Source organism: Cervus elaphus, chromosome 4, assembly GCF_910594005.1.
Source record: "Cervus elaphus chromosome 4, mCerEla1.1, whole genome shotgun sequence".
NCBI lineage: Eukaryota > Metazoa > Chordata > Mammalia > Artiodactyla > Cervidae > Cervus > Cervus elaphus.
The window spans coordinates 4,783,826-4,924,783 of NC_057818.1; the positions used below are offsets into that span (position 1 = coordinate 4,783,826).

General features: G+C 45.1%; 7 protein-coding genes and 1 long non-coding RNA gene across 16 annotated transcripts; 3 read left to right on the plus strand and 5 right to left on the minus strand.

Annotated features, from left to right (window-relative positions):
* Window positions 1-1,597: 1,597 nt before the first annotated feature.
* TMEM170A (transmembrane protein 170A) lies at window positions 1,598-15,482 on the minus strand. Of its 2 annotated transcripts, none has more exons than XM_043898078.1 (3): window positions 15,134-15,482; window positions 7,190-7,360; window positions 1,598-4,743 (listed from the first exon to the last, which is right to left on the minus strand). In XM_043898078.1, the coding sequence occupies exons 1-3, from the start codon at window positions 15,264-15,266 to the stop codon at window positions 4,613-4,615; spliced, it is 435 nt and encodes a 144-aa protein (XP_043754013.1). In that variant the 5' UTR covers window positions 15,267-15,482; the 3' UTR covers window positions 1,598-4,612. The 2 variants fall into 2 exon arrangements, with proteins under 2 accessions (XP_043754013.1, XP_043754014.1); XM_043898079.1 differs by having other exon boundaries at window positions 7,259-7,360; window positions 15,134-15,481.
* Window positions 15,483-19,282: 3,800 nt separating this feature from the next.
* Window positions 19,283-37,450, minus strand: CHST6 (carbohydrate sulfotransferase 6). Of its 3 annotated transcripts, none has more exons than XM_043898080.1 (4): window positions 37,310-37,450; window positions 28,437-28,718; window positions 26,326-26,401; window positions 19,283-25,530 (listed from the first exon to the last, which is right to left on the minus strand). In XM_043898080.1, the coding sequence occupies exon 4, from the start codon at window positions 25,512-25,514 to the stop codon at window positions 24,327-24,329; it is 1,188 nt and encodes a 395-aa protein (XP_043754015.1). In that variant the 5' UTR covers window positions 25,515-25,530; window positions 26,326-26,401; window positions 28,437-28,718; window positions 37,310-37,450; the 3' UTR covers window positions 19,283-24,326. The 3 variants fall into 3 exon arrangements, with proteins under 3 accessions (XP_043754015.1, XP_043754016.1, XP_043754017.1); XM_043898081.1 differs by having other exon boundaries at window positions 28,437-28,626; window positions 37,310-37,448; XM_043898082.1 differs by lacking the exon at window positions 28,437-28,718.
* A 1,821-nt stretch (window positions 37,451-39,271) lies between these two features.
* Window positions 39,272-59,993, minus strand: TMEM231 (transmembrane protein 231). Its single transcript, XM_043898083.1, has 7 exons — window positions 59,763-59,993; window positions 59,487-59,656; window positions 45,567-45,695; window positions 44,805-44,948; window positions 42,664-42,745; window positions 41,459-41,564; window positions 39,272-41,094 (listed from the first exon to the last, which is right to left on the minus strand). Exons 1-7 carry the CDS (start codon window positions 59,899-59,901, stop codon window positions 40,914-40,916), a joined length of 951 nt encoding a protein of 316 aa, XP_043754018.1. The 5' UTR covers window positions 59,902-59,993; the 3' UTR covers window positions 39,272-40,913.
* A 3,815-nt stretch (window positions 59,994-63,808) lies between these two features.
* Window positions 63,809-73,865, plus strand: GABARAPL2 (GABA type A receptor associated protein like 2). Its single transcript, XM_043898085.1, has 4 exons — window positions 63,809-64,403; window positions 64,728-64,783; window positions 65,919-66,091; window positions 73,264-73,865. The coding sequence occupies exons 1-4, from the start codon at window positions 64,370-64,372 to the stop codon at window positions 73,352-73,354; spliced, it is 354 nt and encodes a 117-aa protein (XP_043754020.1). The 5' UTR covers window positions 63,809-64,369; the 3' UTR covers window positions 73,355-73,865.
* Window positions 73,866-84,527: 10,662 nt separating this feature from the next.
* On the minus strand, window positions 84,528-113,127 carry ADAT1 (adenosine deaminase tRNA specific 1). 5 transcript variants are annotated; one of them, XM_043898088.1, is made up of 10 exons: window positions 112,454-113,127; window positions 110,199-110,396; window positions 109,845-109,913; window positions 108,817-108,871; window positions 107,184-107,314; window positions 102,299-102,902; window positions 100,414-100,559; window positions 99,814-99,913; window positions 89,149-89,235; window positions 84,528-86,396 (listed from the first exon to the last, which is right to left on the minus strand). In XM_043898088.1, exons 2-10 carry the CDS (start codon window positions 110,365-110,367, stop codon window positions 86,213-86,215), a joined length of 1,545 nt encoding a protein of 514 aa, XP_043754023.1. In that variant the 5' UTR covers window positions 110,368-110,396; window positions 112,454-113,127; the 3' UTR covers window positions 84,528-86,212. The 5 variants fall into 5 exon arrangements, with proteins under 5 accessions (XP_043754023.1, XP_043754022.1, XP_043754021.1 ...); XM_043898087.1 differs by having other exon boundaries at window positions 110,199-110,379; window positions 112,399-113,127; XM_043898086.1 differs by having other exon boundaries at window positions 112,399-113,126.
* A 149-nt stretch (window positions 113,128-113,276) lies between these two features.
* Window positions 113,277-118,026, plus strand: LOC122691523. Its single transcript, XR_006340428.1, has 3 exons — window positions 113,277-113,385; window positions 113,849-113,883; window positions 117,661-118,026. It is a non-coding gene; the product is annotated as an uncharacterized LOC122691523 (long non-coding RNA).
* KARS1 (lysyl-tRNA synthetase 1) lies at window positions 114,977-128,851 on the minus strand. Of its 2 annotated transcripts, XM_043898091.1 has the most exons (15): window positions 128,697-128,837; window positions 127,002-127,188; window positions 125,057-125,207; window positions 123,861-124,026; window positions 121,444-121,537; window positions 120,959-121,145; window positions 120,747-120,872; window positions 119,483-119,602; window positions 118,303-118,465; window positions 118,020-118,193; window positions 117,775-117,860; window positions 117,351-117,436; window positions 116,626-116,752; window positions 115,821-115,964; window positions 114,977-115,256 (listed from the first exon to the last, which is right to left on the minus strand). In XM_043898091.1, the coding sequence occupies exons 2-15, from the start codon at window positions 127,145-127,147 to the stop codon at window positions 115,158-115,160; spliced, it is 1,869 nt and encodes a 622-aa protein (XP_043754026.1). In that variant the 5' UTR covers window positions 127,148-127,188; window positions 128,697-128,837; the 3' UTR covers window positions 114,977-115,157. The 2 variants fall into 2 exon arrangements, with proteins under 2 accessions (XP_043754026.1, XP_043754027.1); XM_043898092.1 differs by lacking the exon at window positions 127,002-127,188 and having other exon boundaries at window positions 128,697-128,851.
* A 33-nt stretch (window positions 128,852-128,884) lies between these two features.
* LOC122691522 (TERF2 interacting protein) lies at window positions 128,885-137,401 on the plus strand. Its single transcript, XM_043898094.1, has 3 exons — window positions 128,885-129,669; window positions 134,453-134,577; window positions 136,116-137,401. Exons 1-3 carry the CDS (start codon window positions 128,997-128,999, stop codon window positions 136,515-136,517), a joined length of 1,200 nt encoding a protein of 399 aa, XP_043754029.1. The 5' UTR covers window positions 128,885-128,996; the 3' UTR covers window positions 136,518-137,401.
* Window positions 137,402-140,958: the final 3,557 nt, after the last annotated feature.

A 140,958-nucleotide genomic window follows, 5' to 3' on the forward strand; every position in this document is an offset into this window, starting at 1 on the left:
AGCTCTGCTCACCGCAGGACAGGCCAGTGAATCCGAGAGACGAAGTGTTGAGGCAAGGAAAATGACTTCATTTGGAAAGCTGGCTAAGATGGCAGACTAGTGCCTCAGAGGAACCACCTTGTGGGGCTCTGAATGCAAAGTTCTGTTGAGTCAGAGAGAAATAAGCAATGAGGAACTAAAGTCAAGAGGCAGAATAAAGGAGAGGCAGTGGGGAACTAAAGTGAAAGGGTCCTCAGTCTTGCAAAACACCTCCGAGAGAAGGGCCAGACTTGGGAAGGGGTGAGTTGATCTCTTCTGTTCACAGGTGGGCAGGGTCAGGTTCTCTCTCCATTAGCAGAACAAAAGCACTTGAGCTTATAGTCAGGCCGGGGGACAGGGTCCTCAGAGGCGGCTATTAAGTATGATTATAATAACAAAAGAAAGCTATAAAGAAATGTAGAAGACTCTTGAGAGTTCCTAGGACTGCAAGATCCAACCAGTCCATCCTAAAGGAAATCAGCCCTGAATATTCATTGGAAAGACTGATGCTGAAGTTGAAACTCCAATACTTTGGCCACCTGATGTGAAGAACTGACTCATTGGAAAAGACCCTGATGCTGGGAAAGATTGAAGGCGGGAGAAGGGGACGACAGAGGATGAGATGGCTGGATGGCATCACTGACTCAATGGACCTGAGTTTGAGTAAACTCTGGGAGTTAGTGATGGACAGGGAGGCCTGGCATGCTGCAGTCCACGGGGTCACAGAGTCGGACACGACTGAGCGACTGAACCGAATGACAAAAGCAACAAAGAGCGAGTCAAGAAGCAGTTTCCAACCCAGAGTCAGAACTGGCTTCTTTGCAAGGTTGTCTTGGCAATAATTTATGGGGTCCTTCCTTTCCCGCCAAATTCAGCATCTTTAGCCTCTCCCCATAGTCTCGTCCCACTGTCCAATCGTGGGTTATCATCTTTTTGATAACAGAAGAGATCCTCTGTTGGGATACATAAGATATTGGAGGTTTCTTGCAGAGTTCTGCATCCTTCTGGGGTGTTACTCTATATCTTGACCGAAGTACTACCATTTCACGTAAGTGTATAAATACATAAAAAATCATTAAGCTATACATTTAAGACTTATGCACTTTACTGTATGTTATACCTAAATTAAAAAAAAAAAATAGAGAATGGATGGCTAGTCTCCTGCTACACTGTATGTCCAACTGCAATGCCTGGAACTCCAGTAGTTCCCTTGGGACCATGGGCTAAGCTACCCAAATGGGACAATCCAATGTGCTGAAAATGGCCAGGCAGAAAACATCTTATGTCACAGAATACTGAACCAACCTTGGAGACCCTCTTCATGTGGACCATTGAAATGATACATTTTTATCACAAAGGGTTATCAGCTTTTAGCCATCGCAGTGTGAAACTGTACAAAAGCTTTTGATGGTAACATAGCACAGAAAGTGAAGTTAATAAGGCTCAAGCCCACATGTGAGTAGTGTTTAATCAGATCTTTGGACAGGAATTTTACCATAAACTAGTAAGTTGAACAGAAAGGAAATACAGTTAAAAATAGATATGTTAAGTACTAAGCTTAAAAAGAAAAACAGCACACTTAAGGTGGAAATCTTTATTACAAAAGCTTAAATTCATTGGCCACTGAAAAAGAAAGAACAGTTCAAGTTCACAGAGTTGAGGGTAATCTTTCTTGATAAACATTTATACCAGAATTAGAAATTTCAGTAGAAAAATAAAATTTAAATAACTTTCTGTGGTACAAAGATTTAATCAGTTTGACTGCAGCATTTAGTGAAATAATCTAATATAAAAAGTTAAGCTGACTTTACCACAAGCAGGGTAACAACGCACAAAACAGAAACGCAAGTACATAGAACCTTCTGCGTGTGGACAGCACCAGGACTTCAACTTCAGGAAATGATCTCCCAGGGAAGGCTGGTGTGCACTGCAGTTGTATTAAGAACTTCACTCAAACCAGAGCAGCTTTTGGAATCAAAAGCTAACATACAATTTAAAGACTTGGGAAACATAAGGGCTTAAAGATAACTATTTGCATAAACTTTATCTCCCTAGGTAATGTTCTGAATTAGTAAATAGTACAATGAGACACCTTTGTCTTGGAATAGTCATTACTCTTTTGTATTGGATTTAAGTTTACATGAAATGTTTTTCTCCTAAAACCTTTATCTCAAAGAATTCAGAAATCAGCTTTTCATGGTTGGGGGTTTCTCCTTCCCACTAAAAGAAAAGTGGATGCATAGCTGGAGCAGGGATGGTTTCACATGTCTCCAGACAAGTCAGGAGTTGGCAAAACGTCCCAGAAGCTTTATGTGAAAAAACAAAATGTTCAACACAAATGCCAGTACTTTTTCATCTGAGCAACCACCCCCAAATAACTGTGCATTTGAAATGAGAAATTGAAAAAGAAACCCTTAGGGGCAATAAACATTCCTTATAATTCAAATAGTTTCTTCCTAAAAACATTTCAAGCCACAAAGCTCAAGTTATATAAAGTCTATATTCATTTATTCACAGAATTGTTCACATACTGGGATGAATGAAACATTCAATAACCTGAAGATCCATTTTATATTTTTAAGTTCTTAAAAACAGCGGATAATCAAACAAGAAACAGATGAAAACAAAGACAACTTTCAAAATGCATTAGTTCTTTTGTTTTGGCTCTAGAAGTGAAGTAACCAAACGTTTAAGTCATGGATCAATATGTTGAAAGATTAGTATTTGGGGAGAGAGGCCTGCAGACCACTAGCCCACGCTCGATTTGTGAAACTCCATCCAAAGGAATGTTTTTGGTGAGAATGCTGAGACATCTTTCAGTAGAGACGAAGGAAAATTTCTTAAACTGAAGGGCTACTTTTCAAAATCCAACTATTGAACTGAAAAATGGAGTCTTGAGCTAAAGACATAAAAATTTGCTTGAAATAAAGATTTGCGCATTGGAGAGTAATCTTGTTGGGGAATTTGTAAGGATATTTGCCTGTATACAACTCCTACAATTTTTCCCCTAGTTAGAGTGTATCTATCACCGTAATTTTGACAAGTAGTCTAATGGTCTGTTATTTAAAAGAAAATGTTCACTTACTTTTTGGGATCCTTTGTAATTTTTCTCTGTGACTATCCCTGGTAAATTGATTCTCCTGGCTATTTTTAATCGGAAGCCAAAGTGAGTGCATATTGCTTTAAATCAAACAGCACTGCACCTGACCTCATGGGCAGGTAGCTTCACACTCATAATGAAAACTTCCCTTTTAAAATGTCAGATTTAAGTACCAGAAACTATTTTGAAAACAGATAACAACAACTGTATTTCATACAAACCAGTTTATGTGGTTAAGGATAAAGTCAGATACTTAATTTTTGCAATCCTTTTTCTTTTGAAGGTCACAGTTTTTAGGCCTTTAGATGAAAAAAAAAAGCTAGGCATTAGAAGAAAAATTAAAAGAACTAAAATTGGGTTAAAAAAAAAACTCTGATATAAGGATATAAATTCTCTTGAAAGGAAATATAAAGGGCACAGTGGAAGGTATATCTGAAAATTAAACTTTAGGCACTTTCTGGGAGTCATACCCAACACTGTAAAATGGGCTGAAGACCCACCACTAGGTAACCACATTAAGACTAGGAAATCAATAACCCCTACCTAATTCCAGTTAAAGCTGCACTTTTACAATTTTTTAAGAGCCACAAGTAAACCAAAGTCACTAAAAATGGTAATAGAATGTTTAAAGTATCTTTCTGTGTGTGTGTCTCAATGTCCAATGAGTATCCTGATCAATATGGCTGAGAATTTTCCATTGGAACTATCTAGTAGGGCGTGTTTCCAATTAAACTAAATAAAATCAACAGAATACAGTGATAGGAAAAGGTGGTACAGGAGTTCTGTGGAAAAAATTCTCAATTACCTAGATTATTTTGAGAAAATGTACAAAACAGGAAATTCACACATCTTAAAATATATAAAATAATCAGAGGTGAAAATAGTTCTCCATAAAATGTCACATCATTCAGGAGTTAGCTTTTATTTCTTTAAATAGTGGAACTGAAGCCACTACTTGAGTTATAGGTTTTTGGTGTGTTTTATTTCTCCAAATTTGTTCTCAACGTTATACTCAACCAAAACCTATTTGGCACTTACTGTCATGAAGATGTGGCAAGAGTTTGCCAAATTTTAATCAAGATTAGATCAAATAAGATTTCAGTACAGTATACTGTGCTCAGAAGTAAACCAATATGTTCTACAGTTTCTCTGAAACAGGCAAGGCTGCATTTTTCTCACAGGACATTGTAAATTTCAATGTGAAGGATGCCAACAGAAGCACTGCTGACTGGGCTTGGGTAAAGATGCACCTGTAAAACTGCCTGAATTGAATATGTAAAAAGCAGAAAGAAAAGAAACTTGATTTTTTTTTTTTTTTTAGTTGAGAACAATGAGTCCAAAAAGATCTTTAATTCCTGGAACTTCAAACTGAAGAAAGGACTGAAGTGTTGTTCTTCATACCGTTTGAAGCACTAAGAAAACGCTACATCCCATAATGTATTCTTTCCGAGGGTTCTGTAAGACCAATTCACCATCACAGCACAAGGGCGTGCGCTATAGAGTAGCTAAAATCCGTAAAAAGGAGACCACCACGACACAAAACGTCTGTCCAGCACCCAAGGTAAGCGCTTCAAACGGGATCATTTCCTTTCCTGCTGCTCGGTACACTCCCGCAATTGCTGCACCTGTTCAAAAATTCAAGTGTGGTAAAAAATGAGAGGGGGGTTAATATAATCAGAAAAATATAGCACTTAAAACTCTAAGTAGACAAAACATAAAAAGACATTAAAAAATAAAACTAAGTAGAATGATCTATATTTTTTACATTAAAATTTAAACATTACAGAAATGTTTTTGTTTTCCCTATTCTTTTCGCTGACTACTCTTGGTTTTAAGTATTCCTTATATGGTTTGCAAGTCACCAACAAATGCTTTTAGAAAAGGGACTCTTTCAAACTAAGTCTCCTAGATTTATTGAATAAAATCACCTGGAAGTCATAACCAAAATCACAAAGACTGCAATATTCACATAACCCAATTATAAACTCAAAACATCTCTTATTCCCCAGGCATGTAACAGACACCTAACAAATTCTTGGCAATAAATGATAGAAAATCCTCTGCGTGAGGCTGAGCAAGAAATATTTCAGGAGCAGTCACAGGGAAATCCCACTCCCTCTTGTACTATACTCAGAGTTCCCTTCAAGAAATGGACGGAGCGAACACCCTGAATGCCCAGATGGTCCACTGCTGTGGCCCGGGGTTGAATCCCTGGTTTGGGAACTAAGATACCACAAGCTGTGTGGCACAGCAGAAAAATAAAAGGAGGGAGGAGGAAGGAGAGCGGGACCCTAAGCCCATCAAGTTGCTATTCATTCAAAGGGCTTGAGGTGAGGGATACCCCGGGGTTCCTTTCTATTTCCCATTTCATTCTGTTGGCCACTATAACTTCCTACAAATTGAATAAACAGAATAGACAGACATCTGTTTCTACTCAGGTACCCCGAATTGCTCACAGGGACTCAGCATTGTACTAAGAAAAGTCAAGAATTCATTCATTTGAAAAGAACAGATAGATCCAAAGTTCCCAGATAATCTCCTGACCCCACCCCAAAATGCTCCAAACAAAAATTCTCCTTGGTCAGAGAATACAGCTGGGGACATAAGACAGAAAGCACAAGCACGAAACAGATTCTGAATAATGTAGGACGACACATACTGTTTCGATCAAGTGCCAACACCTTGTACCAATGGGATGTGATGGTATATTAACCTATTTGAAGGAGAAAGAACAGTGCAAGTGGCAATACATACACACTGTGCTATTCACACTACCATCTGAGAGGCATGTGTTCCATCGGGCCTCTTTGTGATTTATCTCCAGAAAAAAGCGGGTTGGGTCAGAAGAAGCTTAAAGAACTTGGACTGGGCCCCAAAGTGGGATTTGGATGATGAAGGGAAGATAGTTCAAAGCAAACCAGAAGCAGCAGCAAAATGGGAAGGGAATAGGCTGTCCGCACTAGAGCCAAAGGACACAATTACTACGTGTTAGACATTCTGTTGTGTGTTTTATATACACACGTTATTTCATTTAGTTGTCACACAGCATTGCTATTTTACCAATGAGAAATCTAAAACAGGTCCTGGGGGCCAATAATCCAGTAAGAAAACTGGAGCAGAGGCTCTCTAAAGATAGCAGTAGGTGATATAGTTAAAAATATTGTTTAAGGCCAGTTATGGAAACTCCTTAATGCAGACAGGAGAAAATTAGCCTCCCCACAGCCTTGTCACAAAAGTTCCACCATCTACAGAACTCAGAGAAACTAGGCCACCTTGTCCCCAAAAAAACCCCTAAAGTCAAAGAGACAGGGGAATTTCTGCTTGAAGTTCAAAGTTTAAAATCACACTGAAAAAATTAATTACAAATACCAAGAAAAAAGTCTGAAAGCATATAACGAAATGCAAACTGTGGTTACCACGTAGGAATACAGTAATGGAGGATTTTTATTTTTGCTTTCTTATAATTTTTAATTTATATAAAATATACATGCTATTTTTATTTTGTTATGAGCTTAAAAATATCCTCCTACCTGTGACATGAACAAAAGCTGCACCCCCACCCAAAAGACACCACACAGATAAAAATAATGTATAATTATGAATGTTGCTCAAACTCTTATTCAGAAAGTCCTGAGAGAGAAAAAAAAAACAGGCACTTTTCTAAACAAAATTTCCTCCCTCCTTAAAATACCTACACCTGGATGAAGGGAAGTAATCATCAACCAGATTGCAATGCCACAAATCAGTGAAGTGACAGCTGAAGAGAAAGGAGAGTATTCTCCTTTCAAGTCAAATATTCTCTTGGTAGTGGTCAAGATCACAAGACATATCTCACAAATCTTAACGTGGCTTCCCTAAAGCCATGAGACAAAATCTGACTCAGGAAGTCAAAGATGTTAGCCAAGTAAGAGGGGACTGAGGTGAGAAGAGAATATATTAAAAAACCAGGACCTGCGGACAAAGAGCACTTTTACTTCTTTATCCCACTCAGACATGTTTCTAAAACGGCTCCTAAAATTAACTGTCTATTCATATGAAACGTTTCGACTGTATTTTAAACGTCTAACATACTTGTCAAGATTCCAGCAGTAATTGGTCCCACGATGCCCATCAACAGGATGCTTACAGACATGAACCTACCATATTTGTGATGTCTGAGGGTGAAGAGGGCCAGTAATCCGGCGGGGACGTGAAAGAACAGAGAAGTCACCAGTGCCCACAGGAACACACCATACCACATCTCTGCAAGGGAAAGCAAAAGAAGGGTGGACGTCACCAGCTTCCCCAGGGCACTCACTACAAAGGCGCGGTCATTATACTCGGTTATTTCAATTTTAAAAGGACTCCGTTGCAGTGGTGGTTCATCAGTCGAATCTCCAAACACTGCTGGTTTTGGAGGGATCACTAAACTATGGCCCCCCTGTTTCTGTGCGGAAGGTCTCAGGGGAACACAGCCACGCCCGTTCACTTAAGTCTTGCCTGTGGCTGCTTTCAAGCTCCAAGAGCAGGGCTGAAACAGTGACAGAGACCACAGGACCTGCAAAGCCTAAAATATTTATAACCTGGCCCTTTACAGAAAAGGCTGGCCATTCCTGACAAGCTACCCCTACTCCCAAACATGGAAGAAAAAGTCCACCCAGATTTGCAAATTCCCTTACTTGACTTCCCTTTCACAAGGACAAGTGTGAGCAGCACTGACGGCGCCGTGCGTCAAGGCCCGACCTTTGTCCTCGGCGGCGGCCGCAGAGGCTGGTGTGCACCCCGCTGCCCAGAGGTGCCACCCTCCCCAGGTGCCTGTCAGGCCCGGGCCCCGCTGCACGCTGGCCGCTCCCACTGGGGCCTCCATGGACACCATCCACGGCCAGCTCATCCCCAACCCAGGAAACGGCGCCAGGCAGCTCCCCCACCTTTAATCCCCGAGTCCTCAGCAGCTCCTCCCCAAGTCACCTAAGGGACTCGGGCTGCCCTTACAGCCCCCCGCTGTGCACCAAGCTCTGTGAGGACGCGGAATGGCAGTGCCCGGGGGTGGAGGACACAAACCCGCCCCTAGGAGTTCAGAGGAGCCGCCGCCCAGCTGACAGCCTTGCCGTCATGTGGCTCCCGCCGGCGCCCCCCAGGTTTGAGAGACGAGCACAGCAACTCGAGGGCCCGCTAGGGCGCGGCTCCTCACTGGCTGCGGTGAACCACGCAGGCGGCGAACTGGCGGGAAGCCTTCATCTGCGGAGACCCAGGAAGTTGGTAACTTCAGTAAAAGTGGGTCTGGACACTCGGGTGTGCTACCCAGCTGCCATGGATGAATCCATGTGCGGAAGCCCTAATCCGACAGGACCGTGGACTTACAAGAGGAAGGCAGATTTCTCCCTGTGTGCCTCTCCTATTTCTCTCCCCGTCGAGTGAGGACATATCACGAAGGCGGCCCAAGGAGGCCCTCAGCCTGACCAGGCCGGCACCCTCATCTTGCACTGTCTCCACCTCTGTAGGTCAAGTCACTCGGTCCATGGTGCTTGGTTCCAGCAGCCCTAGCAGACACCAACACTCCCCTGTTCCCACTTCCCTGGAGCAAGGAGGCTTGCTGGGCTAGCAGCTCACATCTCCACTTCTCTAAAAGCTGAAAGGCATGTGTGCAAACAGGATCTGGTGCAGCAGGTCGGCTCCCCCCTGAGTCTCTGAGGGGAAGAAGCAGCGTGCACCTTCCTACAGCCCTAAGTCGCATCCGTTCGCTCCCGCACTGCCTCCATATTTTATATAGCGTCACTTAAGTCACTCTAAGTAGGAAAGAAAGGCTTTATCATATTAGATGAACAGTACAATTTATAAAACGCTTTCAGAGGGATGGAAGTAATACAGAACACTAATAGCTAAAGCAAACCTCAATCAATAAAACACTTTTAAAAAGCTAAGTGATACCCCTTTAATACTGCACCTTAATATGCCGTCTATTTAACAGGTATTTATTGACCATCATATAGTACTTTTCATTTCCCTGGCTCTCTACACTGTCAAACATCTATCTATTTTACAGTATTTCCTTGTTCACTGTTTCACATAAAGTGCATTAGCTTCAGCTTTGTCTACTCTGGCAGCTGAAGTCACATCATTTCCCCATGGTGAAGAACAAGTCAGGTTATTAACCTGAAATAAATGTTATAAGGGGAAACCAGACTAAGCACTGGTGGCAGAAGATGCCCACATCCTCAACTCCAGAGCCTATGAAAATGCAACCTGACATAACAAAAGGGAGTGTGCAGGTGTGATGAGATTAGGCATCTTGCAATGGGGGGGGGGGGGGGGCTAGTATCTTGGATTTTATAGGTGGGCCTACTGTAATCAAGGATCCCTGGAAGAGGGTCAGAGTCAAAGAGATCTGAAGACGCTATGCTGCTGGATTTAAAGATGGAGGAAGGTGCCATAAACCAAAGGATGTGGTGACCTCTAGCAGCTGGAAAAGACATGAAAACAAATTCTCCTTAGAGCCTTTAAAAGGAAGATGGCTCTGCTGACCCATTTGGACTTCTGACCTCCAGGACTAATAGATCTGTGTTGTTTTAAGCCACTAAATTTGTAGTGGGTTGTTTCAGTAGCCACAGCAAGCTAATACAAGTACTGAGAGTTCATTCATTCAGCAAATACTTACAGAGCCCATTCCATATGTCAGGCACGTCAGTGAACAAGAACAGAAATTTTAAAAAGACAAAGATCCCTGCCCAGAGAGTGTCTGTATCTTTAAGCATATTCTGCAGACTGGCGTTTGAGTTAAACAGAAGGGTCACACAGCAGACCTGTCCGGGGGAACTCGGTGCTCCCTGACCCTCTAGCCTCCATAGTCGAGTCCCCTCACTTCCAAGCAAGAGCTCAAGGCCAAACTGGCCCCAATCAGCAGAAAGAGGAGCACAGAACAAGTGGGCAGAGTGAGGCCTGGCGCCCAGCCGTCCTTTCAGCTTGCCCCGCTCTGCCTTGGTACAGGTCAAACAACTGTGAGAACACAGCCGGTGCCTGCGTAGCCGGGGTTCCAAGTTGACCACCCCAGTCCTGCAACTCCGCGCTGGCCTGCCTAGATGCTAAGTGCCCATCGGCCTGTGTCTGTCCACACTGCCCACTGTGAGACCCCTCTCTTACCCACTCCCACCTAACTGCCAAGGGATCCATCTGTTTCCTTGTGAAATACTAATACAAATCTATCTGGCCTCTACTCCTGATGCCTAAAACCCTTGAAGATAATGGTGCTAGGAAAATCTTTTTTTCTAAGACTTAATCTGTGACTCTGGTTCCTGAGGAAGAGCTCCTAAATTCCTTGGAATTTCCAGGAGTATCTTTTGTTCTCATAAGGCAACTCTTTGGTGGGCTCCTTGATGGGCACTGGTCACCAGAAAGGCCAGGCCATGATTGTAAGCTTGGAACCTTCAGCCCCACTCTCCATTCTCAGGAGAGAGGAGGGGGCTAGAAGCAAGTTAATAATCAGTCATGCCTAAGTGATGAAGCCTCCATAGACAATTCAAAAGTATGGGGTTCAAAGAGCTTCTGGGCTGGTGAAGACATCTATGTGCTGGGAGGGTGACCAACCCCAGCTCCACAGGAACAGAAGCTCCGTGTGCTCGGGGACCCTTCCAGACTTCACCCTGCCTATCTCTTTATGTGGTGTTCATTTCCATCCTTTAACATCTTCGGGAACATATCAGTAACACAGTAAGTAAACTGTTTTCCTGAATTCTGTAAGCTGCTCTAGCATTTTTAATTGAACAAGAAGGAAGACACGGAAACCTTAGCTGGTCAGAAACACATGTGAGAACCTGAACTTTGACTGGCATCTGAAGTGGGGGGTGGGGGCAGTCTTGTGCAACTGGGCCTTTACCCCGTGGGACTGGAGGCCAGCTCCAGGCAGACAGTGTCAGAACGGAACTGAGTTGTAGGACACCAACTGGTGTCCAGAACTGCTTGGTGCGTAGAAAAACGACATCTGGCGCCAGAAGTGTTGTGAGCGCAGTGGCAGTGCGAGAGTAAAGGGAAACCGAGTTTTTTCGAGATATCCTTCCTCTGCTTACAAGGAGGACTGGCCCGCCAGGACTCTCAACTGTAGCCTGCCACCTCTCTCCCGAGGCCACTGCCTAACTGCCCACTTATCCCTGGTTTCTGAGTGGGCCCTTCTGGCCTGCCTCAACCTTAATGGTCTCTTGGACCGAGCCCCGGCTACCTCTTATCTGCCCTGATCTGGCCTTTCATCTGTTCTCCACACAAAACCAGAAAGTCAGTGCTAATGGGGACAAGGTTTCTTGTTGGAGTGATGACAACATTCTCAAGTTGCTTTTATGATGACTGCAAACTCTGCAAAAAATCATTAAATTGCATACATGAAAAAGAAAAAAAAAGTGAATCAGATCATCCTTCCTCTGCTCAAAACCCCTGGAATACGGCCTCAGGGGATCTGACCTCACTCCCCTCCCGCCGTGCCCACACTGCCCCTCCCACTGCACTGGCCTCCTTCATGTTCCTGCAGCAAGCTCCCGTCCCAGGGCCTCTGCACCTGCTGCCCCTCGCCCAGAATGCCCGTCTCCAGACAGCTGCGTGGTAGTTCCTCATTCCCTTTCAGATTTCATCTCCGATGGCATCATCTTAGAGGGCTCCCTCATGACCTTAAGTAAAACAAGCATTCCACTTGACACGCAAGACGTACCCCTTACTATCCCTCTGCCCAATCTTACACTCACACTGTCTGTTCCGTTTCATATTTTTATTTATTTTGCCATTTTGCAAGGCATGCGTGAACTCAGTTCCCTGACCAGGGACTGAACCTGAGCCCCCTGCACTGGAAGTGCTGGACTGTCTCCTTTCCATACTTTTAAATTTTGTTTTCTCTTTCCCCTTTAGAATGAAAGTTCTTTTGTTCACTAACACGCCTTTACTTGGTACCTAGAAAACAACAGACACAAGATAGACACTGAGTAAATCTGCAGACTGGATGAGGAAATGACTGAGCTAAGTGTGACCTATTCTTGATTCCAGCAACGGCACAACCAAAACATTAGTGGGTTTTAGTTTGTCAGAAGGTACACTCTGGGGAATTCCTTGGTGGTCCAGCAGTTAGGACTCTGTGCTCTCACTACTGAGGGCCCAGGTTTGATCCCTGAGTCCAAGAACTAAATTCCCACAAGCCGTGCGGCGTGGCCAAAAAAAAGAGAGAGAAGATATACTTTGATATTGAAAGTATTAATATAATGAAATTCATACCTTTAGAAAGTGAATTTTACTCCTGATTCAAGGGGGCGGGGGGGGAATAATTTGCCTTTCTCAGCATTCAGATTTGTTAAAAATGACCACCAAAGAAATTTGAACTACTTGGAATAAGAAGGGTTAGGCAGAAACCTAAAGGTCTAAACTGCAAATGCAGATTTAAAAAAATCAATTCAAAGCTTCCTGACAGCGATAAACCACAGAGTATTTCAGAGCGATGACTTTGCCATACTGAGTTGGCATAAAATGCAAGTAACCTCTTCTGTGGGGCCCAAATAGAAACAATTCCAGAATCAGGACAATAAATGAAATTCATGGTCAGCAGGTTTTGGTGCCTCAGAAAGGATTACACTTTATGTACCTATTGAATCCATCATTCCAGCTAAAGAAGAGACACAACAGGGCGGTTACATGTTTACCCGTGTGTTTACACATCACATTCCAATCAACTTGTGTCCATGGGCTGTGCAAGTTTGTAACTCCAGCCCAGAGTCTGCACTTGATCAGTAAATATGTCCTGCATGAATGAGCCATGGTGATCACTACACCCAAGTTATATATCCACTGAAGTACCCAAGTACTCAAGTACAGACTGCAGTTTAATATTTCAGAACCATTCCTAAAAGGAAAACAATATGCTTAGCTACAGATTCTCTACTATAACATAGTAAAACTATTGTCCCAAATCCACTTACCTCAAGCTTTTTTTAAAAGAGGCAGCTGAAAGCCAGAGAGACTGAACAAAATGTTCAGTTTCAAAATATCACCTCACATATGACTTATTGATTAGGTAACCTTACAGTGGAGAGATCTGATAAAACACCATCTTCACCAAATGATTAAATTTTGTGTTATCAATAAAGGGACAAACTGACATTAAATGTCTCCTAACGTGGTGCTCTGGGAAGTGGACATCACCTATGTAGGTAGCATCCTGAACAAAAATGTTTCATCTGAATCTAATCATGAAGAAATAATCAGATAACTTAGACTACAGGACAGTCTATGAAACAGTTAGCCTGCTCTTTAAAAAATGTCAACTCTCGAGAAACTGAAACAAAGATGGAGGAACTATTCTGGATTCAATAACACTAAAAAGACAACTATATGCAATGTGTAATCCTTGATTAGATCCTGGAATTTTAAAAAAAAGGTATAAATGGCATTATTCAAACTGAGTATCTTTCAATAAGGCCTATACATTAGATAATATACTACCGATGTTAAATGTGTTAACACCTTCCAGTGCAGTGTGTTTTTCTAGGCTGTGGCAGAAAATGTCCTCATTTTAAATGATACATGCTATAAAGCATTAGCTGTCAAGCACCACTATTTGTGTAACTTCCTTTCAAAAGGCTCTGCAGAAAGTAAACATATTATGTACACGCATATATATATAGACAGAAAGCAAAAGAAATATTAATAATGAACCTAAGTAAAGGGTATATAGATATCTGTTACACTATCATTTCGATTTTTCCGTAGGTTTGAAAATTTTCCAAATAAAGAGTTGTGAGAAAATTAACAGGCCAATCCGGTCCAGTAGAGCCTTCAGACTGCATGAACGTTTCATTTTCTGAACATGGTCTCCAGAATGCCATATATTTCTATTGTCATTGTCAAATGTGATCTTAGTATCTTGTGATACCTTTCGCCAGATGATCACTATAGGCATGATTTCAAGCTAACACCCGCGTCTGCCTCAACGTGGTTTTGAATCTAATTAACTACTTCACAGACCTGTCGGGGAAAATACTAGAAACGTATTCTATACTAGAAAGGTAATACATAGCAAGTCCCTGGTGTCTGCTGAATGGCGCCTGGCAGTCGCTGCCCAGCGGATGAGAAATCACAGGTGCCTTGTTTACCAGTTTTAACTGTACTCAGTAATCCAACCCTCCTTTCTTTGCAGGTCTCAGGCCGGTTCTTGCACAGTTTACTGAGTGAAAGTATCCGTCAGCTTTGCGGGAGGGCCCTACCTCACCCTTCAAACACCCCTGATCTACAGTCTTCTTGCCTTCAAAAGGGCCAACACACAACCCTACTCTCCACTCCAAAGCTTTATTTTCAGCCTTGCCAAGTAATTTTTCCTCCTCTCGTTTTCTAAGCCCGATAGCTTTCTATCTCGATTACTAAATTTGAAAACCTCTGCTCTCAAGCCCAGCCGAGATAAGTGGGATAAGAATCAGAAAGGAGCCGTGTCGACGTTCTCGAACACAGGAGTCAGAGACTCGGCAACAGGTTTCCAGAAAGGGATTCCTAGAAAGAGAGGCTGGCGGAGAGGGTGGATCTGGACGTGGGTGGCAGCGATCGGCAGACAGCCTCCTGGTGCAGAGGCTGGGCTACTTATCCTAGGCACAGTGGGTGCCTGAGTTCTGACCGACGGCCCTCAGACCGGCCGGGACGACGCACCGTCCGAGGCAAGAAAGCCCAGAGGCCGGGGCGGACGAAAGGGGCTGAGGTCACCCAGCGCCCCCCCAAGCCAAAAGGAGGCGATGACCGCCTCCGGTGCCCCAGACGAGGAGGGGCGGCCGCCACCAGGGCGCTGCCGAGTTCCCGCCTGAAGCCGGGGCGTTTGGGAACTCCAGAGAGCAGGACGAGTTCGGGGGGAGGCCGAGTTCCCCTCACCGACGGGGCCCACCACGGGATCGGGGTGGCCCGCCCGAGGGGCCCGAGGCCAAGCGGCGGGGGGAGGCGGAAGAGCTGCCGCCCTCAGCTCTCGGCCGACTGAGAGCCGACCCCCTCCCACAAGGAAATCAGCCCCGGAGCGCGGCCGCAGAGCGGCCGTACCTGGGAAGGAGCAGAGCGAGGTGGAGTTGGGGCACAGCGTCCCGTTGCCCACCCGCGGCACCAGCTTCAGGCTGAGGATCTGCTGCAGGAGCCCTGCCGACGCCCCGCTGCCGCCGCTCCCCTCGCGTTCCATCCCGCCGCCATTCACCGCAGAGGGCTGAGGGAGAGCGCCCGAGCGGCCGCTGAGGGAGAGGGCCCGAGGGGCCGCTGACAGAGAGCGTCCGAGATGCCGCCGCGGCGCCTGCTCGCGTACCGCTCGCTCCACTCCCCACACCTCCGCGGCCTCCGCGTCACCTTCGACCGCGGCTCTCTTCCTCCTACCCCAACGGCCCTGCCAAGTGACGGCTCCCTCCTCCAATCACAGAGCGCTGTCGACGGCAGAGGCGGGGCGAGCGTCGTTCCCGCCCTTGACGTTGCGTACGGCTCTCGGAGACCTGGCCCCCTACGGGCTACGCCCCCTACTGGAGAAGTCGCTCCTGCTCCGGTGGGGCACGGTCGGCTCTGTCCTTTTCTGCAGCGCCACCTAGAAGAAAGGAGTGGAACTACATATAGAGAGGGAGAGGGGCTTTCCAGGCGGCGCTAGTGGTCAAGAATCTGCCTGCAATGCTGGAGACACAGGTTCGATCCCTGAGTCGGGAAGATCCCCTGGCGGAGGGCATGGCAGCTCACTCCAGTATTCTTGCCGGGAGAATCCGTTGGACAGAGGAGCCTGGCGGGGTGGCGGGCTATACAGTCCATGGGGTAGCAAAGCGACTGAAGCGACCAATCATACTACAGCACAGAGGAAGGGAGGGAGGTAGATAGACGGATGATAGATTATGGTTAGATAGACAGGTAGACACACAAAGAGGTAGGTAGGTGGGTAGAAAGATAAATACCTACATACATATGCATCTGGCAATGAGAATCAGATGGTTCAGCAAAAGTGAAAAAAGCTGGAAGATGATGCAGCAATACCTTCAATATTTGGAAGAAAAAAGATTTTGAGAGAACACTTCAAATTAAAAAAGAGTGTGTACAACGTAAAGAATATGTCAATAATGTTGTAATGACTTACTACAGTGGCCATTTCACGATGTGTACAAATGTCATATCACTGTGAGTGTGTGCGTTAGTCCCTCAGTCGTGCCTGACTCTTTGTGACGCCATGGACTGTAGCCCACCAGGCTTCTCTGTCCATGGGATTCTCCAGGCAAGAATACTGGAGTAGATTACTATTCCCTTCGCCAGAGGAACTTCCCAACCCAGGGATCGAACCCTGGTCTCCTGCATTGCAGGAAGGTTCTTTACTGTTTGAGCTACAGGGAAGTCCCCGTGTAATACACCTGAAACTCACACAATAGTGTTGGTCAGCTATATTTCAATAAAAGGACTGAAAATACAAACTCCAGGAAAAACACAAACCTACAGAAATTATGAAGCAAATATAAAGCAAACAAAAACTTTGTGTGTGTGCGTGTATTTTTTAGACACCCACCACCTCCTTGTTTCACTTATAGTGAGATGAAGAACTATAAAACTTTCAGAAGACAGTGTTGAATATCTTTGTCTCATGATAGTGAAGGGGTTCTTAGACATAAAAAACAAAGACCATAAAGGAAAGGATGTGTAAATTTAATTAAGATCTTGTGTTATTCAAGAGTTCATTAAAAAGCATTGAATACAAAATACATTATGTTTTCCTTTTAATTCAAGGACATTAACAACATTGTTAATTAGAGTTCCCTCTTGAAAGCCTTGGTTTTTGAAGCTTTCTGATACCAATTCTCTAACACTACAACTGGGATTTTCCTCAAACAAGAAACTTTTCTAAAACAAAAACAGTAAGCATTTTTTAAAGTCATAAAATATTTAACAATGCTGTCTTTTGGTACATTTCCCAGACTAGCAGAGTGTAAAAGAAGTGGAAGAAACCAATTATTTTAAGATTATATAACAATCAATGATGCATCATATCAGGAAACATTATTTTGAATTTAGAATTCTATTCTCAGTCAGATTGTGAATTTAGAAATTTTTAAAAAGCCATTTAGACTTACAGAACTCAGAAAATGTATCTTTTTCTTTCTTTAGAAAATGTATCTTTTACATGACCTTTCTAAGGGAAGTTGAGTATGTACCCCAAGGAAGTTAAAGAGTGATGACTAATCAAGACAGTATGGTACTGGCACAAAGACAGAAATATAGATTAATGGAACAGAATAGAAAGCCCAGAGATAAATCCACGTACCTATGGACACCTTATCTTCGACAAAGGGGCAAGGATATACAATGGAAAAAAGACAACCTCTTTGACAAGTGGTGCTGGGAAAACTGGTCAACCACTTGTAAAAGAATGAAACTAGAACACTTTCTAACACCATACATAAAAATAAACTCAAAATGGATTAAAGATCTAAATGTAAGACCAGAAACTATAAAACTCCTAGAGGAGAACACAGGCAAAACACTCTCCGACATGAATCACAGTAGGATCCTCTATGACCCACCTCCCAGAATATTGGAAATAAAAGCAAAAATAAACAAATGGGACCTAATGAAACTTAAAAGCTTTTGCACAACAAAGGAAACTATAAGCAAGGTGAAAAGACAGCCCTCAGATTGGGAGAAAATAATAGCAAATGAAGCAACAGACAAAGGATTAATCTCAAAAATAAACAAGCAACTCCTGAAGCTCAATTCCAGAAAAATAAATGACCCAATCAAACAGTGGGCCAAAGAACTAAACAGACAGTTCTCCAAAGAAGACATACAGATGGATAACAAACACATGAAAAGGTGCTCAACATCACTCATTATCAGAGAAATGCAAATCAAAACCACAATGAGGTACCATTACACGCCAGTCAGGATGGCTGCTATCCAAAAGTCTACAAGCAATAAATGCTGGAGAGGGTGTGGAGAAAAGGGAACCCTCTTACACTGTTGATGGGAATGCAAACTAGTACAGCCACTATGGAAAACAGTGTGGAGATTTCTTAAAAAACTGGAAATAGAACTGCCATATGACCCAGCAATCCCACTCCTGGGCATACACACTGAGGAAACCAGATCTGAAAGAGACACGTGCACCCCAATGTTCATCGCAGCACTGTTTATAATAGCCAGGACATGGAAGCAACCTAGATGTCCATCAGCAGACGAATGGGTAAGTAAGCTGTGGTACATATACACCATGGAATATTACTCAGCCATTAAAAAGAATTCATTTGAACCAGTTCTAATGAGATGGATGAAACTGGAGCCCATTATACAGAGTGAAGTAAGCCAGAAAGATAAAGAACATTATAGCATACTAACACATATATATGGAATTTAGAAAGATGGTAATGATAACCCTATATGCAAAACAGAAAAAGAGACACAGAAATACAGAACAGACTTTTGAACTCTGTGGGAGAAGGCGAGGGTGGGATATTTCGAGAGAACAGCATGTATATTATCTATAGTGAAACAGACCACCAGCCCAGGTGGGATGCATGAGACAAGTGCTCGGGCCTGGTGCACTGGGAGGACCCAGAGGAATCGGGTGGAGAGGGAGGTGGGAGGGGGGATCGGGATGGGGAATACGTGTAACTCTATGGCTGATTCATATCAATGTATGACAAAACCCACTGCAATGTTGTGAAGTAATTAGCCTCCAACTAATAAAATAAATGAAAAAAAAAAAAAAAGAGTGATGACTAAGAGAAAGATGGGCCCAAAAAAAAAAAAAAAATAGTGGATTTAACCAGGAGTCTTAGATGGACTTCTGTGCAACAGTACTAGTAGCCACCTAACCAGATAGGAACAGAAGGAGGAATATCCTCAGGAAAAATAATGAAATAGATTTCAGCAACAGACAAACTGGTTAAGAATCTCACAATTTTAAGAACAGGGTGAAGAAGGTACCATTTTTTCTCTCAGTGGGGGAAAAAAACCCTGAAAAACAACACAACTTCAGGAAAAACACAAACTTACAAGAAAATTATGAAGCATATATAAAGCAAACAAAAACTTGGTGTGTGTGTTTATTTTTTAGCCACCCACCACCTCCATTTCACTTACAGTGAGATGAAGAACTATGAAACTTTCAGAAGACAATGTCGAATATCTTTATGTCCATGATGGTAAAGGAGTTCTTAAACTAGATACAAAAATCAAAGACCATAAAGGAAAAATGGGTAAATTTAATTACTTTAAGGTCTTGTGTTATACAAGGGTTATCACAAAGAAAATATAAAGACAAGTCACAAACTGGGAGACAATATCTGAAATACAAATCACTGACATAGGAGTGGCATTCAGAACATATCAAGTACTTCTAAAAATCAATAAGAAAATGACAAACAAAAGACCTGGATAGAGAAATACAAGTGGCCAACAAAAATATTAATAGGAAAAGATGCTTAACCTCATTAATCAGTGAAACACAAAATGAATCACAATGAGATGTCACTTGTCAACCACCCAACAGCCAAAAATTTTGAAGTCTGAGAATGCTGATTGTTATTGAGGTTGTAGGGCAGCTGGAACTATGGAGGCATAAACAGATATATGCATGCTCAGTTGTGTCAACTCTTTGGGACCTCATGGACTGTAGCCCACCAGACTCCTCTGTCTATGGGATTGTCCAAGCAAGAGTACTGGAGTGGATTGCAATCTCCTCTTCCAGGAGGAAACTCCAGGGTCAGGATCTTCCTGACCCAGGGACCAAACCCATGTCTGCTGCATTGCAGGCAAATTCTTTACCACTGAGCTACCTGGGAAGCCCATAAATAGATAACAACCATCTGGAATAATGTTGAATGAAGATACTCATGATCTACATATTTAGCTCCTAGGCAAATATCCTACAGCATTGGTACCAGGAGATACAGACAAGATTGTTCCTAGTAGTACTGTAACAGTGAATGTGTATTGCTTTAGTTGTGTCAGACTCTTTGTGACCCATGCACTATAGCCCACCAGGCTCCTCTGTCCACGGAATTCTCCAGGCAAGAATACTGGAGTGAGTTGCCATTTCCTTCTCCAGGGGATCTTCCCAACTCAGGGACTGAACCTGGGTCTCCTGCATTGAGGCAGATTCTTTACCATCTGAACCACGAGGAAAGCCCAACTATTCCATTAGGTAGGTAAAAATGAGAATTATTTACCTCTTTATAGATGATGGGGGGCGTTCAGTAGAAAAGGGTGACAAGGGCATTCCTGACACCATTCCAGAGAGTATAAGTTGGTACTTCATTTTTGGAGTAATTTGGCATTTTCACATTTAAAAGATGGATGCTGTTTGATCCAGCAGTTCTATTTCTAGGAATCTTTACTATAGATACACAAACTCAGTCATCTCCTGGGGTCCTCTCCCACCACGAGCTTGGATTCCCAGGAGTGAGTCTTTTATTTTGTCTATTTTATTTGGAAACTTGATTCCAAGGGGACCAATCCCTCAGTCACTCTCTGCCTCTTCATCCTGTGCTCAATGAACTCCTATCCATCCTTTATTTGAACTAAAAATTTCTCTTCAAAAATGTTTTCCTGACTCTCCACAGTAAAGTAGGCCACCCTTTACCCATTCTTATTATTTATTCTTAGAGCACAATCAATAGTTGCATATTTATTTATAGGACTTTTTACTTAGCATCTGCACTCCCCACCAGAGCAAAGGCTTTGACTATTCTGTTCCAGGGCCTGACCCAGGGCTAACTCATGAAAACACTGGACTGGGCACTTTGTCCTGAAACCTTATCTGGGTTCACCTAGGGGCTTGCTGGAAACCCGCTGTGCCCTGCAGCTCTTGCAGAGACTTGTCCAGAAGGCCCATATGCAGGCAGCAACATCTGAGAGCCAGTCACTGGCATCCTGGAACCTCAGGAGACAGGTGAGAAGGAGTGGGTCACACAGCAAAAGCCATTCACTGAGCTGTCTCCGAGACAACCTGTGACCCTGGCAGGGACAAACGAAACTTGTGGATGCCAGGATCAGGCTGGGCTCCGAGCCCCAACCCAAATGCCTTCCTGGATCCCACTAGGGATCGGTGACTGCGTGTCAGCCTCTGGCACCATGAACCTCTGGCTGGACCTTCTTTGCCCAAACATAGCACGTTGCAGATTTCCCGGCTGACTCCTCCACTTAACCATGTGCTCCTTCCAGGTGGGGCCAGGAGTCTGCTTTTATCCCCAGAGGCTATCCTGGGGTGGGGGGGCCACATATGGCGAGGAAAGGGGCCGGTGGCAGGGGCCCCATTACCCCAGCCCACTGCCCACCTTGAGATGTTTGCAGCTCAATGCCAGGACAGAGGCGATCATTTTGTAACATTTAAAAATATCGAACCACTATGTTGTGCACCTGGAACTTATGTAGCACTATAGGTCAATTATGTAACTAAAAGTACAATAAAATTTTGGAGAGAAGATGAGAAGAGGTGGAGGCATTAAATCTCCATCTCTTAGAACATTTTTATTTTATTTTTGGCCACGCCATGTGGCTTGCAGGATCCTATTTCCCCCATCAGGGACTGAACCTGGGCCCTTGGCAGTGAGAGCGCAGAGTCCCAACCACTAGACAGCCAGAGATTTCCCTCATAACATTTATAAATTTTAAAATTGTGTTTTTCTCCTCTTTTTATTGTATCTATCTGAGGTGACTGATGTTAATTAAACCTAGTACCGTAATCATTTCCCAATATAGGTAAATCAAACCATCACGCTGTACACCTTAAACTTATAGAATGATGCATGTCAATTCTTCCTCAATAAAACTGAAAACAAACAAAAAAACCCCCAAAATGTCAGGACAGCTCCTTGACACTGAGAGACCCACACCTCTGGGTAATGATATGGCTTTTGAAGCCTGTGATGGAGTCTTCTGCTGCATCCCCAGCTCAGTTTACTTGCTAGAACCATAAGCATCGAAGTCAAAGATGTAAGTTTTTGAGTTCCAGCCCATATATTAAGCCATGTGACCCTAGCCTAAGTCATCAATAAATTCTGCATTTTAAATACCTTCTTCTATTGTGAGAAGGGGCAGATGGAAGCTTTATAGGGCCTGAAGTTTCTACAGCTAGACAGGTCCTTAACTGAGGCATCCTGAAGTTTCGGCTTCAAGGTCAGTATCCATCTGCTCCTTGCGAGGAAAGAAATGGAAAGTGCCAGATTGCCCTTGACCTGCCTGCTTTGCAGTGAGGACGTGGGTCTACAATCCAGGTCCCACCAGGCTGAGAAGGGGAAGCCAGCAACCTCCAGAATCCCTCCTGGTGACTGATGGCCTCAGCGAGAGCAGCTCCCTCCCTCCCAGCGGGAATAGGCTTAGGTGTTCTGGTGGCAACTGTCAGTCCGCAGACCAGCTCTGTATTCCGTTGTAACGGGTATTCTATTTGTGTGGACTCCAATCTGCTCCCCTGTCCTTCCCAGAGGTTCTGTGACCCTTCTCCCTCATTTTCAACATTTTTTGAGCACTTGTTGGCTTTTACTTCCTGAATTCAAGACTAGCTCTTACATATCCTCCCCTTTCGCCTACCCCCCACCTCCGTTTTTAAAATCCAGCCTCTGTTTCATAAGACCCTCTGCTGGTGGAGCCAGGGTGCTGTAGCTTGCAGCTAGGAACTGTATTTTGTTCTCCTCCAGGGCCTGGCACAGAAGGACCACAGGAGGACAGCCACCCTAGAGCCTTTTTTCTTCCAAGCTCCTGGCAAGCTTTATCTAGTTACACCCACCCCGTGACTTGCCCTCCAGGCACTGATCTTGCTGCCAGCCTCTTGCTCTGCCACACGCTCTGCCTGGCTTGCTGCCCGAGCCTGCCCAGCCTTCCTTCCCTCCACTTTGTCTGCTCACTGCCTCCCTCCAGGCTTATCCAGGAAGCTCCCTAGATTCTGCACTCTGAACCCCGAGCTTACCACTTCCCACATCTCACCTCGCAGCTGCGGTCCTAGCTACGGCCGACTGCTGAGCCCTTGGGCAAACAGGATGGGAAAATCTGACCCTTCTTGGTCCAGGAGACAGGTCTCTGCAGGCCTGATGCCCCCTCTCCTCCCCACTATGGTCCCAGAGCAAACCTCCCTCTCTCTCTTCATCTTCCTTTTCATCCTGTAGCTTTGGACAAGTCTCTTCACTTTTGCATTTTGCTTCTCCAACTTTACAGGCCATAAACTCTAGTTTGTATCACAGGTTAAATATGTTTATTTCCGTAACTAGGAACTTTCCCATCAGGACAAATCAAAGGTTCACCTTACTTAGGCAGGTGATGGGGTCGTGTGGGCTCCTGGGAGATTGGGTCAGAGAGAGACTAAGGGGAGACCCCAAGATAGAAACTTGGCTGATTTCTTGCTGAAAATACAGATGAATATAAAAGCATTGGCTTTGGTGGCACGTGGTGCCAGAGGATTTGGGGGAACAGAGTCTGGGGGGGGGGTGCCATGGAGCGGGAGATGTACTGACTTCAGGGGCCAGCTGGCCACAGTACCCCTCCAGTCCCAGGTAGGGCTGGGCCTGCCTTCTCAGCTGCAGGATGAGGCATCCTGAAGGAGACTGAGAAGGAAAGAAAGTGCTGCAGAAGGAGCCAAGTCATCACAGAGTCTGGGGCGTGTGCCGTGGAGGGGGAGATGTACTGACTTCCGGGGCCAGCTGGCCACATTATCCCTCCAGGCCCAGGTAGGGCTGGACCAACCTTCTCAGCTGCAGTATGATGCATTCTGAGGGAGACTGAGAAGGAAAGAAAGTGCTGGAGAAGGAGCCAAGTCATCTGAACTTATTCCCTGTGCCCAGAAGTGGGGGAACCAGTCTGCTTTCTATGAAGAGTGTTCCTGTGGGTAATTCAGCTCCTAAGTGCTGTTGATTAGTCACTTCAGTCACGTCTGATTCTTTGCCCCCATGGACTGCAGCCCACCAGGCGCCTCTGTCCATAGGATTCTCCAGGCAAGAATGGTGGAGTGGGTTGCCATGCCCTCCTCCAGGGGATCTTCCCGACGCAGGGATCAAACCTGGGTCTCCTGCACTGCAGGCAGATTCTTTACTGCTGAGCCACCGGGGGAAACCATTCAGCTCCTAAAGAGGACTCGAAAGAAAGAGAAGTGGGCAGAAAGAAACTAGTTTGGGAACTTGGTCCTGGCCTGCTACAGGTGTGACCTCCCAAACTCTGGGCCACCGCATGCCCAGCCCCTTTGGCACCACGCGTGGGTCTCCTGGCCCTGGTGACTGCCAGCCCCAGCTGGGGGCCTATGCTACGGCCCGGGGCGCTCGGCAGTGGACGAGGCCCAGCTGAAGCTGCTCGGGCCGCGCGGCAGCACCAGGTCCAGGCTGAGGTCGCGCTGCTCGTCCTCGGAGAACACGGGCCGGTAGCCCAGAAGCTGCAGCGCGCCAGCACACAGCTCCTGCACACGGCGGATCTTGGCGAAGGGCAGGGCGTGGCGCCAAGCCTGCGAGACGTTGAGCGCGTCCCTCGACGTGGTCTTGAAGGCCTCGCGGCGCGCGCCGGGCCCGACGCCGTGCGTGATGTTGTGGATCCAGGCTTCGAGCTGCGGCGTGAGGCTCAGGCCCGCGAAGGCGTACAGCTCTCGGATCTCGGGCAGCGGCGCCCGCGCCAGGTCCTCGAAGCGCACCAGGCGGTAGCGGCCGCGCAGGGCGGGCGGCGGCTTGCTCCTGGCCGCCTCGGCGATGCGCACGTGGCTGCGGCACACCTCCCGCACCACGCGCAGCTCCGGGTCGGCCTCCACCCACTTGCCGTTGGTGCCCAGCACGATGCCGTTGTCGCGCGCCAGCGCCTTGGCCGTCTGCTCGCGCGAGCGCAGCACGGCGCGCGGGTCGCGCACCAGGTGCACGATGCGCAGGCGGAGCGCGGGGTCGCTGAGCAGCGGGTAGAGCACCTCCAGGTTGAAGAAGCGCACCTCCTTGAGCACCACGTGGCTGTAGGAGCGGCAGGCCTCCTGCGCCAGGCCGAACGGCCGCCGCGCGCACAACGGCTTGCACACCGCCTCGCTGCTGATGGCGCCGCGCGGGAAGGCGCTGCAGGCGGGCGGCGAGCACAGCGCCCGGCTCTCCGCCCACTGGAAGAGGTCCGACAGGTTGCGCCTCCATGGCAGGTAGGCGTCGAACACGTCCATGTCGCAGAGGAAGACGGAACGCACCAGGTCGCGTACCGCCATGTGGAGCGCCAGGGCGCTGCCCTGCGACAGGGCGGCCCACACGTGCCACGCAGGCTCCATCAGGTAGAAGACGTCGGGGTGCTGACTGAAGAGCTGGCCCACGAAGGATGAGCCCGAGCGCCACGAGGACAGCACCAGCACGTGCACGCGCTCCTCGCCGCTCGCCGGGGGCGGCAGTCTGGGCCGGGAGACCAAGAAGAGCAGGAGGCCGGTCTGCGCTAGCAGGAGCGCGGTCACCGCCGTGCTGGAGACGCGCCGCAGCCACATGCCGCCGGCCGCAGACCTGCAGACAGAGCGGGCAGTAGCCGTCGGGGACCAGGGGCCGCTCGCCCATCCCACATCCCGTCTGGGGATGCCGGGGAGCAGCCCTGGAACTTGCCCACCGCCCCAGAGAGACCATCCCACTGGGGACCTCCCAAGTCAGGAGCGCGACTTGAAGGCATGAGCAGTCTTCGCAGAGCCAAAGGCCAGTTGCACAAGACTATGGGCAATAATTTTCCATTTGTCTCTCTTTCTCTCCTGCAGCCCTTTTCTTTCTCCAGGGGCAACATATATGAAAAACGGAAGTCCTGCTTTTTGCTTAAAATTCTTATAGGGGAGCAATTTTAGGTTGTTTACCTAAATAGCTTGCTGGGTGATTTAGCAGAGCCTTCCCAACTCAGCCACTTCCTAGCCTGTGATCTCGGAGCAAACACTTAGTTGCTCTGTGACTCAGTTCACCCATCTGTAAAAGGGGATTCATTGTGGTCCTGGAGTACCGGGATGAGCCCCGGGGGCTGGGGCATGTAGTAACTCTCATCACCAAAAACTTGCACTTTCTGCGTAGTGTGCTTCTGCATTGTTTGACTTTTTAAATAAGCAGATATCACTTTTGCTGTTAAAAATAAATAGACAAAGAATAGAAGTGTTGCTCTCACCCATGGAGAGTGAAGTCCTACAGGAAGCATGGATTCCCAAGGGAGGATATCCTTCTGGATTGGTGGGAGTTGGCAGAAGGAACCAGCTAAGGGAGCGGAAGGACGGAGCCAGAGAAGGGGAGAGATGAGGGCAGGCCCCTTTCCATGCCGAGGTTACTTACTGCTGTCCGGGGCTGCTGGGAGGGCTGCCCACCTCGATCAAAGATCCATGGGAGAGGCCTGGAGGTTTTTCAGGGCCTGGAAGGCAGGAGAGGGGCTGGGTCAGATGGCCCTGGACGCTGGGAGGGCTCTGTCTTCCTAGACTGACAGAAGTTCCCCTCGGGTGGGAGTCTAGTTGCCCTTCCCCTGGCTGGAGCTGGGCGGGCACGAGCAGCTGGCTGGATACATTTTCCCAGATGGACGTGAAATGAAAGTCTCTCTTGCTGGGTTTGAGTCTCTCTGATGCCACTCAGGAGCTGGGAGACCTGGGACAAACGACTTAAGTTCTCCAAGACTCAAGTTTCCTCCTTTGTAAAATGGGGATGATAACATTTTGATCTTAAGGTTGTCGAGAGGAATGCTGCTGCATACACATATGAGGAAAGGGTTTGGTAAAGTGCCACACATGCCCCTTGTTACTGATGTAGTGGTCAGCTGTGTCTGAGAGGAGGAACCATGGGGAGTCTCTGCCCAGAGAAGACCCCTGAGGTTTCACCTATGCTTGGAATCCCAGCATCTCCCAGGCCCCCTGCAGCCCCCGAACACGCCGGAGTCCTTTAGTGGATTTTTTTTCTTTTTTTTTTAGTTCTATCAGTTTATTGCTACCAACCCATCTCCCTCCACCCTCGTGCACACATGCTCAGTCACGTAATCCCATGGACTTTAGCCCGCCAGACTCCTCTGTCCATGGATTTTTCCAGGCAAGAATACTGGAGTGGGTTGCCATTTCCTTCTCCACCTTTAGTGGATCTTAAGAATGTCCCGGGGTGCAGAGGGAAGGATAAAGTGGGGGACTGAGACTGACATATACATATACTATATATAAAAGAGATGACTAATAAGGACCTGCTATAGCACAGTACTCTGTGATGACCCAATGGGAACAGAATCTGAAAAAGAGTGGGTATGGACGGAATCACTGATTCATTTTGCCATACAGCGGAAACTAACACAACATTGTAAACCAACTATACGCCAATACCAACTAATTAAGAAAGAATGTCCCACAGAGGGTCCTCCAGAATGAAAGGGACACCGAGCCCAGCCCCCACACCCCCAGGTCCCAGAGTTTTCTCCTCTTTGCACTGTTTTTCCTGCAGCCATCTGAAGGATGAGCCGCTCGGGAGGGGAAGGACCTGGAAGTTTCCTCTTTCCTTTCCCAGCATTTGCTCCCCACCAAGATGCCTTCACTGGCCATGTCCCCACTGAGGGCAGCTGGCATCTAGACTGTGAGCACAGAGCCCCCATCGACACCCCCCTTGTCAGGGGCCTGCAGGATGCCCAAGAGCTCTTGCTTCCTGCTCGGTACCTCCCTGGGTCCCTGGAACACCTGGGCAGCAGCCACCCGCCTGCTCTGCACACGTTACCCCCTCTCCTCGAGGGTGTGCTTCCCAAGAACGGGGTTTAGGAGAGGGAGGAAACTCTGACTCCTCTTTACTGACATAAATTACCTCAAGGGCTAGGTGATTTGGGGCTACCTTAGTGGCTTAGTGGTAAAGAACCCACCTGCCAATGCAAGAGATGCAGGTTCAATCCCTGGATTTGGAAGATCCCCTAGAGAAGAGAATGGCAGCCCACTCCAGTATTCTTGCCTGGGAAATCCCATGGACGGAGGAGCCTAGTGGGCTACAGTCCATGGGGTCACGGATACAACTTAACAACTAAGTAAGCATATAGCTAGGCGATTTAACACAACAGCCCCTGAGGTGGGCATTATGATCTCAGTTTTTTTAGTTTAATTTATTTATTTTGGCTGTAGCACTCAGCTTGTGGGCTCCCAGTTTCTTGACCAGGGATCAAACCCAGACCCTCGGCAGTGAAAGCTTGGCGTCCCAACCACTGGACCGCCAGGGAATTCCCTATGATCTCAATTTTTTAGACAAAGGACCCAAGGTTTGGAGAGACAGCAAGGGACCACAAACCAGGACTTATTTCGAGGTTTCTGACACTTTCTGATCACAGGCTAATGGCCTCTCACACGACCCCGATACTTGGGCCCAAACACACCTGCCGGGGCTCGCCTCACCCTCCCCTGGCAAGGAGGATCTTACCCCCAGGCCGAGATGCTTGTTACCTGCGCTCCAGGGAGGCCAGAGGTCTTCTTAAGTGACTCACACTATACAGGAACTGGTATCTGATCCTCCAGTTGGAACTCCAGGACTAGGAAGCAGATGGGAACATCCTGCCCACGCAGGGTGTCCAGAGAATCCAGGCCCCAGATGGGAGTTTTCTGAGAAGCCACCTTACATTCAGCATACCACCAACTGGCCCAGGGTTCAAGTGAGGAAGAACATGTCAGGCAGGCACTGGGATGTGTATTTTATCTTCTTGATTGAATTTTATTCTCCCCAAGTCCCTAGAAGGTAAAAATCATCCTGTGTGTTTTAGTTGAGGCAATGGGGCTTAGAGACATGAGTACACAGCTGGTGAGGGGTAGGGCAGGGTTTGAATCCAAGTGTCAGGCCCCCAGTGTGGGGCTCTGGGTGGCCCCACTCCTAAACCTTTGCCCAATGAAGTCCCCACTCTGGAAGGCTCATCTGCCTCTCCTATGAATCCTTTGTAATAGTTTGTGGGCACATATTTATTATTTGTCTAATTTTTGAAAAGGTGATACAAGGAAGTGGTACAAAATTCTGTGTGTGTGGAGCTTTCTCCTTTTGGGAACTTTCCTACAATGTTGATGGAAATCGTATTACTAAGCTGGTGCAACCACTATGGAGAAGAGTATGGAGATTCCCAAAAAACTAAAAATAGCTACCATACGATCCAGCAATCCCATTCCTGGGCATATACCTGAAAAGACAGCTCTAATTAAAAAGATACATGCACCCCAATATTCATTTGTTGTTGTTGTTAAGCAACCTGAATGTCCATAAACAGATGAATGGATAAAGAAGATAAGGTACATATATCCAATAGAATATTTCCAAGCCTTAAAAAGAATAAAATAATGCTATCTGCAGCAATACAGATGGGCCTAGAGATTATCATACTAAGTCAGACAGAGAAACACAAATACTTTATGATATCACTTATATACGGAATCTAAAAAAAAAAAATGATACAAATGAACTTATTTACAAAACAGAAATAGACTTACAGACATAGAAAACAAACTTGTGGTTACCAAACGGAGGAGGGGGATAAACTGGAAATTTGGGATTAACAGATATACACTACTATATATAAAATAAATAATAAGGACCTACTGTATAGCACAGGGAGCTGTATTCAATATTTTGTAATAACCTATACTGGAGAAGAATCATATGTGTATATATATATGTGTATGTATGTATTTGCTATACACCTGAAACAGTGTTAATAAACTATACTTAAATAAAAATAAATAAAAGTTTTAAAGTGTATAAGACCTAAAAGAAAAAAGCATATACATACTAGAAATTCTGTAAATAGCCTAAAATTTTATATGAAATTCTTTATTGTATGTTCATGCACTATATCATTCATTCTGTAAACATTTATTATGTGGCTACTATGTGCAAAGCATGAAAGTAAGTATTGACATGTGGCCACTGCCTTCAGCTTAATTTCTAGCTGAGAAGGTCACCACGAAGCAAGTGATCATTTAACCACAAGCATGGGAAGTGTCCACGGGGTCACAAAGAGCTGGACACGACTGAGCGACTGAACTGAACTGATAAGAAATATAATGAAGGGCAAGGACAGTGCTGCGGGAGCCTGCAGCTGAGGGCAAGCAGGGAAGTCTTTCCTTAGCCAAGTGCTTTTTGAATTGGGATCTGATGGCTGAGCAAGGAATAACTGTGGGAAGGGCTGTGTGAGGGAGCAGGCAGAGAGAAGAGGTCAGTATGTCAGATGAAGCAGCATCTCTGAAGGCTCCGAGAAGGAGCATTTCATGCTCAAGGGTCAGAGGAAGGCCAGAGAGGCTGTAGGTACAGTATCTCACGGAAAAAAAAAAAAAAAGAAACCATCCCACTGAACCCAGCCCCATTCGTGGCAGATTTTCTGTTAAAGAAAGCAAAACCTGGTGACTGGTGCTTTCCTGGACGTCTCACAACCAGACACTGCTGACAGCGTCACAGCCTAGGACTTTCAACTGGTTCTTGCCCTGTTCCATGCAATCTACCCAGAACTGTGCCTTGAATTTCCCCAAACCTCTTCTATTCCCTCCTCCTCACTATATACAGAACATCATTAGTGTACAATTATAATTAGAGAGATAGTTCCTGCCTCCAGGCCTCTGAAACAAACTTAGTTCAGTAAGAAGTACGTGAAGAGGAAAGTGTCAGGACTTCCCTGGTGGTCCAGTGGTCAGGACTCGGGGCTTTCCACACCAAGGGCCAGGGTTCACTCCCTGGTCAGGGAACTTAAGATCCTGCAAGCCACTAGGCACGGCCAGAAAAAGGAACGTGTTCTGTAAATAATTTGGAGGAAAGAAAAGGGCCTAAGAAAGAAAAGGGCTCTGTCCTGCTTTCTATGGGCTTCCCTGGTGGCTCAGACGGTAAAGAATCCGCCTGCAATGCAGGAGACCTGGGTTCCATCCCTGGGTGGGGAAGATCCCCTGGAGGAAGGCATGATAACCCACTCCAGTATTCTGGCCTGGAGAGTCTCCATGGACAGAGGAGCCTGGTGGGCTACAGTCCATGGGGTCGCAAAGCTCAGACATGACTGAGCTTTCTATAATAATAGCTAATATGATAGCCCATAGAAAAATGCCAATCAATTTTATCAAAAAGCCTGGAGGGACTTTGTTTTGTACCCCAGGTTAGCAAGATTAGCTTTCCAATAGTAGAGATCTGAGATCCTATGTATTCAGGCCACTAAGACACATTGCCCATCACACACTGGAGAACATGGAACTGGTCCTGCATTGACAGGTACAGTTTTTTAATGTCTGTCCTTTCAGAAACAGTAGCTGTATACTCACAAATTCAGTGCCTACAAACTATAAGGCAAAGGGTATGTGGGCTCAGTCGCTCATTAAAAAAAAAAAAAAAGTACGCTTGATGTCACATTTCAGGAGGTAGAGATTGCAAAAATCTTATTTTTTTCAAATAAAAAATAACCTAATATTAAGATCATTGAATTGCTTTAAAAAAAAAGTTAAGAATCCTGTCAGAGTAAGACAGTAAGTGTCATGTCAGGGATTGCCCCAAAGCCTGAGTGAGATGATATTAATAAATATTTGCTGAATCGATATCAGGCACTCTGTGATCCAAATCAGAAGGGAGTGATTCCCCACTTGTCCTGTATTTCTTTCTGCCGAGCACCTTAACGTTAACGACAGTTTGTAGTCATCCCTGACTAGCTCTTGGTCTGAGACAGAAGGAGTCCCCGTTTTATCCGACGTGCCCATGGGAACACTGAGCCGCAGGGCAGAGGAGGCTCGGCAGGGCAGGTGCGGGCGGACAGGCATCTGCCCTCTGGGCCGGACTCACCCGCAGGCCCGCTCTGGCTGCAGCTCCTCCATCTCCAGCGTCTCCCAGCCCTGCGGTCTAAGGCAGTGAAAAGTAATCCTAGGTACCACCCCCTGGCTCAGATTTCTCTCAGTTTGGCATCAGCTGCAGGCCATTCTGTTCAGGAATCCCAAAAGCTGAAGAAAAGAGATTTCGGATGAGGCATGTGTGGACCTGAGGCATCAAGGGCCACCCCTGGAGACGAACCAGCTCTGATGGAGCCCAGGGGATCTGTTGGAGAGAAGGCTGACACGGAGGGCAAGAAAGAGGAGGAAAGACGGGAAGGGAGAGAGAAAAGAAGAACAAGAGATGGGAAAGCACCGAGGGAGGAAAGGGGAGAGAGAGTAGAAAGATGGATGCCTGCAGTGGTGTGGGAATCATGGAATACCACCTGTGAGTGCTTCCTACGTACCACCTGTCTTCCTCTGAAGATCAGATCAGGAGTATCTCACAACAATCCTATCAGGTGCGTCTGATGTGCTACCCTATTTTACAGAAGAGGAAACTGAGGCTTAGAAAGGTTCAGGAACTCAACTAAAGAAGAGGAAGCTGAGGCTTAGAAAGGTTCAGGAACTCAACTAAAGAAGAGGAAGCTGAGGCTTAGAAAGGTTCAGGAACATGCCCACACACAACAGTCAGAATTTGAACTCCAGCTGTCTAACTTTAGAGCACTTCACTATATAATGCTGAGTGGAAAAAAAAAAAACAAACCACACAGCAAAACTTTCAGTGTGTTAAAAATACATGAATATCAAAGGACACCATCAAGAAACTGAAAGGATATCCACAGATGGGAGAAAATATTTGCAAATCATATCAATAGCAAGGGACTTGTACCCATATACAAAGAGCTCTTACAATGGAACAATAATTTAAAAAAAAAACCCTGATTTTAAAATAAGCAACAGATTTGAGTGGATATTTCTCTAGAGAAGATGGACACATGGTCTATAAGTGCATGAAAAGATCCTTGATAGCTTCAGTCATTAGGAAAATGCAAATCAAAACTACATTGGGATACCACTTCCCATCCTCTAGGTTGGCTGTAATAAAAAAGACAGATAATAGCAGTGTTAGTGAGAATATGGTGAAACTGGAACCCTCATAGACTGCTGGTGGGAATGTAAAACGGTGAATTGCTGTGGAAAGCAGGTCATCCCTCAAGTAAACATAGAATTACCATGTGATCCAGCAATTCTACTCTAAAATACACAAATCCAAGAGAACCAAAAATATATGTCTACACAAAAACGTGCTCATGAACTTTCACAGCAGCATTAATCATAATAGCCCCAAAGTGGAAACATCCTAAATGCCTATCAGTTGATGAATGGATAAGCAAAATGTGGTGTACTCATATAACTGAATATCCTCTGGCAATAAGAAGGAATGAAGGACTGATACGTGCTGCAACACGGATGAACCTTCCCGTGATTAACGCACAAGACTGAATATACTGTAAACCAGTGAACTGTACACTTAACACAACTTCAAAGAATGTGAGTTATATCTCAATAAAGCTGTTACTTAAACAAACAAAACCACAAATTATTTAGTATAGAAAGAAATCCAGAAAGATGCATGCTGAATATTGGTGGTTATTATTCTGTGGCCAGATTACAGGTCATTTTTTTTCTTGTTTTATTACTTCATCAATCATTAACAATCAGTTCTGTTTAATCGATTCAAAGAGGCATGGGTGGAGTTTGCTGACTCAGCTTTTATTGCAGGGAGAGACGCACCCCCAAACCATCTTCCAGCTGACCCGAGTACCTAGGTGGCTAGAGGGGAGGGGCAGAGGATGGAAAACCACCTGCCCTTTGTCAAGGGCTCCAACCCCACACTCAGTCTCAGGGCTCTGGGCTGGGGCCGGCGGTGGTGAAGACATGCTTGGCCCTAAGCCCCGGCCACATCTGCCATTCCCCTGATGGCCCTGGGGAGCAGCCGTGTGGCATCAGCCGGAGGTAGGGCGGCTACAGTCACAGAGTCCAGATGCTGCTGGAGTAACCAGACCTGCCTGCAGGAACCTACTGGGAAGTGAAATCAAGTTAGTCTGGGAAAGGAGCTTCGAGTCTCCTTGGCTCAGAGCCATGCAGCGGGCATTCCAGAGCAGATGAGCAGATACCAACACAGAAGCCCTTTCCCAAGGCTCTGAACTTTGGGGATCCCCAAAGCACATCTTACACAGCACCTAACGTGGCCTAAATCAGTGCACCTGACAGCTGGAGGCCCCCAAGTCTGGGACTCCCCCTCTTCTCCAAAGTAACACTGGCGGGGAGCGGAGGGGATACGTTTCACCCATTCCTCTCTGGCACCTGCTCCCTGGTGTGGACTGAGCCCTCTCATGCAGGGACAGTCTGGAATATTCTCTGGTTTATTTTTTTTAATCTCTTACTTCGATTCATTTATTTTTAAAAAGTAAATCATTTTTTAAAAGACTAAATCATTCAAAAAAAAAAAAAAAGACTAAATCATTTTTATCAGTCAATGGCATGGAAAGAAAAAATGAAGGGACTATTTTAGAAGAAAACAACTTGGCCCAGTCACTGAGCTGCCGCCGAGGACTCAGCAGACTCCCTTTCCAGCCCCCTCGCTTCCCAAGGCTCTGTATCCCTTGCCCACTGTCTCCTGCGGCCGCCTTCAATCGTATTTATGTCCGCTATCCAGAACCTCCATTCTTTGAACCCCTTTGCTGATGCAAGGAAGGGTACTGATCTGCCTCCTGCTGGCACTGAGGATTATATCCATATAAGGATTCGATGAAGAAACGGCAGGAAGACCATTACTGCCGTCCAGGGGATTGCTGATGATTACGATAAAAAGAATCTAGTGAAGGCGTTTAGAAAGAAATTTGCCTGCAATGGTACTGCACTGAGCATCTAGATGGAGAAGGAATTCAGCTACAGGGTGACCAGCACAAGAACATATGCCAGTTCCTGGTTGAGACTGGACTGGCCAAGGACAGTTCCTGGTAGAGACTGGACTTGCTAAGGATGACCAGCTGACGGTTCATGGATTCAAGAGCTTTTGGCTCACTGAGGCTTAAGTGAGGATTTCCTTGCAATGAGTAGAAATTCCCTTCTGTCCCTGTCACAAGTTTAAGCACCTCGCAGCTTGTATAATGTAACCATCTGGGGTCTGCTTTTAACTTGGACTAGTGGAACTCCTTCATGCAACAAACTGAACAGAGCCATGCTGTCTAGTCTTGGGGTCCCTCATTTAAACAGAGGTTAAGCAGAGGCACCTGGCAGTGTCCAGCCTGAACCAAAGGAGTAACAGTAATGCTTCAGCCAAGTCCAGAGCCCCAGGATCACAGGAGGCTGTGTCTGGCTGGAAGTCCCTCAGCAGTCCCTCTGCAGAGTTCCCTGTCCTGAGGGAACATCACCACCTGGACAGCCCTCGATGAAGCAGAGAATGGAGGATGGGTGAGGTGGCTATATTGCCAGAGGGAGACTTTGGTGGTCGGGGAAAGATCCCTTGCTGTCTCCAATGTGACCTGGTGGGCAGAGCTTAGAGCAACCACCTTCTAGTGAGGGGCCAGGACATCTGGCTTGCCACCAAGGTCTTTTTGACCAGATATATCCTAAATAATTGATTCCCAAACTAGAAGGTGAGGCCAACCTTCTAATAGTTCAACTTCTGACAAGGGAACAAATTTCAAACCGATGTATCAGTCATAGCTGTAGATCTTGCAACTCACTAGCAACAGCGGCCCAATGCCATGTGAAGTCACAAACTGATTTTGGGGGGTTTTTTTCCCCGTCCTCTTCAGTTCTAATGTTATGTAATGTATTTAAACCCTTATTTAAATAAAACTTATTTTCAGAAACAACAACAACAAAAAGAAAACAACACAAAACAACCAAAGACAACATGTAGATCTTGTTTGGATTCTGATTCAGACAAACCCAGTGTCAGAAGATATCTTTGAGGTAATCAGAGAAATTTTAATATGGACTGAGTATTAGGTGATATTGGGAAATCTTTGTTAATGCTACTATCACTACAAAGAATACTCTTGTTCATGCATTTCTGTACCTAAATCTCCTGACTAGCCTGGAAGCCAGACTCTATCTCTCTCATACCAGGTAGTAGGGTTAGCACAAGGGCTAAGAGTATGAACTCTATTTGATGACTCACTGGGTGATCTTGAGCAAGTTGAGCAAGTTACTTAATCTCTCTGTGCTTGCTTTTTTTTTTTTAATTTATAAATAGGGGAAATAATATAACTCAACTCATAGGCTTGAAGATTAAATGAATTAATATTAAAGCACTCAGATAATATCTGGTACATAGTTCACTGAAAAGTATTTGTTCAAGATCTTTGAAAAATCCTGCATCACAACTGTGTTCTATGAATCCAAGAGAAAGCTTGTGCATAAGGAAAATTCAAAGAAAATAGCCCAACCAAGTTCAAGTGACCCTAACAATAGGAAGAATCAAGCCTAGGCAGCAGTGGTGGTGGTGGTTTACTCACTAACTCATGTCCAACTCTTGCAACCCCATGGACTGTAGCCCGCCAGGCTCCTCTGTCCATGGGATTCTCCAGGCAAGAGTACTGGAGTGGGTTGCCATTCCCTTCTCCAGGGTATCTTCCCAGCCCAGGAATCAAACCTGGGTCTCCTGCATTACAAGGCAGATTCTTTACCAACTGAGCTACCAGGGAAGCCATACATCCCAAACAGAAGATAGTCAATCATGGCTGAAACCCTGGCTTCTGAAGCCAGATTGGGTTAAAATTGTCCTCTACAACTAGTGGGGTGTGTGACTTTGAGCCAGTCACTCATAACCTCTGGGCTTCAGCTGACTCTGAGAAGGAGGCTCTAGCAGCGTCTACCAGGCAGTCTGGAGAGGATTAAATGGAACAGTCTAACCCTTGGCATGGCCAGGCTCACCGAGCAGCCTGCTATTCTTATTAGCTCTGGCACTTGGCTCACTCACTCATGGCTTCACCTCAGCCAAGGCTTTTCCACTCTTGGGGCCTCACTTTTCCCATCCTCGAGCCTCCAGTACAAGAGGGAAGAGAAAAGAGAGTGAACATCTACTGGGCATCTATGCTGAGGCCCAGGGAGGCGGTCTCTATTACTGCCCATGGTCCAGCAGCTGGGAGCAGGGGCCCCCAGACTCAAATTCAGCTGGATCTGGTTCCGAATTCACTTGCCCGAGCTGCTTTTTCTTCAGGGTTCCGTGGAAAAAGTCCTTGGAGAGTTTTTTGTTTCTGTTTTTTTTTTTTTTTTTAATGAAAGCCATACCCTTTGAAACTCAAGTTGTAAGAGACAAGGGATCCTCAAGAAGTGACCTGTGAAGCTGAAGCCCCAGGAAGACCCTTTCCAACCAGCGATGCCCTTTTCACGTTCTCATAAAAACCACCCTCAGCTCCAACTGGCACAGCCCACGGGGCGCTGCAAGCTCACCGCCTCCCCAGCTGGGCCCCCGGCCGAGGGCCCGGCCGCCCAGGGTGTGGGCATCCCGCACCCTCATCCCGCGGAGAGAGGACGAACCAACTTACCCCAGGCGAGGTGTCCCGGCCCGGGGCAGACGCCTCTGGCCCCAGGCTCTGCCGAGACTCCTGGACGCCGCCTTCACCCAGCTCCGTCCGCAGCCGCTGTCTCCTCGCCGGGACAGTCCGCAGGGTCGTACGGCTCTGAAGGGGCACCCGTGACCCCGGGGCGGAGGGCGCTCCGAAAGGCGTGGACTTAGCAAGCGGGGGCCGTCAATATTGGAGGCACCTGGAGAGCCAAGGCGGCGGGACGCTGGAAACCGGGCAGGAGTCCCCTAAAAAAAAAGAAAGGTGTCGTAAGAATGGGATGTTGGGGGAGCCGTCCCGGGGTGGGGGTCGGGGGGCAGGACAAGAAGCAGCCTCGGAGCCCTCTGGGCGCCCGGCCCCGCGCCGCGCGCTACCTGTGCGGCCGCTCAGCGCGGCGGGCCGGAGCCGAGCGCGCACAATGAGGCGCTTTCAGACGTGGCTGCGGTCCCGGAGCGGGCGGGCGGGCGCCGGGGCGGGAGGGGAGGAAGGAAAGAGCCGGTTGGCCCCCGGGCTCGGACTAGCCTGCCCACCGCGGGCCGAGGGGCCACGCCTCGGGGGAGGGGCGGCCGCCCCGGGCGGGCGCGGGCGAGCCCCGGAGAGGAGGGCGCAGGTGGGCCCAGGGGGCAGCCAGGGGAGCGCGGCTCGGCGCGGGGTGTCAGGGGGAGCCCGCCGCGTCGCTTCTCATCCCACTCGTTGACCAAAGAAGTGTTTCCCCCTCCGATCAATCCCCAGAGAAGGGAGGCTCCTGGGAACACAAAAGGCCCTTGTGAAAGAAACCGAATCTTTATTTTGCCCCTGCTCGCTCTCGGTGGCATCTTCGCAGCCAGAGGAATCCAAACTGCTTCCCAAGCCCCCGGCCTCGGCCCCAGCCAAGCCTGGGTCACCTGGATGTCGGGGCCCCGCGCACTAGCCGGGCTGAGAGGGGCCGGGACACCAGGTGGCCCTCAGGAGCTGGAGACTCAGGCTTGATAGCAGGTCCGGGTAAATACCGGGTATCTTTCAGTAAATAAAGATGTTATTTCCCTCTACAGATAACAGAGTCCCAGTATCTGAACAAGATGGAGAATTCTGATCTCTTGTAGTCCCTGGTGCGACCTAAAAAGATTTCTGCGCCTGGAACTATAAATTAGCACATTCTTTCCAGGATTCGGTTTGGCGAGATGAATTAAAATCCTTAAGAAACTTTTTGAAATCTTAATTTCTTTCTAGGCTCTGTCTTAAGGAAATAAAACTAACAAAAAGGATTTATATGCACGGTTGATGGAAATGTCATTTATGACAGCAAAAAAAAAAAAAAAAAAAAAGCAAAAAATTAAAAGGATGTGTGTCAGAATGCCAAGAGCAATTTACAGACAACTCATTTTTTTAGGTTTCTGTAATGACACGTTTCCCCCCATAGGCTTACATGGTCACAAAGAAATAAAACTTCTTTTACAAAGCATGAACATGAAGAGAAAGAAAGAAGGCTTTATTATCCTTAGATGATGGGACCTCACCTGATTCAAATAGAAACTGGATAATCATTTGACAAGATAAGAGATTCCACCCTGCCAAATATTGTCTTAGACCCTGACACAGCTATGGGTTACAGCCCAGTTGATAAACTTCTGTATATTTCCCACCTTTTCCCTGCAACTATACAGTGTGGTTCATCTTCAGAAGCCACCAACATCTGATCTGTAAACAATCTGGTATCCACCAGAAGCAGTTGTAATTTTCCAGCCTGTGATTTTCACATGCCATGTGGATTCCACCAAAAACTCACATTTACCTGGGGTGGGGCCAGAAGGCTTTTGCCAAAGAGTTAACAAAAGCTCCAAAGTCTTTGGACAGAGCCCTGGCAAAACAAGGCTGTTGGTGAGTAAGGAGAAGTGTGCACAACTTCTGCCCTCCCCATCCTCCCTTTTCCAAATACCCTGCCCCTCCGAAGAGCCACATGGAACCTTCCAGTTTGAACATTTTAATTATAAAGTTACAAAACATCATGGTTCTTTATACATGTTTGGCATGAAAAATAATTTAATAAAATACAAAGCCGTGTTGAGATACATCTTCAGCTCTCTTTCCACATTTCATTACCTTTTTGGTGATTCAAACCAGAAATTCTTTTTTATTTAAATCTCAGGGAAGAAAAAAAACAACAACAACTCTAGGCATATAAACAGCTCAAAATATTAAAAGGCAGAGGGACCAGTGTTAGGATCTTTTTGTGCTTAAATACTTCAAAACAGCTTTGTTTCCAAAGTCCTTAATTTGGTCAGCCTGGAAGAAAAGGTGCCTTGGAAATAAAAACTCAAGAGGTGTGTGTGGACGGGTGTTAAGTGCAGATCTCAGAGGGCGTGTCCTTCCACCGCCAGTGAAAGCAGGGGGTCATAAAGCAGCTCCAGCGGTCCTTAAGAGTGAATGGAAAATCCCTGGTCCACTCAAGACAGAGGCCCGTTCCGTGTCTCTGCGGCAGGCGCTCAGAGTCACGAGGGTGATCCAGCTGAACTGCGTCTTATTCCGCTGACGGCCAGGCCCGGAATGGGCTGCGCGGCTGGCATCCTCTGCGCCCCCCCGGCTCCTGTGTGTCCTCCCCAAAGCGGCCCTCTGTGATGGGCACCCCGTTCCTGAGGCAGAGGAAACTCAAGTCGCGGGCTTCCCGCTAGCCCTCCAAGTAACCTCTGTGGTTGTCAGGCGGCAGGAGCCAATAGCAACAACAGCTCCTCTGTCGCCGGAGTCCTTTTCAAGCGGGGGAGGGCTGTCGAGGAGGAAGCGTGGCAAGTGGGCAGCCTGCTGGGCGAGGGCCAGGGAGAAAGGACCTGTTGTTGCACGGCTCACTCCCCCGCTGTCGCTGAGGGCCTGTGCCTGCAGCAGCCCTGCTGACCGCGGCCTGCTATTCCAGGGGCTCAGCCGGAGGCCAAGAGCCGCCCCGGCGGGCGGGATCAAGGGCTGCTCGGCAGGGCTGCCACAGACCCCCGTCTGTTCGACGCGGCAGGTGGACGCCGGGCCGCGTGTCCTCACGGCGCCCGCCCGCGCGCACATGCGCCCCGAGCGCTCCCCTCTCCCCCTCCAGATCGCCGGTTAAAGGCCTCTTAGTTCTAGAAACCAGTGCTGAGCAGAAATTTAGACGCCCAGGAGTGGAAACTGCTGATGATTGCGTATCTATCCCCAGAGAGCCCTGCAAAGAGGAAAACCTGGTTTACAACAGGGGGAAGAAACACACGGCATGCTTCTCAGTTCAAGAGAGGAAAAGTCTTTGCTTCACCAGAGATGGGACTCTTTCCAAGCTATCTGAACTGACTGTAGTTTCCTCTGGAGATCCAAGTCTGAGGCGAAAAACACAAACAAAAGCAAATTATAGCCTTGGGGAACCCTCAGAAACATTTCTACAAACTAGTCCCTGATTATCTCTGCAGATGCTTAGGAGATATAGAATTTGTGTAGAGGAAAATTAGAAAGGATTGTTCTTTGTCTCTGATGGGAAAAGCACACATGGGGGCAAGTGTCCATGGACTCTTTTCAGAAATTTCGTAAGATGGCAGTTCTCAGAAGACAACAGCGAGGAGGCCACGGTCTTGCTTAAGAGTTTTCAGAAAGGGTCTTCTTATGATAAATGCTCCTTATACAGTTCTCCCTGGGGCATAGCTGTTACAGGGATTGTGGTCACCACCTGATTTTGGAACACAAATCTTTTGATTCTTTCAAACACCCACAGGAAGATAAGCAGGATACTGACATACTGGATCCAGGCGAACTTTATCATTTCCCAGAATCCTGGTAGATAAGTACCAATAGTTAAGGAGTCACAGATGACATTTTCTACATACATGTTACACCAAAGGGTTAGTTTATACAGAAAATCACAAAAAATGTTTCAAATACCCTTAAGATAAAAGAGACAATCAAAGATTATTAAGATATAAATATGTATGATTCTGACCTAGAAGAATTGCTCAAAAGGACATATGAACAGGAAATGAATATTTTTTTCCCGTATGAACTGCAGACAGACAGAGTCATTTGTGGGGGACTACCACTGCAGCAATTTCCAGTCTGAGGCTTCCCACATCTGTTCCTTCTTGAGACATCTGAGGAATCCTTCTCTTTTTTGAAACCCAGCTACTGTTGGCCCTTTAACAGAAAGGATATGAAATGACTTCCACGGGGTATCGGATGACTGCATTAACCACAAATGGAGCTTCTGCAGCCCTTCCCACCAGCCAGATGGGGCTGGGGTCAGTCAGGATGGTGGTTACTGCAACACAATGAGGAGTTAATCCATGAATGCTCTCTTTGGCAGTAAAATATTGAGGGCTATAAAATACTCTGACCTCCCAGGCCAACTCTGCACTTCAGAACACATTCCAGAGAAATAATTCAAAAGGAAAGAGACATCGAATGTTCAAAGCTGCTCACATAGAATTTGTTAAAACCCTTGTCAAAGGACCTTAAAAACAGTCTGTGTTCTACAACTGTCTAAGCAAAGGAATACTATGTTACCTCTAAAGAGAAAACCAATGAAAACTTTGTTGCCGTGTGGGGGACATATTTATATTACAAAGTACAGAAGACAAAAACTGTCTCTAAACTGTGACAGGAGCTGTATAAAAACTCTGCATATGGACAACAACTGGAAGGAATTAAGGGAGAAAAGTTGATTTGCAGATAAATGTTTTTAAGTCATGTTCTAAAATTCCTTTATTTTTGGAATAAAGCTGCTCATGTATTACATAAAACCAGAAAGAAATACTGGAATTGCGGTCCCGACTTGTTAAATGTCTGTGTATTGTATCTAAGATGTCTGGTTGCCAAGTAATGCTTTAGGTTCCTTTAGAGGAAACCTCAGACCACCAAGCAGCCAGAAATGCTGAGCCAGGCAAGCACTCAGGTCTTGCCTCTCAGAGGCCCTGGGCACCCTCTGCCTTTCAGCCAGAATCTTGGGTACTTTCTCCTTCTTCAGCTGCTGACATGCGGCGAGTCACTCGCGTTCCCTGTTTCCATCTGAACACTGTGGAGAGCAACCTGTCTTTGGCTTTTCTCACAGGTGTGCTGTGGGAAGCAACTTATGCATCTATACGCATAAACCCACGAAACCAGCAGTGGGACGAATATGGCAGTGAATTGGCACTAACCTGCCGGACCAGAGGAGCAGTGGAGGGGATGGTTAGGTTGTAGGTCTCTGGATCAGGAGAAAACGAACAAATTCTGAGCAACCTGTTCACCTTCCATAGCTGAGCATTCACTGGTTTTGACATTTTGATATGACAAGGGCTCTAATTCTGTTTCTTTCCAATACCCTCATTAACCTGCAAAGTCCTTGAGAAGCAGCTGGAAGAGCTGTCCACAGGACTCACCGTTCCTTTCCTGATAGGCAGCAACAATGCGGGTGAGGTCGTAGTCACTGGCAAACGGACTGGTCCCGTTGATGACGGACACCTGGGACGCGGCGGGAGGGCGTGGTGTGAGCAGGTGGTATGAGCATGCAAGCGACTTGCGCTCCTGGTTTTTCTACCCCCCGCTCCCACCCAGGCTGATCTCAGAGACCACTCTCTTGCGCTTGGGGGCCTATTCCAGCATGGATAATTTGTTCTTCAAAGATGAATGAACTCTTTTGAAACAATTTAAGTCATTTACTTTCAGTCTTTCTTTCTAGAGGGAAGGAAACAAGGGGTCAATATCCATCTTTCACGGGTTTTAAAGCTACTTATATTAATTCCCCTCTCTATTCCAACGGGAGAAATGATTCTTCTAATTTTTTCTAAGAGACTACATTTTCAACCCCTTTGTCTCTTTTCTTGATTTTGTCTGGATGCTCCCGAATAGATCTCTTTGAAATGCAGAAATGGAAAGCGGATAAAGTGCACACATAGTAATAAGTACATAATCCTTTGAAGACGTGAGAGAGCAGTTCTCTAGTATCACATTCCTGCTGACATAACACGGGCTTCCCTGGTGGCTCAGATGGTAAAGAATCCACCTGCAATGTGTGCAGACCTGGGTTTGATCCCTGGGTCGGGAAGATCCCCTGGAGGAGGGAATGGCAACCCACTCCAGTATTCTTGCCTGGAGAATCCCCATGGACTGAGGAGCCTGGTGGGCTACAGTCCATGGGGTCAGAAAGAGTTGGGTAAAGACTGAGCGACCAAGCACAGCACATTAAATTTATATTTTATAGTCCCTCCTGTTAAAAAAAAATAGTATGTTGATAATGGTTATGGTTATGGTGACCATGAATTTTATCTGGGACAGTCCTGGTTATAGTAACTGATAACATTTCCTATTAAGTTTCAAAAGTAGCCCAACTTATATGGGTCTCCTTGTGATAACATGAAGGTTCGTGATGAGTGATCGCATGTATGAGTCCTGGTCTCAGACAGACCGTTCATGGCTCTGGGGGCTTTGGGGAAATTAATCAATCCCTATAGGCTCCAGTTTCCTCATGTGTGAAATGAGAGTTCGTTCTCTCATCAATTCTGAGTGCATACCTGGGCAGTCACTGTGTTAAGTGCCGGGGCGAGAGAACACAGAAGACAACAGAGCTTTCATCGCTCAAAGTGAAAGTCGTGTCCGACTCTTTGTGACCCCGCGGACTATACAGTCCATGGGATTCTCCAGGCCAGAGTACTGGAGGGATAGCCTTTCCCTTCTCCAGGGGATCTTCCCAACCCAGGGATCGAACCCAGGTCTCGCGCATTGCAGGCGGATTCTTTACAGCTGAGCCACAGGGGAAGCCCCTTTACCACTAAGGGAGATAGCAAATGAACAAACTGGAAACCTCCCTTTAATATTTCAGGTGAAGGTTAAGAAGAGTAAACCTGGGTGAGGGATGATGGAGGGACAGGTGGATGTTCTTTAGAAGGCGTGTCAAGGAAGGACTGTGCTCAGGAGCTTTGAACAGGGACCAGACGGAGCAGTAGGGTAAGCGATGTGGATACTTGCTAGATGAAGAGTTAAGTGCAAAACCCCTGAGGCAGGAGCTGCTTCGTAGGTTTGAGGGACAGCAAAATGGGCCCCAGGGCTAGAAAGGAGCAAGGGGGACGGTGCCAGGACACGCAGCTGGAGAGCAGGGACGGCAACTGAAGGTGTCTCATGAGGCTGCTGTGATGACTGAATGAGACGATGTATTCACCCCTGTTAACTCAGGCTGGCCCATCTTACAAGCTTAGCAAACAGTGATTAGTAGGCTTTTTCAAATCTTTAACGTGAACTGAGAAAGATCACCTGAAATACACTGTGTGTGCTTGCATACCCCAAAACTATAAACAATTCAATTCTTAGATAAAGACAAAGATTCTTCTCCCTCTCTTTTTAAGATGTAAACAGGGATATCTGTCTCCATATTTCAAAAGGATTCACGGAAAGAATTCCTCAGAGATCCTTTTCTCTGCCACTCACAGAGAAGTGCTATTTCCAATGTTACTTGCTCCCTCTTCAAAGCACTTGATAAACAATACAATATAGAAGCAAAAGAGACGGCAGGAGGAAGTGTCCCTACATTGTACCGGACGTCCAGGCCACCACAGCTGAGGGGCTGCTTCTGCTGCAGCCTCAGGTCTCCGTTCACATATAACTGGGACCCCGGAACAGCGAAGGAGGACTGGAGAAATGCCATGCTCTGCATCACGAATGTCGACATCCTCTGAAATCATTAGAAAGAGAGACCATATCAATTTCAGTCAGATCCGAATGGCTGCGGGTTCTGAGCATCACCCATCTGTGGTTGAAGCCTAAGCCATCCCCCCAGTGCCAAGCTTAGCCATGCAGGAAGCGCTCTGCCCAGAACCCCTGGAGCTATTAATAGCTCGTGGAAATTAATGTGACCGCCACAAAAACATTCAAATTTAGCTTTGGCGGCTAAATCCTAAATGACACTTCTGCAAAGAGTCTTCTGCAGTGCGAGTTTTACCAAAAATCAGAAAGGGGGGCCCTGTTCTATTGAAAGACAAAAGGGAGGACTTCCTTGGTGGTGCAGTAGGTAAGACTCTGCCTGCCAATACAGGGGACACGGGTTCGATCCCTGGTCCAGGAAGATTCCACATGCTGCAGAGCAACTAAAGCAAGAGCCCGTGCTCCAAACCAAGAGAAGCCACCGCAATGGGAAGCCCTCGCACCGCAAGGAAGAGTAGCCCCCGCTCACCGCAACTAGAGAAACCCCACGCACAGCAACGAAGACCCAGCACAGCCTAAAAATAAATAAATAGTAAAAAAAGAAAAATAAAACTATGAAAAAAAGAAAGACAGAAGGGAGATAACTCACATGCAGCTGGTAGGAGAAAGTCAGGATGAGCTGCACGCCTAGAACCTGCTCCGTGGGCTGCAGGGGGAGCTCCAGCTCAAAGCGCAGCACATCCATTTTCCCGTCCTGGTTCCTGTCTTCTTCTCTAGCCTAAAGTCCAAAAAAGGCTGATGACCCTGGTCCTTAATAAGTCCAGGAGGACTCCACAGCTTGGAGTATGCTGGACATACACAGTGACTCTGCCACACACAGGCATTGTATCTCTCACCGAAAGGAAAAAGAGAACATTAAATAGTTATAGGTGGATCAATACTGGGGAAAGAGACACAGCCCTGAACTGCACACTTGTACTTCTCAAATATTCTAGGGCCAAACTGGTTGGGACCTGGAAGCGGCAATAAAAGCAATGTAACATCTGGATGCATTATTCTTTTTCAGTTGTCTCATTTGATCTTTTTTGTTTTGTTGCTGGTGTTTTCTTTCCTTTTAAGAAATATGCCTGAGTTTGTAGGGAAGGTTTAAATAGCACCTAAGAACAGATTTTGAAAAAATTCCAATCATTTTGCATTTCCCAAACAGACTCAGCAGAAAAACAGCAGGCTCTGTTTATATGTTCTTTAACCACAATGTCTTTGCTTCAGATTCTCAACGTTGGATTGATGTCAGGGCTTTAAAACCTAGTGCATCTTTTAGTACCAATCAGTACAATGAAAAAGAAAGCTAAGTAAAATCAGTAAGGCAGTAAGACTCCATAGGTACTTTATAAATTAGGGACATGAAAGCAGTAAGAACAGAGATCCAAGGAGGGAGAAAGACAAATCATTGCTCATAAAAAACTGCCAGAATCCAGTCTCGCCTCACAGTGACCCTAAGAGGACGAGCAGGAGAGATGGTCACTGAGATATAATCACTGGGGACATGATTCCATGGCGCAACTCTGGACCTCGTTACAACCGAGCCTGTTTGTAGGTTCCCAGAGGATTCCGTGATGGTGTATCAGCATACTCCCCCCTGAATTCCCCATCTACTGAGTCATGTGGTTTTCCTCCATACCTTTATGTGGGGGAAGAGACTCTTTGTTCTTTTTCAGGCTAATAAGGTCGCTTGAGATGGAGTTATCTCAGTTTTCAGAACCTTTCAATCATTTCTTTCCTTCTAGACAATAATGTCCTTATCCTGGGCCTTGTTATAGAGAAGTCTACCCTCTCTCTTCTGCTGGATACTATTTTCTCTGTCTCGTTCCGTCGGCTTTGCAGGTGCAACACAGGGATATCTGTTTCCAGGGCTGATGGTCAGGTTACCGAGGCAATTATGTATCAGCAATTATGAGTAGGACGGAAAAGAGGCTGCCTTGTCTTCCTGAGCATTTTTTTTTTCCAGCTGATATCTGGGAAGACTTGGAAGACAAAGTCGGGTTACCTCTCTGTGGTGGATCCATAGCTTTTCTGGATCTTGAGGGTTATACAGGAAGACAAGATCAACAACTTTCGAGAGAGAAGGACAGTGGCCAGAAGGGAAATGCCAGAAGAATCTGGACTCTCATACAGTCTCAGAGGGAGAGAAACACATTTCATTTGACCTTTACAATCAGTCAAAGGTAAGCAGAGCAACTACTATTCCCATTGCATATATGAGAAAATCAAGTCTCAGGGAGATTAAAGGATTTATGGAATACAGCTAGTATTGGTAAAGACAGGATATGAAACCACATATCTGACTTCAAATCTGGTCCTGTTTCCAGGACTAAAATGTCCAGACTTAAACTCAAGGAGCAGATGTTGGTTATGAAAGATCTTTTTGCAAAAAAACCAGCATGCTTTTACTCCAGGTTCACAGAGGAGAGAGATCTGGTACAGTACCTGTTAAATCCACCCATTAGCCTGTCAAATATTTTCTGAGGGCCTACTATGTGCCAGAGGTGCCAGGCATTGCTTCAGGTTCTGGGAATATAGTGGCAAACAAAATGGACAAAGTCCCCGCCATAATGGAGCTTCCATTCCCAGCCAGGGAGGCAGAGTGTAAGTCAGTAAACATGTGCTGACATCAGGTAGTGCTAAGCGCCACAAAGAAAAGTGAAGCAAGCTAAAATCAGAGAAGATCAGGGTAGAATTTAACACAAATTTATATAGAAAGTATTCAGGAATACCTGACTGTCCGAGAAGTCAGATGAAGTGAGGTGATGAGGTACAGAAACATCTTGAGAAAGACTAATCCAGGCCAACAAAACACACGTGCTCTGGGTGAAAGTGGGTCAGTGTTTACGAGGCTGAGATGAGGCCAGTGGAGCTGAGCAGAGTTCATGAGCTGGAGACAGTGAAAGACGAGGCTGATACAGGGCCGTGGTGATGAGTGATCGTGCAAATGATGCCTCTCCCACAGAGGTGCCTGCGTGCCAAGGTACTTCAGTCGTGTCCAGCTCTGCGACCCCATGGACTGTAGTCCGCCAGGCTCCTTTGTCCATGGGATTCTCCAGACAAGAATACTGGAGTGGGTTGCCATGCCCTCCTCACAGAGGACCTGTCACCAAGTAAGACTCTCACTCCCCTGAGGCTGGTAAGGTGGGTTACATCGCTGTGCTATCACCTGGACCACGGATGGGATCAGTCATTTAATTCCACCTGCTTTTTATAAAGGCTGTATTTACTGATCTGGCTGTGCTGGGCCTGCGGGGCTTTGCGAGCTTTTCTCCAGCTTCGGGGAGTGGGGGCTACTCTCCAGTTGCAGAGTGAGGGCTTCCCACGGCGCTGGCTTCTCTCGCTGCGCAGGGCAGGCTTGAGCGCACTCAGGCTTCAGCGGCTGTGGCTCCCGGGCTCGAGAGCACAGGCTGATATTTGCGGAGCCCGGGCTGAGCTGCCCTGCAGCATCTGGGGTCTTCCCAGACCAGGGATCGAACCTGTGTCTCCTGCATCGGCAGGTGGATTCTTTACCACTGAGCCATGAGGGAAACCCTAATTCCATTACTTTAAATGAAGCTTAATACAAAATGCAGTGGCTACAAAGGTAGGTACTTCTTTACAAAGCTACAAAGCTAGTCCTTCTTTAACACAGGTTCAAGGTTGGTAAATAAAATCTAGTGGATGTGTCTGGCTAAGAGAAGTCATAAATCACACCATCCCCCTATTTCTTTAAGGTGTATGTCAACTTGTGGCAATCTCTATATCCATGGATTGTCCTGTCTCATTCCTCTGCATATCCTAGAAGTTTATTACTAATAATAACTAGCAATAATTAGAGAGGTAGGTACTATCATACTCTTTATATAACTACACTGAGGTCAAAACAGGGTATGGAACCCAATGACAGAACTGGGGTTGAGACTTAAGTTTGCTGACTCTTGATTCTATAACAGCCAATAAGAACGCTAATTTCAAAGACTTCTGGGGTTAAAACAGGTTAATCCTCTACAGATAACTGTGAAAATACTAACATATAGATAGGATAAATACAGGCAGGCACTGCTGGGTCTAGTCAATGCCCATCAGTCCAACTGTATCGATCAGGGTCCAGTCAGAAAGAAAGAAACAAAATCAAGCTATTTTAACAGGGGAATTTAGTATAGGGGATAATTGATAATATAGGCATTAGTAGGAGAAAAAAGGCAAAAAAGGGGACACTTTTTGCAGGATGACTACCTAGGGCTGGAGAAGAAAAGGAAGAAGCTGGGATGTCTCAAGGAGCTGCGACTCAGACCTCAAAAAAGGAGGGCTGATACCTTTGGAGCTTGGAGGGAGAACCCATGAAGCCAGTCAATAAGGCTGGAGGAAGGACTTGCTCCTGCTGTTTGCATCACGCCTGTGATGGTTCTTCACCCTGGCTGCAATTTCTGGTTTTCTGCCACTCCCAGAACAAGGCTTACCATGCCTCCTACTGGCAGAACCTAACAGGGAGCCATTTGTCAGAGGAGAATGTGGGTTTCAGCATCTCAACGTGAGCACCACAAAGCAGAGGGGTGGGTTTGGAGCTGAGACAAGACCTCACAGCCAGCAAAGCATCTGACTGTAAGCGTAGCTGTGAATTTAACTAGTGTCATTGTTTTCAGAGTGCCCTGACTTGGAACATTTTTTCCTTATCAGGGATTCTACACTATTTGATAGTTTGTTGGAATTTTATTTGGCTCCTGCTTGTTTTCATACCTTTTGTTCTTTTTTAAAAAAATTATTTACTTACCTTTAGGTTGCTCTGGGTCTTGCTAGGCACAAGCTTTCTCTAGTTGCAGTGAGCAGGGGCTACTCTCTAGTTGCAGGGCATGAGCTTCTCATTGCAGTGGTTCCTCTTGTTGCAGAGCAAGGGCTCCAGGTGCAAGGGCTTCAGTCGTAGTGCAAGGGCTTAGCTGCCCCGCAGCAGGTGGGATCCTCCCAGACCAGGGATCGAATCCATGTCTCCTGCATTGGCAGGCGGACTTCCAGCCACTGGACCACCAGGGAAGTCCCATACCTTTTATTCTTTGGAGTCACATTCTTTTATTTAAGGTTAACTTCCTGGCTGACACCTGTGTCTACTTGACCGTGCACTGGTCATCACTGGGGTGTCCCCCTTTTTCTTTCTATGCTGAAAATGCTCTCTGACACCAGTCTTTGGTTCTCCAGCAAGGTAGGAACCACGACTCCATGTCTCCTAGACTTATAAAATCCTTGCTACCTATACGTAAATGAATCTAAGGGTATGGAGAAGGGCATGTCAACCCACTCCAGCATTCTTGCCTGGAGAATCCCAGGGACAGAGGAGCCTGGGAGGCTTCAGTCCACAGGGTCGCAAAGAGTCAGACATGACCGAAACAACTTCGCTCCAGAAAAGCAAAAATACTTCTAGTTAAACTGTTGTGCGACACAGTGCTTTCTAATCAAGCAGGTAATTTATTTTATACTCATTGGAAGAGCTTTTAGACCTAGGCATATTGATAGACCATATTTATGTACATAGAAAAATATATGCAAAATAAATTGATCCAGGGATTAAAACTTCTCTACGTTTTGATTCTTTTGAATCATTTTTTGACTCAGTATTATCCATACTTTTCTCTGCAGCTTTGTCCTTTGTACCATGCAGCCCACTGGTGTTAGAGCATTTTTTTTTTTAATTAATTTATTTTTTTAGTACTACCTCTTTATTGCTACCAACCCATCTCCCTCCACCCTCGTGTGCACATGCTCAGTCATGTAACCCCATGGACTGCAGCCCGCCAGGCTCCTCTGTCCATGGACTTTTCCAGGCAAGAATACTGGAGTGGGTTGCCATTTCCTTCTCCGGTGTTAAGAGCATTTAAAAAAAACATTCACAAAGGGAAATAAAATCCATTGGTCTGAGTTCTAAAGCAGGCTTTCCAATTATGTGCTACCTTTAAAGGCCTCTTGAACTTCCCCTTACTTGCCTCTCATTTGGTTCTTAGGGTTAAATGTTTTAGCATTGTCTCTTTTTTAGAACACTTCTTCTATTTATTTTGGGGGCTCCACGTCTCAGTCGTGGCATGCGGGGTCTTCAGTCGCAGCGCGAGGGCTCAGTAGCTGTGGCTCGGGGGCTTAGTTGCTGTCCCCTGCGTGTGTGATCTTAGTTCCCCGACCAGAGCTCGAACTCTCGTCCCCTGCACTGAGAGCTGGATTCTTAACCACTGGACTGCCAGGGAAGGCCCTCCGGGGTTTCTTTCAAGTTGCTCATGTCCCTTCTGCCAGTTTTGGCGCTGGCACGTCTGACGTTTGCGCATGCATAGGCAAAGATGACCAGACAAGCCTGCCTTCCAGTCAAAAGCTATTGCACAACGCCGCCACCGACAGGCAGACACAGCGATTTCAGAGACGCGAAAGAACACGTCTGCCACCCAGGCCGCTCTGCTCGTCTCCCTGCACCCTCCTACAGCCTTCAGTCCCAAATTCTGCAGGTCACAGATGCTTAAAGAATCAAGTCAGGCTCGTTGAGGGAAAAAGGTCATTCTGTGCTTTTTTTCTTCTCTCAAGCGTGAAAAGCATCGAGACGCTGTCCAAGGTGAACTATTTGTGACTTCCAAGGCATTTCCCCAAGTTATCAACTGCAAAGCCACCTCCAAGCATTTCGTCAAAACTTTGATCTAAAACCACTGCTCTTACACTTTCCGGCACTTTCCTGGACAGGCTGTAGTCAGTCTCCCTTTATCCAGAGTCAGAAAAGCATTTTGCTGCACTAAGGGTGAAGAGTACAAGATAGGGAACAAGATATGGAATATGAGCTGTATCCTGACTGCTCACTTGAGAGCCAGAAATTATGTCAGTTCTCTGAGTCTCATTCTTCTCATGTGTAAAACGGGGGTATAACCTCTACCTCAAAAGGTTACTGTGAACCTTAGAGATAATGTAATATGTAAAAAAAAATTAACAGCTAACACTTTACTAAGTACTTGTTAAAGGCCAAGTACTACGTAGACAAATTTAAATGTGTTACCTAATGATAAAATGCTTAGCTTATGCCAGAGGCACAGTAAATCTATATCAATTTTTATTACTATGGTTTGTAAGCACATTACCAGGGTTTTGCCTACCTGCTTAGAGAATTCACGTATCATAAAATTCACCCTTTTTCTATCAATACAATTCAGTAGATTTTATAGTATTCACAAAGTTGTGTGACTTGTCACCAGTAACACCAATTTCAAAACATTCTATCAGCCCAAAAAGTAATCACATACGCATTAGCAGTCACTTGCTCTGTCTCTCCTCCATGCCAATTAATTCCCCATGTCCCTGGAATCTTAAGCTACATTCTGTCTACAGATTTGTCTATTCTGGACATTTCATCTAAATGGAATCCTACAACATGTACTGTCTTGTGGCTGGATTCTTTCACTGAGTAAAAAAAGTTCACCCATGTGGTAGCCTGTATCATGACTCCATTCCATTCTGTGGTTGAGTGATCTTCTATTGTATGGCAATAACACATTTGGTTGTCCACTCACTCACTGATGGACGTGTGAGTTGTTTCCACTTTTTTAGAATTGTTCCTGCTACTATCAGTGAGGCTGCTATGAATATTTGTGCACAAGTTTCTGTGTAGACTGTCCTCACTTCTGAGGTACACAACTTCCTAGGGGTAAGGACACTGGGAAACATGGTAACTATGTTTAACTTTTTGAGGAACTGCAAACTATTTTCCTAAGTAATTGCCATTTTATATACTTATCTGCTTTTAAATGCTTTTTTTTTTTTTTTTACTGCTTTTTGATTTGCTTTTAACAAGGCACTTTCTAAATTTTTCCTTTAAAAATTGTCACTGTATCAGTAACTTAAAAATCTTCAATATATATTACATTCCCATGGAACAAAAGGCTATTTAGTGAAAAGATTTCTCTCCCACTGAATCTAAGTTCCTCCCCCAGAGCAATCAATGTTGTCAGTTTCTTTTGAATTCTTCCAGAGATAGCAGAAGCATGCATGTATGAATATGTAAATATACACATTCATATATATATATTTCTATTTTTATACAAATGGAAGCATATTATATACAATTTTTTTTATACTTACAAATTTCTCTTGGAGTAATTCTGTATCAGTATATATAAATTCGGGCTTCCCTGGTAGCTCAGCTAGTAAAGAATCTGCCTGCAATGCAGGAGACCCTGGTTCGATTCCTGGGTCAGGAAGGTCCCCTGGAGAAGGGATCAGCTACCCACTCCAGCATTCTTGGGCTTCCCTGGTGGCTTGGATGGTATAGAATCTGCCTGCAATTTGGGAGACCTGGGTTCAATCCCTGGGTTGGGAAGATCCCCTGGAGTTGGGCACAGCAACCCACTCTAGTATTCTTGCCTGGAGAATCTCCATGGACAGAGGAGTTTGGCGGGCTACAGTCCATGGGGTAGCAAAGAGTCAGACATGACTGAGCAACTAAGCACTGCATATATATAAATCTAACTTCATCCAAAAAGAAAGTGATCTGTTCCACTAGGTAGATGTAACACAATTTTTAAAATGAGTCTTCTAGGGAGGGAGGTGGGAGGGGGGTTCAGGATGGGGAACACATGTACACCCGTGGCGGATTCATATCAGTGTATGGCAAAACCACTACAATATTGTAAAGTAATTAGCCTCCAATTAAAATAAATTTATATTAAAAAAAGAAAAAATAAAATGAGTCTTCTCTTACTATATTAAGTTGCTTGCCATCTTTTGATATTACCGACAATGCTGCAACGCGCAGCTTTTTTCAGATGTCATTTCACATGTGTGCACAAATCTTAAGATACCTTACTAGAAGTAGAAACAGGTACATGAATCTGTAATTTTGACAAATATGGACAAACAGTTCCTCAAAGATGCTCTACAATGTAAACTCCCACCACTGATATACAGGAGTGCTTGCATGCATCTTGCCCACAGTGCTAGGAAACCTCAATTTTTGCCTATTTGATAGATTTTTTAAAAAAAAGATATCTCAATTATCTTTAATTTGCATCTCCCTAATTATGAATGTGATTTCATATGTTTAAGAGTGATGTGTGGAGAAATAGAATATTGCTTGCTATATCAGTAAGCAAAGGATATCACAGTCATCAGCTATTACAGCCACCATGGAAGGTGAGTCCTGAGGAAACTCAGGATGTGAGCCCGAATTCTTGCATTTTCCCATACATAGCAAGGCCTTAAATTCTTCACTTGAGATCTAGTTCTCTTTTATTCAAGATCTTCCCTGGTGGCTTAGAAGGTAAAGCATCTGCCTGAAATGCAGGTTCGATCCCTGAGTTGGGAAGGTCCCCTGGAGAGGGCAATGGCAACCCACTCTAGTACTCTTGCCTGGAAAATTTCATAGACTGAGGAGCCTAGTAGGCTACAGTCCATGGGGTCGAAAAGAGTCGGACATGACTGAGCGACTTCACTTTCTTTCTTTCTCCTTGTTCCTACTACTTGCCCTTTGTTGCAAATTATCCAAAATATCCTAGCTCCTCCCTCACCTCCTCTGAGCAGTTTCCTCAGGGTTACTTGAGATGCAGCCTCCAGGGCTTGAAGTCCTCAGTGTATCTGCCGTAAATTATAACTCAACTTTTAGGTTGTGCATATGATTTTTTTATTCAGTGGCATGTTTCATCTTCTATGAACTGCCCATATTCTTTACCCATTTTTAAAACTAGGTAGTTGGTCAGAGTTAAAAAGCTGGCTTAAAACTCAACATTCAAAAAACAAAGGTCATGGCATCTGGTCCCATCACTTCATGGCAAATAGATGGGGAAACAATGGAAACAGTGACAGACTTTATTTTCTTGGGCTCCAAAATCATTTCAGATGGAGACTGCAGCCATGAAATTAAAAGATGCTTGCCTCTTGGAAAAAAATCTATGACCAACCTAGACAGCATATTAAAAAGCAGAGACATTACTTTGCCAACAAGGTCCATCTAGTCAAAGCTATGGTTCTTCCAGTAGTCATGTATGGATGTGACAGTTGTACTGTAAAGAAAGCTGAGTGCTTAAGAATTGATGTTTTTGAACTGTGATGTTGGAGAAGATTCTTGAGAGTCTCTTAGACTGCAAAGAGATCCAACCAGTCCATCCTAAAGGAGATCAGTCCTGAATATTCATTGGAAGGACTGATGCTGAAGCTGAAACTCCAATACTTTGGCCACCTGATGTGAAGAACTGACTCCTTGGAAAAGACCCCGATGCTGGGAAAGATTGAAGGCAGGAAGAGAAGGAGATGACAGAGGATGAGATGGTTGGATGGCATCACCAACTTAATGGACATGAGTCTGAGCAAGCTCTGAGAGCTGGTGATGGACAGGGAAGCCTGGTGTGCTGCCGTCCATAGAGTCGAAAAGGATCAGACATGACTGAGTGAACTGAACTGAGGCACTTTCTGTTAGGAAAATTAGCCCTTTATAAGTGAAACAAATAGTAAAACATTTTTCCTTAGTTGTCATTTTGTGTTTTGACTTTGCTTTTGGTTTTCACCAGGCCAACAGTTCTTAAAATTATTTTTTATATACTTGCATTTATCAAAAAAGTTTCTTTTATGCCTTCTAGATTTTATGTCATACTGAGAAATCTAAAAGTTTTCACTCATTTGTTTCAGTAGTTTTGTGATTTCATATTTTAAATTTAATTTTGGCCTGGACTTTAATTCTGCTATACAATCTCTGAGTATTAGCTTCATCTTTACTCACTGATTTAAAATGCCACCTTAGGGGACCTCCCTGGTGGTCCAGTGGCTAAGACTCCAGGCTTCCAATGCAGAGGAGCCTGGGTTCAATCCCTGGTCATGGAACTAGATCCCACATGCTACAACTAAGGCCTGGCACTACCAAATAAATAAATATATATATATTTTTTAAAAATGCCACCTTAGTCATATTTGGGTTCATTTCCAGATTTTATACAATTCTACAAACCATACTACTTTATTTATTGGAGCTTTAAGGTGTAGTTTAATATCTGGTAGACTTCTTGTGTTATTCTTTTTCTCCTTGAATTTTTACTTACTTTTTTTTCTTGTACTTCCCTTATATCTTCTAATTCATTTATTTGCATCTCATGATTTCAAACTATTTTCAAACCAGGAAGTAAGGAAGTAAGCAAATAATTTACTGTGAAAGATTGCAATTTACAAGGTCAGAATTTACTTACAGACACAGGCTTGGAATGGAGAGGGAAAAAAACTAAGAAAAAGGAACTTTGGCTTTATGTCTTACGGTGCAAAATTACCCAGTATTAAAGAGTATTGATAGCTCTGGGTTCCATAAAAATAAGAAGCAGTCTCGGCTTCATAAAATCGCAAAACACACACGCCAGAAGTAGCGGCCTGGTGGGCAGTGCTCTCAAGGGAGTGGCTTCTGGTCACAGAGATAAGAGGCTAGCTAGTAATGCAACTGGGGAGCCAAACCAGTTTATGGTGGACGAACAAGTGAAAAGAACACAAAAATGAAACCTAATGCTGTATCCTTGTTTTCATGACTATTTTAAGTTTTCATGATTATTTCTTAAAGACTCAAGTACCCAGGAGAATATGATAGATAAGAATACACAAATGTAAAGAAAAAAAATTTCTACCCAAAGTTTAAAAGACAGGGAAAGCTAACCTAGAGTAAAACTAACAAGTTAATTTTTTGTGTGTTTGTAATACAAACAACAACCACCTTTGTTTCTACTGTTGGAAAGGAAATACGGGTAGAACCGTGGGTTTACAGAGAAAAGGAAGCATACCTTGATGCTGGTCTCAAATCAACAGTCACCTTCCCCAGAGGCATTAAAACCTCAAATAAGAACAAAAATGGGCAATGTGTGAAGATTAGGGAGGAGCTGCTGAAAGAAATTTGTCTGTACTCCAGTTCTATTTTTTAAATAAATTTAAAGGACCTGATCAGTTAAAGGATCAAAATGTTCAATGATATTTGTTAAAAAATCCAGCAGACTTCCACCCACACGGCAAATAAATTCACCTCATTTACTTTATTATTTAGAATTGTACCTTCATGTCTTTAAATAACATTTGCATTGGCACTTTTCAATTTCTGTTTCAGGCATCCTCTATTGTCTTCCCACAGAGAGGGAGCCTGGCAAATTTTCTTTGCCTCTTCCTACCCCACACCCCCAGAAGAGTTAAACTCTTCTTTTGGTTAGTCAACATTTAGTGTTCACCTAATTATGTTTATGTAAATCCTATTCATATTAAAAACCAGAGACATTACTTTGCCAGCAAAGGTCCCTCTAGTCAAGGCTATGGTTTTTCCAGTGGTCATGTATGAATGTGAGAGTTGGACTGTAAAGAAGCTGAGCGCCGAAGAATCGATGCTTTTGAACTGTGGTGTTGGAGAAGACTCTTGAGAGTCCCTTGGACTGCAAGGAGATCCAACCAGTCCATCCTAGAGGAGATCAGTCCTGGGTGTTCATTGGAAGGACTGATGCTAAAGCTGAAACTCCAATACTTTGGCCACCTGATTCGAAGAGCTGAGTCATTTGAAAAGACCCTGATGCTGGGAAAGATTGAGGGCAGGAAGAGAAGGGGATGACAGAGGATGAGATGGTTGGATGGCATCACTGACTCAATGGACATGAGTTTAGGTAGACTCCGGGAGTTGGTGATGGACAGGAAGGCCTGGCGTGCTGAAGTTCATGGGGTCGCAAAGAGTCGGACATGACTGAGCGACTGAACTGAACTGAAATCCTATTCATAACTCTGATTATTTTTCCTTTTTATTTTTCTGGAGTTAATAATTATTTTATTTGCTTGCTTAGTTTTCTATGTATTTTTGCAATTTCAACAAACAGCTTCTACTCCAATTCCTCACAATTTGATGTTTAAAGGTGTATGATTTATTCAAAATCTTGTTCACTGCAATATTCTAATAGTGAAAAAGTGAAAACAAAAAAATCCACCAACAGGAAACTGGTAAATCCATTACAACTTTCCATATCATGAAATATTCGGTTGTTTAGTCACTAAGTTGTGTCTAGTTCTTCTGTAACCGCATAGACTGTATATCCCACCAGGCTTCTCTGTCCATGGGATTTCCCAGAGAACACTGGAGTGGGTTGCTATTTCCTTCTCCAGGGGATCTTCCTGACCCACGGATCAAACCCAAGTCTCCTGCATTGGCAGGCGGACTCTTTACCACTGATCCATCAGGGAAGCCCCAAGCAGACCTTAAAATGAAGGTTAATCAGCAAGTCTAGATACATGTACCAAACTGAGCTTTTAATTTCATGTCATTATATGTACCTGTAACTCTACTATTTTCAACGAGCAGGCATTTTTATAATTATAAAAAAATTAAAGTAATCATAAAAAGTAATCAGAACCATATTTTGTTTGTGGTTATTCATTTATGGCAAATCACATTAAAATTTTTTTTTGGCCACTTTATTCAGTTACTGGGGAAAAAGTCTGAAAAAAATTTTTTTTCAGCTACAGAAATCTGAATGTAGGCCCATCATCTCAGATATCTAAAGAGATTCAACTCTGGAAGAAGGAAATCCAGAATTTTCCTACTTCCAAAGGAAAATGCTTTCAGAAAGTGAGTTTAAAGGGGTGACTGTAAAGGAAGCACTCACTTAACCTGAACCAGATACTACATGACAGACAGTAAAATGCTTCATTTCAGTCCCAGGCAGCAGCAGGACTGAGCGGCACCTAAGGAGGTGAGCCCAGGGAGGCGGGCCTGGCCAGCAGGACGTTCTGGAGGTCGGTTAACCAAACAGCCTGCGGGCTTCCACGTGTCAGTCCGCCTGAAACTGCCTGCCCTTTCCTCGCGGACAGTGGGCGCACGCACAACTCAGCGGCACAACGGGATGATTAACTAGAACAGAGGATGAGATGCATAGCGTCACTGACTCAACGCACAAGAGTTTGAGCAAACTCACGGAGATGGTGAAGGACAGGGAAACCTGGTGTGCTGCAGTTTACGGGCTCACAGAGTCGGGCTTCCCTCACAGCTTAGTTGGTAAAGACTCTGCCTGTAATGCAGGAGACCTGGGTTTGATTCCTGGGTCGGGAAGATCCCCTGGCGGAGGGCATGGCCACTCCAGTATTCTTGCCTGGAGAATCCCGTGGACAGAGAAGCCTGGTGGGCCACAGCCCATGGGGTCGCAGGGGTCAGACACGACTTAGCTTCTAAACCACCACCACCACCAAAGAGTCGGACACGACTTAGGGAATGAACAACAACGCGACTCACACAACTAATTCCGCGACCACCATTCCCTCAGGAAGGTCCAGGCCCACGGAAATGCCAGGGGCTGGAGACTCTGCAGAGAACAGAGACGCTGACAGCAGCAGCCAGCTTCATCGGGGCGGGGGACGGCTTGAAGCCGAATGTACCAACAAACAGGCCCCCAGGAAAGGAAATAGAAGTTCGTGTCTGGGGTTCGTGACTCCTTAAGCCGCACCCCGGGCCCCCCGGGACGGGGACCGGGGCCTCCCGCCCGCCCGCGACCTCCGCCCATCCCCTCCGCAGCCCAGTCTGCGCGGCCGGGCCCAGGCGGGAATCACTCACGGAGACGAGCGGGACGCGCAGATGACCCTCCTGCAGCCGGTTGAAGGCGGGGAACGTGCTCCAGGCGAGGAACCCGCCCGGCTCGGATCCTAGCAAGGCCACGAGTAGCACCTGGTGCTGGAAGCGCACGGTTGGCTGCTCCTCGTAACTGCTCCGTTTCAGCCAAAACCCTGAGATAACGAGAGTGCGGGGCGCAGAGATCCGGGTCAGGGAGGCGGCGCGGGAGCCACGGAAGGCCGCGGGGCGCGCACTGGCCGGGGCGGGGGGCAGACTCACCGTGGCTCCGGAAAGCCACCAGCAGCGGCGGGATGTACGTGAGCGCGGCGGCCAGCAGCAGGAAGAGCGCCGCCTTGGAGCAGAGCCCTGCACGGTAGCCCCGCTCCACCGGGTGCGCAAAGAGCTCATAGAGCGCCATAAGCGGCGCGCGGGGTCGCGGCCCCTACGCGGTTTCAGAGCGTCGACCTAGTATGGCTTCTCCTGGTTGCCATAGCCGTGGTCTCCACGGCAACCGACGGGCCCAAGGAGAGCGACCAATAGCGAGCAGGCGGGCTTCAGTGGGGGCGGGCCCAAAGGGGCGGGGCCCGCAAGTGCACTGTGGTCGCGCTGTACTCGCGTCTTCCCAAAGTGCGTTTCTGTGCGCCAAAATCGTGGCCGTTGTTAACATTTTTGTAAAATAAGGTTTTTCATAAATGTTGACTATTTATTAATAGTCACATCTATTAATCCCCCATGTGGTTCATTGCATATTTAAGTCCAACCAATCACAGTTTGCCTACGTTGGAGGCAAACAGAAAACACAAATGTGGCCTTGGTCCTAGACACTTGGTCCTGGGTTAAGACCAAACCAGGTCCCTTTGTTTCCAAATTTTCTATCGCTTTCACTATACTCCATAACAGAGCAGACACGGAAACAGACCTATCTCCCTGCTCTTCGAGGGGAAAAAAAGATAATTACTATATATCTCTGCTATACTTTGCTATCTTGATTGGGCACAAGCTTTAGGCTACTTATTTTAGGAGAAGCCGTGGTCCTCCTCAAAGATAAAATTACACAGGGAAGCCTGGCATGCTGCAGTCCATGGGGTCGCAAAGAGTCGGACACGACTGAGCGACTGAATTAAACTGATTACTTAATTGAATGCTTTCCCTCCCATCCCATCTGCTTTCTAGTATTTCAAACATGGCAGAAGGAATTTTTTATTTTTTAAGTAATCAACAGCCAAGTTCTCCATCAAAAGGCCCTAAAGGATCACATTGCAGTGCCGAGTTTTTGAAGTTTGTGCTCAGAATGAAGTCCACTGGTAGATACCCCTATTTTGAAGGCAACCTAGAAGTGGGTTTTTCTCCTAGTTTTATTGAGGTATAATTGACATATGGCACTGTATAAGTTTAAGGTGTACAACATAATGATTTAAGTTACATGCATCATGAAATGATTACCACAATAAATTTATTGAAGATCTCTCATCTCATATAGATTAAAAATTAAGGAAATAGAAAAAAAATTTTCCCCTTTGATGAGAACTCTTAGCATTTACTCTTTCATATACAACATAAAGCAGTGTTAATTATATTTATCATGTTGTACATTACCTCCCTAGTACTCATTTATCTTATAACTGGAAGTTTGTATCTTCTGACTGACTTCATCCATCTTTCCTCTCCCTCCACCTTGCCTCGGGTAATCACAAACCTGATCTCTTTTTAATAAGTTCATTTTTGAAGTATAATTGACCACAACATTAGGTTAGTTCCTGTTATACAATATAGTGATTCAGTATTTCTATACATTTCAAAATGATTACCATGATAAATTTAGTTACTATAACCTAGAACTGGGTTTTAGCTGAAGAGAACAGCTGAGATCCTAGCAAAGAAGAGAGGTCAAGACATGCCATATGGGAAAACTATACAGTGCCCTTACCACAGTCTAAGGTGACAATGTCATCAGCCAGAGAAACCAATTAGAATGGTGAACTGGAAAAAGACATCAGGAAGGTAGGTAAAAGGAAGTCCCTGGTGGTTCAGGGGTTAGGACTCTGTGCTTCTAGTGCACTGGGCATGTGTTGGATCCCTGGGGGTGGGGTGGGGGACTAAGAACTAAGATACCTGCATGCTGTGTGATGTGGCAAAAAAGAAAAAAAAAAGGTAGGTAAAGATAGAAGACAGACATTGCACATCGAGACCATCAGGTGACAAACATGCTTGTAAGTTGATGAGCTTTGAATCTCTCCACTAAGAAGCATACTAAGTTCTTCCAGGTGTAAGATGGTGTACACATACTTCGAACTAGGACACAATGACCAGCTCTGTGACGGGAAGCAGGGGTCTTTGGTCCAATTTCTAACTCCTTCACTGATTCACTATCAGAGGGTTAACAACCATCTTCATTCCTCAGTGCTTAATTCTATTTGCAAAACAGGTTATTTTCATTTTTATGCTCACTCTCTTCATTTCAGTCAGTTCAGTTCAGTTGCTCAGTCGTGTCCGACTCTTTGTGACTCCATGGACTGCAGCACGCCAGGCCTCCCTGTCCATCACCAACTCCCGAAGTCTACCCAAACTCATGTCCATTGAGTCGGTGATGCCATCCAACCATCTCATCTTCTGTCATCCGCTTCTCCTCCTGCCTTCTATCTTTCCCAGCATCAGGGTCTTTTTCAAATGAGTCAGCTCTTCGCATCAGGTGGCCAAAGTATTGGAGTTTCAGTTACAACATCAGTCCTTCCAATGAACATTCAGGACTGATTTCCTTTAGGATGACTGGTTGAATCTCCTTGCTGTCCAAGAGACTCTCAAAAGTCTTCTCCAACACCACAGTTCAAAAGCATCAATTCTTCAGTGCTCAGCTTTCTTTATAGTCCAACTCTCACATCCATACATGACTACTGGAATAACCAGAGCCTTGACTAGACAGATCTTTGTTGGAAAAGTAATGTCTCTGCTTTTTAATATGCTGTCTCACTTTCTAGTAGATCTCATCTTATGTGATAGCTTTAAATACTTCTATCCTGAATCTGAGATTTATAGATCCATCTACCTACTCTACATCTTTACTTGGATGTGTCTTTTGGGCATCTAACACTTAATATATTCAAAACCAAACTCTTGATTTGCACACCCCACCCCTCAGGTTCCACACTGTTCCAGTAAATGACAACTCAATTCTTCCAAAACCCTGACTTATACTTGTTCCTCATGAATCATATTCAATTGCTCAGCAAATTTTGTTGGATCTACCTTCAGAATGTATCTAGAACACAGCTGCTTCCCATTACCCCCACAGATACTATCTTGGTTTAAACCAACATAATCTTATACCTGGATTATCACAATAGCCTCTTAACCGTTCCCTTACTTCCATCCTCAACCCTATAATCTACTGGCTACACAGAAGCTAGGAAAGTCATGTCACACTTCTGCTTATAACCCTCCACTGCCTTCTCATCTCATTCTAAATGAAACCCAAAGTTCTTCAAATGGAATTCAAAGTTCAACACACTTTTCTAGATCTCTTTGGTCTCACTTCCTAGTGCACACTTTCTTATGTATTCAGCTCCAGTCACACGGGACTCCTTCCCGTTCCCAGAAATATGCCAACCACTTTATCTAATTAACATTCGATCCCACCATCATGTGACTCACTAGTCACCAAGTATGCTTTATTTTTCTAAACAGTACCTATCATTACCCAACATATATTTTTTTCATTTTGTCCCACTAGAATGCAAGCTCTGTAAAAGTGGAAGTGCTGTCTGTTCTGTTTACTGCTTTTCTCCAATACTTAGAACAGTGCTCTTACATGCAACAACAAAAGTTTCTAGGCATGAAATTCAAAGGATTTTTCATAAAAAACAAGGAAGCAATCTTAAAATAACAAGAAATACTTCTAGAATGAAGCTATATTCCACAGCATCCATCAGGAATTTCAACTTAGGAAATGATAAATGACAATGTCCAAACATACAAGCTTTTCAGATGCATCAGAATCACAAGCACGTGGCAAGGATCACGTGCCCAATTAAGTGAATATCTTCTTACATATTCACCAGCTCATAAAAAGATGGATGAACTAGAGCACACTGCCCTAGTGAGTCTTGGAGGAAGAAAGCAATGACATCACTGGAGAACCTGAAGGCATATGGTCAGGCGGGCCACACACACACACCCCCCTTAGGTTGTGAAGGCTGAATTTCATGCTGAATGCCAAAGAAACCCACCTCATGACTAGGTATCAGGGGAATTCTCTGCGTCTGACAGTCAGTCACCTCTAACTCCTCTGGTACCCCTCCCTACACAGCCCCCTCAAACCAGTCACATCCCTCAAATTGAGCCCTGAACCTGCAGTCATTCCAAAGACTCCTCCCCAAAGTGTCAAAGCCCTAAGTAGACCCCTTGCTATCACTGGCCATCAGAGCACCCTCTTCTGTCATTCAAACCTACAAAATTGCCCTCTCGTCAACAACGCCCCAGTCAGACTTGCTTTTTGAAGTCTCCTGTAAGGGCTCTATTCTGTCAGCCGGACCCCTGCTCACCTCTTCCCTTCACTAACGTCCACCGAGACCCCACGCCTGCTATCAGCTCTCAAATACTCTCTCTGCAGTCATCAGTATCCCTCACAGACCTCCCGATCGCCCGCTCTATCCTCCCCTCTGCCGAGTACCCCTCTAAGCCCCTCTCCTGCCCCGCCCCTTGACACGCCCTTTGAGGCGGTGTCCGGCGAGCGGCGCCGGAAGCCCCGCCCCTCCCGGTTGCTAGGCTCCGGCAGCCGGAAGTCCCGCCTGCCGTGTAGTCGCCGCCGCCGCCGCCGTCGTTGTTGTCGTGGTTGGTTCGCTGAGCTCCGCGGCTCCGAGAGCCGGCTGCGTCCCTTCTTCGCCGCCGCCATGAAGTGGATGTTCAAGGAGGACCACTCGCTGGGTGAGCGCTCGGCCGCTGGCCCGGCCGTGGGGGCGGGGGCGGCGGGGGCCCCCTCCCCCACTCAGGCCTCCCCAGGCTGGGCCGGGCGGGGCGGGTGCTTCCCTCCTGGCTCGGGCGGCTGAGGTCCTGGCCCCCCGGGCGGTTGCCCACCCGCCTCAGGCCGCTCTCTGCGGGCCCTGCCGAGCCGGGGCCCCGAGGACCGGGCCCGCCCGGACGCCCTAGAGGACCAGGGGTGTGCGCAGGTCCCGGAGGGAGGAGGGCCGGGGCTCTGGGAGGCGGCCGGCGGGCAGGCGCGGCAGTCAGTCCCGTGTGTTTCTCCCTCAGAACACAGATGCGTGGAATCTGCGAAGATCCGAGCGAAATACCCCGACCGGGTTCCGGTGAGTGCGTTCCCCGCCCCCTCGCCTCGCTGCCACCCCTGCCGTCTAGGACCGGTGGTGGGGCCCCAGGCTGCTCAACAGTTGACAAGTTTAGACTCCAGTCACGGTTGTGGGGGCAGATGGGCCACAATGGGTAAGGGGCCGTCGAGGGCCGCGGCTTGAGGGGCTGTAACTGGATGCTGTTCAGGATGCTTTGGTGCTGAACCTCGCGATCTAGGCCAGCGAGCTGTCTGCGGCCTCTGGGCTCCCTAGCCAATTATGTAAGAAACGATGTTCTAGGACAGGGCGACAGGTCACAGTCACTTTAGGGAATGGTGGTGGAGGGAGACGTTCACTTTGGTCTTGGAAGTGGTACTTCAGTCTCAGGGCATTCATCTTCAACTTTGTGCCTTCCTCTTTACCTGACTTCTGGTTCCCTTTTCTCACCCTGACCCTGTCATCCTTTCCTGACCAAAAAAAAAGAAAGAAAAATCTGAGCCGCCACTGATCAATAATACTTATCCTGTATTTATCCCATGATGGGAGAGATAGTTTCTGTAACCCTTATTGATTTTTGAGGACATCCAGGCCTGTTATTGTAGCTTACTGCTTATGAACAGTTCCTTTGGGGAGAGGCAGGAGGGATAGATTTGAAACTTAGTTCAGAGAAGCAACAGGCCAAGTGAAGAGCTTGGTCCTTGGCTGCCTGGGGTTGCCAGTCATCCCCATTGATCTGTCCCTTCTCATTTCCTGTGTTCTTTGAGATCCTAATTCCCCTGTATTGTGAAGGCAGATCCATTCTGGGGCCCTGGAGTAAGAGGCTGTAGAGGAACCCCTCACCAGATACTCTCACGTCTGCCCAGACAAAATATTGAAAAGCTTTGTAGTGAGGGCTGTGTTTCTCTTATGCATGCTGAGATCAGGGATGGGAGCTGTATTAATAATTGACCACAGAAAAGCACTTACTGTTTCCCTGTAACACATTTATATCAATTCTTAACCTCCAGAGTGTGTGGTTTATTAAGCCAGGGGCATATTTGCTCATGTTATGCCTTTGCCCACCCACCTCCTTGCCCACACACTGTTTATCAGCACTCCAGCAATGCACGCCCAGAGCCTCACGTTAGCAATCCAGTCATGACCTTTGCTTTCGCAGGTGATTGTGGAAAAGGTCTCAGGCTCTCAGATTGTTGACATTGACAAACGGAAGTATCTGGTTCCATCCGACATCACTGTGGCTCAGTTCATGTGGATCATCAGGAAAAGGATCCAGCTTCCTTCTGAAAAGGCGATCTTCCTGTTTGTGGATAAGACAGTCCCACAGTCCAGGTGAGGGGTATTTACTGGTATTGGACATCTGCTTGGTTGCTTACAGAACTCAAAACTTTGGGAGTCTGAAAACTCTTAGAGATCCTGATTAGAAATCTGAATTTTGTGCTTCCTGACATCAGGAGCTCAAGGAAAAGAAGAAAGGGCTGCAATGGATGTGTGTGCACTTTGGGTAAGAAAACAGAGCAAGGCCTGGACTTTTAAAAAAAAGATGAAATTCAGCCTCAGATACCCAAGAATCGCTTTAAATAGTTCAGGACTTAATTAGGCTTAAGCCATCAGTAGAACTGAAGCCTGAAATGAGGTTTTTCTCCAAATGATCTGTGAAATAAGTCCTGTCGTTCTTCCCCAGGAGCCTGTGGGCCCTGCTGAGGCTTAGCTTCAGTTAAGCACCCTGCCTGCTCGCTCGCTCTCCAGGCTCAGTCCTGGACTCTGAGAGTACACTGTCTGAGCCTCAGGTACCCGGAGACGGCTCTTTATAGACTTCCACCCCCTTTGCTCTGTCAGAGTAGCTGCCCTCTTGTTCTTGCTGTTGTGCTGCCTGGAAGCAGTCTTTGGGATATTTGGGGCCTGAATTGAGGCAGGGACATTACAATTCACTTTGAGGTAGGTGACAGCCTAGCTTTAGTCTCCTGTGGAGAGAGGAGAATTTTCTGGCTCAATCTGTATCCCTGGTCAGTTCTTTTCTGTTACTGATTTGAGTAACAGAGCCAAATGCTGGCCCTCTTCCTCCTGAGTTTCATTTTGTTATCCCCCCAAAAGTACTACTTCTGAAGCTAAGGCTTTAAGAAGCCCTGGGAACTAGCCCCGTGTAGCCAAAATATGCTTCTTTTGAAAATCCTTGAAAGCTCCAGGAGAGGCCTAAGCCACATTCTAGTCCCATTTCCTACGAATAGAATAACTTTGGCTATTTTCAAGGTCTGGTCTTCTCTTTCCCAGTCTCTGCCACTTCTGCTTCCTGATGTTTGGCAGAGGATAGGGGAGAATGGAAGGTCTGCCTTCCATGAGACCAAGGCTCTGCCTGAGGAGAAAGGCCAGGCCCTGCCTAATGGGCGCCATTGGTCTGCTTACAGCTTGAGCTTAGGAAGCTGTGGTGTTGCCAGGGGTCATCTTGTCACCCCGCTGGGCTCTCAGCCTTCCTTCCAAGCCTCTGGGCACTGTGGTGCTGGGTGCATTCTTCTCCAGGGGAGGCTAAGGAAGCCCTGGGCATTCCTGGTCACTTTCTGCTTCCCGTAAGGTGTTGGGGAGGTAGAGGTAAATAAATCTTCATGCCACCTGCAGCTTGTGCAGCTCCTTGACGGCCCTGTGTGTTCTCCTTCCCAGAGTTGGCTTCTTGGTGGGAAGAAGTTTGTGAGTAGGACCTGTAGCCTTGAGTTTTGTTTTGCTTGATTCTGATCTTCTGATACTTCTTGAAGAAATGAAGCAGGCTTCTGGAGACATTAAGATTATGTTAATGTAGCAATTACAGTGGCTGCAGGTTTTAATTAATGCCCTCTCCCCAAGTAGAACTGGAAATGAAAAGTGATTCTCAGGGCAGCAGAAGCTGCTTTCTCTCCTGTTTTATTTGCCTTTCCAACCTGGTAAGAATCCTCCCTAAAACAGGTTACAGTGGTGACCCAAGGCACACCAACCAGCCCCTCCACCCAGATCCTTCAGTGCCTTTGGCTCCACTTAATGACTTCCTGGCCCACATTTAAGGCAGCAGTTCTTTGTTTGGGGGTTTTAGTCTTCAAAACAAGTTTGCTTATAAATAAAAGAGGCATGTGACATCCTTGGGCTTTATGCAACTGCTGATCACCTGATGCCTGCCCAAACAAAATTGTCAGTCTCCTTCCTAAAGCTACAGTTTGACTCAGCTTCACCACTTCCTCCCCAAGGTAGCAGCAGCCTCTTCCTTAGCACTTTCCAGCCTCCTTAGGGAAGCGTGGAGCCTCCTTTAACTGTTAGCCAGGGGTTGCAGCCTTTGGAGAGTGGCTGGGGAAATCAGAGTTGAGAAAGAATGAGCCCTCCCCCATCCCATAACGAGAAGATCTACACAAGGATTGCTTATGTCTGAGGCTGAGCAAAAGTAACTTCATTATTCCTGCCTTAGAGTGGACTTTGGGAGTGTTCCGGGATACAGGCGACCATCATGTAAAATAATGTGATTATGGTTTGAGCAGTCAGTGTTAATATTGACTCTAGAAATAGAGACAGAAGCAAGTCCCTAAGAGTTGTACATTTTAAATCCTTTCTGAGTTTTGTTTTTTTTTTTTTTGAAAGGCGAGATCTCAACTACCTTTTCCCATTTAGCATTGGAAAGTTGAATTCTCTGCCTAGGTGCCTGCATCTAGAATCAGGCAGGAAACAAAAGGAAAACCGTGTCTTGGTGCAGACAGGACTTGAGAAAGAATATCATTATTGTATAAATTTTCCAGTCAAGGCTGTAGTGGGGAACCCAGACCTGGCATTGGTGCCCACCTTTTGGTCTTTGTTTAGAGCACAGATAAAGAGTCTTATTAATCCCTTGTGTAAAATAGAAACTGGAATATATTATTAAATTAAGTATATCTAAAATGTTGTAATTTGGGAATGTTATGTTGGGAAATCTGTGCTGTTTAGGATTATGGTATTTAATTGTTCCTGGCTCTTTTATTGTTAGTTTTTTTGTTCCTGGCTCTTAAAACGGTACTGTGTAAAAGAAGTTATGATGTCTTACAGTTCATTTAAACTTTATTTAGAAATATGCTTCAATTCAACACTTCTGAGCATTTCTGGGTAAATACTTCTTCAAAGCAGGGTTTATTTTAGCAGTGGAATAGAGTATATCAGAGAAAAACCTGATAAAAAGAATAAGCAGTGGTTAATTTTTGTATTTTAGAATTTTAGGGAGCCTATAGGGCCATATTAACTTTAACTTTGAGGCCCATGTCTTTCCAGGGTCCACAGCAGTAGCCACTGTCCTCTCCCCTCACCCCCCACCCTGCTTCCCCTGCTGGCAAAGAGACAAATCCAGGTCCAGTGGAAGCACGTGGGCTTCAAAGCAGATGGATGGCCAGGTGGCCCATCGGTCCAGCCAATTCATGAGTCAGGCTGGATCCCACAGCCTCCATAAGCTGACCTTGGTTGGGGCCAAGGAAAGCTGGTGCAGGGACGGAGCATCCAGACGAGATCGGCGCGTTCAGGGTGGTATGGCCGTAGACAGGGACGGGGCATCCGCAGATCTAGGTCAGCCGCCCCCAATCCATCAGCTGTCAGTAGCTTGAAACTCGTTTGTCCTCAGCAGCATGGCTCTTCCGAGATGTGGGTCCTTCTGAAAGTGCCTTAATTACTGGTTAGTTTGTCTAGACCTGTTTGATCTTGAATGGAGGGGTGGGGGACAAGGTTTTAGGGAGCAGTTTAGGTTCGTGTCCCTCAGGGTCCCACCACACCTTAGATTGCCTTAAATCTGCTGTTGGATTTTCCCGTTTTTCCCTGTCAGACTGAGAGCTTGAAGGCGGCGTCCTTGGATGGCTGTAACACGCGATGCCGCAGCAGGGAGCCTCAGTGCCGGGCTGGGGGCCGTCCCTGGGCGTCTCCTGTAGCCGCTAACTTGGGCGGGAACCCTTGGCGTTGCGGTGCTGCCCGTGAGTTGTCAGCCTGACAGACGCGTCAGAGCAGCCTGTCTGCCTGCGGATGCTCTGGCGCTCCAGCGGCCGCCCGCCTAGTGCTGAGTGGCCTGGGCCTCTGAATTCTGAGAGGGGAGCCCAACTTCTCAGAGGTGTGTGGAACTTGTCCTAAAGGAACACACCAGCCTTCTGCTGTAGTGTTGAAGAGAGGCATGTTTTACATCCCTGCCCTTCCACTTGGCTATCCTTTTAATGGGACTTCTTTTAAAAATTATTTTTAAACTATATTTGTAGCCCAGCTCTTTTTTGGCTCTAGACTGAGTTATTCTGATTCTGTGTGTGTGGCCTGATCCCACAAGTGCTGTTTTCAGATCATACTGTACAGATGCTTTCTCGGCACCTAGGGAAGCCTTGGAATCAGGTGTCCAGTCATGGGCTGCAGACTGGAGCGTCTAGATCCCAGTTGTGAGCAGTCCGTTTTCAATTCCTGCCCAAGGGATACCCTGAGTATAAGGACATAGTGCTATTGCCAGCTAAGTAGACTCCGCGTGATGCTGCGTGGCAGAGAAACAGAATAGCGAGAGGGCTCTAAAGTCATTAGGGAAAGCCATCTAGTTATCAAAACACAGGATCTGAAGGAGGGGCCCTAAGACCAGCTCAGCGTGTGATACAGAGGCTGCAGCAGTGGCTTCCCTGGGAACTTGTTTGAAATGTAGAACCTCAGGCTTGACCTTGACCTTCAGAATCTAAATGGCATTTTAGCAAGACATCCAGGTGATTCCGTGTGCATGTATGTATGTGAGGAGCGCTGTTCTAAGGGCGATCTTTGCAGAAGGTACAAGAATGCTGACACTCAGTTGTTAGATCCAGTTGTGTATTCACATGAAGGCAGCACAACTTGGTGGCAAGAATGTCTCCTAGCTTTGTGGTCTGGGGTGAATTATTTAACCTCTGTGCCTCACTTTTATTATCTGTGAACTATGGGTTATGACTGTACCTGCCTCCTAAGACTGTTCTGAGGGTAAAGAGTTATGTATGAAATAGACTTAGAACAAGTGCTTGGCACATAAGTGTTTGCTATTATAGTTAGAATTTTTATGATTGGCCTCTGTAGCTGCTAGGGCACTATTAAACAGATTTAGAAACCCAAGTTTTTACCAAAAGACAATGGAATCTAAAGACAGAAAGCCACATGATTATAGACCTCCCTCCCCCAACCCCCTCAGAGTCTCAGAGCTTGCCTTAGCAGTCGGTCCACGGTCATTGTTCACTGCAGACAGCATTCAGAGTCGGGGGTTTATAAAGCTCCTCGGGTGTGTTTCTAACTTAGCAGCAGGATTTCGAGTCACTGTCCTTGAGTTTGTAACTTGCTAGAAGAGCAGAACTTAGTCTGGCAGATGGAACCACACTTGACGTAGACACCCAGGGGTTGCTGCCTTTGAATTGCACACAGTGTTGCTTCCAGGCCCTTTGGTAATGGTACTGGGGAAATTGTAGTTCAGGTCTTATCAAGAGCACCCTGGACACGTGTACCAAGTGGTGCAGAGTGGTGGCGATAGCAGTAGCTGTTTTCCCCTTGGCCTCGTTTTGAGGATTCTCAGGGAAAAGCTGGGTTCCTCAGGGTGCCAGCCACCGGGGCGAAAAGTCTTCTCGAGAGACGTGGCTACTCATTCCAACCTTTTGCTAGTTGCTGGCTCCTCACTCCACTTCCTGGGTTGTCACTCTTCTTCCTAGTAACATGCTCCTAAAGATAGGCATCTCCCCCTCTGGCAAAAGGATTGTTTCTCAACTTGGCTGCACAAGGAATCATCTTGGACATCTTAAAACTTACTGATTCCTGGGCCCTACCTCCAGAGATTCTGATTTAGTTGGTCTGGGGGAGGGCTTGGGCATGTTTTTCAAGCTGCCCATTGTTTCTGCAGCTGAGGTGGAGGCCCGCCACTCGGAACAGGCATCCTCCTTCTGCCGGCTGCCCCCAGGTCCTCACGTGTCCCAGGGCAGTGCGGTCCATAAAGTGGCATGCAAGCCACCTGTGTGATCCTACATATTCTAGCAGCCACATTCAACAAGAAAAAGAACAGTATATTTTACCTGTCTGATATACCCAAAATGTCATCATTTCCACATGTAATCGAAATTGAGATAACTTTACATCTTTTTTTTTTGTACTTTGACACTTTGAAATTTTGTGTATGTTTTACACTTAGAGCACATCACAATTCAGATGAACCACTTTTCAAGCGCTGAACACAGATACAGAGTGGCTACTGCATTGGACAGCAGAAACATAGTACATTTCTATCATAGCAGAAATTTCCCGTGGACAGTGCTGCTTCCTTATTTTACAAATTCCACCTCAGAGCCTCGTAGAGCACAGTTCTTATTGTACAAGATGCCAGTGACAGGCTATTTTGTATTCATACTCATCCCCTCCTACATTGTTACTAATTCTCCTCTACCCACACAGCCAGCCCTCTAAGTTTAAAGAGAGGCAGGAAGAGTAGGGAAGGAGGAAACTTCCCCTTTGTATGGAAGTGTGGCCTCTCTCTGTTGATGTGGAGGGCTCTCACAGCAGCCAGGAGCAAGGCAGGGCCATGGGGCAGCCTTGTCTTCACCAGCTGGAGGCCCCGACCCCTCTCCGTGTGCCCGCTGCCCTGGTTTTACTGAGTCCTGCATTGAAGCATCTGTTGTGACCTTTCTGGGCCTAGTGACCTCTGACTTCTCGAGCTGGCTCCCAGACTGCTCCATCAGATGGGGCTCTGGTTGACACCCCATCTCCCCCCACACATAGTCATGCCCATGTTTAGCATGTGTCTGGACCTCCTGCTCATCTCGAATAGTGCATTCAGGTGGCCAGAGCTCAGGTGTCGCTAGGCTATCCTCTGGAGCCAGTGCAGCTCAGCTTCATGGCGGAGCGCGCCCAGGTCTCCCCTGCTGCAGTCTGTTGTACTGCTGAGGGAAAGCCAGCTCTCCTCCCCCGCGTGCTTAGCTGGAACAGTATCTGTTCATGGAGGCTTCTTAGGCAGGACTTCTTTGGCTGCTGATACAGCCTGAGAGCTTCTTGCTCTACCTACGAGGAGAGCAGCTTCCCTTTGATGGCGCCGACGCCGGTCTCAGGCACAGGTCTCTGGCGGGGGAGGTTGCACAGGCATGAACCTACTCGTTCCCGTCCTGTCAGGCACTAGTTATGAATCTTCAGAGGCCAGCTGGAAGGAGGCGCTGCTCCCACCTTTGTCCTCCGCTCCCACAGACAGGCTCTTGGTTCCATACTTGTTTCGGCTTTCTCCCCTGCCCCTGTTCAGGAAGCTCTCTGAAAGCACTCCCTGGGAGCTGGGGCTGGCTTCTGAAGGATTTCCTTGGTGTGAGTGTGAGTCCGATGGTCTAGCCTTGAGATAGGAGGCTGATTCTAGTCTAATCCCCGATTCCCCGAGGCCTGATTCCTTTTATCAGCCTCTCACCAGAGGTGTTACAGAGAGTAGCTAGTTTAAGTAGTGTCCTCCTTATCCTCAAGGCATTTTTCTCCCAACAGCTGGACTCAGTCATTAACTCCAACTCTCAGTGTTATTTCTGTTTCTCTCTTTCAAGCCTAACTATGGGACAGCTTTACGAGAAGGAAAAAGATGAAGATGGATTCTTGTACGTGGCCTACAGTGGCGAGAACACTTTCGGCTTCTGAGGCCGGCGCTGGGCTGGTGCGGCGTTCCTGCTGTGGATCTTGTAAATAGCCGGCCATTTTCAGTTACTCTACCAGAACCTCTTGACATAGACCTATCAGTGCATTTGTAACTGGATTTATTTCTTAATATATTGGGAGGTTTTGTTTCCTTAGACTAGTAAATTATCACAGAGTTTTATTTTGCGTTTTTTCTTTCTGTGCACTGTCCTCGTGACTGTACCCTCCAGAGAACTCGTTCCTCTGGGACTCTTATTTAATGAAGATATTTCCATATTGAAGTGAGGGAGGTGGGAATTAAAGTGAAAGGGGAGATGATGCGTTTATTCTGGATTATGTTTGAAGTGTTAGATGGTGAAGTGTTAAAAGCATCCAAATTAAATCCATAGCAATCAGAACACTTGCTTTACTAGATTTTGCCAACTGCCAGTCATGTTGGACTGAGCTAATCTGTTCCTCTTTCTGAAACTATTAAGGTAAATAATTAACAATAAAACTTCCTCTTATAAAGGCACTGCAGTGTGACCTTGTCCTTTATTCACCTTATTTTAGATGGGTGAGAGAAGGCGCTCCTACATCCGCCAGGCCAGGAGGCGGGTTTGTGGGGCCCGTGGCAGAACAGCTGGGCACAGGAAGCCTCTGCCAGGAGGGACTTTTTTTAAGTGGTCAATATAATCTCTAAAAAGGTGTACATCAAGAAGTCCTTCTCCCACTGCTGTTTTCTGACTACCCTAACCCTCCACCTTTTGGGAAACTTCTTTTACTGGCACATTCTTTTCAAAATTTGTTTTTGGAAGTCCAATTATATGTGAATATATGTTCAAAATGTTTTTTTCTTATACAAAAGAGAACACATTATATATACTTAGAACATATTAGATATACTTTTTTCAGTGAACAGTATATCATGGTGATCTTTCCATACTGGTTCCTAGAAAGCCTTTTCATTTATTTTAGTATTGCACTGTGTGAGTTTATCATTAGTACTGCAACCGAGCGGGACCCTGTGTGGCTCCTGGGCATGGAAACCTTTCCACGTGACCCGTTCTTGTAGGGAAATAGACTCTAGCCTCCATGACCTTCCCCGAGTTCCAAAAGGCAGGTTCAAACACTTGTTAATCGAGGAAGGGTGATGCAGTCACCAACTCAATGGATATGAAGTTGAGCAAGCTCTGGGAGAGAGTGGAGGACAGAGGAGCCTGGCGTGCTGCAGTCCACGGGGTCGCAGAGAGTCGGACACGACTTAGGGACTGCACAACAACAAATCGGGAGGGAGCGGATGCAGAGCCTGGGAAGAGCAGCCTAGAAACAGTAGTGAAGCCCGTGGGCAAGGCTCTGGTTCCAGGTCAAGGGATACACAGAATACCTTTGAGCTCTTTACAGAACTGAAGACTCCCAGCAAATGGAAAAGTGAAAGTGAAAGTCGCTCAGTTGTGTCCGACTCTTTGCGACCCCATGGACTACACAGTCCATGGAATTCTCCAGGCCAGAATACTGGAGTGGGTAGCCGTTCTCTTCACCAGGGGATCTTCCCAACCCAGGGATCGAACCCAGTCTCCTGCATTGCAGGTGAAGTCTACCAGCTGAGCCACAAGGGAAGCCTCGACAAATGGAAGGTGTTAGCATCCTTCATTCCAGACAAAACCCCGGAGGCCAGACTAAAGGAGTGCGGGCCCTGCAGACACCTAACCTATGTGGTCACCTCACAGATGAAGGAACAGCGCCTGAGACAACTCAAAACCTATTCAACTTCTTAGTGAATTAAGAGTTCTTTAATTTGATAAAGGGGATTCATAAAAAACCTGTAGCAGATATGTACATTTTAGTAAATAAAGCTATGGCGAATGAGGCAGTGTGGTACTGACATTGGGATAGACAAATACTTCAGTGGAACAAAACCCAGAAATTGATCTGTGTATAAAACATGTGGCATAACAAGTTATCAGGGAAATAATGAACCAGTTAACAAATGGGACTGCAACAGTTGGTTACCTAATATGGTAAAATTTCAGAGTCATTCCTATTAAAAACTAACTAAAAAAGGAAATCCGAGGGGTGAACTCTATAGTATATGAATTATATCTCAGTGAAGCTATTAAGAAGTCTGCTATCAGTGCTTTTCTGAACTTTGTTCTGGCATAAAACTAACGAGAGGAAAAGTAAAGGAGAGGCAAAAGAATCAGAAAGGAAGACTATAATATACAGACCATGATAATCTGCACAGAAAAATCTAAGATAATCTATACAAATTAGAGTAAGAAAGTTCTCCACGGCGGGTGGATACCAGATCAGTCACAAATATTGATGTTTTTACACACCAGTTATGACCAATTAGGGAATATTATAGGAAAAAAATTCATTTTCAATAGAAGTAAAATGTTTATGTGCATAGGAATAAACAATGTGATATGTAAGACCTTTATGGAAAAAATGATTATTACCGAAGGACATAAAGAAGAGAGAACCCTAATATACCATATTCAAGGATGAGAACATCCAGGACTATAAAGATGCATGTTGCCCCCAGATTAACCTCTGAGTTTAATACAATTTGAATAAAACTCCCAATCAGGTGTGTGTGTCTGTGTAATCTGACAATTGCTGGCAAAAGTCCATTAATTGGAGAGCAAAAGCCAAGAATAACAAGGAAATGTTAAGCAAAACAAGCCAGGGAGATCTGTGTTAGCAGTAATTAAGTAATTAAGACTGTGCCATGTGGCAAAGAAACAGACACATAAACCAGGGGACACAACAGAAACCCAGATTAGACCCATGTTTAAAATAGAACAGTGATGGCATGAAAAATCAAAGGGGGATGAACCTGTTAATCTATTATTTTATAATTGGTTTTATATATATATATGAATATAGATTAAATAATGCAAATAAATGCAAGATGAATCAAACATCTAAAAGTGGAAAAGCAAAACTTAAAAAAATATCTAGGAAAAACAATTTGGAACAGCTACTATCTTAAGTGTTGGGAAAGAGAGACATCCCTGGTGGTTCTGGTAAAGACCTTGCCAGGGTTTGATCCCCGGTTGGGGCAGATCCTGCGGACATGCCGAGGAGCAGCTCAGCCCGCACTCTGCAGCCCCGGAACCGCGGCCACCAAGTCCTTGCGCTGCAGCTGCCGAAGCCCGCGGGCCCCGGAGCCTGTGCTCCGCAACGAGAGAAGCCACTGCAAGAAGGAGCCGGAGCACTGCAAGTGGAGGGAGCCCCTGTTCGCTGCAACGGGAGAAGAGACCGTGCAGCCAAAGACCCAGCACAGCGCAGCCAGGGCACCCATCCCAGAGGCAGCCCAAGCATCTCCTTCAAGGAGAATTTAGGAGGCAGTGTAAATGTTTTTATTCTCAAAAGCCTCACTCTTCATTAGGCTGAATGGTAGAATGCTTTAAAAAGCACAACTGGGGATTTAAAGTTCCCCTTTTCATCTTTATTTCCTCAGGGAGAAAAAGAAATCCTGGTGGTTGACATCGAGAAGGCAAGGCCCCAAGAGTTAGGTAGGAGGATCTATATATATATCTCTGTGATCAACAGCCCTGCTTCCTCACCTCCTTAGAGATGGGCTGCTGCTTCCAGATGTGGGAAGGGGTGGTGCATGGGAGCAAATGCCTGGTGTGCAGCAAGGGGCTCCAAATCATTTGCCCAACAGGCTGCTTCTATGGATGATCTCTCAGGCTTGTTAGAAGCAGCTCTGCAAATCCGGATCAGTAAACTGCAAAAGAGAGTCCCTTATGAGCAGCAGCAGGAGACCAAGGCTGGCCCAGCACACGTGGCAAGCAGCCCTCCTCAAGCCTGTGCTGGACAGTGTCTCAGCTCATGGCCACAACCCCAGTGCCGAGGGTGTCACCCCACCCTCAGTCAAAGGTGAGGATACTGACACTCCGAAAACGCACTTACCCACCCACGAGCAGACACTCAGAGCCTCCTGGAGCCACAACTCAAACTCAGATCTGTAGCCAAAATCCATCTCTGTTCTGCTAGACCAGAGGTTACAAACGGAATGCCTGTGTCTGTACGTGGCCCCTAAACATGTATCTAAAAATACAGCTTTCTTGCTTCTCAAAAATTTCTGAAGATCTGGCAACAATTGGCCAGAATAACAAACAACAAAATGGCTCCTCTTTGGACAAGGCGCCTTCCAGTTCACTCCATCTACTTTTTAAAGGTTTCCTATTCCTGGATATATTTGGGCTTACAACCTTTGCACCATAATTTATGTGCCCTCCTTTATTTTAGAACAGAATTTCCCCAAAGTACATGTAACCAAAATAGTAACTCACATTGGCCCTCATCTCTGATGAGAGAGGCAGAGAACTGGGAGGCACGATCTGCCTGGTCGGCACAGGTGACCGAACCCTGGAGTCGGTGGAGACTCCTGCTCCCTCACCCCAAAGCCTGGTTCTTTGGCTGCCAGCTGTTTTCCTCAGCCCGGCAGTCACAATACCACTGGGGAAAGGACAGAAAGTATGGCATGAAAATACCAACTGAAATGGCACTCACTGGAGGTCAAAACAGTCTACCAGGGGCAGCGATAAAAAAGGAAGTTGGTGAAATCTTACAGGGGAGGGACAGGGAACACGCATTGAGAAGAACTCTTTGCTTTCTCTCAATTAACAGAATCAAATTCAATGAAAACAGGGCAAACTGGGCAAAGCTTGGGCTGCCCACAGTTTAACTTCTCGGTGACTCCCCGAGAGGGTGCACATAAAGGCCTGTTGTTGAACTGCAGAAGGGTGCTGGGAACGGGCTCTGTGGTCCTGCTCTGCTGTCAGGTCGGTTTCACCACCCAGGGGCCCTTAGCGCCTCTCCCCATGGAGACACTGCCGCGTTTCAATGAGCTTTTCATTCTCTTGGCTGCCTGAGCAAACAGCCATCACTGTTTCCATTGTGAGCTCTTCTCATGGAGCCAAGCCCAAGTTCAGGGAACATGTGTTTGAGACCAACATTTGGCAGCCTGGGTCCTCACTTGGAGCGACTTTCTGCCTTTGCCTTTTTCCTATTGAGACAGGTTCTGAACTTGGGAGACTGAAGAACAGTGCTGAACACAGTTCTAGAAGCTAATTCCTCATCCTGCTAGCTCATGGGGACAAGGGACAAAAAATCTACACGAAAATCCAGAGCCTGGGTTTGTTGCACCAAGTCATGTCCAATTCTTTGTGATCCCACGGACTGCAGCACCCCAGGCCTCCTTGTCCCTCATCATCTCCTGGAGTTTGCCCAAGTTTATTGAGTCAGAGATGCCATCTAATCACCTCATCCTCTGTCACCCTCTTCTCCTTCTGCCTTCAATCTTTCCCAGCATCAGGGTCTTTTTTGCATCAGGTGGCCAAAGTATTGGGGTTTCAGCTTCAGCATCAGTCATTTCAATGAGTATTCAGGGTTGATTTCCTTTAGGATTGATTGGTTTGATCTCTTCTCAGTCCAAGGGACTCTCAAGAGTCTTCTCCAACACCACAGTTTGAAAGCATCAATTCTTTGGTGCTCCACCTTCTTTATGGTCCAATATTCACATCTGTACATGACTACTAGAAGAACCATAGCCCTGACTATATGGATCTTTGTCGGAAAAGGGATGTCTTTGCTTTTTAATACATCGTTATTACATTGTATTACAGTGCCTGGGTTACTGAGACAAAAATTATTCCCATTCCTCTCTTGTAACCAATATGACTTAGTCCATACAATCTCACAGTGTCAATGAGTTAAGTTTCTTGGAGAAAATTTGTCTTTGCATCATCTACCCAATTAAGAATTTTTATGAGAAATCTCATCTTAATGTTGAAAAAACTGAATATCTTAACCTCGGGGCCTCATTTTCTAGATCAGGTGACAGGTTAAAATTCAGAGAGTAAATGCTTTCTCTGCATCCACATAGGAAGAAATGACAATTGGAACTAGGACATAATTGTTAATACTTCAATATCTAAACCAAAGTTTATTCTACTATGCCAAGCCATGGATAACGACCAGGTTTTTTTTTTTTAACATTTTTATATTGAGGTATGATTCCGTAAAATAAAATGCACAGATCTTAAGTATACAGCTTAATACATTTTGACAAATGTTTACATCCATGTAATCAACTCTCTGGTCGAAACATGGAATGTCTCCATCATTCTAGAAGTTGCCTTGGGTCTTTTTCTACTCAACTCCCTTCTCCCATCTTCCTGCACCCGGCAATGACCCCTGCTCTGAATTCCATCCCCTTTGATTAGTTTTGGGGCCCTGGTTTCAAGAAATAAAAAACGAATGCATGTGAATTTGCCTGCAGCCCTGAAGAGTCTCTACATCTTGGACCACAAGTCCTGCTTAAGATTTGTTTTGGATCCATCTGGACGTTCTTCCAGAAAGTCAGTCGTAGCCCCAGTACAGGCACATTTAGGTTTAAATGGATTCACGTTTAGAAGAAGTGGAGGCTAACTATTAAATATGATTCTTCAAGATGTGGCATAAAAAGAGCTCTTCCTGCTGGAAAATCAAGTTTCTTTTTCCAAAATACGTGCCTCCTTGGCTCTCTGCGTATCCTACCATTCCTTCAGAGTAGCTGCCTTTGTTCCAGTGGAAAGAATTGCCTGAGCCCTTGAAAGCGAGCACATGCGCATTAGCTCTCTTGCTTAGAAGCTGTTTCCCAGTTTCCAGAACCTGCTCCTGCAGGGGACTCCTCTTGACAGCTCCCTTGCCTGCCCCAGATATCATCACAGGATGGCGTGGCCGTTAAAAACCTAACATTGTCCTAAGCTATCTGACTCGCCAGCAAGGGACCTGGGTCTTGGAAATGAAAACTTCGGGTAAAGCTTGCTCAGAACGTTGCCTGAAAGCCAAAAAGTGTTGCCAGGGTCCAGGTGGACGAAGCCTTCCACCAGCCACGGCGGGCCCCGCCTCTCCCCGCGGACCGGCGGGCCCTGCCTCTCCCCGCGGGGCACCGCAGCCAGCGCGGGTCATTTTCTCCACATCGGTCGGCTCCCTAGACAGTGAGCTAATGCTTGGCACGGAAAAGCTCCAGAAAACAAGGCATTTAACCGCACACGTTGAGGCAGAAATGACTACATGGAATATATACGCAAAATTATTTAAATCAAGCCAACTTTTAAAAACTCTAAGGAGAATAAAAGTTATGCACACATAGTCGTAACATTAGCACCCACTCGTGAACAAAGAACAAAGAGGAGGCAATGCTGAAAATGTAAACTACCCTGAAAGAGCCAGATTTCAGAAGACATTTTGTGAGCAAAGACAGAATTCTGTGTAATTAGCTGCCTGAAGCATGCTGAGTCCCTCTTCCCTACATAATGTCACTTCTGAGTGTGTTGTGGTGTTTCTGCAGTTTAAAATGCTGTTCTTTTTCTCTTTTTGGGATCTTACTTCAGGGGCTTCCCTGGTGGTCCAGTGGTTAAGACTCCGTGCTGCCAATACAGCAAGTGCAGGGCTGACCTCTGGTCGGGGAACTGAGATCCCATATGCCACACAGCAGTCAACAGTTTAAAAAATAATAACAATAAAATAAAATTTACTTTAAAAAATAGGTGCTATACTAACATGGTTTAAAATTTTTAAAATAATCAAACGTAAAATGTATTCAGAGAAAAGTCTCCCTCCTGCTCTCAGGCCCCAGCCATTCTCTTTCCTTCCCCGTAGGCCTGTTCTCATGTGTCTATTCAGAGCTAGTTTAGCAAGACATAGATACATACCTTTCCTCCTTTTTTATAGAAATGGAATGTTACATTTTGCTTTTTCATTTGCACTTGTATTTAGAAGCTGAATTTTGAAGAGGCATTTCAATAAAGAAAACTTTTATGTTCATTTATACTTTGACACAGTGAGTCCCACCTCTAAAAAATCTACCCAAAAGATACACTGGCAAAAATACAAAATATTCTATTCACAGAGTATGTCAAAAGGGAAGAATATGAAATGTCTATCACCAACTAAGAAAGTTATGACCAACCTAGACAGCATATTAAAAAGCAGAGACATTACTTTGCCAACAAAAGTCCATCTACTCAAAGCTATGGTTTTTCCAGCAGTCATGTATGGATGTGAGAGTTAGACTATAAAGAAAGCTGGTGAGGGTTAGACTATAAAGACAGCTGAGCACTGATGAATTGATGCTTTTGAACCGTGGTGTTGCTGAAGGCTCTTGAGAGTCCCTTGGATGGCAAGGAGATCCAACCAGTCCATCCTAAAGGAAATCAGTCCTGGTTATTCATTGGAAGGACTGATGCTGAAGCTGAAACTCCAATACTTTGGCCACCTGATGCAAAGAACTGACTCATCTGAAAAGACCCTGATGCTGGAAAAGATTGAAGGCAGGAGAAGGGGACGACAGAGAATGAGATGGTTGGATGGCATCACCAACTCAATAGACATGAGTTTGAGTAAACTCTGGGAGTTGGTGATGGACAGGGAGGCTTGGTGTCCATGGGGTTGCAAAGAGTCAGACATGACTTAGTGACCGAACTGAACTGATCCCCAACTAAAAAAATGGTTACTGCTGGGGGCAGGAACAGAAGTCACGGGACAAAGATGGGAGACCTTTCTGAATGTACCTTTTTTTAAAAAAAAATTGTTTTAAATTTTACATAATTTTTTTTTTTGGTAAAAAGTCCCCCTAAAAATTGAAAGGGAAATGAAACAAAATTAACTGTGTATAGATGTGGAGCAGAGAGGAACTAGAGAGGGACTGTTTCCAGTGACTTTGACATACTCACAATCTGGGAGTTCCCTGGTGGTCCAGTGGTTAGGATTTGGGGCTTTCACTGCTGTGGCCCAAGTTCAATCCCTGGTTGCGGAACTGAGATCTCACAAACCTTTGGGCGCCTCCAAAAACAAAACCAGAACACCTCATAATCCCTAGTTCAGGTTGCTCAACCTCAGCAACACTGACATTTTGGGCAGGATATAGTTCTTTGTTGTGGGGGGTTGTCCTATGTATCATAGGGTATCAGCACCCAAGGCTCGGGTGAGCCTCCCTGATTGGCAGTGATACTTCATACTGCCGGTCAGATGTCACAGCCCCCCAGCATTGTGCTGGGTGAACCCCCCCAGAGAGTGTTCTGGAATACAGGAGGAGGGGGCAGGCCATGCCAGGAGGAGCCACACGTGGAAGCCCCAGGGTAGGTCAGGATGCTCTGGGGGCGAGAAGGAAATGTGGGCAAGAGCCATCAGTGTGAAGGGACCGGCAGGGGCCGGGCGGGGAAAGCGGGCTTGGGACTGGCCAGCTCCAGGAGGGGCAGTCTCTCCAGGGTCAGCAAGGCAAAGATGTCAGATGTCAGAGACGCCAGGAGCGTCGGCAAGCGAGGACAACCAGAAGCTTGTACAGACCCTCTTCCCCATGTGCCTTTCTCTTTGCCAACTTGCACTGTAACAAACGGTAACTCTGAGGACAATAGCTTTTCTGAGTTCTGTGAGTCTGTCTACTGCCTCAATCTGAGGGTGGTCTTGGGGATCTCAAGCCACAGCTGCTAAAACCATTCTGTGAAAGGGTGAGGGGTAGATCATGCTGGTACCACTGAACTCTGATCAGTCACTGAAAGCGGGACAGCCTGATGTCATGTTCCCCCAGGTTAATATAATGTAACAGAAGGGTGCAGAATCTCTGGGAAGAACTGAACTTGGCTGTAATCAAGCCTCTCCATGTAACCACAGATTTATAGGAAATATGAGGGGGAGAGGAACCGGTTATCAACACTGGAGGAAATAAGCAGCCAAATCCTGGATGGGAGAGAGTCTACCGGACAAATGACCCATTTGTTATGGACATAAAAAGGAGAGTGAACTGCTAGAGACACAAAAGATACATCAATCCAATGCACTGTGTGGATGTTGTTTGGATTCTAATTTGAACAAATCAGTAGTCAAAAGAGATTTTTGAGACAATAGGGGAAACTAAACACGGCCTGCATAATAGATATTAAAGAATGATTGTTAATTTTATTGGGTAGAATAGGATAGCTACAATTCAGTTTAAAATGTTTTAAGAAAAATGAAATTGGAGTGGAGTGGGGAAAAGATCAGGTAACAACAGCGTACAGCTGATGGATGTTTGGTCTGGGTGATGGGTCCACTGTGCTTTTCTAGTTTTGAGTCTATTCAAAAATTTCTATAAGAAGTTTTTTTTTTTTTTACAGGTACTTAAAAGTTAGAAGTAGTTATCAGTAAAAACACATGATCTAAATGTATGAAGTTTGAGAACCTGCCAATATTGCAGAGATATGATTTGAAGGCACAGGTGAGATTCAAAACTTGGGTTTTTAAGAGATTTTTAAGGTTTTAAGCAAAACCTAGGGAAGGGGGCTGTCTAAGCTCTCCTTTTGACTCTTGACAAAATAGGCAGAGTCCAAAGTGAAGACGCCTCTGGTGTCTAGCTCTCAGGGTTTCCTAGTCTCTGGTCTAAAGTCTAAATTGAGGGTACATTTTGTACACATGTGACAAAGACCATAAATTTTAGGAAAGAAAAGACACTAATTCCTTACATTCTCAAATAAACCTTTATCTTTGAAAACAGAATCTCATGAGAGTGATGCATAGTCTTCTGTGGATAAAAGCTTCTGCCAGTCGAGGTGTCTTAACTACTCTCATGTCGTAGGATTTGGGGCCAGGTCAGGCAAAGGGCTGATTAAAGCAGCATGTGGGAAGTCTGGCCTTCGGTAGTGAGGTTTTTGTCTTTGCTCTCAGCTAAAAGGATTCCTCATAGAATAAGGTTCAAGGATAGCTCAATATGAAAACCTTGTGGGGGAATTCCTGGTGGCCCAGTTGCTAGGACGCGAGGGTCTCACTGCATGGCCTGGGTTCAGTCCCTGAATGGGGAAGTAAGCGTCCAGAAGCCACGCAGCTCCCCGCCCCCGCCTGAAGCAACAATGATAACAAGGCAAAAAAAGAGATCTTATGTATTACTTCTGCAATTAAAAAACATTAAGAACATATGTTCACAAGCAAACCTGTACATGAATGTTTACGGCAGCAATACTGGCAATAGCCAAAAAGTGGAAATAACCTAAAAGTCCATCAGTTGATGATTAGATAACAAAATGTGGTATATCCATAGAACTGAATGTGATTTTTACCCCATAAACAGGAATAAAGTACTGAATGATGTTACCAATTCACATTACAACATTATGAGTCTTAGAACATCACGTTAAATGAAAGAAGCCAGTCACAAAAGATCACATATTGTATGATTTCATTTATATAAAATGTTCAGAATAGGCAAATCCATACAGACACAATGTAGACTGCTGCTTCCCTGGGGTTAGTGGGGGTCTTGAGGGGATGTGAGGAGCGGCTGCTGATGGGTACTGTACTGGGTCAGATAGCACCCCCCACCCCCAGTTTAGAACAAAAATGTTCTAAGATCGATTGTGGTGATTTTGCATATCTTTGTGGATATACTAAAAATCACTAAACTGTACATTTTAAATGGGTGAATTTTTTGGTATGTGAATTACATCTCAATAAAGCTGTTATTAAAAATATTTAAAGCTATAAAGAAATATTAAAGAACCAACAAGATCCTTGAGTAATCCCAACACAGAGAGCTTCCAATTCCAGTCAGTATATTAGAGGGTGAAGAGGTTGAGAGTTAAATACTAGATGTTAGTAAAAACAGGCCTGGTTTCTAGGTGTGCTGCTGAGTTGCTATAGGGACTTTTGTTTGGCCTTTTAGACACAACTCTTTCCAATGAAAGTCACAGAAAACGGAGTCAAACGAGCTTACTCAAAATAACAAGAGCAATTTATGTCACATCATTGAAGTCCAGAGTGGGCACTAGTTTCAGGCATCCAGACAAGGTCACGAGAGCCTTCATCCTCTGGGCTGTTTTTTCATTCATCACCTTCCTTCTCCAGCTGGCTGTCTGTGCAGTGGGCAAAGGCAGCCCCAGGCAGTCCCAGGTTACCTGGTGCTTACAGCTCCGGATATGAGAAGAAAGGGCATCTTTCCTGACGCCCTGGTGTTCGTTCCAGGACTGTTCAGTGTTGGCTCACACTGCTGGAGTCAATGAGGAAAGTCCGCTTCACCCCAGTCTCAGGGATAAAGCAGGAAAGAATGGTTCTTCAAAGGAAGCAAGGCTGGGTATACAAAATACATGTCCATTATGACAGGTAAAGCTCTAAAATTTGCAGAGATTCAAACGTCATCTCAGCCCAATAAATACCTGCTGAATCAATGAGGAACACACGAAGTGGAGCTGGTGCAGAGTACTTTTACAGCATCACACTCCAAATTCTTATTCTTAGAGAAGAAATGAAATACAGGACACACACCAAGGTCATTAGCAAGATGCTATTTTAAGAGAGCTACTTCAGTCAAGTACTGTTATTGTTCAGTTGCCAAGTTGTGTCCGACTCTGCAATCCCATGGAAGGCAGCACACCAGGCCTCCCTATCCCTCACCATCTCTCAGAATTTGCCCAAGTTCATGTCCATTGAACTGGTGATGCCATCCGACCACCTCATCCTGTTGCCCTCTTTCCCTTCTGCCTTCAGTCTTTCTCGGCATCAGGGTCTTTTCCAATGAGTCAGTACTTCACATCAGGTGGCCAAAGTACTGGAGCTTCGGCCTCAACATCAGTCCTTCCAATGAATATTCAGGACTGATCTCCTTTAGGATTGACTGGTTTGATCTCTTTGCTGACTAAGGGACTCTCAAGAGTCTTCTCCAGCATCACAGTTTGAAAGCATAGTTCAATCAGGTATAGATTGTTTCATGTCCAAAATTCCAACCGACACAGAAGAGATCTATCGCTCTGGTAGATGGCAGTCTTTTTTCCTGATCAGCCACAAGAAAATCTAAGGCCTGTTTAGCATGTAGGAAGACGGTAGTCCAGGATGAACGAATGGAAAACAACTCGTTGCTCATGTAAACTGGTGATAATCTGGGGGATTTCTGATCCAGGATCCAAACGCCTGCTTCCGGAGTGCACTCCAGGCCTGCTGGTAAGTGGATGCAGCCTCCTTGTAGTCTTGGTACGTCGCCAGCTTCTGCGCCCTAATGCACACACACCACTGAGCACACACGTTCTCACTGGACAGCTCACCACTGTGGCCAGAAAGACACCTCAGCGACTGGCCAGACACATTTATTACAAGACACTTAGGAACGGAAGGATTCTGTTATGCTGTCCTAGAGTGACTCTTAGCTCCTTTGTAGGAAAGTCACTACAAAACAACATGGGATTAAAACAGGTAAAAATGAACAGAATACTAGTCTGTTTTTTTTTTTTCCTTCCCTTTTTTCGGTCCTGGTGGAATCAGATAAAAAATAATAACTATCTACTACTTGGCTTAAAGTTTTCTACGTGGCTATAATGTTCACTGTTAGGATCGAGCCGTTAGAAACTTCTCAACTGCGTTTTCCCAAAGTACTTTTCACCTTAGTCATATTCTCCTGAGTAATGAAAGCCAACACCCTTCCTAAATCCTTCAGTGTCTCTGACTGCTGAAGAAAGGCTAATGTGCTGAGTAATGTCTTACTTACACCCAGATAAAAAGATTTTCTTGAGACCAAGATTTTTTCCTTTGCTCAGACTTGAGTCAGGCTTCTCAAAATCCTCTTCTTGACCCAACCCTGACCTTGAACTATGTCCTTGTCATCTCATAGTTGAAGAAACTGAGGCTCATATCTCATTGATTCAGGTTTTACCCTGCTCCTACTCTTCCGTTCTTTGCCAAGATCTTAGGAGACCCAAGTTGTTTCTTCACTCACTACAGCACAGAGCCGAGTTGCTAATTGTAGCAGACACTGATTCTAATCCTTTGATCAATTTCCCACAGCTTTTCGGTGGTTAATGGATGGGAGCTACATGCATGACAATGTTAAACTTGACCTGAGCCCTCAGTTCCTAAAACAAGCGGTGGTTAAGAAACCTCCCTTCTATATTTATGTGTTGTGGGAAATGGCAGACTGGAAAGAACCACCTTTCTTCATTACTTAGACTCATGGATGCCCCCCTGGTTTACCTGTGACAAGGCCAGACATAGACCCTCCAAACACCCGCTCTTTGTCTCTTAATGATTAGCTGAACTGTTTGTACCCACTGACAAAATCTAGTCAACATGCCTGCTAATTTGACCAAATATTAATTACCAGTAATGCTTCTCTCCCTCCTGCAGACCCCTGAACTTTGAGCCATTCTCTGCCTGAGCCAGTGTAGGCAGGTTTAACAACCCTTTCTTTTAACAGCCCTGGCTGAGGACCGACACTTCCTGTTCAATGGTCCCGTCACACTACCTGCTCACCCCACTCCCCCATTTCCAGCTCTAACTTTGCTTAGACAGAACTTCTCCTTTGCACCTGCTCTTCGAGAGGCTTACAGACCTTAAGATTGTGATGCTCTTGCTACGGCATTAGTCCTTCTCCGCTTACTGTAACAGGCCCTGTCTCTTGCAACAAAGCCTTCAAATGAAGTCTCTCCTTACCTAAGTCCAGATTTGTTTTTAACGCATAGAACATTTAGCAACCTACCCAGCTCCAATCTGATTGACTCTTCCAGACAAGAAACAAGCAAACTGGCCATGGACGACTGGAGGGCATCGACACTGACTGCGGGATACATGATGAAAACAGGCAGCAGCCTCTTCATATGCAAGTGTCTAGCTACTCCTTGACTTCCCCACTGTTCTATGAGACAGAATTTGGCTGGTCTTTGTTGCCAGTTCTTGGGAGCGAACCTCTAAACTTTCAGAACGTCCTTGATGATAGGAGTGTCTTTGTTATTCATGGTGCACCCCTCGGATCTCAACTTTTTGCTTGATGAGGTGACTCATGGTGGGCCCTAGATAGTTTCAGGATGGGCTGGCTGTGGCTGAAAGATCAACCATGAGATCAGAAAGCTGGGGCCCTGAGTCATCTGATATCTGACATCCTGGGGTGGGGAGAGAAGGTAGAGATTGAGTTCAGTCACATCATGTGGCCAGTGATTCTGTAACTCATGCTTGATGATGAAACCCCAATAAACACTGGGCACTAAAACGTGCGTCAGGCTCCTGGCTGGTGACAGACAGTGACAGGCTGGGCGGGCGGTGCATCCTGGGGACACAGCAGCAGCAGGTTGGATACCTTTGCAGACCTTGCCCTTTGTGTCCTTTCTTTTATCTGGTCCTTATTTGTATCTTTTACAATAAAAGGCAATTGAAAGTATGGTGCTTTCCTGAGTTCTGTGAGTTTTTCTAGTGATTACTGAACCTGAGCGGGTAGTTGGAACCTGAGTTTGTAGTCAGTTGGTCAGAAGTGTAAGTGGCTTTGGGGCCCCCTAGAATGCAGCTGGTGTTACCAAGTGAGGTCAGTTTTTGGGGACTGTGCCCTTACCCAGTGAGATTTGGCCTAACTCTGTTAGCATCTGAATTCCACCCACCCACCTGCTCATGAAGTGGTTTTATAGTCTCTACATTCCTGTTTGGAAAGTAATTTAAGTCAATGAGCTTTAGTTCACAGCCACTGATTGAACAAAAGAAAAAGAGAATAATATTCCCAACAGAATACACTGACACCTAGCATTCACATTTTCACAGCGCTCTCCATCTGGAGGTAGAATAAAGCAGGACCTGGGGTGGGCCAGGCCCCAATTCTGTGCGCAGGCTCTGTGACTCTGTCCCACCAACTCTGCACCCGTCACATCTCAGATCACACACATGTCTGCAGCTGGGGCTATGGGGGCTGAAGGGCATGCGGTCAGTACTAAGTACTCATTGGCCTACTGAAACACCATTCCTGCCAAAACTTCCTGCCATTCAAAAGCAGAAGTGAAAGAGAAGTCCTCCTAAATATGAAAAATGTAGGTCAATGACATCACCTGAGTGAGTCTGGCCACTTGTCCTCTGAAATACTGCTTAGCAGCTTCTGGAATGATCTAAAGAGCTCTACTTTGCTGATTCGGGATCTGTTTGAAAAAAGAAGATCAAGAGGATTTATTAAGTGTTTAATATGCACCAGGCCGCCATCAAAGATACTGGGCTTCACATGGTATCTTTCTAGGTCTGAATGTCCTGACTCCCTGTTTTCACCAATGCTTGGCAAGAAAAATCCAGACCTGAGAGTCTGATTAGGTTGAGACCCAAAAATGATTCTCATTTCATAAACGTTATCAGCAGTGAAATCATCAAGGTGACAGACTGACATGGGCTAAAGGCAGAGGGAATTACTAAACTCTGCCCCCAAGGATGCCCATCAGCTGTTATTTGGCTACCTCCTTTCAAGGGAGCTGGCCCCTTGGGTAACACTGCTTACAAGACATTGAAAGTTTGTTTCAGAGACCTGAGTATTGCTCCCTGTATGAACTGTGGTTATAAAGTCCATTCACCCCAGGCACCTGAGGAAGAATCTCTAGATTCCTCCTATGGCATTACAGTCCTTGGGAGGTGAATTCTTTGCTTCTGAATCAAGCTTCATAACGGTCATAGTTTGAAGTGGTGAAGGAAGTCAGTGTGAATTCCTTACCAGTTCCTTGGGTCTTTTTGGTTTTGCCCATTCATAACAGCTGGGGCCTAGAGTGTATGTGCCTCCTTCCTTTCCCTCATATACACAATTCATGGGCTGATTTAGAAGTTGGGAAGCGTGGCGTGTGCCAACAAGGTACAGTCTTATTGTACATACCATATCCCTCTCCATCCTTGAGAATCATACCATCAGCTGAGACAGAGGCCATCGCTGGCATATATGAGACAGGGAGCCGTACAGTCTGCTGAAAAGCTCCCTTGCCTGGCTGGGACCTGGCCCACTGGAGACACCAGTGCTTAGAGGGAAACCTGAGTCCGCACACGCCACTCTGGGCCTCATCTGTGCTGGGGTGGCTGCCGGCAGCAGGAACACGAGGCTACTTTCTGTTTGTGGCTGTGCTGTGCTGCACAGCTCGTCAGATCTCAGTTCTCCGACCAGGGATCGAACCCAGGCCCGCAGCAGTGAAGTGAAGGGAAAGGCGCTCAGTCGTGTCCGACTCTTTGCGATCCCATGGACTATTCAGTCCGTGGAATTCTCCAGGTCAGAATACTGGAGCGGGTAGCCTTCCCCTTCTCCAAGAGATCTTCCCAAGCCAGGGTTCAAACCCAGGCCTCCTGCATTGCAGGTAGATTCTTCACCAGCTGAGCTACAAGGGAAGCCAGAGTCCTAATCACTGGACCTCCAGGGAAGTAGGCTGCTTTAACATGAAAGAAAAAAAAAAAACAACCAAAAAACGAATGGATCTCATTAATAGACCAAAGGAGAAATGTAATATGAGGAAAATATGTACAGAAAACGCATTTGTTAGAATTCAACATCCACTGAATGATTTAAAACCTTTTAGCAAACTAGGACTAGGAAAGATAGTATTTAAATTCATAAAGGGTATCTATAAAATCCTACAGTTGATATATGTTCTTAAAATCAAGAATGATACAGGGATACTTGCTATCATTGCTTTTATCCAACACTATACAGAAGGTCTGGCCAGTAAGACAAGAAATAAAAGGAATAAAGATAGAAAAGCAAAAACTGAAGACATTATTCAGTGATGATTGTGATATTGTCAGTTCTGGTTAGCACCGTAGGTGAGGAAAAAAAATAAAAGGAGTGGCAACTTGAAAAAGAAATACTATTTGCAAAAGATAGTCTATATTAAAAAATTTTAAAAGAATTCATACATATATGAGTAGAATAATAAGAGTTAGCAATGTTGCTGGGTACATTTATTGTAAGAGAGAAATAAACAAAATAGAAATTGATTGCAGTAGCAATGGCCAGAAAATGAAATAAAGGAAATGACTTAAATGGCATTAGTGGTAGCAATCTCTGAATGTGATTCTTGCCTCCTGGAATTCATGCCCTTATGCAATGCCACCCCACGTTGAATAGGGCTGCCACCAGTAACTATTAGAAGACTGGGTTGGAGTATGACTTCTGAAGCTACCCATAAAAGACTGTGGCTTCCGCCCTGCTCTCTTGGGATGCATGCTCTTGGCGGACGGGAAGGGGGGTGGTATCCAGCCATCACACTGCAAAGATGAATACTTGTAGGATTATGGAGAGACCCAAGTTGAGAGGAACTGAGATCTCCTGCCAACAGCAGCCAGCTCTGACCTGGCAGTCACATGAGTGAGCCACTGGAAACTGGATCCTCCAGCCCCAGTCAAGCTTTCGATGACTGCAATCCTGGCTGACATAATAGAGTGCAACCTCATGAGCCCCTGAGTCAGAATTATCCAGCTAAGCTCCTCCCAAATTCCTGAACCACAGAGACTGTAAAATAATGTTAATTGTTGTTTTCAGCCACTAAGGTATTCTCCCCCACCCCACCATGGGGTGAGGGTGTAGTCTGTTATACAGCAACAGAAAACTAATACAATATCAAGAAATAAATCTAATAAAAGATGTGAAAATTATAAAACTTTACTGAAATACATATAAGAAGACCTAAATAAGTGAACATTCAAAACTCTTTTAAATTTGGGGCATAACTGTCAATTTGGCACCAGCATTATATAGAGAGATAAACACCATATTCCTGGTTTGAAGACTTGACAAGATGTCAAATCTCCCCAAATTTATCTTTAGATTTAAAGTCTAAGAAAAACTGAGACACTCTTGAAAGACAAAGCAAGGGGACTTTACCCCTAACAGATATCATCTTATTAGAAAGCTACGGTAATTAAGAGTATGGTTTTGGTGCAGGGAGAAACAGACTAATGGAATAGAACAGAATACCCAGAAAGAGACATACATACATATACATACACATAAAATAGTCTAAGTTTGATATGTGTTCACTTAAAACATAGATTTCAATAAAATTACTATAGTTTCTTTTTCTATAAAGAAAATGAGTTTCTCTGACAGGGAGCTTGTACTGTATGAGAGCTTTTTATATATAACCATGTATGGGGTCACTGCAGGTGGACCAGAAAGATGTCAGATAAGTGAAATTCCTGTAGCTCAAAGTGCTCATATTTTTTCCACTCAATTAATAAAGTGGGCTGGTAGAGCTAATAAGGAGCTGTAGCTAAAGCTGCCACTGAGTAAGAACTGTCAGATTGAAATACCAATCCCCTGAAACTGAACTTAAATTACAGAACTAAAATACAGGGCAAGTGTTTATATGATTGCATTAGAACTGAAAATTATTACTCAAGAACAAATTAACCTGTTCAGTATTAGTGAAAATATATCCAAAGGGTGGTCACCAAAGGCAACTTCATTTTTTTTTTTTTCATTTTTTCATCCACTAGTTTAAGTGTGAATAATGCTGACTAATTCATCCTGACTGATTATAGACAATTAAGAAATTAATTTTAGCCAAGCCTCACAGCTTCACATAATATTTTGCCTAGTTCATTCACTGGCATACCAACTAGCTAGATCAACCTAACACTTAAAAGACTTGTAAGAAACAATTAAACATGGATGCTTTGAATCTGGATTTCAGATGCTGATGTTATTCTCCTGTAACAGAACCAGGGCACTTTAGAGAGAAATGATTCTACACACGGGAGCAGGGAAGTGACGGTCCTGGAAAAATCTCATCCAGGACAAGGAAATGAGGCTGTCTGGCAGCTCCCTGTGCTTTCTAGGCCCAAAGAGAGAGAGAGAATGAAGTTTATACAGCTAACAGAAACATACTAAGAGTAAAGCCAGAAGTTCATGACCCTCAAAAAAGGGAAGATTTAGAAATTTTTTTCAGATAATTAGTACTATATCACAGTTGGTTTTACCCAGTTAAAAACAAACATTATTTATGCTTTATTGCATGTATGCTTTCAGGTAGATGAGTTGATATGCTCACCGTTACCTAGAATCAAAGATTTCATTTCTAGATTTAAGAGTCTGCAACCATTTTTGGTGACATGACCACACATTTTCAGGAAGTCTAGAGAGTCTTACAGAGCCAACATTTCCACTGCCCACATCACCCAGAATCAGCAAAAGAGGAACACAAAAAATAAGCTAATATCTTGCCCCAGATGCTCATGTTTCCCTTTGAAACACTGATAGGAGAGCCCATGAGATTTTTGCTAAAAACCAGTGGCTGCTGATGTATAACTATGAAAGAACATCTGGCTATATAATTACAGAACATTAATGAAATATGTCAAGGAATTTCATTCGCAGAACAAGAAGCCTCAGCAATCAACCATGCCATGCTCTGTAGTCTGGAGAAGGGATCCACTCAAGGTTCATTAAAGAAACACATCACTTAAACCTCACAGGAAGGAGCCAGCTGGATTCACCAACACTGTGGTGAAACGTCAAGGCCTCTAGCGTCACCGTGAAAAGCCATCAGTGACAGAGAGTTTAGCAGCTTTTTGAGAACAGATCTATAAATGTTTTCAACATTCTTCTCTCTGGGGTACCAAATGGTACTTTCTCTTAGGAATGCTTTTGGTCTAAGTCACCTCATGAGTAATGTTTAGGTGTTATATCTATAAAGATAAATTGGGAATCTCTCCTTTGCTAGAAAAGATCTCCCTCCAGAGAAATAAGACCTTTCTCAAGACTTATTCAACAACAGAACAGAGTGACTACACTAATAACTTCTCTGTCAAAGAGACTCATCCAACAATAACCATTAATGTCATCTGTGGAGCAAAACCATCTTGGTGACTACTAGATGCTATGTTCCAATAAGCCCTAGTTCCTTTTAGCAGTGAGGATTATTTTCTTAGATATTAACGTCTCCCTGGTGAGTTGGTCAACATTGCTGATTGGTGCATCAAAGAGCTAGGAAAGCTATACATACATACATAATTTTTTTTAAAGATCACACATTCACATTCAATCCAGGCCTATCTTTATTCTTACACACTTAGACACACTTTGTTTGTTTACTCTCTTATCCTTCTCTCTTATAATCCAATGAGCCATGTAATGATCTCTCCAGGATGCTGTGGTAGCTCATGTGGGATGGAAAGAGGATATGCCTCTTCACAGCAAAGAGAATTTAAAAGGATTTGCCACTTTGGGGCAAACAGTAAAATTAAGCTTCTGGAAAATGAGGGTCCTTTACCTGATTCCTGTTATTATCTCCTTGTTTGCAATAAACACAAAGACTTAAATACTACCTTTTCAAGTGTTTGCCGGCCATCATAGAGACAGCCAACAAACACATGAAAAAATTGCTCAACATCATTAATTACTAGAGAGATGCAAATCAAAATTACAATGAGGTGTCACCTCACACCAATCAGAATGGCCATCATCAAAAAATCTACAAGCAATAAATGCTGGAGAGGATGTGGAAAAAAGGGAACCGTCCTACACTACTGGTGGGAATGTAAGTTGATACAGTCACTAAGGAGAATAGTTTAGAGGTTTCTCAAAAAGCTGAAAGCAGGACTGCCATATGATCTAGCAATCCTGCTCCTGGGCATATAGCGAGAGAAAACCGTAATTCAAAAAGACACACACACCCCAATGCTCACTGCAGCACTATTTATAACAGCCAGGACATGGAAGCAATCTAAATGTTCATCGACAGAGGAATGGATATAGATGTGGTACATATATATAATGGAGCATTACTCAGCCATAAAAAGGAATGAAATGGTGCTATCTGCAGAGACATAGATAGACTGAGAAACTGTCATACAGAGTGAAGTAAGTCAGAAAGAGAAAAACAAATATTGTATAATACTGCTTATATATAGAATCTAGAAGAATGGTACAGATGAGCTTATCTGCAAACCAGAAATAAAGACACAGATATAGAGAAAACAAACTTTTGTATACCGAGGGAGGGAAGGGAGGCGTCGAATGAATTGGGAGATTGGGATTGACATATATACACTACTATGTATAAAGATGGAGAAGGAAATGGCAGCCCACTCCAGTATTCTTGCCTGGGAAATCCCAAGGACAGAGGAGCCTGGTGGGCTACAGTCCATGGGGACACAGAAGAGATGGCCGTGACTGAGCAGCTAAACAACAACAAATGTATGAAGTGATGTGATCCTACTGTCCAGCGCGGGACTCTCCTCAGCGCTCTGTGGCCACCTCAACGGGAAGGAGGCTGAGAAAGAGGGAATGCCTGCCTACCTATAGATGATTCACTTTGCTGTACAGCAGAAATGAACACAAAATTGAAAACTGTACTCCAATAAAAATTAATTTTAAAAAGGTATAAAAAATATTACCTTTGAGTGTTGCACTAGAATTTTAAGTGTTTCTAACATCCCAGTCTTGAGTTCGTATTCCAGATCATAGAGAGCACTTGGGAATTGTCCCAGGAGAGCACTTGGGAATGAAAAGTGAGAAAACCCACTTTCCCCTGCAGTGGTCAGTCTCTAGAATTAAAGCAACTGATTCTTTCAAATGTAACATGCAGCTTCATTTGATGACTGAAGGGGAAATCTATCTTAAAAGATGTCTACTGAAAGCCCTGCACCATGTTAGAGGCACTCTTTCTCACTTAATTTTCACATTCCTGGGTGATGGATACTCAGAGTTACCCTTGTTTTATTGTTGGGGAAATTAGGGCTCAGAGAGGTAAAGTAATTTGCTCAATTACTGGGCGGAAAAGGAGCCTGGAATTAAACATCAGTCTCTTGAACTGCAGAGCTTCTGCTCTTTCCACCATGAACTTCCTCCCGTATGAAGTCTGCCTTCTAAATGGAGAGACATCCATAATACGACAGAAGCCTCAGATTGCCTTCTCCAGTATCCTCATCTTACAGATACGAACATACTGAGGCCCTCACATATCTTACAGATATAAACACACTGAGACATTACTTTGCCGACAAAGGTCTGTCTAGTCAAACCTATGGTTTTTCTGGTAGTCATGTATGGATGTCAGAGTTGGACCATAAAGAAAGCTGAGTGCTGAAGAATTGATGCTTCTGAACTATGGTGTTGGAGAAGGCTCTTGAGAGCCCCTTGGACTGCAAGGAGATCCAACCAGTCCATCCTAAAGGAAATTACTCCTGAATATTCATTGGAAGGACTGATACTGAAGCTGAAGCTCCAATACTTTGGCCACCTGATGAGAAGAACTAACTCACTGGAAAAGACCCTGATGCTGAACGCAGAAGGGGATGACAGGGGATGAGATGGTTGGATGGCATCACCGACTCAATGGATACGAGTTTGAGCAAGCCCCGGGAATTGGCGAAGGACAGAGAAGCCTGGCGTGCTGCAGTCCATGGGGTCACAAAGGGTCAGACAAGACTGAGTGACTGAACTGAACTGAACTGAGGCCCAGAGGGCTAATGGACTTGTCCAAAGACACCTGGGTAACTGGAGACAGAGCCAGGGTGGGAACACAGGCACTCCCAATCACACAGAAAACACTGACATATTGGGACAAGCTGGAAGACAGCACTTTAGGAATCTGGAGAAAAGATGGTAATTTTGAGCCAGAAAGCAGTGGTAAGGCAAGTTTTTAAGGTAAAGGATGGTGTGGGTTCACAGTGAAGAGCATTTAGACCTCAGCAAAGCAACAAACTAAAGCCACAGGCAGGTGGGTGGGGCCAGTATGGGCTGATGCTAGGCTGTCACTGACTGCAAAGGCAGAACGCGGCAGGAAGTGTGGTCCCCGTCCCTCCTGACCTGCTCTGCGCACACATCCTGGTCTGTGGTTAAGGGCTGATCCCCTGAGAGATGCAGATTTTGGCCTGAGAAAACTGCAAAAAAACTCTATCCCTAAAAACAAAACAACAACAACAACAGAAATTTTGTAAATACTACTCAATTCAATAGCTTAGGCCACCAAGAGACAGGCCAGATCTCCTGAATAGGAGTCTGAACCCTTGTTAGTGTTTGTGAAAAAAAAAAGAAACTTTTTTTTTTTTAAAGTCTGAAACAATGTAAGTTATTATTGTTTCTGTTGAGGGAGACAAATAAGCATGTCAAAAAGAAAAGAAACAAATCCACCTGTGAACTTTCATTACAATACAACTCTATGCTGCTAAGTCACGTCAGTCGTGTCCGACTCTGTGCGACCCCATAGACGGCAGCCCACCAGGCTCCCGTCCCTGGGATTCTCCAGGCAAGAATATTGGAGTGGGTTGCCATTTCCTTCTCCAGTGAATGAAAGTGAAAAGTGAAAGTGAAGTTGCTCAGTCCTGTCCGCTGTTAGCGACCCCCCCGGACTGCAGCCCATCAGGCTCCTCCATCCACAGGATTTCCCAGGCAAGAGTACTGGAGTGGGTTCCCATTGCCTTCTCCCACAACTCTTTATAAGGGGGCATAAAAAAGACACGGAAGAGCCACTTAAAGTGAAAAGAACTACTTTTAAACTGTGGGAGTCTGACAACAGTCACTCAGCAGCAGCTCAGTCCAGACAGACGGAAAGACCTTGACGGAGAGGCTACTAGCCCACTGCCCCACCCTCCCTTGGGTTACTGCAGACCCTCTGTGGTTCACTGGGAGTGAAAAGCAGAGTGGCCAAGATGAACATTTAACAAAAGAAGAACCAATAAGGCAGAACCTCCAAACACATAGGCATGATATCCAAGTCTTATGTCCAGCAGGTCACATGCTCCACATTTCAATAAAAGTCAATTTGAAGATGCAAAGTCTTGTATTTAGGGCACTCTTCTTGCCAGTCTAATCACTGTGAAGCTTCATAAATGATTCTTGGGTTCCAGCCTTGTTCTACTAAACCAGAATCTCTTGTGGTTAAGACCCAAGAAAGTGTTCTTTCCAAATCTTCCAGGGCAAAGAAGAAGGCTGAACGTTGAAGAATTGATGCTTTTGAACTGTGGTGTTACAGACGACTCCTGAGAGTCCCCTGGACTGCAAGGAGATCCAACCAGTCAATCCTAAAAAAATCAACCCTGAATATTCATTGGAAGGACTGCTACTGAAGCTGAAGCTCCAATACTTTGGCCACCTGATGGGAAAAGCTGATTCACTGGAAACGACCCTGATGCTGGGAAAGATAGAAGGCAGGAGGAGAAGGGGGACACAAGGGATGAGATGGTTGGATGGCATCACTGACTCGATGGACACGACTCTGAGCAAGCTCCGGGAGATGGTGAAGGACAGGGAAGCTAGGTGTACTGCAGTCCCTGATGCTGGGAAAGATAGAAGGCAGGAGGAGAAGGGGGACACAAGGGATGAGATGGTTGGATGGCATCACCGACTCGATGGACACGACTCTGAGCAAGCTCCGGGAGATGGTGAAGGACAGGGAAGCTAGGTGTACTGCAGTCCATGGGGTCACAAAGGGTCAGACACGGCTGAGCAACTGAACAACAAGGGGAAAGAATAGCCTTTCCAAGAAATGATGCTGGGATAAAGATATCCACATGCAAAAGAATAAAGTTGGATCCCTACCTCATACCTTATAAAAACTAAATCAAATAGATCAAAGTCCTAAACAAAGAAGTTAAAACTACAAGAAGAAAATACTAGGTAAATATTTGTGCCCTTGGATTCGACTACAGATTTTTACATGACACTAAAAGAACACACCATGAAATATAAAAACAGATAAGACGAACTTCTTCAAAACAGAAAACTTTCCTGCTTTAAAGAACACTTTAAAAAAATGAAAGACAATCCACAGAATTAGAGAAAACATTTGAAATACATATCTGATAAAGGGTTCATACCCAGAATATACAAAGAAATCTTGCAAATCAACAACAAAAAGACAAACTGATTTTAAAAGTGGGCAAAAGATCTGAATAGATATTTCTTTAAAGAAGATATACAATTGGCTATACAGCAAAAGATGCTCAACATCATTAGTGATTAGAGAAATGCAAATCAAATCCACAATGAAATAGAACTTCACATTCAAAGGTTACAATGAAAGACAGATAAAAACAAGAGTTGGAAAGGATGTGGGATAATGAAATTCTCATATGCTGCTGATGGAAGTCTAAAATGTTGCAGCTATTATGTAAAACAGTCTGGTAGTTCCTCAAAAGTTAAATATAAAGTTATCCCATGACCCAGCAATCCCACTCCAAGTATACGCAAGAGAGTTGAAAACAAATGTCTACCCAAGAGCTTGCATTCTGAATGTTCAGAGAAGAATTATTATTCAGAATACCCCCAAAGTAAAATAACCATCAATGGACCAGATTAAAAACCTGGTATACCCAGGGAATTCCCTGGCGGTCTGGTGGTTGGGACTCTGCATCTCCATTGCAGGGGCAAGGGTTTGATCCCTGGTCAGGGAACTGAGATCTTACAAGTTGTGCAGCCAAAAAATAAGAATTAAAAACACCAGCGCCCCCCTCCAAACTGGTATATCCATATGATGGAATGAAGGCGTGACACACGATACAACATGGATGAAGCCTCAAAACCTCATGCTTAAGTGAAAGAAGCCACATATTGTATGATTCCATGTAGAGAAAAGTCTCGAACAGGTAAATCCACAAAAACAGAAAGCAGACCTTTGGGCGCCAAGGGCGAGAGAACTGGAGGGCAGGGACTGCTCGTGGGCACGGGGGCTCTTTCTGCGGGGATGGAAACGTTCTGGCACCGGAGGGGGTGAGGTGTGAACACCGCCGCCTCCTGCCCCAGCGCTCTGTACCTGGCCTGAGGGCGTCCGACTCCTTTCTTTGTTGTCCCCTGGGGAAAGCCATTGGCGGTGACATCCAGGGGCTGCTCAGGCACTGCACTCCAGCTGATGGCTGTGAAAAGGTAACATTCTGGGGTTAAAGCTATTCAGTTTTCCGTAAATGTCAGAGGTATTTTAGTAAGAATATTTCCCTACCACTGCAGACCTGTGAGAGTTGGATATGATGTCAGAGACAGTGGCTGTCCCTCTGACGCCTGCCCTCCGGAGTACAAGAGTATAAAGTAGCTCATGATTCTTCATCGTCATCACCATCAGGGCTAACAATCGTTGGAACATTTATTATATGCTGGACACTCAGCAAATGCATGAAACAGAATTTCTCATTTATTCCTCATAACAATGCTGATAAATAAATGACAAATTCTTATCTGAAGATGAACAAACAGGCTAAGAGAGAACAAGTTGCCCAGGGTCACACAGCATGATCCTGACCCAGTGTGGGTGTCTCCTGAGCCCACGTAATTGACAACTTGTGTGGGAAACTGCTACCCCAGGCCACTCTACAGTCTGGGGACAAGTGACTCCAGAGCAAGTGGAACCTGGACCCCTCACCTGCCCCACAAGGAACAAGTCGTCCTGGGCTGTCAGCCTTTCTTGTCTGCACGGCACAGCGGCTCTGTTCAAACAGTAAATCTGACTGCTGTATTTTCACTTCTTGAACTCCAAAGCCTTCTGGTAGAGCTGAGACGTTCTGACACCTAAATGTGAGGGAAAATGCATGAAATTTAGCTCACTCCTCGACAAAGAGAATGTCTAGGGCTGCGCACCACATCACCACCCACGTCTCAGGAGGCAAAGGCTTTAGAAGGTGTGTGCATGTGTTTATTTATTTATGGGGATGGTACAGGCGGTAGGAACAGAACAGAACCGAGATCCTCTGAACCTTACGAATGAGGGAAATTCACTCCCGTCACTCTCAAGTGAAGCCATGAACTTATCACCATTCCTCAGGGACTTCAGTAGCACCAAACTCTGTTCCTCGTGTTGGGTTTGAAAGATTTGAAGGCCTTAAGCAGAAATATTAACCTGTTGGCATCAGCTTCCTAAGGAGTCATTCAAATATACCAGAAACCATAATTATTCTGTAATACAAAACTTCAGTTTTTTCTTGTCTTGACTATTTCACACAAAGTAGATGCCAACATGAAGTGGATCTAGAACTGAGCAGACAGCAACTTAAAGTCTCAGAATCAAGAAACATGGAAAACAGAGAAAATGCCTTGGGCACCGTGCCTAGGACTGCCTTTTTTCCCCCTGAGCATCTTTACTGGTATAAGTTTATACACCATAAAATTCACCCACTTTAAGTTACAATTCAGTTCTTTCAGTCACAGAATTGTGCAGCAAGCACCAAAATCTAACACACCCGTCACCCCAAGAGAAATCCCAGTCACTCCATAACAGCAGCAGCTCCCCGTCTCCTTCTCCAGCCCCCGGCTCCCATCAATCTACCTTCTCTGGATGTGCCTACTTTGGACATTTCAGTCCATGAGATCATACAACGTGTGGCTTCTTCCACTTGGCGTAAGGTTTTCAAGGTTCATCCCTGTTGTGACATGTATCAGACTCCATCCCTTTTTGTGGCTGACTAACATTCCACTATAGGGAGCTACCATCTTTTATTTATCTGTTTAGCAGCTGATGGACATTTGTGTTGTTTCAGTTTTAGGGTATTATGACTAACGTTGCTCTCAACACCCATGCACAGCCTTTATGTAGATGTATGTCCTCATTCCTCTTGGGTATGTACCTGGGAGTGGAATCAGTGGGACATATCCTGGCACTGCTCCCAAGAGCTGGCTTTAGTAGAGTGCATTTGACAAGAGCGCCCAGGCTTCCCCGGCCCTGGCTGTATTCTGCCCTCGGTTCCTATGGCAGTAATCAGGCGTGGCCACCCTTCCTTAGGGAGATCACATTTGGGTGGTCATCCTTCATCTTTTTTCTTTTAAAAAATTAACACTAATGTTTGAGTGTTCTTAACATAACAATAGCAAACTATGCACACTGCAAAAAAAAAAGAAAGTGATCACAAAGAAGAAAAAAAATCACCCATAATACCATAACTCAAAGGTAATCATATTAATACCTTGGTATATATCTTTCTATAATGTTTTTTTATATGGACATAATATACTTTAAGACTGAAAGGAACTCATCTTACCTTCTAAATTGCTGTTTAAACATTATGAGTATTTTTCCATGTTTAATTCTCATCAGTATTAGTTGTAAAAAACAATCACAATCTTCTATAGCTGGCCATTTATGTGGTTTCCTTTTTTTTCTTAATTAGTGTACACAAAACTAATGTTTGAGCACCTTCTTAATCACTTCCTTAGGACAAATGCCTAACTTCTTCTACGTCTGTATCTGTGTTCAGGGCCCCGTGGACACACTCCTGGACTGTTTCTGGCAGGACGGCTCCCTCCCCGCCTCTCACCTCCCGATCAGCGCTCTCTGCATGGCCTCCTGGCTGCACGGGCACTTTCCAATGACCACAGCTGAAAGGTAGATGGGTTCTTCTAGGAAGTGCATCAGTAGTGCCCCCTGGCATCCGAGGACGTTCCACCGTGCCAGCTTGTCGCTGCAGGACATGGAGCAAGTCCTGTCCCCCCGGCCTGGCTTCACTCGGAGCAGCCCCACCCGGTGATACGCAGCGCCAGGCTTCCTCGAGTCTCCAGCTCCTCCAGGCACACACTTGGCTCCAGTTCTATAAACGTCCACCACTCTGGCACCACTAGGGGTCATTCCAGTGACACTGGCCAGTTCCTCTGCCATGAGATGAGAGCTGTTGACATTTGGTGGATTTGGGCCCCTTTCCTGACTGCCAAAACTCTGACGGTGAGCTGTACCATCAGGAGTCCTGGGCTCCAGCCTCATTTTTTTAGTCACAGGACTCTCTGGGTCTTCACATTTCCTTTTATCTTCAGGAGCTTCTAGGTTATCATTAGTTTCTACTGATGGGTTACTGGCCCAATCTCTACTGACAGGACAGCAAGGCTGATCTTCAAACTCAAGCATTGGAATGATGGAGGCATCCCCACCTGCAGGAGAAGAAATCCCTTAAACCAGTGGTTCCCAAAGCGAGGCCCCCGGACCAGCTGCATGAACATCCCTTGGGAACTTGTTAGAAATGCCAAATCCTGGGACCCATTGTAGACCTGATGAATCAGAAACTCTGGAGGTGGTACCTAGCAGTCTGTTTTAACAAGCTCTCTATGTGATTCTGATACAACCTTGAGTTTGAGAATGACTGCCTTAAATGATAATACTCTTCTCCCAGCTGACCTGAGATGAATTAAGAACACTTGGCCAAATTTCCCTAATAACAATTCTCTGGTGTTCTCACTGATGACCCAGTGAGCTAGAATCTCTCAGTGGAAGGAGTCTTAAAAATTGAACCATTTAACGAAGATCCCAGGATGTTTTGGAAACACTAGATTAGACCAAGGTTTCTCAACCTCCACATGGACATTTGAGGCCAGATAATTCTTTGCCATGGGGGCTTGTTCTATATATTACAGGATGTTTAGCAGTCTCTCTGGTTTCTACCTACTAAATACTGATAGTACCCCTGAGTCTGACCACCAAAAATGTCTGCAAATGCTGCCAAGTGTCCCTTGGGGATCAAAATTGTCCTGAGTTTGGGACCCCTGGTTTAGAACAAGCACGGTTTCCCACGTGCATTTTGTGGAGTGTTATCCCCAAGATGACTTGGAAGACAGAAGTGGAGGGTTGATTTCATGGTTAAATAAGTTTGGCAAATAATGCTCACAATTTCGCCACCTTGCATGTGCTCTCAGTAAAGACTTGCATAACTGGTATTTCCCTGTGCTGGTTTAGAGATTTCCGACTTACTCTGTGTTTACATGGAACCAAAGAAAACCAGAGGTCAGTAAAAAGCATAGCTTTCCCAAGAGAAGGGAGATTCTTCAAGCACTAACCTAATGTGTACCGCTTTTCTGAAGTGTGTAAATAATACATCTGTGGTCTATATAATCTAGGAGTGGGAGAGGCAAGAGATGCAGAAATGGAGTGTTGCCAGAGAGGCTGGCTGGAAGGCTTCCAGAAACCTCACAAGGTGACAGGAACTTTGAAGAATTCCCCAGGGCCCACCTCCCACTCCGAAGGCTCAGAGATTTGATCCTGACCGATGTCTGACCTCAGGAGTCTGACTCATGCTAACATACCTCAAATGTAAAAGTCTGAAGTAGCCAACCCAGGCACCAACTTAACAGTCAGTGAGGAGGAATAAATGCCAAGTCAGTCAGTCAGTCACATTCTCTAGTGTTCTCTCTTCTCCCAGTGGGGACATCCCACTGTAAAAGATTGCCCATCACCCAGGGAGTTAGATCAGCGGTTCCAGATTTTGATTTCACAGACCAGTAAAATCTCCAGAAGATTTTAAGATCAATAGAGTGTTGTCAACTTTTTATTCCCTCAAGTAAGATGTTTAAGAAGCTTATTTATCATTATTTTAAAAAATACATAAAAATCTCATAAGCTTAAAATGGAAAGAAATTAGCTTTTTGAAAAACTCCCTGAACAGTCCTGAGCTTCCTCATGTGACCACGGAGCGGTGCTCTCTCACAGAGCAGTACCAGCCTGTGGACCACTGATTTTCATCGTTTGATTAGGTGGTCAGGCCCGCTGTGATCCCCAGATGTATCTCTCCACAAGAATGCTACACCTGCTACTGGGACCTCCCAGGTCCTGGCTGCTCAAAGTGTGATCCACAGGTCAGTACTACTGGCATCGCCAGGGAGCTGGTTAGCAACGCAGGCCTCCAGATCCACTCCAGAGCTGCTCTATTTGCACGTTCAGTTTAACAAGATCTTGGGGTGCACGTTATATATATTACAGCTTGAGAAACACTGAGTTAAGAAACATCCTTTGGTCCTTGGGTGCCTTGGTCCAAAGGCATTGCTAAGAATAGAGTATGGATGAGCCCTGCCTCCCTCTGTATGTCATTTTATGTTCTCTCATAAAGCTATATTATATTTTTTATTTGAATTATGATCTTTAGTTACTGTCGCTAAAGAGTGATTACCTATCTGCTCTAATAGCATGTGTTAATTTTAAAGTTTAATACTCATGGGACAATCTTACATCCTTATTTCAAAATTTTGAGGGTGGGGAAATTTTACTATCATCCCTGAGTTGTCTACAAGGGTAGAAATTATTCTCAATTTTCAAGACAGAAAAACAAAGGATAGAAATGACCCCACTGGCCAGGTCTGGTCTTCCTGCCTAATGCAACTACAGCACCCGAACATCCCCTTAAATTCATCAAAATATACCTTAACTCACCATGACTGTCTATATCTCATGAAAAATGAAAGGTTAAGTGAGGGACTAGTCTTATTCACTGCTACATAACTGATGTCACACTTGCTTGACAAATAGTACAAAATATGTGTTTAATGAAGAGGTGGCAAGAATACATAAAAGAACTGCACAAAAAAGATCTTCATGATGCAGATAACCACGATGGTGTGATAACTCACCTAGAGCCAGACATCCTGGAGTGTGAGGTCAAGTGGGCCTTAGGAAGCATCACTACGAACAAAGCTAGTGGAGGTGATGGAATTCCAGTTGAGCTATTTCAAATCCTAAAAGATGATGCTGTTAAAGTGCTGCACTCACTATGTCAGCAAATTTGGAAAATGCAGCAGTGGCCACAGGACTGGAAAAGGTCAGTTTTCATTCTAATCCCAGAGAAAGGCAATGCCAAAGAATGCTCAAACTACCGCACAATTGCACTCATCTCACACGCTAGCAAAGTAATGTTCAAAATCTTTCATGCCAGGCTTCAACAGTATGTGAACCGTGAACTTCCAGATGTTCAAGTTGGATTTAGAAAAGGCAGAGGAACCAGAGATCAAATTGCCAACACCCGTTGGATCATCGAAAAAGCAAGAGAGTTCCAGAAAAACATCTGCTTTATTGACTATGCCAAAGCCTTTGAGTGTGTGGATCACAACAAACTGTGGAAAATTCTTCAAAAGATGGGAATACCAGACCACCTGACCTGCCTCCTAAGAAATCTGTATGCAGGTCAAGAAGCAACAGTTAGAACTGGATATGGAAAAACAGACTGGTTCCAAATTGGGAAAGGAGTACGTCAAGGCTGTATATTGTCACTCTGCTTATTTAACTTGAATGCAGAGTACATCAGGAGAAACACTAGGCTGGATGAAGCACAACTTGGAATCAAGATTGTAGGCAGAAATATCAATAACCTCAGATACACAGATGACACCACCCTTATGGCAGAAAGCAAAGAAGAACTAAAGAGCCTCTTGATGAAAATGAAAGAGGAGAGTGAAAAAGTTGGCTTAAAACTCAACATTCAGAAAACTAAGATCGTGGCATCTGGTCCCATCATCTGATGGCAAATAGATGGATAAACAATGGAAACAGAGACTTTATTTTTCTGGGCTCCAAAATCATTGCAGATGGTGACTACAGCCATGAAATTAAAAGATGCTTGCTCCTTGGAAGAAAAGTATGGCCAACATAGACAGCATATTAAAAAGCAGAGACATTACTTTGCTAACAAAGGTCTGGCCAGTCAAAGCTATGGTTTTTCCAGTAGTCATGTATGGATGTGAGAGGTGGACTATAAAGAAAGCTGATTGCCACAGAATTGATGCTTTTCAACTGTGGTGTTTGTTGGAGAAGGCTCTTTAGAGTCCCTTGGACTGCAAGGAGATCCAACCAGTCAATTGTAAAGGAAGTCAATCCTGGATATTCATTGGAAGGACTGGTGCTGAAGCTGAAACTCTAATACTTTGGACACCTGATGAGAAGAACTGACTCAGTGGAAAAGACCCTGATTCTGGGAAAGATTGAAGGCAGGAGGAGAAGGGGACGATAGAGGCTGAGATGGTTGGATGGCATAACTGACTCGATGGACATGAGTTTGAGTAAACTCTGGGAGTTGGTGATGGACAGGGAGGCCTGGCGTGCTGCAGTCCATGGGGTCACAAGGGTTGGACATGACTAAGCGACTGAACTGATGTGTTTAATGAATGAATGAAATGAGTGTCAGGATAAATCACCACAGAACTCAGGGCTTTGGATTTCTAAGCCCTCTTGCTGGTTTTGGACCTTTAAGCTTCCTGACCCTGACTGGGAACTGAGAACTGAATAATAGTAGGGTGACACTCCCTCCACTTTCCTTGGTGGAGAAGCACTGTCACTGGCTGTAACCACATGTTCGCTAAATAGTTTTTTTTTTTGAGAAACATACACACGGATAAGACAACAATAAGGAAGCAAAGATGAATGTAACATGAATCCAGAGGCTTGAATATACTTACAGGGTGTATGGCTGGAGAAAAACACAAACAGGAGGTCTGGTCTGAGTTTCCACAGTCCTCTCTGAGATCCCGGGAGAAAGATGCTATCCTCCTTCAGGGCAGCTGCCAAGTGGAGCTGATGGAGCAGGTACCTAATGGGACGTGGAGGGAGGGGGGTTACCACAGCGAACAACCCATCTCTGTGGTCAAGGGAGAGACTCTGGTTGGGTGATTACTAAGAAGGAAAGAGATACTGGAGACCAATGAAACTGATAGCAACCTGGAATTATGAGAAGGATCTAGTGATTCTCAAAATGGGGTCCAGGAGCCAGCAGCACCAGCTGGAATTTATTAGAAATGCACCTTCTGGGACTTCTCTGGTGATCCAGTGGTTAAGAGTCCGCCTCGCAATGCAAGGGACTAGGGTTCGATCCCTAGTCGGGGAACTAAGATCCCATGTGCTGTGGAGCAACTAAGCCCCCAGGGTGCAACTACTGGAGCCCATGTGCTGCAGCTGGAGTCCACGCGCCACGTGGGAAAGATCCTGCAGGACACAACACAGATGCCCGGGCCGCAGCCAAGACCCGAGATGGCAAATAAATAAACATTAAAAAAAAAATGGAAACGCAACTTTTCAAGCTCCACCTGGATCTGCTGAATCAGAACCCCTAGGGATGGGCCCAGCTATCTGAGGTTTAAACAAACCCTCCAGGTGATTCGGAAGCACAATCAAGCATAAGAACCCCTGTCTAGACCAGACCAACTGTATTTTAAGTACAGTTCAGAGGCTGACATAATTAGTATTACCTGGGGCCCTTATGGCAGAAAGTGAAGAGGAACTAAAAAGCCTCTTGATGAAAGTGAAAGAGGAGAGTGAAAAGGTTGGCTTAAAGCTTAACATTCAGAAAACTAAGATCATGGCATCTGGTCCCATCACCTCATGGGAAATAGATGGGGAGACAGTGGAAACAGTGTCAGACTTTATTTTTTTGGGCTCCAAAATCACTGCAGATGGTGACTGCAGCCATGAAATTAAAAGACGCTTACTCCTTGGAAGGAAAGTTATGACTAACCTAGACAGCATATTAAAAAGCAGAGACATTACTTTGCCAACAAAGGTCCATCTGGTCAAGGCTATGGTTTTCCAGTGGTCATGTATGGATGTGAGAGTTGGACTGTGAAGAAGGCTGAGTGCCGAAAAATTGATGCTTCTGAACTGTGGTGTTGGAGAAGACTCTTGAGAGTCCCTTGGACTGCAAGGAGATCCAACCAGTCCATCCTAAAGGAGATCAGTCCTGGGTGTTCATTGGAAGGACTGATGCTGAAGCTGAAACTCCAATACTTTGGCCACCTCATGCGAAGAGCTGACTCACTGGAAAAGAGCCTGATGCTGGGAGGGATTGGAGGCAGGAAGAGAAGGGGACGACAGAGGATGAGATGGCTGGATGGCATCACTGACTCGATGGGCATGAGTTTGAGTAAACTCCAGGCATTGGTGATGGACAGGGAGGCCTGGTGTGCTGCGCTTCATGGGGTCGCAAAGAGTCGGACACAACTTAGCGACTGAACTGAACTGAACTGGGGGCTTATTAGAAATGCAAATTCTGGGACTCCCACCCATGCTAGATCAAGCTCTCTGGCGATGTGGCTTTACCTTTGGAAGCTCCTTCTGGCTATGACCTCAGCATGGCTATCATTGAGGATGTCACCTGTGGCAAAGATAAGACACTAGTGAAAACATGTGGAACCTGATTCCTGAAAGCAGAACACAGCAGTTTTCCCCAGTACCCAGACGGGTCACATAACTCCTGGAGGGCTTTGCCAGAAAGCAGCACAATCATTACTGGCACAGCATTTACAGCAGGGTTTCCTCAACTGCTGACATCTCGGGTTGGAAAATGCTGTGTGTGTGTGTGTGTGTGGGGTGTCTGTCCTGTACACTGCAGGATGTTTGGCAGCATTCCTGGACTCTATTCACTAGAGACCACTAGCATATTCCCCTTCTCCCAGTTTTGACAGTCAAAAATGTCTCCAGACATTGCCAAATGTCTCCTGGAGGGCAAATCTCCCCTAGCTGAGAACTCCTGATTTATAGGGAGATCTTTATCAGGAGGACAGAGGTCCAGATCTTTTGTACCCTGGTGCCATACTTGTGCCCATGGTGATACAATTCCATTGCATTCAATCAATAGTGGTCCTGGAACAGCGACCTCATACCCCAGGGAAAACCAGGAGATGAGGGAAGGAAACTGGAGGAGGAATCTGTTAACTGGCATCTAGAAAGTGAAGATGCCAGACCTCTAAGGGATTTTCTTACTCTTTTTTGTGCCAAAATCTCCATTTGATTCACAATTGCTTTCTGGAGCTTCAGATGTACTATGGAAAGCTAAACTCAGGGACCTTTTGGTTTGAGCAGGAAAGTAACTGGCCAACTTTCAATCCACTCAGAAAGATGTTCCTGGCAGCCTTTGCTTCTGAAACTCATTTCCATTCTTTAAACGAGTTCTGTCCTTCCAACTGGAGCGACAGTCAGCAGGAAGTGAAAGGTCAGCCACCTAGTGACACGCCCCTGTGCTCTGCAAATAAGGCCCCTTTGCTCTGCCGGGAAGAGAAACAGGTGACACCGACACCAGTTTTCTAAAACTCCCTAACAGCCCCTGTTGAGACCCCACCCAGGCTTACCGCTCTTCCTCATTTTGGACTGGCCTATGCATTTGGTTCCTGTTCCCATTGAGACAACTTCCTTTGTCACTGAGGGGGAAAAAAAAGCAAATCATAAAATGAATTCTCAGAATCTGAATGGTCGGCAAGTTTAATACCCTCCCCGCACATTCATCCAGAGGGCTCCCTCACAGGCTGCCTCAGCTGAGGACTGTGGTTTCTGCACAGCCATCTCCCGCCACCAGAGGTCCCGCAGCACCCGGCCAGCAGCAGCAGAACGTGCCCAGCATCTCGGATCATACCCAACCACCACCATCCCTGGTTAGCCCTGTGTCTCTTACTGGGAGAGAGTGTTTCAGGGAGAAAAGGTCTCACCTTGCACTGGTCCGTCAGAGCGGTCGCAGGCCTGGTCAGCTGTGGGTTGTATCTTCACCACGGCTGCGAGCAACGTCCACTCGCGGTTGGGCTCAGGCTTCCCTTGCTTGGGCAGCCTGCTCCCATAGTGCTCGTAACACAGCCGGGCAATCTCATCCGCGGTCCACATGGTGCTCAGGCCCTGATCAAAATCCACACCTGTCAGGACAGAAAGGAGAGCCAAGGCAAGATGCTACAACCCACACCCCGCTGCAGCAGGCGTTCACATGTAGCCCCTTCATGTTCCTAGTGAGGCTTCCCCATTTGTAACTCTGTGTATCATCTTCTCTGACTACCCCTCTGCTTTCATCATTAATGAAAGGTCAACAGCCTCAAATCTCACAACCCCCGAAGATACATTACTTCTTCAAGCTGTTTTTTTCCCTAATGTTGGATATATGACATGTTTCTAATGAATCCGAGCCCAATACTCAAAATGAAAGCATATGAGGAAAGATCGTCGGTATTCCACTTTTCATTTGGAAACAGCACGTAAAGGGCTGCAGACCTCAGCTTGCTTCAGACATACCCACACCAGACAACCTTCATCTTTCTGGGGATAAAGGTTTTCTTTTCTTTTTTTCCCAGACATTTTACTTTTCTTTTCCTCACAGCAGAGAGGTTCTTTATCCTCTCTAGTAAACCTCTGCCCCCATCAGGAAAGCAACATTTTAATCTCTTCCTCAATCTTTTATGATGCAGAGGGCAGTGACAGAGCCCAGTGTTTCTCACCACTCAAGTGAGACAGCAGTTCTGCTTCTCAGAATGAGGGCTTTGGAGTTACCCTTTCTGGATTCTAATCCTGGCTTTGCTACAAATTAACTGTGAGATACAGGGTAGATTACTTAACCTTTCTGTGTCATCTGATAAAAGAGACGATAGTATTTAACCCACTGGAGTTGCTGTGAGGCTTAAATAATACTTAGAAAAAGTTGGCACAGTGTTGAGCATAATTACATCAATTGAGATTGATACTACAAATAAGAACATTTGAATTTCCTTATTCATTTGCCTTGAGCTCCTTGGCAGATAGTGGATCTGTGATGGATACGTAAAGCCATGAATAAGAGACCATGAAACAGACCTAAAAGAGGCCTAGAATACTTCCCTTGACACTCTTCTCATTGTTGACTCTATTAATGCTCACTCAGTGACCTCATTTGGTCACTGAAATGTATGAAAAGCTTCTTAGGAAAAAATAAGATCATAAGGTGCTGGGCAAAGCCAAATGTGTCACCAAACAGAAAAAAAGGCTCCACTAAGCCTCAAGGCATATAGCAGACAACTGATTTTTCCACAATAAGCTGTTTGCACTGTTAAGTTAATAAAACAAGGAGACGATTAGATTGATGAACCTCTAATGCTGCGTTGGCCTATTTAAGCAAACCAAGATCTAAATGTGTAAATGCCTTAAGGTTATAATATCAAAACTGCTAAGGACAAATAACCAACAGCCCTCAGCTAGGCTTCCAGCGGCAGCCAATCAAATGATTTCTTCTTTTGTTTCTGCACTTTTTCTACAACAGTCTACCCTGCCTCCTGCTGCAGAGGGCTCCTAACTACTTCTGCTTTGGTGCTGCCCGATTGGAATTGGTTTTTGATCAAACTTTTAAAAATTCTAATATGCTTCAGTTTATCATTTAACTGCCCTGATGTGTGGGTTGTTATTTCAATAAATGATCATAGTACATCCGATCATAGTGATTTAAATTAAGAATCTGGCTGGAACTGACATAAATTGTGATTTATAAGTCAGAGAACAAGCGTAAGTTTCTTTTTTTTTTTGCCCCACAGGCTGGTTTGCGGGGTCTTAGCTCAAACCGACTCCAGTATTCTTGCTTGGAAAATCCCACGGACAGAGGAGCCTGAAGATCCACAGTTAATGGGGTCGCAGGATTCGGACACGACTTAAGTTACTAAACCACAACCACAAGTTCCCTAAGTAGGGATTGAAACCGGACCATTGCAGGAAAAAAAGCGGATCCTAACCTCTAGACCGCCAGGGAGGTCTCGCAGTATAAATCCTCTATCTCTTGGAGCAAAAGAAAAGCATGGGTAAGCCTTGAATCCTCCATTTGGAAGAGATTTCCCTCTCACTACGAGGGGGCGGGGAGCATCAGAAGGCAGTATACTTTGTGAAGGCAGATACTCTGGTACCCACCTGAAATTAAATCATAGGTACACAAGCCATAATAGCCAAGGAAGACAGAACTTGCCAGAAGAAGCGCTCTCTTATGAAGCAGCAGCCCAGAACTGTATCGTCACATTCTCGGAGCTGTCGGGATAAGCACGCCCAGTAGCTGAATAAAAGTTTTGCTACACTGAGTCCACTAAAATTCAAATCCACTCTCTCCTAGAACGTGAATAATTTTTTATATGAAACAAAAGATCAGTTGTTAGTTCTTTGCCCATAAGATCGCATGTTTTAACATTTGCAAAAAGCTGAAGAGCCCACTTCCTTTTCAAAGAAAGTTAGGGCCAGGGGCGAGACGCCCTTTTCGAAGGGTTGGAAGGGAAGCCTACTTCCCTCAGCCCCCGGCTCAACACCCTCAAGAGGTCCGGGTAGGGCCAATGTGTTCAGTCAACAGGAAACTCCGGGCCCCTGCAGCCGAGACTAGGTCGGTGCCTCCCCTCTTGGGTTTTGTAGGACGCTGCAGCACGGCCACGCGTCCCGCGCTCGCCCGCAGCGGGGGCTCTCCGCGCCGGGAGGGCGGTATTTCCATTAAAGGAGCCGTCTTTTACCGCCCCACGCGTGGTGGGAGAGGTAGTGTTCTCACGTCCTCTCCCCACACAAACGGAGCTCGGAAAAGTCAGACACTGGAACCTGACACAGAAGCCCCGAAGACCACGCTCAGTCGCGCGCCCTCGGCTCCGCGACCCCACCCTCTCAGAGACCCTCCCCTCCCGCCTCTACGACGCACGCCGTCGAAAGGAGCTGACGAAGCGTGTGCGGCTCCGCGGACGTAACGTCACTAAGAGGCGACATACACTGCACGCTGGCCTTTGTAGTCGCTTAGGGGGCGGAGCCAGGTGGGAGGGTCAGATCCGACTTCCGGCGCTGTGCGTATCAGTCAAAGGGGCTCGGGAAGCTGATGGTGTGCGAGAGAATAGATTCCAAGAATAGAATGATGTATCTTGGAACACTAGGGTAAATTTTTGTCTAAAACACTGCTATCCAGTAGAAATATAATTCGAGCCAGATATGTAACTAAAAAATGTCTACATTTTAAAAACTCAAAAGATGAACTTAAACCATGTTTTATTTAACCTAACATATACAACATATTTCAACGTGTAATCAATTTTTTAAAAAAGATATTGAGGTATTTTATATTTTTTCTATACTAAGTATCAGAAGTCTGGTTTGTATATTACACTCAGAGTACGTCTCAGTTCTCATCAGCCACATTTCAAATGTGCATTAGCCACATGTGGCTCTTGGCTTATTTATTAACAGTTCAGGTCTAAAACCTTCAGATTGTAGTTCAGGAGTCTGTACCATTTGGCAGTTGTATACCTCAATTCCTAAAGATGAGAGAGAACTTACTTTTCATATTATCCCTCCAAAGCTAGAGAAGTGCAGCTTAATTGACCCCCATCTTTCTTTCTAGATCAGAGGAAGGGTAAATTCCTTACTCCTCCAAAGGTAAGTATCATGTTCCTCTCTCTAACATGTTTTATCTGTGACTCTTTCTTCTGTTTTTTAAAAGATTTCTCGTGGGGTAATCATCTTCCAGGTATATCTCAAGGATTAGTACTGCCGTTCATCTAGTTGCATAAATTGAGAAGTGAATCACCTTGTCATTTTCGTTCCCTTCACCCCCGTATTATAATCCAATATATTATCTGTTACCAAGTCCTGTTGATCTCTTGAATTCACCCAGTTCTACTTTTATGGCAAAACCCTAGTCCTTTGGACAAACTGCTGTTGTCTTCCTCTTGGATTGCTGTGTTAATCTTGGACTTTTTTTACATTTTTCTGCCCAGCTCCAGTTCTTTTTCACTGAATTGGAAAATATGAACATACCAGATTCACTATTCAACATCCTACTCACTCTTTTCACCCAACATCTAACAAACATGTTTAATATGTCCAAAACCACACTCAACCTTCCTTCTCAAACCTGCCCTTCAAATTTTTCCCATCTCAAGTCAATGACAACTCTGCTTTCCAGGTGGTTAGGCCTAAAACCTTGAAATTATCTGATTCCTCTTCTCACAGCTCACTTTGCCAACAGATTCTGACCTCAGGAACACAAGCAAACTCCAGTGACTCATAACCATCACCGTCATTTTGTAAAATGACCATCCAAAACTAAGCCATCATGTCTCCTCAGCCTGCAAATGCAAAGTTGACTCTCTTTCACTCTTGCCATCCACATACTAACTAGAACAGTCTTTGAAAAACACTGCTCATAACTGTCCAATGGCTTCTCATCTCGCCATGATAAAACACATACTTCTCTGCATGGCTTACAGGTGCCTGCACGGTTTGGCCCCTCACTGAGCTTTACTTGCTCCTTACTGGGCATACCAGACCCCTCTGGAGTTCCTCAAAAATGCAGCCCTCTGGTCTGGACTATGCTTTTCCACTCAGATCTCTGTTTCTAGATCTCTACTTCGATGTCACCTAGAGAAATTTGTTGAATGAGTAAAGTGGTATAATCCTAAACATTCATTAGGTCAGTTGTCTGGGAAATAAGATGACATTTCAAAAGTAAAGAGCGATGAGACAAGAGTAGAGACAAATGGTTTATTTGGTAACAAGGAGTAAAAAGGAATTCTTGATTCCTCTTCTCGCTTTTGGCGGCTGAAGTGAAATGTGATAGTCAAACAGACAGCAACACACACAGGAATTCCCTCACAGTCCCTGGTTACAGAAATGCAATCAGCTGTCAGGTGACTCGTCATTACTGTTTTCTAGACAGAAGTGCCGGGTGCTGTGCTTTCCGGGCCATCCGTGGTGGCTACATTCTCCTTCTTGTCTTCAGGTTTCATGGCAGGAAACAGAAGCACTTCCTACAGGACAGAGAATGGATTCTGAAGCTAAGAAGCACTTTTTCCTACCCATCCACCCACTCCTTTCCCCCTCCTGGTTACTGTTATCACCAAAACCCGGAGATCTGTGTTGTTTCATTTCAATTTAGTCCGTCTTAGTTACAAACAATGGAAAAGAAGAAATGCACAACTAAAAGACCTCGCATGCTGCAACTAAGACCCAGAGCCAAATAAATAAATATTAAAATGCACAGCACTGCCTAGATCACGATATCAAAAGAAAGAATAAACAGAGAGATTCTCTCCAAATGATTTCATCTGTAAATATGGGGATAACAATAGTTTCTACAGGTTACAGGTTGACTTAAGTTAAATGAGGTAATGCATGTAGATGGCTCAGTATGTTCCTTGGATCCTTAAGAAATGCAAACAATTGGTATTTCTTCTGCCTTGGGTAGAAACCCCCAAATTCTGTGCAATCAGATGCCCTGACTGTGCTCTTGTGAAGTCACAGGTAACCTCTCCGCCTGCCCCTCCTCCCAGCCCAGCGCCCTTTCCTGGTGCTCCTTCAGGGCTGCTGCATACCTTGATGTTATTGGAGTCTGTGAGAAACATCGCGACGCGGTCGATGCCCATGCCCCAGCCGCCCGTGGGGGGCAGCCCGTACTCCAGGGCAGTGCAGAAGGTTTCATCTATGAACATGGCCTCGTCGTCGCCAGCGGCCTTGGCCTAGAGGACAGAGCCACACACACAGTGACACTCTTCCAGGCTGCGCGCTCTGGCGTCTGAGTGAGCATGTGAAAACCGTCAGAGGCATTTCCATCCCAGCACTGCTCTGGACACCTAGCACTTGCTGGAAACGCTTCCCAGGAACTCCAGCATGGAGCCATTTCTTTTGAAGACCTGAAAGTCAGGACTGATGAACCCTACCCCAGAACATATGCGAGCTTCTCTGTCAAGTGGAAATCCCTCCCCTGCCTGGGGCTCTGCGAGTCCAGTGCAGTTGATTTTCAGAGACTGATGATTCCCACAGTGTCCCTCCCACTTCCTGAACCACCCATCAGTGGCAAGCGCTCGTGCGGGCGGCCCGTGGCTGCTTTGTCTTCCCATCCCCAGGCCACCTCAATAAACATACCATCTAAGAAAAGGTAACGTCCTCGTCAACACGAGTGTCACACGCCCCTCACAGATATCACACCTGAGCTCCATTTATATAGAAATTCTAGGGCCAAAACTGGTCAAGTTCTCCATCTTGAAATGTGACTTCCGCCTGTGAGGCCTGTGGCTCTCAGCCTTCATTTCTGTTCCGGTCAGCAGGAGTTGCAGGCCAGACACAGACCAGGGTGAAGGCAGGTGTCTTCTGGTGAGCAGGCTCGCGCTCCCTCCTTACCTTGGCCTGTTCTTCAAAGAGCTCCCGCTGTCGCACAGGGTCGTTCAGCTCAGTGTAGGCATTGCATATTTCCTTCTTCATGACAAACAGCTCAAAGCGCTCAGTCAGACCCTTTTTAGAGCGGTGCCTGGGGAGGAGACCACCGGGGAGGGTGAATAAACAGAACATGTGGTACAAGCACAAGAACTCCTGAAACCTGGTTGACTCAAAACTGTTATTGACTGTGACCTGAAGCCTTAATGCATCCTCAGCACTGAATCATTTACTACAATACTGGGGACGGTCAGAGACAAGGAAGCTTGAATCATCTTACAACAGACCTATGCAGTAGACTGGGACCCCAAACCAAACCTGCCGTATTCACGCCCTGCCACGCTGACTCCGGGCTGCCTGGCTGACTTGCTCTGGCTGGTGGGACATCGGCGGAGGTTTGGTGTGTGTGTGCACACCAGGATTTATTCTTTCAGAATGATTCCACTTGGACCCCTCGCTCCACTGCCAGAGAAGAGGCTCTGGAGTAGGAGAATCCCCCGCGGGGGGATGCAAGGCATGCTGACCGAGTTCCCAGGTGAAAAAAGTCACTTGAGTTACCCTCACCAACACCACATAGGGCAGAAAGACAGCCCTGTGAGCCCACACACTCTTGAGAATAAACTGCTTTATGTCGCTAAGTTCTGAGGTTATCATGCAGCAACAGGTAACTGAGACACCGCACTCTGTCTTACCATTTGGCCAGAGGGCTCATTATCTGTGGGTGATCACAGATGAAGGTAGGATTGATGCACGCCACCTCCAGGAACTCCCCGACAAGCTGAAGGAGAAATCAGAGCACAGCTAGAGCCCTTCTAAATGCCATTTTGATGGGCTCAGTCCTGGTGGCAGAGGACTCCACTCCTCTCCACACCTGATGCTACAGAAGTTTATCTTAAGCTGCTGAAAGGTTGGTAAGGATGAACTAAGGTAACAAATGTAACTATTTGGCAGAGAGCTTAGTAAGCAGGAACTTAAAACTTGTTCTCTCATTTCTCTCTTTAGAGCTTTCCTGTGAAGCTGGGGAAGTTAATGCTCTACGGCGGAGCTCCCCTTCACAGGGAGCAGGGGGCATTACCAGTGGGTGCGGGCATCTACGACCAGTGCCCGGCCTCTCACCTTATCAAGGAGCCTGGCGGTGGTCCGGGGTGGAGGACACTCGACATCTTTTGCCACACAGATATCATCAAGGATTCTGCGAGTTTCTGTAATACAAACATACAAGTTGGGACAGAAGACATCACACCATCACAATACCACCCCAATATAAGAAGAATTGCATGGGGAACTGTACTCCTGACATAATCTAATTCAGAGCTGAACAGGAAGGAAGGCCCTACAACTGGAGGAGTGCATCACTTTACCTTCAGTTTCGAAAAGGTTCGTTTCTGGCAGTTTCATGCCCAGGGCTTTCTCAAGCTCTTCTACCATGCTGATTTTCCGGAAGGGCGGGGTGAAGTCAATCTCATAGGCTTGGCCTTCTGGGCCATCTGGATGGTAGGTGACCTTGTAACTGCCTGTAATGTGTTTCACCATCCCTGGGAAAGAAATGTGTCATTTAAAGAGGACCAACAGGAAGTCCCATTGAAGGCAGCACACCAGTCCTCCAGACACGTGGGAAAGACAAAGGGAGCAGGAGGGGGTCACCTGCAATCATCTTCTCTGTGATTTCCATGAGATCATGATAGTCGGCATAGGCCATGTAGAATTCACAGGTGGTGAACTCAGGATTGTGAGTCAAATCAATTCCTTCATTCCGGAACTGGCGTCCAATTTCATACACCCGGTCGAAGCCACCAACCACCAGCATCTAATAACACATGGCCATGGTCGTGGTCACAGCAGCTAATCTTGTTTGGCCGGGCAAAGTTTCTCTCTACAAGAGCTGTAACTTGGTTTTCACAGCTCAAGCCATGCTTTCAGGTCTCTACCCAAGTGCTGAGTGCCCTACTCTCTTCAGGTCTTTGAGGATAATTATAATTCACTCTGGCTGCCCAGGAACACTGAATACTCACTCTTCCTTTGTCTGGGGTGTCCCCCATCTTGTGTGAGCTTCTACAAGAAGCCTCTTGGGGGTCAGGGTGCAGGCACATGACCCAAGCTCCCCAGTCAGACCCATCTGTGAGACTTCCACGTGCAAAGAGGATGCAGATATAGTACAGAATCTCCTCTGGTGAAGGGGGCCAGAGGTATCTGGCTTATAAAGGTAGTAACTGTAGAGGTCCTAATGGCAACGACGTGTGCCTCGCGCCATGCTTATGAGCTGTGGTGAGTTCCCAAATGGAAGATACTGGGTTCTTCACGAGGACAGCCCTTTGATATGACTCAGAACCATTCCTAATTGTGTGGTCTCCAAGCCCGATTCTCTGATCCTCCTGGAAACTGTGAGCGTCCTTGTGTATTTGGATACATTGTTCTTTTACTTATAAACACTATAACACTTTTTGTTGTTTGCAATTAATGACATAGTCTTTGATGTTTATTCTGGTGATTTGAGGGTATTTCCAACTTTCAAGCAGAAATTCAACTCATTCTTCAACAAAGGACTAAAATCAGCTTTAATATAAGAATTATATTAAAAAGCATTATGGGAAACAGAGTAGGTTAGCAAGATGTGTCCATCTAGGAAAGACACTCCCTTGGCCCTAGAGAAGGCTCTACTGACCCTATAGATAAATTCCAGAAATGTAACACTCACAAACCTGACACTTAGAACACTTTTGTTGTTCTACCCTCACTGTTCCTCTTATTTCTGACTGCACCTGCCTAGCCAATGTCTTTCAGCCTTCTGCTTCTCTAAGGACACAGGGCATCTTTTATTGATTACCTTATGGTAGAGTTCCGGAGCAATTCTCATATATAAATTCATGTCCAGTTCATTGTGGTAGGTGATAAAAGGCTTGGCCACAGCTCCCCCTGGGATGATGTTCATCATGGGAGTTTCAATCTAAGAGAGGGAAAAACGTTTAGTTCACACACAGAGCTCCTCTAGTTGAGGGAATCGCTCATGCTTTGACTGTGATAGTCTATTATATCCCAAGTAAAAGATAAGTTCAATAGTAATGTGCAGGTGTTTGACAAAAAAGTAGAGCTAGCTTGATTCTCTAGAATGGTGTCTCTTTCTATTAATACCAAACATCATTAACACAGCATCATAAACTTTCACAAGCTGTCAGTGGGACTCTAAATGGGTATGCCCTTTCTTGAGTTCAATTTGCAGTATTTATTAAAAGTGTAACAGCTGATATCCTTTGACATAAATCCACCATACAGAAACACGTGTACATGTGCACAAAGATGTTCACTAATATATTATCAGAGACAATCAGAAACATTAAGATATCAACAGAGGAAATAATACAAAGTATCAAAAAGGAACCCACACACACATATGGACATGCAAAGGGTCCTAGAATGTGTTGGGTGTGGAGAGGTCCATTGTAATATATACAATATGACTTCGTTTATGTTTTAAAACAAAGAGTAAAACCCTTCTAAAGCATTTACACAGGTACCCCATCTGCAACGTGCATCAGTATGCATATAAATATACACAGTAAATGGCAAGGAAGGATACATATTCAAATGCACGTTTGGAGAGGGTAATTAATTAGTTGGGAAAAAATGAAAGGGGACTTTCAGTTTTGCTTCTACTTACTTCTTTATTGTCTGAATTTGTTTTATGGTAACATGTACTCATGTTTCTCATACAATTAGAAAATATTGAAATTTTTTTGTTCTAAAATTCTTCCTAAACAACATCTTTCAGTTTAAAGAAGTTGAATAAAAATTAAGAAAAATACTTTTAATTCTACAAAAAAGCAAAACGAGTTGGCAACATATTGAACATGGCATCATTAGCACGTGACTGGCCCTCTACGTATTATTATCTTAGCAGTCCTGTCCTACCTTCCAAATCAGGGCACTAAATAAGTAAGGTGGAACCAAGACAGTGGCAAGAAAGAGGACTTTTCATTGAGCATGAAGCATACTGACACAGGATGTGTCTGTGGGGAAGGGAAGGGAAGGGAAGGAAGAGCAAGAGGCAGGCACCGCAAAGCAGCTCATGTCAGGTAAGAACTCTCCATCACCTCTAGGAATCCCAGTTCATCCAAGAAACTTCTTATATACGTGATGATCTTGGAGCGGATGATGAATTTCTGCCTCACAAAGTCATTCAGGATCAAGTCCAAATATCTCTGCCGATACCGTGTTTCCTAAATGAGGAGGAACAGAGAGGAAACACTGATGCGCTCCATTCAACGGTATGGTACACCAGAACCAGGAGGCCACAAGAATTCACCTTGTCTTTGAGGCCGAAGTGAAGGTGAGGCAACATGTGCAGGCAAGGAGACAGCAGTGTGATTTCATAGGGGATGATGCTTAGCTCGCCCTTCTTGGTTTTCCCAGGATTGCCCTGGACTCCAATGATGTCTCCCCGGCGCAGTTTGTTGTTAATACGAATAAATTCTTCCTCGGATTTGTAATTCCTGAATGAATAGAAAATTTAACTCAGTACACAATATCCCAAATTAAAACTGACCTCTGGTGTACTTTAGAACCCTTGCTAAACTGTTACTGTGAAGCTAAGAAGACTCCTAGATTCAAGGTCAAATGTTTGTCACACAACCCAAGAACAGGTGTCAATCTCATTTTATTTTCCCAACCCTACACCATTCCCTTTAACTTTTACTTCCAACAAGTAAAGAAGACCACATGGACCTTTGTTCTCTGTCATGTTGCTCTGGGCCAATCTAGAAAGGCCTGTAAATGAATATTTCTATATACCTGGAATTGGCCATGACTTGCAACTTGACCCCCTCTCCTCGAAGGTCATAGAAGATGAGCTTTCCTCCAGAAGCTCTTTTGGCATGGATCCTACCTAGAAAAAGAACAGCAAAAATACTGACAGAAGCTATTTCATGATATCAGTGCCAAAAAAGTGCCCTCTGCATTTTTTACATCCAGGCAGAACATAAACTAGAGCACTTTGATTGTAGCCTGAGGCCTAAGCCCTGCCCTTTTCTTCAGGACAAGGTTGGCTTCCCATTCAAACCAGTGAAAGATGTGTAGGAAGATCTGGTTTTTAAAGGTGCTCAATGGATTCCCAGAATGTCATTTTTGGATCTTCCTAAAATGCAGCAGTGTCGTTTTTGGATCTTCGTAAATCTCCACATAAAAACAGAAAGCACTAGACAGGGAAGGGCAAAAAGCCATGGATAAAATTTACAGCAAAATTACGTGGGAAGATATTCCAAGAATCCCCAAATACAAGCAGAGGGAAAAACCACCAAGGACCCCAAGACTTCGATACAGGAAAAAGCTATGGGAATCAATGGGGTCTCTGACAGGTCTGAGAACTGGAAGTCTTCCTAAAAACCACAGGTATCACTGGACAATGTGGCAGGGCTAAGTAAAGGACTGCAGCTCACTGCCATTCGAGTGAGTATGGAGGACTGCACCAAGAAGGCCTAGGGGGCGAAACCCTTTAGTGGGGCCCCCAAGAACTCTCTAAACTCAATGGCCAGGGATCTCTCCTAGGACAAGGCCCCACAAAACTGAACAAGACTGAGAAAACAGAGAGTCCAGCAAAAGCAAGGAAGAAGAGACTGCAAATCCCAGAAAGCAAGTTGCTGTATTTCTGAACACTTCACACACAAAAAAACTGAAGAGAGACCTCAGTGAAACTAGAAAAGCTATCTGAACCAAGCTCCCCCCTCCACTTTTTAAAAAATATTTATTTATTTGGCTCTGTCGGGTTTTAGCTGCCGCATGCAGGGTCTTTAGTTCCAACATGTGGGATCCAACTAGGGATTGAAACTGGGTCTCCTGTGTTGGGAGCAGAGTCTTAGTCACTGCATCACCAGGGAAGTCCCCTGAGCTTCCTTTTACTATTCAGGAAAAAAAAAAACCTCTCACATTTAAAAGAAAAAAACAAAACATCACAGCAGAGCTCTCTTGTCTGCTCGTGTGTATCTCTTATAAGCATCTTATATTAATAAATCTATTTCTTGCCTATCAATAAAAAAAGAGGCAAGGTCAAACACCAATATTAAATTTAGAAGCAGAAGTAACAAGAATAACATCTCCACAGACAATGAAAGCACTTGAGAAAGACATGCTCAGGAAAAAGCAAAAAAGTATTTCACAACCTGAAAGACATTTGAATGTGATACAAAATATGAAAGAATACAAATCAGAGTTAGAAAAACAAACGAGATGGCAGAAAATTAGAAAATAAAGTAAAAAACCCATCTCAGAAATGAAGCCTAAATTAGAAGGAAATAAGAGTGAATAAATACAACACGTAATGCCTTAAGACAATCTGGAAAAGAGGATAAAATTGAAAAATCAAAGTATAAAAAAAGATAAAAAGAAATTTGAGAAAAAGTGACAAAAACGAATAATGAAAAAAAGCAAAGATAAAACATATAGATAAAAGGAGTCCCAAAAGTAAACCTAAGCAAGAAATAGAATACAAAAAAAAAAAACTATGTTCAAGAAAAATTTCCTATAAAGAGGTGACAATATATTATAGTGCACACTGTGTACCTGAGTATACTGACCCAGACTAACATCAAGACATATTTTAGTAAAATCACTGGATGTGAAGAAAATGAAATTTGGGGGGAATTTAAGTATTGGCAGGGGTTCTCTTTAGGTGGTGGGATTACGGGTAATTAAGCTTTTCTCTTTTTGCCTCTCTGAATGTTTCAACATTCCAAATTTTCTACAACTGGTAGTTTTATATAGAAATATTTTTTTGGGTATAAATGTAAGGCAAGATTTAATTATTTTTTGAATTAAGAAGAAGATCCTACACAAAATAAGGGTGCTCTAGAAATATAGCCTAGTGTATAGCAGTCTAGGGACACAGATCTGAGTTGTTAGGAGCTTATTAGGGCCATGGTTCCCACTGATGGAATAAAGTCTCATAAGGGACAATGAACAAGTAGCGGCACCAGGTCAGGGGTCCCCCACAAAGAATGCCCCTTCCTCTGCAGCCTCGCCACTGGAATGTGGCCTCATGACTTAGAGCTGCTCTACTTTCTGTGAATAGACATATTGGCACCATCTCAAGGAATGCAGTCTCAGACACAAGCTCCTTGAGAGCAAGACCACCCCAGACCCCAGACCTTCCTCTGTGCAAGTGCAGAGGCCTGCCTGCTGTGGGAGCCCAGCAAACTGCCTGGGAGCCTTCCTACCTGCCACCTTTAAGGTGATGTCAGTCAGGTGGTCCCCAGGCTGCAAGTGACTGTACTCTTGGATGAAGTGAGTGAGCGAGATGTCCACGTGGAACTTGTGTGGGTATGGATCTTCCCCATTGACCTTCAGCTGGTGGACTGCTTGGCTTCGGATTTTGAAGTATTGCTGTTAAGAAAACAAAAGAGCTTCTGAGAAGTTGAGCCCGGTCAGACCAGGGGCCGGTCTAGCGGAGTTCAGTATCCTGCCTCAGAGGGGCCCCAATACAGTGAGGTTTCTTTAACCAAGCTCTCCCCAGCCTTGGAATCAAGCATTGGCTATGGAGTGAGATTTGCACTTAAATATGCAGGGTGGGCAGATATATAGTTGGGAATAAAGACTAGAATCCCAAAATTTGCAAGATGTGATAAAAAGAAAAATCACATTTCTGTCTAAATAAGTTTCTTTTTTTCGGGGCGGCGGGGCGGGGAGCGGCAGGGCGGTCCCCAGCAGTGGAAGCTCAGAGACTTAACCACTGGACCGCCAGGGATTCACTAAAACAGTAAGTTTAACTGGTGTAGGTAGAGCTAGTTACCACTTCTGGAGGCACATCTGCCTGTGAGTCACTTCTCCTCCTCCTCCTTTCCTATCCCTGGTCACACACCAGATTTTTCCCCAAGGCACGCCCATGGGCCTGGAGGTATTAAAAAACATTTTTTTCATATCAGAAAAAATAATTTCTGATGCAACTACTCAAGGTTGTAGTGTGAAAGCAGCCTTAAGACATGTAAACAAGTGGGCATGGCTGTGTTTCAACACAATATTACTTATAGAACTAGGGAGGAGAGGGGTGGTGGTGGCTTTGGCCTGTGGGCCACAGTTTGCCAATCTCTCAGCTACAATAAATCCCCCAGGCCACCTGTAGGGAGAGATTTTCTCCAGGGTTGCCATAAGGTCCAGCTAACTCCAAGGAGTATCAGCCACTTGGAAGTACTGGATTCTCTCGAATGTTAAGCAAGAAAAGACAAGAAAGATGTGCAAGGCCTGTGCTTTTAACCAGATGGGAGTGGTGGGCCCCCCTCATCAGTCCCAGTGCCTGTCCCAGCCCCTGTTTATCCCCCCTGCTGGTCCCTCCTACTGTCTCTTCCTGGGGAATCTGCCCTAGGTCTCATCAGAAGCTGTCCTGAGCTCAGGGAGGGCAGTGGTTCCAAGAACTCACATTTGGGTCCAAGCTCTCCTCCTCCGCAGCCACGCCATCGTCAGCACTGTGATTGGTGGCGGCCTGACTCAGCTGTTTCTCACTGAGCTCCTTCTGCTTGGCCTCCTTCTCCGCTATTTTCTTCTCAGCTTTCAGGCGTCTCTTTAGCTCACTGTCAGGAAGATGAAAAGTGTTCAATGTAACAGGTGCCTGAAGAGTCCCCTACGTTCTGCCCTGTCACCAATTACCAAAAATATCAACTGCCTGGGGAAACACACTTGTCCAGTTCCACACCCCCACGGTTCTCTCTTAGTTACTAAACTCTATACATGAGGTAGACAGAGGAAAAAATAAACTTAGAATAAAGATGTGAAAGATCTTTCTCAGTCTCTATTTCCCAGTTGGAGGTCCTTGGCATTAGGTCCTGTCTAAAATCAAGATACACAAGGACAAAGAAAACCCTACATATTAGTTTATAGTTAGGATAGGAAAAAATGTTTTACAGAAAATCAAGATTTTCTCAGGCTAATTAGGCTTGGGATCTCCTTGAGGCCAGGGACTGAGTTGTTTAGTATCCTTTGGAGAACATGAAGTTCTGAGAGCATCAGATTTGATGTGTGATAAGGCGAAAGCCCTAGCTTTGTCATCTCTCTCCCCTCCCACAAGGAGTGGATTAGTTTGGGGTGGGGTGAGGAAGTCCAGGGAGACACTCCTCTGACAATCACTCCCCCAGCATTGATCAATGCATTGACAGTGACCCTCAGCATTGGCCTCACTTTCCCCAGAGGAGCTGGACTTCAACAACAAATTGGGTAGATAGTGTACAAAGCAGCATGCTGTAGGGGATAATACACCACCTTTGGAGCCAGACTGTCTAGGACTAAAACCTGACTTGGTGTGCTTGAGCAAGTTACTCAATTACTCAAGTTACTCCTTTCAAATAATAGACACCTTCTTCCCTAAATGTTGTGAGGATTGAAATATACACAAAGAGATGACCCCCATCCCTATTATCTAACTGCATTCTTTAATTAAGCATGCAAATGTGAACTATTCTAGGTATTCCCCCACTATCTTAACTCTTCACACCCTGACTCAAGGACAGAAATTTTATAGATGTGGATTAAATTTCTGGTCAAATCTCTCACTATCCAAACTCTTTTAATACTTGTTACCTGAGACTCAGAAACCAAACAGATTTGGGCAGAGAGGGATACCCTCATTGTTCTTCCAAACCACGAATGTTAAATGAATATCCTGTAATAATGAACCATGGCAAATGATCCCTAGTCATGCTTGCTACTGTTTGGTTTCAGGGCACATTCTTAATTATATATGAGTTTAGAATAAATCAATTTAAAAAATGGAGACCTGAAATGACCATCTTTTAAGCAAGAAAACTGACTCTGAGGGGCCCAAAGTTAAGTGTCTCTGGGTATCATCTGTTTTGTATCAGTTGTGAAGTTGCCCCTCCAGAACAATGTGCTAGATTTATTGTTCTGTCATTCAGTCAGGAGCATCTAAGCCTATTTGGTTCTTCCTAGCATTAACATAAGCCTGTTTACCATTCAACTAGTTTTTGCCATTTAAATCACATCAGTAAAAAGGATTATCCAAAAAGGTTCTAGGAATAAGAACTAAGACTAGAAACCAAATTAATCTCAGAAGCAAAGAAATTCCAGAAAGATAGGGGAGGGAAAATAATCTGTATTACAAACTCTTTATTCATACAAGGGTTTCGTTCTCAGCACTGTTCTAGCATAAGACCTAAATGTCATCTCAAGAATTTATGGAGTGAGAATTTGAATTTATTAAAGAGAAACTGAGAAAGGACTATTGGTTTGGGTAGTAGGTAGCAGGGTTGTTTACTTGGCAACAAGTCCAAAACTCAGCCAGAGGCTTTACAGATAAGAAACTAAGAAGGACTTTTGCTCCCAGAGCAATAAAGAAGGTAAAGAGCACCAACCTTCTTTTATCAGAAAGTGGCTTGTCCTTGTGAATCGTTGTGAAAGGAGCAAGTTGACACAGGCGCAGCTCCCTCTGCCCCCACTGTGCCCAGGAGGTTTGGCGCATGGACCCCCTAACAAGCCTTACAGCGGCTTGCATCAACATGGCAGAATACCCTGGAACCACCTAAGAATGATTACCACCACCTAACAGGAAACAGAGATGTGGTGTCAGATGGGACATGCAGTACAATATACCCCCAGTCAGCACTCCTACTGTTATGGGTTGGGTTGGGGGAGAAGGGGAGGTTACACAACCTGTTAGTGTCCCATTTTATGCAAGACCCTCTCCACTGACAGCAGCCCTCTAACACTCACTGTGCTACACAAGTAACTGACAATGTTCTCAGCCCTGGCTATGGTGAGATGGTGCTTATCTGGGTTCACAAGTCAATAAGTCAATCAATGATTTACAGGTAGAAATGATCACAACATTATAGAAAACAGGAGACAGGACGTGAGGCAGTGTTTCTCAAGTTCCTGACATGCAGTTTCTCTCCTAGCCACAAAGATGGCAATGTGAAGCATACAAAACGTCATCATCAACTGCCAACTCTAGACGAAGCTAAAAACAGGCCGCAAAAGCACCTGAGTCAAAGACAAGACTTGTCTGGAGCTCTAGGAATGAGAAGGAAAGGAGAATTTCAGGAAGAGGCTTGGACTACATTAAGTTTATAACACTGGAAGGCAACACAATGACAGAGATCCTGTTCTTCATTGCATTAACATGAATGAGGCCTTAACTGAGTCACCTGGCAGGCAGCCTGCTTTTAAACTTGGGAGACAATAACTGGCATACAGTGGTGCTCACTAAAGATTCTGACAAAGGAAGTTCCAAGAATAATTAAGACACAGAAGTAAAAAAATGCACTAAGGCAGCCATTAAATGAAAGAAACTAAGTTCTCTCCATGCCTCTGGAAGGTACTATATTTATGCACTATCTTTGGGAGCACTGAGCGATTAGTCACTCTTATCACTGTCGAGGTTCTATGAAGGACTCCGGTTGAGGAATGCAGTGTTAAGAGAGTGCAAGGGACGATCGGTGAAAGAGCGGCCAATCTTAATTCATGTATATTTACCTTTATACTCCAAGGATTTGGGGTGACTAACAAAGATATTTCCAGCAGTGCTAAGTGCAGCTTGCTGTACTCGGCTAAATAAGACAGTCCACACTGCTGGAGGTGGGTGATTCACTCACTTCTCAAAGATCCTCTGACCAACCCATCAAGATAGCTGCACGACAGTTTTAGAGTGATCCCTTTAATACAAAAGGTTCAAAATGGCCTTGGTGAGGCCAAGGAAAATCTGAAGGTCCTTCTGAAGAGCTGGGTATTTATCATTTCTCCAACTTCTTTACCGGGGCGTGGCACAGTAACTCATTTCTCCTCGAAAAGAGTAAATTTCGCTTTTCTCCGTCGCCGCCCAGTTCTCCGCATTCTCTTACTCTAGGAGAACAACAGGGAGGAAGGACCCAACCAGCGCGGCCCTCGGGCAGCTTGGGGGATGTAGTTTCGCGGCGCTGTACCTGCGTCCCAACGTGTTCATAACCACGAGAACCGGCAGCAAGGCCCCAGGCACAGCCGTTCCGGCCGGAGCCTCGAGGCGCTTCCTAGTCCAGACTCTCCGATCGCATAATGACCGCAACGACACTTACTTTTTGCTCAGTTTCGGCTCGCCGCAGTCCACTTTAACTTCAGCGCCTTGCACCTCAGCCATCTTCCCCGAGGGCCGGACCTAAAGAGGACCGGGGTGTCTCACGGCAACTTCCAGGTCAAGGTCAGAAGCCCCGCCTCTTCCGGGAAAGGGGGCGGGGCACTGTTTCCCGCGCAGCTAATGCGCAGGCGCAACACGGGCCTCGGGCCGGCATTTCCTGGAGCTTTATCTGAATCCCTGCAGCTCCCTGTTCGTCTGCCGTTCGCGAGGGGGCTGGTTTTTCCGGTGCCCGGGGAGAGCTATGGCGGAGGCGATGGATTTGGGCAAAGACCCCAATGGACCCACTCATTCCTCGACTCTGTTCGTGAGGGAGGATGGCAGCTCCATGTCCTTCTACGTGCGTCCCAGCCCGGCAAAGCGCCGGCTCTCGACGCTCATCCTCCACGGCGGCGGCACTCTGTGTCGCGTTCAGGAGCCCGGGGCCGTGCTGTTGGCCCAGCCCGGGGAGGCGGCGGCCGAGGCCTCGGGCGACTTCATCTCCACGCAGTACATTCTGGACTGCGTGGAGCGCAACGAGAAGCTCGAGCTGGAGGCCTACCGTCTGGGCCCGGCTCCGGCGGCCGACCAGGCCCCAGAGACGAAGCCCGGGGTCCAGGCCGGGGGCGCCGTGGCGGAGCCTGAGCCGCCGTCGCAGGCGGGGCGGATGGTCTTCACGGACGCGGACGACGTGGCCATCTTGACCTACGTGAAGGAACACGCCCGCTCGGCCAGCTCCGTCACCGGTAACGCCTTGTGGAAAGCGATGGAGAAGAGCTCGCTCACCCAGCACTCCTGGCAGTCCATGAAGGACCGCTACCTGAAGCGCCTGCGGGGCCAGGAGCACAAGTACCTGCTGGGGGAGGCCCCCGTGAGCCCCTCCTCGCAGAAACTCAAGAGGAAGGCTGAGCAAGACCCGGAGGCCGCTGATAGCGGGGGTGAGGTCTGCGGTTGCCGACGCGCGGGTGTCATTGGTGTGCGCTGGGGGCGGGGGCGGCTCCCCTTCTGCGGGGAGTCCTTGTGGGCGTCTTAGGGGCGTCGCCAAGCCCCTCTCCCTAACCCCTTTTGCCGTCCTGTAAAGTTTGCATCATTTTGTAATCTCTCTTTAAACGTCTGGGTAAAGTTTGCATCATTTTGTAATCTCTCTTTAACATCCTTTTTTCATAACTGGGGTATTGACATGGCCCGAGATTCAAAAGAGGCAGAAAGAGTCTGTGGAAGATTCTCCCCCGTCTCCTTTCTTTTCCCACCAGCTATCCAGTCCCCACCCCCCCGCCCCGCCCCCGCCCCCGCCCAGAGACAACCTGTATCTTGGGTATCTTTTCAGAAATATTTCACAGACTCGTTTTAAACAATGTTTCTCATGGCTTTAGGTAGATTCAGTATAAGCCATTTTTAAAGCCGTGCTAAGTGCAGTTTATTTTCATATCTTGGCTTAAATGAATGCATATTCACAGAAGAAATTTCTCGTCTATTGGAAGCCGCGTCCTAGTTTCGCTCGGGTAAGGTGAGTTTCTAACCCAGTTGAACTGAATATTGGTTTTCCGACGTGGTTACGACACAGGGCTTAGCTGTTGAGATGCTTCTCTTGTGACTTAATCGGTATTGAGCTTAAGCTGTCGGACACTTTCGTTTAGTCATGCTTCTTCCCCTTAACGTCTCCTTCCTTGTGTGACTATTCTGCATAACAGTTGAAATCTAGGGAGGTAAAATCTATTTTCTCCTGTTCAGTATGCTTAGTAGGAGTTTTGTTTTTGGAAAAGAGACACTTGAGATTCATTCTCAACCACAGGACTGGAAAAGGTCAGTTTTCATTCCAATCCCAAAGAAAGGCAATGCCAAAGAATGCTCAAACTACCGCACAGTTGCACTCATCTCACATGCTAGTAAAGTAATGCTCAAAATTCTCCAAGTCAGGCTTCAGCAATAGGTGAACCGTGAACTTCCAGATGTTCAAGCTGGTTTTAGAAAAGGCAGAGGAACCAGAGATCAAATTGCCAACATCTGCTGGATCATTGGAAAAGCAAGAGAGTTCCAGAAAAACATCTATTTCTGCTTTATTGACTATGGCAAAGCCTTTGACTGTGTAGATCACAATAAACTGTGGAAAATTCTGAAAGAGCTGGGAATACCAGACCACCTGACCTGCCTCTTGAGAAACCTATATGCAGGTCAGGAAGCAACAGTTAGAACTGGACATGGAACAACAGACTGGTTCCACATAGGAAAAGGAGTATGTCAAGGCTGTATATTGTCACCCTGCTTATTTAATTTATATGCAGAGTCCATCATGAGAAACGCTGGGCTGGAAGAAGCACAAGCTGGAATCAAGATTGCCGGGAGAAATATCATTAACCTAGGATATGCAGATGACACCACCCTTATGACAGAAAGTGAAGAGGAACTAAAAAGCCTCTTGATGAAAGTGAAAGAGGAGAGTGAAAAAGTTGGCTTAAAGCTCAACATTCAGAAAACTAAGATCATGGCATCTGGTGCCATCACTTCATGGGAAATAGATGGGGAAACAGTGTCAGACTTATTTTTTTGGGCTCCAAAATCATTGCAGATGGTGACTGCAGCCATGAAATTAAAAGACACGTACTGCTTGGAAGGAAAGTTATGACCAACCTAGATAGCATATTAAAAAGCAGAGACTTCTTTGCCAACAAAGGTCCATCTAGTCAAGGCTATGGTTTTTCCAGTGGTCGTGTATAGATGTGAGAGTTGGACTGTGAAGAAAGCTGAGCGCCGAAAAATTGATGCTTTTGAACTGTGGTGTTGGAGAAGACTCTTGAGAGTCCCTTGGACTGCAAGGAGATCCAACCAGTCCATCCTAAAAGAGATCAGTCCTGGGTGTTCATTGGAAGGACGGATGCTGAAGCTGAAACTCCAATACTTTGGCCACCTTATGCAAAGAGCTGACTCATTGGAAAAGACCCTGATGCTGGGAGGGATTGGGGGCAGGAGGAGAAGGGGATGACAGAGGATGAGATGGCTGGATGGCATCACCGACTCGATGGGCATGAGTTTGAGTAAACTCCAGGCATTGGTGATGGACAGGGAGGCCTGGCGTGCTGCGGTCCATGGGGTCGCAGTTCATGCGAATCATGCGATTCATCGGACACGACTGAGCTACTGAACTGAACTGAAAGAGACACTTGAGATTCATCCAACAGATATTTGAGTGCCAGACTCTTACCTGCTGGGTGGTAGCAGTATATAAAACTCCTTGCAGTCATGGAGCTTAAAATGCTAGCTGGGCAGTGGTGAGTGCTATCAGTTCAGTTGAGTCGCTCAGTGCATGGACTGCAACATGCCAGGCTTCCCTGTCTGTCACCAACTCCAGCTGCTATAGAAAAAAATAAAAAGGCTAAGGGCTGGAGAAGAGGTTGTTTTCTACAGGGTAAGAGGGGAAGTTCACTATCATAAGCTCATACTTGAGCAGAGATCAAAAGAAGTGAAAGAACTAAACTGGTGGTTATTTGAGGAAGAATGTTCCAGGTTTTGGGGGTATTAAGTGCAAGTCCTGAGGTGGAGTATGGCTGTTGTGTTCTTGGAGCAACAGAAATCAGTGTGACTGGGATAGAGTAAGGAGGGAGAATTCTTGGAGAGAGGAAAGGGCTATGTGTATGGGTAAAGGAGATCATATATATCTTATAAATATAATTTTTATATATAAATCAGTGATGTGGAGATGACTGGTAGACCAGTTGGAACTTGGGATGAAATTAAGCTGTACTCACCCTTTGCAGTGTTTTCATGTTCAGATATTTAAATATAAAAATTAAGATCCGAAAAGGACCAGGAGAGGATGTGGATGAATAGCCTTTTCAATGGCTGTGTGTTGTTATTTCTGAAGCCAGGAAGACTAAGGAAAAAACTTATATATTTTATTACTTAAAATTTAAAGCTTTTCATGATCAAGTCAGAGGGCAGATTGGAAAAGTATACCCAATACATTGCAACAGAGCAAGTTTCCTTAGTGTTCAAAGGGCTTGCTGAAGTTAGTAAGTAAAAGAGAAACTAGTAGAAAAATGAGCAAAGGAAATGGAGTTTTCAGAGGAGGGAATAAATAAATGGCTAATACGTGCAGAAATATTATTAAATAAAAGTAAATTAGACCCTGATCAGTGGACCAGTACAAGCCATACCTGGGCTTCTGACCCATGGAAACTGAAATAGTGTGTGTGGTTGTGTTTTTTAGAATAGTAAATCAGAGCAAAGCAATATCATATTTATCTGTAAATTATTTCAGCATGTATCTCTAAAATATAAGGCTTCTTTTAAAAAATTTATGTAAAATAAAATTGGCTTATTTTGATGTACAGTTAGGTATTTAATTTTTTTTATGGTGGTAAAATATACATTAGATAAAACTTACCGTTTTAGCAGTTTTTAAGTGCTCCGTTCAGTAGCACTAAGTATGTTTTGATGCGGTCGTCACCACCATCCATCTCAGAATGTTTTCATCTTCCAAAACTGAAATTCGTACCCATTAAACACCAGCCCCCCCATTCCTGCCTCCCCCTGGCAGTCACCATTCTGCTTTCTGTCTTCATAAATTTGATCTCTCTAGCTACCTCAGGTAAGTGCAGTCATAATATATTTGTCCTTTTGTGTCTGGCTTATTTCATTTAATATAAATGAAAGACTTATTTTCAAAGCTTATCCATGTTGTAGCATGTGTGAGAATTTTGTTCTTTTTAGGGTTGGATAATATTCCACTTTACGACCACTTTTTGTATATCCATTCATCCATTGATAGACACTTAAGTTGCTTCCACATCTTGGCTGTTGTGAATAATGCTGCTATGGTATGGGTGTACTAATACTTGTTTAAGACCATGCTTTCATTTAATTAATTAGTTTATTTATTTTATATTTTCAAAAGTGGAATAGCTGGATCATATGGTTTAATATTTTGAGGAATTGCCATACAAGTTTTCCAGTTAGGTGTTTTAATACATGTATAGATTTGTGTAACCATCATCATAATCATTATACAGAACAGCTTCATTGCAAAACTCCCTCGTGTTGCCCCTTCACAGTCAGTTTTTATTAAGTGGAAAACAGCAGAGTTAAATCCTCAGAGAACAGAGTAAAAGGAGAATAGGAAGGTGTTTAGCTTTATGAGGCTCTCCTTTCTGTAGATGGTATGTAGTGGATTGTGGTAGACCCCTCAGATCCATCTTCAACTGGGCAAGGTTCTGTTATTTTATGTTAGCATCCAGTGACTAATCTATGTGGTGATTTTGGCTCCCTTTCCCCAATATGGTCAACTCTGAAGGGCCTTCCTAGCTCCATACTTCTCCATGGTTTTGGTTGAGGCCTTGTTGGAGCTCTTTCACAGCTCAACTTCTTTCTCTGCCCGCTAAGCACTCGCTGATCAACATGTTACACGTTAATCTCCATCTCAGAATCTGATTCCCAGAAAACACAGTTTATGGCACAGTTTTTTTTTTTTTTTGCAAAATCTATATAAATACAAAACAAAAAAATCAATTAAGCTTGAAGAGTATTTTTATTTTATACATGAGAACTTAGGAATATTATCATTATTTTTATTATACAACTTTTCAGTAGGAAGCTGAAAAATTAGAAATTATTGAACATGCGTGTCTTATGTTTTTCTTACCCTCTGATCAAAAACCGTTAGGTAAAAAGTGCAGCCTAATTTGTGGCCCAGAGCTAATTCTAATCTAGTGCTATTTTCTTTGACAGAACCACAGAATAAGAGAACTCCAGACTTGCCTGAAGAAGAATTTGAAAAAGAAGAGATCAAGGAGAATGAAGCAGCAGTCAAAAAGATGCTTGTAGAAGCCACCCGAGAGTTTGAGGAGATTGTGGTATGTTGCTGCTGCTGCTAAGTCAACTTCAGTCGTGTCCGACTCTGTGCGACCCATAGACGGCAGCCCACCAGGCTCCCCCATCCCTGGGATTCTCCAGGCAAGAACACTGCAGTGGGTTGCCATTTCCTTCTCCAGTGCATGAAAGTGAAAAGTGAAAGTGAAGTCGCTCAGTCGTGTCTGACTCTTAGCGACCCCATGGACTGCAGCTTACCAGGCTCCTCCGTCCATGGGATTTTCCAGGCAAGAGCACTGGAGTGGGGTGCCATTGCCTTTTCCATGTGGTATGTTAACTAGATATAAATCATTTTTTCCCTACGTCCGTTCTCCTCCTTTAAAAGTGGTCATCCCATCTGTCCTTTTTGTACACCTGAGGCCCAGAGAGGTAAGAGAGTTCAAGATGGAGGAGGAAAATGGAAAGTGGGACTGACCCAAGTTCCAGGTACGTAGCTCTCCCAGAGTTTGGTAGGACACTTGAAGGAGGGGTAGAGGGAGAAAGATTTTTCAGCAGTACAAAGCATCTCACTTTGAGTACTTTGATCTATAAGGTTTTCTAAGTTAAGACTGTGGATTTACCTTTTTAAAATACTTTGTGCTTCTCAGATAAAAGTAATTTTTTAAGGAGGTTAATTTTTTTATTAAACAATTTTAGCTCTTTGTATACTTAGAGCTTTTTTAGCTCTCCATACTCAGTTAATTTCTTATACTTTGTTGGAATCCCATGTTTAATCATAGTAATAGAGGAAGGCAACCATAAAATAATTTTTAAAAAATCCAAATTATATGTGCATATTTCTCTAAGAAAAAGAATCTTAATTGACTTTTCTTACTAACACCAAGAAAAATGGTTAGGTCTTAGTCTAAATCACGAAATAGTTTAAAATTAGTTTAAAATTGGTTCATTTTTCACAAGCTTTCAGGTACTTTGACAACTCTCAAACATGGCCTACATAGATCTTTTCTCACTAACATTCTTTGTAATGTGTCTAAATGTAGTGGCATGTGGAGGCCCCAATATATTAATGCAGCAGTGTTTTTTGAGTGCTTATTATAAGAAGGCATTGGTAAGCACTGAGGATGTAGTGATAAGCAAAATGCAATTCCTGCCCTTATGGAGCTTACAACCTGAGAGGGAAGTCAAATTTTTAACAAATAATCTAATGCATACATGTATACTCATATATATGTGCCTATATATGCATACATTTTTCACATTCGGTGTAGCTTCTAATGTTCTTTGGAATACCATAATTACACATACACATATTTATATGTATACACATGTACATATAGACACTTATATACCCTATACTCACACTCCTGCTTACTCTATGGCCTATATATGCATGTGTGTGTATATATATACACACATCTAGCATGACTAAATGTAAGAAGGAACATAGCACATTAGAGGAACTGAAGGAAGTCCAGTGGAATGAAAGGGAAAGGAGGTGGTAGTTGGGAGAGACCAGATATTTTAAGAGTAAGTGTCTGTGACTTCGTTATTACGAACTGGTTCCATTCTTCACTTTGTCTAGGTGGACGAGAGTCCTGATTTTGAAATACACATAACAATGTGTGATGATGATCCACCCACGCCTGAGGAAGACTCAGAAACACAGCCTGATGAGGAAGAAGAAGAAGAAGAAGAAAAAGTTTCTGCACCAGAGGTGGGAGCTGCCATTAAGATCATTCGGCAGTTGATGGAAAAGTTTAACTTGGATCTGTCAACAGTTACACAGGCCTTCCTAAAAAATAGTGGTGAGCTGGAGGCTACTTCCTCCTTTTTAGAGTCTGGTCAGAGGGCTGATGGGTATCCCATTTGGTCCCGACAGGATGACTTAGATTTGCAAAAAGATGATGAGGCTACTCGAGATGCATTGGTCAAAAAATTTGGTGCTCAGAATGTAGCTCGGAGGATTGAATTCCGAAAGAAATAATTGGCAATATGATGGGAAAAAAGTTGGGCAGATAAGACGTTAACATTTTTTTGTGTGACCATTGAACTTCAGAAATTTTTCAGTTGGAACCGACACTAATCTTTTGACCAATTTTGTTGCCCTGTGAGTCCTAGATTTTGTACCCAAGCAGAGTTGTGTTCAGTTCAGTCACTCAGTCATGTCTGACTCCTTGCAACCCCATGGACTGCAGCACACCATGCAGAGTTGTGTAGGAGGATGAAATAAATGGGACATGTTTTGAGCTGTTCCGGGCAGTATCAGTGTGTTTATGAAAGGAAAATCGAGAACAATGAGATTGGTGTACATTGTAGTGATCGTTTTCTGGAGTGGAATCCCTGCTATATTGGTGATAAGAGCTAGTCATGAAGTCAAAGAAGGCAAGTTGGATGGGTCTTGTGAAAGCATGAATAAAGAGCCTCCTATCTTTTGGCAGAAGCTCCTCTAGATTGTGAGAGATTCCAAATCAAGAATCTAGAAATATGGAAAAATTTAATTACAAGACCTTGAACATGGACTGTCCCAAACTCTTGTAACCCTCAGTGAGCTCTGATTTCTGGGCTGCTTTGAAAACCCCATGTTTCTTTTGCCAGCTTAATATTTGGGAACCCTGTTCCTTGGCTATTCTTTCCTTCGAGTGTGTGTCAGTGAAGTCTCTAGCATGTGTTTCTTTACCTATTGTCTAGTTTTGTTTCAGACACACACTACAAGATAGTCTCAAGAAAAGTCTTAACTTGTTTACTAGTAATGTGTTTTTATTTATTGAGGATAGTTTTGTGCTAAGAATTGTGTTAGATTTAAAAATTAGAGGATTAATTCCTCTTTGTTGTGTTGATTTCATTGTTGAAAATAAATGGAACTTTGTATTTGAGTCTCCACAAAGTGTTTTCTTTGGTTGTATTCATAAAACCTTTTAGGTATAAAAGCTATAAAGGAACTAACATTTTTTGCTGTTAGTAATTAGAACCAATAAGAGGTTCCATTTAGAACTGATAGGCCGTTAGAAAGATGCTATTTCTTCTGAATGGAGCAAAGAGAAGATCTGTGTCAAGGACTGTGAAAGATGGCAAAACCAGGTGAACTGCAGAGAGCCAAACGGGAGTGAAGTCAATAAGGAACTATCCAGTGTATAACAGAAGATGTCAGAACCTGTCCAGACGCCTGAGCACTCACCAGTGCAGCACATGCCAGCAGCAGGAGTCTAACTGCCACACCTGTCGGAGGCTCTCTTTGCTTGACGTGCTGTGGAGTTAATGCCCCTGAGAGCAGCTTTCGCCCAATGGTGAATGGGAATCAGAGAATGCATACTCAGCTTCCTTGCTGACCAGAGAGATGACAACTGAATATTTGAGTTACTCCTTGAATGGGATGATGGTTTCCATGCCTTCTTTCGGAGGCTGCAAGTAGAAGAAAGCATAGTTGCTTACAGTGGGATGACTGCACCTTCATAGGCCTTCTGCTCTTACTTTACATCCCCATTTGTCTGCTAGTGCATCCGGAACCCTCAGTAGCACTCGCACTCTTTTCTTCTGGAAAAAGAGTCTGCTTCTGGGAGAACCCAGCCTAAATCAAAGCATTTAACCTTTTCCTCCTCCTCAGCTTGTTGGAATGGTACAGCCTAAGTGCAGGGATTTCCCTGGTGGTCCAGTGGCCAGGGCTCTGCACTGTCAGTGAGTGCTGCAACTAAGAGTGTGCATGCCATAGCTAAACTAAATGACAAAACCCCTGAAAAAGCTAGAAGATTTCACATGTTACAACAAAGGTCAGAGATCCCGCGTGCTGCAACTAAGAGTGTGCATGCCATAGCTAAAAGATCTAATTGACAAAACCCCTGAAAAAGTTAAAAGGTTTCACATTACAACAAAGATCAAAGATCCCACATGCTGCAACTGAGACGTGGGTATGGCCAAATAAACAAGTGCATGTGAAGTGAAAGTTGCTCAGTTGTGTCTGATTCTTTGCGACCCCACGGACTATCCATGGAATTCTTCGGCCAGAATACTGGAGTGGGTAGCCTTTCCTTTCTTCAGGGGATCTTCCCAACCCAGGGATTGAACCCAGGTCGCTCGCATTGTAGGCGATTCTTTACCAGCTGAGCCACAAGGGAAGCCCAAATAAGTGCATAAATAAATATTAAAAACCACTCATTTGCTCACTATTTTTTTGCTCAGTGATTTTTTTTTTTGGCCACATTTTGTGGCATGCAGGATCTTAGTCTTAGTTTCCCTACTAGGGATCAAACCCGAGCCCCCTACAGTGGAAACATGGGGTCTTAACCATTGGGTCACCAGGAAGACGCTACGGTAGTGATTCTTAAATGGGGCTTAGGAGGGGTTGGTGGTGGATATTTGTTTGAAATGTGTTTTTCTTTTATGATGTGACACTAGGGTGGTTGAAAATCATTGCTTTAGATATGAAGTGGACATGTCATCTACCATGTCTGTACCTCAGGAAAGTTACCACAGCCTATTGGCTTTATAGAGCTAGAGATTCTAGTTTTGTCTGTCATGTGCCAAAGGGTCTGATTTATTATACCCATACTACCAGAAGACATGTTTAAGCCAAAACATATGCCAACTTCTAGTGTTCATTATAAACCAGTAATTTTCAAATATCTGGTTTTGTAATTTCTCAGATCATTTCATCTCTTGGGCTGGTATATATGTGGGGAAACAAATTATCAGAAGTATTTTTGGGAGCCCAAAACTAAGCAAGGAAAATGAGTTGGATTTTAATAGTTAATGGCATTGAACTATAGCTGAATCTGTTCCAAAGACCAACTGTTTAAGTCTTAATACTGAGATACTTCTGCCTTAAGCTTCTAGATAATCTTGTTCTTTGGATTTTCTTTCCTCGACTTCATGAGTTTGCTTTCTGCTTGTATTCTGGGAGACATTATTTCTTAAATCCTTTAAGCTCTTGAGTTCTGGGCCTTTCTCATTATTCCCCCCTGGCTTTCTCTTATTCCAGCTTTTGAGATTACTTATTCCAGCCTTAAATAACCTCCACAACTTCCTTAGTGGCAGAAACATTCTGTCTTCTCTTTCTCTGCAGCAGTGAACATTCCTGGTATTGTTTTTGTCTGTTCCCTATTCCATTTAAGTGGTTGCAGCTTTGAAAGTTTATGCTGCTCTTTGCATTGTTCTCATCCTCGCTTGCTTTTGGACTAATGCTGTTTGCTGAATCATAACCCCATCTGGCTTATCAAAAGGCAGGTGTTTATTACATGTAACAGAAAACCTAACTCTAAAGAACTTCAACAAGTAAGAGAATTTATATTTTGTGTATGTAACAAGTCTTGAGTTAGGGGGCTTTAAGGTTGTAGTTTTCTGCCCTGCCATCCTTAGCTTGTCCTGTCAGTCACTCCCCTTGTGGTAGAAAGGTGGCTGCTGCAGCTGCCAATAGCCAAAGAGGGAGGGTTCCCCCTAGGTGTCTCTCTTATTGGGGGCAGCCTTTCTCAGAAGCCCCTCAGTCCAAAGGTTTTCAGCCTAGAGGGGTCTGAGAACTAAGGGCCCAGCGCCTTGGCACCCCAGGGACCTCTAGGAGGAGGGCAGACGCCTTTTATTGAAGGCACTGCTGGGATGGGACAATCCGATGCTCTAGTCCTGGGCACCAAGCAAGGTCCACTGGAGTTGCCACCTGCAAGGTCCAAAACCCTGCAGCCTCCACGTTCTCGACCTTGTTTTCAGGCTGTGGCGGCCTCGCCCATGACAACTTTTAAGCCCTCCACTGGTTGAGCCCCATCCACACCCATGGATCACCTCAATCAGATAGGATGTCTGGTCACCCAGTTCATGAAAAGCACATCAGACTCGAGATTTTGAACTAGTCAACCTGACTCCCTTGGTCAGACACTGTTCCCTGCATTTTTCTCTAGAGACTTAACCTCACTGCTTGCTTCAGAGGTGAAAATTTACTTTTTTCTCTCTCTAGAGAAAGTCATCCTGTGTCCTTCCAGAGGCTATAGATGGGTAGATACAGAGATATGAACAGAGAAGAGTATAGAGGGGAGCCCTAGAGGCTGTGTAGGTGAACAATAAACATGTATATTTACATAGAGCAATACATATAAACATGGAGATACAGACGTGCATATAAATGAAGAGGATTATAGATACAGATGTAGAGTTTTCCCTTCTCAAGTCATCAGACTTGTTTTCATAAGTTGAAGAACTGCCTACATAGGTTGAAGTACAGGAAAGATACTAGGAGCCCTCAGCTCTGGTTGCATGAGAGTCATCTGGGGGAACAATCTAAAAATCAAACTGGCATGGCATCTACTGTCAAATATATCATTTTTTGGGTAGATTTGTGCCACAAATACCTGTATATATGCATGTGAGTTTTAATTATGTAAGTGGTTAATGAAGATACCGCTCATATTAGGAAAAATTCCTTGTGCTGAGTGTAATTTGGCCGTAAA

What these genes read in the sequence shown, in the direction of transcription:
- ADAT1 (XM_043898088.1), bottom strand. Translation starts at nt 110,367, where the DNA reads ATGTGGACCGCGGATGAGATTGCCCGGCTGTGTTACGAGCACTATGGG. An exon ending in GTCCAAAATGAGGAAGAGCG is followed by an intron (nt 108,872 to 109,844) that starts GTAAGCCTGGGT and finishes TCTTTGCCACAG; the next exon opens with GTGACATCCTCAATGATAGC. An exon ending in GCCAGAAGGAGCTTCCAAAG is followed by an intron (nt 107,315 to 108,816) that starts GTAAAGCCACAT and finishes ACGTCCCATTAG; the next exon opens with GTACCTGCTCCATCAGCTCC.
- LOC122691522 (XM_043898094.1), top strand. Translation starts at nt 128,997, where the DNA reads ATGGCGGAGGCGATGGATTTGGGCAAAGACCCCAATGGACCCACTCAT. An exon ending in GGAGGCCGCTGATAGCGGGG is followed by an intron (nt 129,670 to 134,452) that starts GTGAGGTCTGCG and finishes TTTCTTTGACAG; the next exon opens with AACCACAGAATAAGAGAACT. An exon ending in GAGAGTTTGAGGAGATTGTG is followed by an intron (nt 134,578 to 136,115) that starts GTATGTTGCTGC and finishes CACTTTGTCTAG; the next exon opens with GTGGACGAGAGTCCTGATTT.
- KARS1 (XM_043898091.1), bottom strand. Translation starts at nt 127,147, where the DNA reads ATGTTGATGCAAGCCGCTGTAAGGCTTGTTAGGGGGTCCATGCGCCAA. An exon ending in AGGAGAGCTTGGACCCAAAT is followed by an intron (nt 124,027 to 125,056) that starts GTGAGTTCTTGG and finishes TTTTCTTAACAG; the next exon opens with CAATACTTCAAAATCCGAAG. An exon ending in GAACCTTTTCGAAACTGAAG is followed by an intron (nt 117,861 to 118,019) that starts GTAAAGTGATGC and finishes TTTGTATTACAG; the next exon opens with AAACTCGCAGAATCCTTGAT.
- CHST6 (XM_043898082.1), bottom strand. Translation starts at nt 25,514, where the DNA reads ATGTGGCTGCGGCGCGTCTCCAGCACGGCGGTGACCGCGCTCCTGCTA.
- TMEM231 (XM_043898083.1), bottom strand. Translation starts at nt 59,901, where the DNA reads ATGGCGCTCTATGAGCTCTTTGCGCACCCGGTGGAGCGGGGCTACCGT. An exon ending in CTTTCTCCTACCAGCTGCAT is followed by an intron (nt 44,949 to 45,566) that starts GTGAGTTATCTC and finishes TAATGATTTCAG; the next exon opens with AGGATGTCGACATTCGTGAT. An exon ending in GCCTGGACGTCCGGTACAAT is followed by an intron (nt 42,746 to 44,804) that starts GTAGGGACACTT and finishes GCCGCGTCCCAG; the next exon opens with GTGTCCGTCATCAACGGGAC.
- TMEM170A (XM_043898078.1), bottom strand. Translation starts at nt 15,266, where the DNA reads ATGGAACGCGAGGGGAGCGGCGGCAGCGGGGCGTCGGCAGGGCTCCTG. An exon ending in CTCGCTCTGCTCCTTCCCAG is followed by an intron (nt 7,361 to 15,133) that starts GTACGGCCGCTC and finishes TTTCCCTTGCAG; the next exon opens with AGATGTGGTATGGTGTGTTC. An exon ending in TACTGCTGGAATCTTGACAA is followed by an intron (nt 4,744 to 7,189) that starts GTATGTTAGACG and finishes ATTTTTGAACAG; the next exon opens with GTGCAGCAATTGCGGGAGTG.
- GABARAPL2 (XM_043898085.1), top strand. Translation starts at nt 64,370, where the DNA reads ATGAAGTGGATGTTCAAGGAGGACCACTCGCTGG. An exon ending in CAAGGAGGACCACTCGCTGG is followed by an intron (nt 64,404 to 64,727) that starts GTGAGCGCTCGG and finishes TTTCTCCCTCAG; the next exon opens with AACACAGATGCGTGGAATCT. An exon ending in AAGACAGTCCCACAGTCCAG is followed by an intron (nt 66,092 to 73,263) that starts GTGAGGGGTATT and finishes CTCTCTTTCAAG; the next exon opens with CCTAACTATGGGACAGCTTT.